This window comes from Prionailurus bengalensis, chromosome A2 (genome assembly GCF_016509475.1).
Source record: "Prionailurus bengalensis isolate Pbe53 chromosome A2, Fcat_Pben_1.1_paternal_pri, whole genome shotgun sequence".
NCBI classification, from domain to species: domain Eukaryota; kingdom Metazoa; phylum Chordata; class Mammalia; order Carnivora; family Felidae; genus Prionailurus; species Prionailurus bengalensis.
In genome coordinates, this window is record NC_057348.1 from 125,017,449 (window position 1) to 125,143,014 (window position 125,566).

General features: G+C 39.7%; 1 protein-coding gene across 4 annotated transcripts; it reads right to left on the bottom strand.

Annotated features, from left to right (window-relative positions):
* Nucleotides 1–688: 688 nt before the first annotated feature.
* DPY19L1 (dpy-19 like C-mannosyltransferase 1) lies at nt 689–98,107 on the bottom strand. Of its 4 annotated transcripts, none has more exons than XM_043589240.1 (23): nt 97,718–98,107; nt 79,811–79,835; nt 79,080–79,167; nt 75,426–75,563; nt 72,196–72,316; nt 71,278–71,371; nt 57,017–57,074; nt 45,605–45,696; nt 43,665–43,764; nt 41,431–41,508; nt 32,753–32,839; nt 30,557–30,616; nt 29,940–30,020; nt 23,424–23,525; nt 19,097–19,168; nt 17,117–17,166; nt 14,713–14,737; nt 13,388–13,507; nt 11,828–12,002; nt 11,000–11,099; nt 9,703–9,828; nt 3,333–3,506; nt 689–1,955 (listed from the first exon to the last, which is right to left on the bottom strand). In XM_043589240.1, exons 1-22 carry the CDS (start codon nt 98,013–98,015, stop codon nt 3,350–3,352), a joined length of 2,247 nt encoding a protein of 748 aa, XP_043445175.1. In that variant the 5' UTR covers nt 98,016–98,107; the 3' UTR covers nt 689–1,955; nt 3,333–3,349. The 4 variants fall into 4 exon arrangements, with proteins under 4 accessions (XP_043445175.1, XP_043445174.1, XP_043445173.1 ...); XM_043589239.1 differs by having other exon boundaries at nt 3,325–3,506; XM_043589238.1 differs by having other exon boundaries at nt 689–3,506.
* Nucleotides 98,108–125,566: the final 27,459 nt, after the last annotated feature.

The window sequence follows — 125,566 nt, forward strand, 5'->3', positions numbered from 1 at the left end:
ATTTCAACATATGAGTTTTGGAGGGGACACAAACGTTCAGACCATACAACCACCTCGGGTCCTCAGGTCAACTGAATCAGAAACCTCTGAGGCAGGGTGCAGCAATCGTTTTAACAAACCCTCCAGGTGATTCTGATGCCCACTCCATTTGAGAACGCCGCATTCCAATGAACACTCCCCCAAGATGTCAGAGAATGAAGGTGTCGCTTTGTAAAGAAATTAATTGTACGGGCATGAGCTAAACTGTCTTTCCTCCAGACAACTAAATAAATAAATAAACAGACAAAGCTGATGCTTGTATCAAGCAAGAACATGGAGCTATAGTTTAGGAAATATCATGAGACCAAACTATTGTTTAATGTATGAGAAAATGCTTTCAGCAGCTCTAAAGTTATCCCCAAATGATCGTTTTAAAGAACTATTGTGTCCCTTGATGTAAATGATAAAGTAATGTGAACCTGTAACAGCATAAATAGAAGAAGAGTATGGGTAACCCCAGTACCTACACTGCCACCAACAAAGAGGAGTGAGCAGCTTCACGGACCCCAGTGTTATATCCCTTCCCCATTATTCAGGACTGCAGTCTCCCACAAACGAGTTCATGGTTATCTGACTCTAGAGAATGAGGCTGAACATGTCAACAATCAAGGCAGAGATGAAAATAATAATTAAAAAAACCCACCTTCTATACTTTTCATGATCTTTTTTATTTAACATACATAGTACATGTAAAACAACTGGCATAAAATTCATAAAAATACAATACTTCTATGCAATATCACTTTATTCCTGATACATCCTTTCATGTTCTCCTTAGTATCATTGTTCTAGTTTAATACAATCCGTCCTCTGCTAAGCAGTTTTAGAGGCTTATCTCACAGAAATCCTGCCCCAACTTTGTTTGTTTCTTTTTTGTCACGGCAACGGCTATTTTTATCGCCTCTCTGCCCATCCTTACCTTCCTCACACTAAAGCAAAAATATTTTTAAATGCTAAAAATGAGTAAAATACTGAGCTTTAATACTGCTTTGTCATGTATATCGAAACTACTACTATTCTACTTTGCCATAAAAGATATTTATAATCTACAGCACCGGCTGCTACCAGATGTGACCAAGGCTGAGTGTGCAGTGCAGCCCAAGGCCTCTGTTCGAAACTCACTGGCTTGAAATATAATCATAGCTTGCTGGTGGAGTCACGTTAATAAATGCCATTACAAAAGGATTCTTTGGGGGTGGGGAAGAAAAAAAAAAACGAACTTGACCACTTTTAACTTTTCCCAGCATACGAAGCAATCAAAACAGTACTTTCATGTTTTTCCTGTACAGAATCTCCAATCATTACATGGGAACTTATTGGGAAGAGAATTATCGGAGGGTGGGGAGGATAAAGAATGGCTTTAAAAGTACAATTTTTAAAAACCTGTAACCGCTGGAGGTACAAAACAGCCATATTTGGTGCAGAACAGTCACAGAGCGGAGCACGCTTCCCTCTTCCCTCCCACCGCGACCCTCAGCCACCTCGGCCTCAGGTGCCCTCTTGCCATTTTTCTGGATTGCTGCATCATTGCTCAAATTCTACTCCCAGTCCACAACTCCCCAGCTGCTTCCCTATTTTCTGAAACTGGCAAAAAGCCCAAGAAATAAAAGTCACCCAGCAAGCGAGGAGGAGGGGGCGGGCACCTGAAGACACTGGCACAGAAGCTCCGGCCGGAAGGAGGCTCCCCGGGAAGGCGGGCTCTGGGGCAGGCCGGGGACTGCACGCTCGCCAGCCCAGGCTGTCCTTGCAGCTGTCTGCTCTAAGCAAGCTAGTGCTTCCCCCAGACCAGGCTCGTCCTTGGGCTCTGGTGAGAAGGCAGAAAGGGAACAGCTCTTCAGTGGCTCCCAGCAGTGGGCACCGGAAGCCATCCCTGAGGACTCAGGTCTCAAGGACAGTCCACAGTGAGGTTAATCTGCCTGCGGTTAATAAAGAGAACACTGTATAATTAAATGTGTAGTCCGTCAGAGTCATGGTTTGCTTAGAATTTAAAATCTTAAAACCGTTTCTCAGAACTATGAGGATTCGCTGTTTTGAAGAATCTCATTTCACACAAATTAACTTCTAAGAAACAAAAATTCATACTAGGAATTCGGAGCAGGTTGGGGACTCTTTCAAAATAAAAATAAATAGGAAGGGAAAAAAAATAAAGAGGAAGGCTGAATATATTCATTCCTTTGTACTGAAATGATAGTTTTGGGGATCAAAATTATAACATAAGGCTTAAGGCTTTGTCTTACTAAAGACAGGCAATTTAAAAAGTAAAATATATAAAAACTCCATTCACTTCTCGTTATTCATTTACTTTTCCGACAGAAAAATTAGTCACGTTTTATTGTATCTTAATAGTAGAAGAAAAACTACACAAACTACATCTACTATTCCACTGTAAACTATGCCTACTCAAATGCACTACATTTGAGTCATTCAAAATAGTGGTTCTTAAAACTACAATTAAACATGAAAAATTCTGTAAATGGTTTAAGGTATTAAAATATAAACATCTGAATAATACTAAAAATGAGAAACATACACAACTGCCATTAAATTTTTTTAACCAAGAATAAGTACTTTCTAAGCAACTAAATGAGTAAATAACACTTATTTGACAAAGAATGCTGGGAGAGAAAGCGGGAGAGAAGGAGACAGAGCAGACATGCTGTCACATGGTTGGTGGTTAGAAGAATTTGGTCCTGACCACTAGGTCCAAGAATCTGGATTAGTAACGGGCAGAAAATGCTTCATTAATAAGAGCAACAAGACACAGCAGAACGTGAAGAAGTGAAATCAACAGATCATTCCACATAGCAAATACCCATGTCTGCCCCATCTGCTCTCACGGAAGTTGATGACAGGGGCCGACACGACTGAGGAGCTTATGACAATCACTGAAATGTCCAAAAGACGAGAGCAAGAGGCAGAAAAAGAAGCAAGGGGCATCAATAGTCCATAAACTAAAATCAGCCCCTACATAGTTCAGAGCTCACGATACTTTCATATCATCCTTGCCATGAGCCATCATGTTTTTTACACGAGTAGCTTTGCTCGCTCACTTTAGAACAAATATTTAAGTCAGGTACAAACATATACTCATTTGCATAGCAAATTTTAAGGGGTGCATTGAAATAGTAACCAACTGATTAAGGTGTTAAGTATCTTTACAATCAGAACGACATTCAAATTGACCACACGAAATGTTTTCTATTTGAAAACAGTTACCTACAAAAGTTTTTGGGATTTGAATTAAAAACAAGGCATGAATTATTAGCAAAACATTAAAACCATTACTGATGTACTTCTCTGTAGGCAGCAGTCACTCTTCTATAACTTCTAAGACCTTGTAAACACTGTTCTGGAATACAGTGGTGAAGTGTGGCTTGGAATCCTTCACCAGGAGGTTACATAAGGGAGGTTTCCCAGCATTAGCAGGGTCTTCCACATCCCAGATTTCAGGCATACTGCACCCAGGCCTAGAAAAATTAACGTAGAGATTAAAAATCAAAGTACATGATACACGGCAGATGAAGCAGAGCACACTTTTTCTATTCCTGCCCTCGTTTCATTTTTTCTATGTAAATTCACTTAGTTTAAAAAATCCTGTTATAGTTATCTATATTTATTTAAGCTGCCATAAATTCTCTTTAGAACAAGGTGAACGCAGCAAGTGGACTATAAAGAAGGAAACAGACGTACAAAATACACGAATGCAGGTGGTGGAGTAAGACAGATCTTGCTTCAATTCTGCAACAGTTGGCTTAGCAAGGATGTGGTGTTGGAGAGCTCACAGTCTCTCTCCAGATTTGTCAAATGGGGAATAACCATGATGTGGGTATGGGTTATGAGGACTCAGAGAGAAAGACTGTACCTAGTTAGCACCGTGCCCAGAACACAGAGGTAATATGTTATATTGACTTAAAAATTATAATTGGCAGATATGCTTAGTTCACATTTATGCAACTTCCCACTATTGTCTCCTAGAATGAGTCAACTTAAAGAAAACCCAGTGGTGTTCAGTTCAAGTCTTTAGCTAAATGCACAATTAAATTTTATTTTTTTCACAATTAAATTTTAAAAGCAATACAGTTTATGAAGAACAGAAGTGAAATTGATATTATGTGGTATCAGTCCCAATAACTTCTGCAGATGGCTTTAACATTTATGTTAAATCTAAAGCAGTGTTATAGATATAACTGCTGGCTTTCACTAGGGTTCACAAATTTCTTTTTTCTTTTTGGCTTTTGTTACATTGAGGATTTTTATGTTATTATATTCCAAAATGTCAGTATTTTCTTTAGGACTTATGATTTCCATGCCTTGTTTAAGGAATCCTTCCCTATAACATATCATGAGAGTATGCATTGTGTTCTTCTGTGAAAGTTTTAGAGTCTGCTTTTCACAGCTAGACTTATAACTCATCTGGAATTAATCTTTCTGTATGGTGTGAGGCAGAGATTTAATTTTAATTTTTTCCATATAGATAGCCCAGCAACTCTAGGGACATTTTTATTTAAAGCAATTTTTTTAATGTTTATTGATTTTTGAGAGAGTGAGCAAGAGAGGGCAGGGAGAGAGGGAGACAGAGAATCTGAAGAAGGCTCTGAGCCATCAGTACAAAGCCCGATGAGGGGCTCGAACCCACAAACCATAGGATCATGACCTGAGCCAAAGTCTACACTCAACCGACTGAGCCACCCAGGTGTCCCATATGATTTATTATTTGTCAAATCCATCCTTACCCCTATCAATCAGTACCTGGCATACCACTTTCAAATCTATATTACCTGTTTTATAATCACCAATGTAATAATGGATTCAGGCAAGAGTCAAAACTGGATGCAAGAATTATCTGGTGAAAGGTTGTTGAGAAAGAGGATAAACAAATGGCCTCTAAGTATCTCTACAGATTTCCTATTAATTCTATAGGAGATGTGCCTCCTTAATATAGAGAGATCAGGTGATCAAACTTAGCATGACCAATGATAGAACAAAGCGATCTCTACCTCCTGATGTGACACAAAAGAAAGTATACAACCCCTCTGATGTCATAATCTTGCCACAATTTGCCAAACTGAATCTAATCACAAGGAAGGAATTAGACAAATCCAGACATGGGACTTTTCCTCTAAGACAACTGGCTCGGACTCTGGGAAAATATCAACAAAAACAAAAAGGGCAAAAGGGAGTTCACAATCTCCTATGTGCTATTTGAGAAATTAAAACAAACAAAAACAGAAAAATACACAATACAGAATAATTATAGAGAACTGACAACAGCTTATGTTTGGTCATAGTTGCTTCACTTTAAGAGAAAGAAACATTTCCAACATGTCTTTTTAATCCCCAAGTGCAGCCCCGCTTCCCTACCTCTACTATGGGGCAAGCAGCACATGCCTTTTTCTTCTCAATAACATCTTTAATTTGAAACTGACTAATCATCCAAAAAGTGTCAAAATATAGGCCTATCAAAAATAAAAAAATGAAAGTCACTGTCACTTCCAAAGCCATTTCTCAGAGGTGACCTGTGTAAACAATCCAGCATACATTCTGCTACACCCATTTACATTTTTTTAAGTGCATTTATTTATTTTTGAGAGAGAGACAGACAGAGTGAGTGGGGCAGGGGCAGGGAGAGAGAGGGAGAGAGAATCCCAAGCAGGTTTCATACTATCAGCACAGAGCCTCATGTGGGGCTCGAACTCATGAACCGCAAGATCATGACCTGAGCTGAAACCAAGAACTGGACGCTTAACCGACTGAGCCACCCAGGCAACCCTCAGCTAGACCTTTTTAATCCAACTTCAGACACACACATACAAATATAGGAATGGACAGATTTATGTATATAGATGCTCCTGGGCTGCTTTTACAAACAAGAGATTATTCTGGAACTCCTCACTTAACAATAAAATGCGGCCATTTTCCTACCTCAGTACCTAAAGACCTACTTCATTCTTTTTAATAGTTGCTAGTACACCTATTAATTAGCCACTCTTTTATGGGTAGATATTTTAATTGTTTCTCATTTTGCCATTATAAAATGACATTGATATAAACATTCTTGTGCCTATATCTTTCTGCAAGCTAAATTAAAAAAATTTTTTTAATGTTTATTTATTTTTGAGAGAGAGAAGACAGAATGCAAGCAGGGGAAGAGTAGAGAGAGAGGGAGACGCAGAATCTGAAGCAGGCTCCAGGATCTGAGCTGTGAGCACAGAGCCCGATGCGGGGCTCAAATCCACAAACCGTGAGATCATGACCTTAGCCAAAGTCGGACACTTAACTGACTGAGCCCCCCAGGTGCCCCAACTGCAAGTTAAACTTCTAGAAGCAGCACTATTATCACATCACAGGGCTACACAATTTTCACTTTGCCTCTAGCACATTATCTCCCAGTGAGTGTTCCCACGAAGGCTGTTCACTAGATTCTACCAACACCGAGCATATATGATAAAATGAGAGGGCTTAGGTTTTCTAAGCCATTTAATTTTCTGACACATGCCAAGGACAAACTGTTGCCACACTGCAGGCCATGGGTAGTAGAGCGCGAAACATACAGGCAGTAGAAAACTACCCACTTCCTGAGCTCAACAGTTTGCCGGAAAAAGAGAAGGTAAGAGCTGCCTTTGTGAGCTCTGTCTGCCTGAGTGTAACATCCTTTAGTGCTTATCTGCGTGTACTGGAGCTCCCCCAAGTCAGCCAGCGAGGTCTTTAAATAGCATTATTGAAAATGGGAATAATTTTCTTCTGAATTCATGTGTTTTAATTTTATGTCAACTCTATTATCGGAATTAATGAGATAGAAAGCAGAGAACTGAGAAGAAAATAGTTAATTAAAAACTCATCTACAACTTGCATTTGAGTATATTTTCGTACTTGTATTTGAACATGGGGTGTCAAGTATTTAAGGAATAATCAAGCCACACAATTAAAGCCACTGGTGGGGCGCCTGGGTAGCTCAGCCAGCTGAGCATCTGACTTTGGTTCAGGTCATGATCTCATGGTTAGTAAGTATGAGCCCTGCACTGGGCTCTCTGCTGCCAGCGTAGAGCCCACGTTGGATCCTCTGTCCCCCTCTCTCCACCTCTCTCTTTCTCAAAAATAAAGAAACTTTATAAAACAAAAATTAAAAATAAAGCCACTGGTAATGAGATCACATAAATGTAGGGCTCACCAACATGCTGGGCACAGATTAAGTGCTAGATAAATATTAGGTCCCTCTTCCTTTTCTTCTTCCTTTTCTTTGAGTTCTCCATTTACTCCCCCTGTTCTGACAAATTTTTCTGTTCCAGTAACCTACAAATGTCTCAGGCATAACTGAAATGGACAGTGGGGGCCAAGGCATTAAAGGCATTTCTACCTAGTCCTGGTAGAAAGTTCTGTCAAGAAATGCAGTCTTCCGACTGCACTAAATATTAGTCCTTATTCCCTTTCCTCTTCTGAGTTCCCCATTTGCTTCCCTGGCAAAACAGAAAGCACAGCTTGTGTTTTGTTTCAAGGTTTAAGCAGAGTGCACCTGTCTAAGGTTTCCTGAGATTTAGTATCAGTCTGGCTTAAATCCTGTAGTAAAAGGAGAGTGCTGTTTTAGTTACTGAGTGCAGAAAACAGATTAGAGAAAGTCACTTCTTTAGCCTCCTTCTCTCCACTCCTGCCAGAAAAACACAACAGGGGCAAGTCAATATCCAGACAGGAAGATCGAGCACGCACTCCCACCCCAAAGTCTCAGTCTTGGTGCCCAGAAGTGGGCGCTAAATGGAGAGGATCCAAAGCCAGTGAATTTACTGCTGACCTTGTTTAGTGAGCAAAATTTGTTGCCATACTTCCTAAATTTGTCTTTCATCCCTTCTTGTGTATAAAACAGTAATCTGCCCATCAGAACATGAGACTACTACAGCAATGCAAATCCAAGGAGTTCCATCAACATCTTAGAATATAAAATGCCTTTGGGGCGCCTGGGTGGCTCAGTCGGTTAAGTGTCCAACTTCGGTTCGGGTCGTGATCTCACGGTTTGTGAATTCGAGGCCCACGTTAGGCTCTGTGCTGACAGCTCGGAGCCTGGAGCCTGCTTCAGATTCTCTCTCTCTGCCCCTACCCAACTTGTGCTCTGTCTCTCTGTGTCTCTCAAAAAATAAATAAGCGTAAAAGAAAAATTAAATAAAAAAAAGAATATAAAGTGCCCCAATCTCTGCGATTTACACATATTTAAAATACTATGCAAGCTCTGGGGGAAGAAACGAAGAATCTTGAATCAAGGCTCATCATCAGCGTGGGAACAAAAAGGTCATAAAACATTATTTTTATGTTCCAGTAACCTCTAAGTGCCTCAGGATGATAATCGAACTGGGGAGCAAAGCCCTTGGCAATAAAGATCACAATGCTGGTGGAAATCTCTGACAAGAAGTTCTTCTTGCAAGTTCTTCTAATCGCAAATGTCAGCCTACCATTCCTTTATTACAATATCCTCATAAAATTGTTATGAGAGAAGCTTATGACTTCTTTGTTCTAAATATATGTAACAAAGTTAATTAAAAGTGGGTATATGAATTTCATATGTATTCTTCTGTTTATAAGGACATAAAACATTTTCTAAATTATGACTCTAAGAACATAAACATTTTGTATAGATCTTGATTAAATTCAAGTCACTTGGGACATATTCATTGGAAAATCATTCAGTAATCAACAGTTGTTTGAGTTTCCTTGTGGGCTATGTCACAGAACTATTTTCACTCCTGAGTCAATATTTAATTATTTTGTCTTAACACCCTTTTGTATCACTGAGATACATGGCGAATAAGTATGATCAAGCCACAAATACAGCAGCCTCCTGAAGGCTTCTGTTTAAAGAGTAGTGAGAATTTTAACATTAATAGTTCTCCATAAAATACTCTTATTTTCTAATGAAACTGCTCATGTCTGTGCTCCTCATGGATCCAGCGCTTTGGTATTTTAACAGCAAGAAGCTACAGTCGTCTGTGTGTAGTCACCAAGGTACAACATCTCTAAACAGTCACCTTTACAAGTCATATTTGCTTTTATGATCTTACTAACCTCTGCTATACTCTGCTTAGTGAATTTCTCTGTGGAAATAGTTTTAAAAACTATAAATCCAGGAAAATGTGGGTCACGGTAAAGTTAATTGTTTTCCCACTCAAATAAGATGTGAAACAGCAAGAAAGAAGTGTCACTGTAAGGGGACGCCGGGAGGGGGCCCGTCTCTCACGGGGCACGGCGTGATGTGCAGAGACGTGGTGTGCACAAAGGAGGCTCTGACTCTCAGCTGTCTGTCTGACTTCATTACAATGAGACTCTCCATTATTTGGTTTCAGACTCTGCAAGTCTTTTTAAAAGAGAATACATCCAACTTTAAATAAAAGTTTTTAAAAACATCACAGGCAAATATGAGCAATTTGGGAAATTATCAATCAGTACCAATATAATACCTTTATGGTTGGATACACATGCAAATCATTATAAAAGAAACATATTCGTAATGACCAGAAAAGAAAAAATTGCAATTCAAAAAATGATCTAAAAAGTTCTTTCCACTTATACTTTGCTAAATGTTATATATATCTCACACATACGACTAGTAAAGCACTTGCCATAAGACTGAATTAATTTTTCATGTCTTATGCATATAAAATATTAACTGTGTTGAATACTCACTTGGATCTTCTTATACACCAGGACTCCTCTAGAATGTAATAATTCACTTGTAACTTTATCAATTCTCGCTTCACTTCTTCAGCTGCTTTTCGACTATACATTGAGTAAACTATTTTCGTTCTGGCTCTTTAAAGAAAGATAATTGGGCAAAAGAGTTTCAAGATTAAAAGGATGCAGTCAACGCACTTGGAAGAAAGCACTGAACGGAACAGGAAGGAAGAGTCTACAGAAGAGTCAGGTCAAGAAAACTTTCTTCTCAGAGTTGCTGCTCAGGGGCCCCAGGGAGGTCAAAAGGACATTTAGAAGCAGCACAAGAGTCCTGGGAAAAGAGATGCACTTTGATGAACCCCTTCCTTTCCAAACTTAGCCTCTTTGTTCATTGGCTCATTTGTTTTTGTTTCGTATTCCCCATAACTCTATCATACATTAGAGTGAGGCGTGCTGTGTGTGGGCAGGGTGGGCCACACATACACGGCCACCACACTAGAGCTGCAACACACTAGAGCTGTTTCGACAGCAACAATAACTGGCATAAATGGCTCTCCATTTTGGTCCTAGATTAAAATACAAAAAAAAAAACAAAAAAAACCAAAAAAAAAAAACCACCTAAACCGATTCCACACAACTGCTCTGGAAATAAGCTTGCGGAAATTGGTTTTTTAATGAAAAAGTTTTTTTTTATTTATAAAATGTATGTCTCACCGTTACACAAAGAATACATTAAGAGGAGTCACCCAGTGACAGGGATAGCTTGACCTAGCCCCAGAAACTGTATGAAAATTAAATCTATGTCCTTTTTAAAAGAGAACACAATACTCTAACTTATGAAAAGTAGTAAAAAACAAAAACCAAGATCACTCTAGTAGGCTACACAGGTGAAAATCAGAATAAAATCTTCTTTGAATGAGATTCCGTTTCAACTGACTCTTGAGAATTCAAGAAAAAATACCCAAAAGGGCACCTTAATAAAAGCTAGAGGCTAACGAATCTTCTGGGGAGCATAAGGACGGTGATGACTAACAAGAACCTAGGTGGCTTGCAGCCCTGCTCACCTGGAGAAAAAGGACACACTATGATTTCATTTTGCTGCCTCGTACAAAAGGCAGAAAAGGTTGTAGATTTATTGCCCTGTGGAGCCTTACCAGTTTGCATCGAACTCAGCCCTCTTATTTCAGCCTTGTTTTCTCCCCTAACTCTATAAATCCCCATTCACCACAGCCTCGTTATTTTGCTGGTTCCCTCGCTCGCTATTTGTGTGGGAAATTTGTTTTCGGCAACATGAGAACTGTGTACTAACCTTAAACCTGCATCTTCATAATGTGGATGATTCACAATGGGCCGAAGTGCAGAGAGTTTAACACTCGCCATTGTGGGCATGGCACCCGCAAACACCGCGTCTGCAAAGCAGGAAAGAAGGTCTCAGGAGACTCAGTGAGTGTCACAAGGGTCTCCTTCTGGGTCAACTCAATCACTTCCCAGGTGAAAAAACGGAGGCCCAGAGAGGTTCACAACTTAAAGATTCAATGGAAGAACCAGACTGAAGTTGGAAAAATGGCTATCAGCAACCTGGCCTGGATAAACAATTTTCTTGGGAAGTTAGAGCCTCCTCATTTCATCACTGAGGATTTCTGGGGTTTTCTTTGTTTGTTTGTTTTTGTAATGTCTTAGAAATCTTTCCTGCCCCTGGGAAAGAAGTATCAAATTGGCTAGGAAAGTTTTATAGCACCAAGGGATCCTGGAAAATGATTTAAAATTCAGTCATTTGATACTCAGACAACAAAATCTCCCTTGAATAAAATGCCATACTCCATGAGTTCATTTCAAGGAGGAATGTGCAGGACTAAGATTAAAAACTCATTAGGAAAATAAGCACAACAAAAATTATTTTAAATCTCGCAATGTAAAATCTTGGATAAATTTTGAAAAAACATTGGTATTTAAGGAAAATAGCAAAACAGATTACTAAGAAAATATATATAACATTTCTTTGGCAAACCATTTAAGTAAAATTGACATCTCTCTTTTTCTGAATAATCTAGAAGCAACACTACTTAGAGTAAGGCCACTGGAAGTAAGTTGGGTTTAAGATTTTGCAGGGGCATATGAAACCGTGAGGGAAACTTACCTGGTTTAGTACTGTATTTGATCCATTCTATAAGTTCTTCTTGTGGCAAATTGCTGAATTCCCCTACAATATTCCATTGGGTTTGTAGATTTGCTGAACCCTGTATTGACATTGCTGCTAAGACAGCAAAAACAACAGCACCAGGATGTACTTTGCAAAAGAGCCATCCAAATAGCTGAAACCAAATTAAGAATATGTTGATAATTAGTACAAAGCAGCCTGTATCAAATAAACATAAGTTCTTCCCAGAGAAGAACACAGTCTCTGGTAGAGTCACAGATAAATGATTAATTATCCTACAAAAAAGTTCCAGCAACAATGACCAGGGGGATTAAAAGAATTTTACCATAAGCCTTACATAGGTGGGACATAATTTAAGAAGTTATTCTCTCAATTTGTGCTAATTCTAGCTTCAGGTAAGGCCAGGACCACCTACATAATTTGTCAGGCCCAATGCAAAAAGAAAAGGTAGGGTCTCTCGTTTAAAAAGTATTTAGAAGTTCCAAAGACCAACAGAAGAGCATCCAACTAGATGTAGGGTCCTTCTGAGTGTGGGCCCTCGTGCGTTTGCAAAGGTCCCACACCTGTGAAGCCATCCCAGGGCCATGCTATCTTCAGTCATGGTGCGGGCTTCCTGCCAGCCTCCTTTCCTGTCCCAGCCCAGAGGAATCAGGAACAGCAGCTTCATACCAAGACAGGTAGGTCTCTAGAAAGCTGTCCCTCTTTAACACAACACCAACATACTGATTGGGAAACTTGAGGCTAGCTGATTTTTCCATTCTAAGAGTCCACACTCAATAATAACACTTTACCCCTATTATTCTCTCCTTAATTTCTCTATATGTCTTTAGAGTTAGATTTCAAGCCTCTTGAGGGCAGATATATATTATTTCTTCTTGATTTTTCTATCTACCATTCTACCCTCATCCTTAGAGTATGGTATAGATGCTTAGTAAATATTTGTTAAATTTAAAAGAGGTACTGCTGCTGGACCTTGGCTAATTGGTTGATGAAAAGGTGACACGATGCAGAAGCATCAATCTGTGAATACAGAGCAAGGACACAGTTATCCAGGGAAAATAAGCAGCAAATAACCAAAATGGCTTACACTAAATTTTAAAAAGGCAGGGATGTGCATACAAATGTATACTCAAATGAGAAAAATATTTTTTTAAGCTTGATACTGAAAAAGAATATCTATTTGAAAGCAACTGTAACTTGAAATCACTGGCTAGAATTCTGTGTGATAGGAATGTCAAAACAACAAAAAAATATTTCTACAATGACGCTCTGCTTTCTATCAACATCTGTAGGGATCATTCATGAATTCAGCCTGTACTATTTGAGCGTCTGTTGTATGCCAAGGAATGTCTTAGAAGTTAGAAGGATAAATGACCTGTTTTGGCCCTTACCCTTTATAAACAATTAATATAAATCCATGAAGAACTTTATGACAATTTAAAGAATTTTGAGTTATTCAACATTATTTCAGGGCCATTCAATGACATAGGCTGGGGTAAAGTGATCATAGCAACTACAACACCAACATAATGATCTTACCTGTCTTGAACAGATCAAAGAAGCCATAACACACATGTGTGGGGTCAAGAAGAGTTTTAGTCTCATAATTAAAATACCGAGGGCTGTATATGCTAACAGTTGCAATGCATGATAAACTAGCTGAAAGAAAGAGAAAATATTTTTTACTCCTACAGTTTAATATATTGTTAAATAGATGAATATCCAGAAGAGTACTTTTGCTTCGCAACAATACTTTGACTTCTGAAATAAACGAGTCTACAAGTTCACTTTCAAACCTCTCCATTTTATTAAAAGCCTAAAATGATAAAGTCACTAAAGCAAGTTGTTCTAGAATTCTGCTCAGGGTTAAGTCCATAGTTACCAAAGCCCACATCTCTGAATCTACCTTGATGATACCATCAGATTAACACAGGAAAGCGGTAAACAAAAGTAAGTACTATTTAAGATCCCAGAGTCTGCCTTGGAAGAGCCATCAAAACCAGGCAGAAATATGCAATACAGTATTATTAGCTATAGTCACCATGCTGTTGCTAAGAGAGTAGATCTTAAAGGTCATCCCAGGGGAAAAAAAATTATTTTGTAACTACGTATGGTGATGGATGTTAGCTAGACTTATTGTGGTGATCATCTCACAATGTCTACAAATCTGATTACTTATGCCATACACCTGAAATCAATATCAGGTTACATGTCAATTAGATCTCAAGTAAAAACAAAACAAAACAAGAAAGAAAAAAAGATAAACAAGTGAAACCACCAGGAGATGGCAGGAGCAACCAGTCACACCTCCAAAGCCTCAGGGCAAGGTGAGTAGAGAGGAAAACCATCTCCAGTCAAGCAAAAGACACTCCACATGCATTTAGCAATAAACTGGATCTTCTGAGGATGATCAGAGCAGACCAAATGGGCTTTCTACTTAACGGTTTTAACAAATGAATGGTCATGTTTGTAACAGTCTCATAAAAACACATACAGGCCTATTTTGAAGATGATTAGTGACAAATACCAATACTTAGAAACTGGAACTAAAAGAAAAGTCTATATATACATATATATACACATATATATATACACATACACACACACATATATGTATATATATGTATATATACATATATGTGTATGTATATATACACACACATATACATATATATACACATATATATATACACATACACACACACATATATGTATATATATGTATATATACATATATGTGTATGTATATATACACACACATATACATATATATACACATATATATATACACATACATACACACACACACACACACACACACACACATTGAAATAAAGTATGTTTTAGTAATATTAAGTCTTTACCTCTCCATGATCAAACTGGTGTTTTCTGAAATGGAATAAGAAATATTACTATTGAATCATTGTTGAAGCACTTCAATTATTTGCATTTTTATCTTACAAATACAAGTTTTACAATTTCTGTAATATTCCAAGGACATATATATGTAAATAAAAATTACAAAGTTATGAACCCAAACTGGTGCCATAATCTTTTAAAAGACAGTTTATTTTTAAAAAATTGACCTTGGGGGCACCTGGGTGGCTCAGTCGGTTGAGTGTCCGACTTCGGCTCAGGTCATGATCTCACAGCTCGTGAGTTCGAGCCCCGCGTCGGGCTCTGTGCTGACAGCTCAGAGCCTGGAGCCTGTTTCAGATTCTGTGTCTCCCTCTCTCTCTGCCCCTAACCCACTCGCATTCTGTCTCCGTCAAAAATAAATAAACATTAAAAAAAATAAAAAAAAAATTGACCTTGGAGCATACCTTGCACATTTGACTACAGGGACAATTCCTGGGCCAACAAAAGGGACACCGTGGTGTAGCAGGTCCCTCCCTGTGATGTCCTGCCAAAGCAGGGAGGGAAGTGAAGGGAACCCTGAAGACTTCATAGTTCTGTTCCCCTGCTTCTCATCCCCAGGGGTACCTAAGCTCCCCCCCAAGCTGGGGCTGCTATAGAGATAATTTAGGAAACCACATAAAAGATTTTTTCATCAGTGGTTCTGGAATATACAAATAGCCACAAAATTCCCTCTTTAGTTCTACTTGACAGCTTTAATTTTCCTGAGAAAAGATGTACGCTTAGAGGTCCCTGCATCTCCCTCTGGTCTCGTGCCACCCCTCTCCATAATCACTCCTACTCCATTTCCCTGCTTTGTCTCCTCAAAGATGTTCATTTATTGGTTTCTTATTATCATCTGTCTCTCCGTACTAAAATGAACCCCTCAGGACTACAAGGTACAAACCTATCCATCCTCAATCCCACTGAGCACCGATGACACTGGAGACACAGCAGTAGATAAGATGGGGAAAAAAATCTTTGCCCTCATAGAACTTACATATAGTAAAGGGAGAAACAAAATGCAAGTAAGTAAACATTTGTCAAACACTGAGAAGTACCGCGGAGAGAGTGAAAACAGGGCAAAAGATGCAGGGGGTGATGGGGAAGGCGTATAGCAATCAATGGGGTCACTGAGTGACATTTGAGCAAGGCCTGAAGAAGCAGAGAGTTTGAGGTTGAGCAACGCTCAGGAAGAGCACTTGAAGCAAAGAGAAAGATAGTGCATAACCCTATAGTAGGAAGTAGTCCTTAATGGGCTAAGTACAAAGACACCGTGATCAGAGAAGAGAGATGTGGGGGAGAATGGCAGTGCCATAGGAGATGTTCAAGTATAAATGGTGATAAATTCGGAGAGAGGAAGATAAGGGCATATGATGATGAAGAATAACAAGCCAGGAGACAAGGAATCTACAGGGAAGTGATGGTCAGGAAAGGCTTCTTGAAGGAGGTAACATTTAAACAAGAATTAAAGGAATTGGCCACATGCAGAGCCAAACTGTGGGGAGCAGAGGCACAATTACAGCCTTAGGGTACAAACAGTGCAAAACTGCCGGGCAGGAAGCAACGGGCCATGGTTACAGAGCAGCAAGGAGGTCCAGGGGACATGAGTGTGGTGGGAAAAGGGAAAGTGACAATTTATTTTTCTCTCAATTGCCTCTTTTGTGTACTTCACTCATTTTCCAATAGGGTTTTAGCATTTTTCCTGTTAATTCATAGAAGTCCTTTATACATGAGTCATTTGTCCTTTGTCATATATTGTGACTATTGTACCCAATTTGTCTTTTTCTCTGAACAATGCTTACAAGTATCTCATCAAACCAAAATATTTATCTAGTCAGCCTTTTCAGTCTTTCCTTTTAGCGTACAGGTTTTATGTCATACTTAACAAGGCCTCTCTCATCCTAAGAGTCCTAAAATAATCTCTTGCTTAATATTGGGGTTTTGGGTTTTTTCCTACATTTAAATCTCTGCTCCATCTGGAATTTATTTTGTGTAAAAGTAAAGTATGGAATCAGTTTTCTATTTCCCTGCTCTTCTCTCAAAAGGCAGTCCAGTCCATTGGTCCTAAAACCAACAACAGAATCATTTATTTTCCCTGATAAACTGAAGCACAAAGCTGTGTCCTTCAAGTACAGATTATGTGTAGGCCTAATATCAGATTGTATGGATGGAATCTGAGGTATGAATAAGTAATTTACTGAGCTCTGCATGGATAGGGGATCATGAGAAAAGCAAAGAAGGGGAATGACAACAATCGAAAACATCCATGATCAAATGTTGAGTGTACCACACCACATGAATTATAAAATTAATACCTTGTAGATATCTATTTAATAGATAATGTAACAAAATGATTAATAGCATACTTACCTCATTTGTGTCTGTTGTTTAGTTAAGACACCCCACATGTCACTAATAATCTGCAAATAGATTTTTTAAGACTTAAGAAGAGTTGTTTTGGGAAAAACAAAATTGTAACTAAAGTATCTTCTAAATTTTCAAACTCTACTTAAAAATATAAGTATTGGGATAAGAGATGAGTCGGGAAATAATAACTACAACAACCTAATCTTACATTTGTACAGTACTTGATCATATATCTAATACCCAACAACACTGTTCAAATAGATTTTCTTATCTTCATTTCGTACATGAGCAATGGGCTCAGATGGATTAGATGATCTCCTGGAAGGTGGACAACAACTAGGAAGCATTAATAGGTCGTGAAACCTGACCTTCTGGCTTCCAGTCCACATTCAGTGACTGCACTGAATGCACATATACCCCATATACCCAGACAACTGCCTCAGAGACTGATAAGCACAACTAACTAAACACTGGGTTTGCACAGTTAGCAGCCAGGTAAGGTCATCTAATCTGAAATCCTATCCCCAGTATGGATGCCCTCTTGGACACTGCTCACACGTTTTAATCTAGCCCTTGGAAGAACCACCCAACTGCTGCTTGAACCTACAACACTTTGTCAGTCCAGATCAATTCTGGTCCAAAGTCCAACCTCGTAGAATTGGCCATAATTCTAAGGAGCCAGAATGAGTGTAATCGTATTTCCAAGGGGTAGGCTTTAAATATTTGAAAATAATTATCTTTTGTCCAAATGAATCCTTCTTCTTTAAATCAAACATCTCAGCTTTTTTAACCTGATGTAATTGCTTTTGTCATCTCTAGTCATCCAGGTTGCTGCCTTTTTAATGGATTCTGGATTGCCAACATTGGTACTTTCTGATTTACCTACTAGGTGCACACCTACACAAAGTATGCAAAAGTGCAAAGGAAGCACAGAGCCTGGCATATAGCAGAAACTGACCACAAACTCATTAGATTTGAAAAGCTGGTGCAACTACAAAGTTGAATGCTACACTACACCCAAGAAGGAGGGAAAGGTGCAGAGTCTGATTCTTATTCCTTCCTTGCTTTTTAATGGACATGATGTGAGGCTGGTAACAACTTCTATGATCTTCTAATTCTGCATCTGTCAAAATGGGGGCAATATCTGTGTACCGTACAGAGCTGTCAAATAAGCAGGTGAAATAACACACGTGCTATGGCTGGGGAGAGTACAAATATATAATGTGAACAATAACCATAGTACAGAATATTCTACAAATACACGACATTCTGTTAACCCAGAAATCACTAACTACAAATCAGAAAACTTTTAGGATCTATCATCTGTTTTTTGATAATAGATTAATCTTTATTTATTCTCTTAAAACACTTGCAATTACAGAAATCACCAACTCTTACAAGAAAAAAGAGAATATCACACCTGCTCTTTGCTAAAGATTGGAACTTCCCTGACCTGATTTAAATCTGGGCTTAGAATTTCACTATCAAAGCCAAGTTGGAAGTCTAACAATTTTATCGATGTTGGTAATACACTGTTAGTATTCTATTTTTTCCTTTTGATCAATAATAATAAACTCAATCCAGGAGTTAGTGAGAACTGCACAAATGACTCAGAAAGGCATACATTAAATATTTTAGAAAATATTACATAGAGTTAAAAGTCAGTCAGTAGTAATTTACAAAGACAAAAATAACTGTATCTGGGTCAATATGGTCTCTTTGATCATGTCTTTCAAAATGCATGACCATCAAAACTCGAGCCATCCTTTTCCTATGTCTATTTTATGCTGGCAGATAGAATATTTTTAAGGTTTATAATGTTCATCAAGGGCTGTAATTAAGAAAATACAGAAAACGTTTCAACAAATCCATATGATGTATTGTGTCATATTAACGTGTAACCTAGTTTACTTAACTACTAGGATAGAAACAACAAAGTGTTTTATTATAAAAAAGAGCTCTTAAGTAATCAAATCAACATACCTTTCTAACGATTGCAATAAACACAACCAGAACAACTGGAAGCAACAGTGTCTTTGTATACCTCAGAGGAGTCTGCAATTCAAAGAGATGTTTTGTTAGAGGAAAATATTTTCAGACAAAATTTCATTTCAAAAAGTATAAGTAGAGAAACATGAGCATCAGTCCAATATATACCCATTGACTCCCATCGTAAAAATGAAGATGCATTTCCATAGAAACAAACATCCCTAAAATGCTGAGTTGAAAACACGAACACTAGTAAGTATAAAATGTGACTAGGAAGATTACTGTTCACTTTTTGTACACAGCGTTTCCAACTACAGAGCTCAACTTAACATTTGCCTAAGGTCAGCAGGACTCTAACTTTAAACAGCATGAGCATTTCCTGTACATTTGGTGGGGGATAAAAATCGTAACCATGATCCTAAGACACACTAAGACACACTAAGACACACACACACACACACACACACACACACACACACAGAGTAATGACCAATGTTTACAAGAAAAATAAAAACATTTTTGCATTTTCTTAATAACAGAGAAAAAGCTACAGAAACATTTAATACCAAAGCCTTACACACTGCAATCCTATATATATTACAATCTTTTGAAGTCACACTTTTAAACAATTCTGGGCTTGAAATTTCTAAATTGCAATTGATTTGCTTACCACCAACATTTACCTTCACAAAAATAATACTATATTATTGAGTTAAATAATGTACATTTTCCCAAATATGTTTATCAAGAGAAATCTAGCTTTAATCATATTAAAAACACTGATACATTTTAATTTTACAAAGTAGTATTTTCTGATTTTCCCTCTCATTAGTCCAATTTTCTCATTTGTTATTCTGTATTAGAAAGTAATTTTGATAATTTATTAACCCAAAATGCATACTTCAGTTAGAAGTCCCATTAAAAGATTTTTTATGGTTTTATTTTACTATTTACAAGCATTTGCATAGTACTTAATATTTTAAAATATACATATTTCTAATTTGTAAATTTTGCATTATGTCTTTGTCCTGACCTATGTCTAGGCAAAAATCATATAACCAAAACTATTTTATCATTTAAAATTTAGACATTTGCTATCAACAACTAACAATAAATATAAGAAAAGGTGTGAAATACAGGTGTTTACCTTAAAAAGGCAATGTGTCAAAACTGTGTTAAAAGTAACAATTTAACAAAGAATTCAAACAATTGTAAAAATACATTCAAAAACTTTGTTTTAAAAGTATTTTTTAGGGGTGCTTGGGTGGTTCAGTCAGTTAAGCGTCTGACTCTTCATTTTGGGTCAGGTCATGATCTCACAGTTCATGAATTCAGACCCCAAGTCAGGCTCCCCACTGACAGCATGGAGCCTGTTTGGGTATCTCTCTCTCTCTCTCTCTTTCTCAAAATAAATAAATATTTTTAAAAAGACACTCAAGGAAAAATACATGAGCCAAAGATTTTGAATCTAGCCAGAATTTCACTTATATAAGCCACTGATAAAATATTCGACCACATAAAAACTCAGGGATTACTGTTCCTATGGCCCTTCCTGAGGAATCCATTGGAGAGCAAGCTTCACACAATAGAGAAATGGCAGGAGAGGCTTCAATGCCAGAACACACAGTGTTAAAAACACCAACCTACAGAACTATGACAAGGATGTAACAGATATAACTGTGACAGAGTAGCATGAGTGGTTACATGTGTAGACAATTCAGATACAATGGATCTCTTAAAACAGGGGTCAGAGGGGAGAGTACATGGGAAGTAAAATAACGTCACTGATTATAGTATTACAATAGAAATGGGGGGGAGTAGTGGCCAGGCAAGAAGAAACTAAGTTCAATATAATTCTCAGTAGGAAACCAACAGAAGGGACTGGAGTGGATATATGAAAGTATTAATACAAAGGAAACAAAATCATACAATTTCCTCAATACCAAAAGATCCACCAGAGTGTATGCACAAGAACAAATGCAAGGGAAACAACCACACAGGGAGAGAGGTGAGCATGTGTGTGCAATCTCAGAATTGCAAGTTCTTTTAATACTTCTATGAATTGTTGGATTTAGTCTAAGCATAAAAGTTATATATGCTCATTGTAAAAACTAAAAAATGCAGAGAAAATAACCAAATGCAGAGAAGACAACCAATTTAGGGAAAGCCTGGGCGGCTCAGTCAGTTAAGTGTCTGACTCTTGATCTTGGCTCAGGTCATGATCTCAGGATTTATAAGTTTGAGCCCTGCATCGATTGGGCTTTGTGCTGGCAGTGTGGAGTCTGCTTGGGATCCTCTCTCTCCCTCTCTCATTGCCTCTCCCCCTCCCTCAAAATAAACAAGCAAACAAATAAAAAGGAAACAACCAATTTCACATTTTAATCAGTTGTCAGCATTTCCTCCCCAATGGGTTGTCTGTTGCCACCTTTCACCTATTTCTGCATAGGTGTGTGGGAGTGGGGATGTATTCTTTGTGATGGGGAAGGGTAAGAGTCCTCGGTAAATTTTTTTAAAATGTTTATTTATTTATTTTGAGAGCGGGTGGAGGGGCAGAGAGAGAGGTGAGAGAGAATTCCAAGCAGGTTCTGTGCTCAACGCTCCAGCACAGAGCCTGATGCAGGATCGATCTCACCAACCGTGAGATCATGACCTGAGCTGGAATCAAGAGGTAGATGCTCAACCGACTGAGCCACCCAGGCACCCCAAGTCCTCTGAAATTTTTTCTTGATTTGGACAATCTCCTATACTCACTACCTTAATCCCTAGTTTCACTTGTCATATTTATGGCAAAAATCATCCCACTTAGTCATTTGCCTTTTGGTTTTTGCAATATTTAATGTCAGATGTCTTAAGTTACATGCAGACAAATCTATTAATCACTCTCAAATGCATTATGTTAAACTGTTCCCTTTTCCCCACCGTATGGATATATCAAACAATGGAGGCACTCTCCAAGTTGGCACAGTACTCTGTCTCTACAGCACGGTCCCTGTGAAGATACCCATGGAGATGAGGAATGGCAGGCTGGAAACAGCTTTGCTACTGTCTTCAAATTAACTGAAGCCAGGCTATGCCTCAATAAGCAATTTCTTCTATCACCTACCCGACGGTTCTTACTCTCAGGTGACAGCGGCATGTGTATCTAACTAATGTCAGAGGACTTCCACCAAGTCCTAATGCCTTCTGGTGTTTACCTTCTGTTTCCTTTACCGCTTGCTTGAAGGAGTCTTGAGCTGCTGTGAATACGTATTTTAATGTCTTGCAGATACTCTTCCTTTCTTTCAGTGGGCTCAATACATTCACTCATACAGTTTTTATTAGCCATTATATGTCAAAACTTGCCAGAACCTGGGAATGAAGACTGGTAGGTACTGGAGTAAAGAGGACATCTGCAGGACATGCCCAATTCAGAATGTCTGGTTGAAAGGACTTTGCAGTGTGGGGCACTATCATCCACTGGTCTGTGTAACTCAGGACACAGAGGGAACCCAGTGGGGAGCGAGAGGAAAATGAAAGTGTCAACAAAGTACCGTTGACCAGTGTAATATATACACACACACAGCTCTGAAGGAAAATGTTTCACAGATAGTAAACTATCATAATAAATTGGGGCCGCATGGGTGGTGTTAAAAAAGACACATATATATGTGTTTGTTGAACCAAACCAGCTCACTGATTACTGCAAAATAATATTTTATAAAAAATATCATTAAAATATCAAAGTACTGTCCTCTGTATCTCATTTGGTCCTCACAATATCTTTTTGCAGCACGCTACTAGAAACTAGTAAGCTATGAGAGAGAACAAAATGAGAGTCGTGTGTTCAACAACATCGAATACTACTGCAGACTTCCATCTCCCAATCCACCACACTACTGTCTGATTTCCTTTTAAACGTCTGAATACGGTTTTAGAAGGAAAATTCCGTTGGAATGAACAAACTCAAACTCAACGATATTTCAAAGCAATGAGATTATTCCAACAAACAACCACTAAATGAATGGAAATGTAAGAGCTCGGGAGCGTCACTGAATTAATGTTGTCCCTGAAAAGAGGCATCTTGAAATGCCTCTGTGTTTACTCATTCAAAAAACTATTGCTAGTCTGAATGCTTGCTTCCAAATTATCAAAGTGAGAAAAGACCATACATTTCAGGGTGCTGTACTAATGTAAGTAGGAACATCTTCCTGTAAACCATCACTTTCCTTTTCCTTCCAAGTGAGGTAACAGCACAGAGGAGAGTCTGAGATAAGAGGAGCGCCCTTTATGAAAAATGAGTGGACCAGAACCTGGGGAAGGAAAACTAGAAATCACACCTTACCTCCTTTTCCATAAAGTCAAACTCTGCTGCACAGGTATACAATAAAGTATCAAAATCCTTGTAACTGAAGAATTTTGATGTTAATAAGTTGCCAATATGAGCCTAGGAAGGAATAAAGTGAGGTACCATTAGATTACGCCATATGGTGGAATAGTGCATTTTCATCTTAATAGCATTGAAAAATAGCTTTCACTACATTGCCGAGCTCGCTGTCCCCATGCCAGGCTTGCTTCTGCTAAAGAGCTGCAACTTCGTGGTTCTCCCTTCTTTTGCTGGCAAATGGTAACTCCAGCAACACCCTGCCTTCCCCCCTCCATCATCAACATACCAGAGCTTTCATCCTTAGGTTTTCCCTGCTCAGTGTGCTAAGCCTGATGAAATACACTACCCTTCTCCTTTTCTGGAGCCTTCTAGGGAGGGCGGGCTTGGTAACACATACAGACATCTGTCAATCATAAGGAACAAAGTGCAATGGAGTGAAAGAAAAGGAGGAAACATTCATTCTGATTTTTGAAAAGGGGATTGAAAAGACTCTTTGAAAGGGGTGCCTGGGTGGCTTGGTTGGTTAGACTGTTGATTTCAGCTCCGGTCATGATCTCACAGTTTGTAAGTTAAAGCCCCGTGTGGGGCTCTGTGCTGATGGCTTGGAGCCTGCTTGAGATTCTGTCTCTCTCTTTGCTCTCTTTCTCTCTCTCTCTCTCTCAAAATAAATAAATAAACTTTAAAAAAATGGCCAGGCCTTGGAATAAAATCCACCTTCTGAATGACGATCACTTTACCTGTGTAATTCTTTACCTGTTACCAAGTGCTCTTACTTACCTCCTCTCATCTGCTTCCCACAAAAAGTCATGTGAGGAAAGTGGGATTATTTGCATTTAACAAATGAGAAAATGTTGGCTAAATTTTCAATTCATTATTGTCTAAAAGAGTAAGGACCAAAAAAAAGGGGGAAATTATGTGAAACAAACAATAGCTAAAATCCTAAATGATACCTACATGAAGTGGGAAGATTGGAGGAGAGGGGAACTAAATAAGGGGTTGTGGGAATGTGTTGAAAAATTCCAAAATACTCTATTTTGTTGGGGAGGAAATGTATGCTGAGAAGTTTAAGAAATCAACAGGGGGGCGCCTGGGTGGCTCAGTTGGTTAAGCGGCCGACTTCGGCTCAGGTCATGATCTCACGGTCCGTGAGTTCAAGCCCCACGTCGGGCTCTGTGCTGACAGCTCAGAGCCTGGAGTCTGTTTCAGATTCTGTGTCTCCCTCTCTCTGATCCTCCCCTGTTCATGCTCTGTCTCTCCCTGTCTCAAAAATAAATAAATAAATAAATAAATAAATAAATAAATAAGAAATCAACAGGAAGAACATAGAGTGCCTTAAACAGCATAAGAAATCTGTCTATCCAATGAAAAGGAGAAAAATCTAAAAAGCATGTAAAATAGTTGGAAGCTGAAATACAATGGAAGAAATGTCCCAATATAATGGTAAGTGTCATATATTTAAAGAACTTAAATTCACAAATTAAAGGATAGATGCTCAAATTAGGTTTTAGGAAGAAAATTCAAATATATATTGTCTACAAAAGACATGTTTAACACAAAAGTACATAGAAAGGTTGAAAATAAAAGAGGAGAACAAGATATATTAGATAAACTGGACCAAAGAAATCTAGGTTAGCAATAGTAACATCTCACAAAACTGAATTCAAGCAAAAAATACATGAAAAGAGACAGAATGACCTTATATGCTGGTAAAATGAACAGCAAAGCAAGGTCATATGTATCATGAACATATGTATAGTTAACAGTATAGATTCAAAGTGTATCAAGAGCTGAAAAGAATGTAGAAATAGGTAAGAAGAAATAGGTAAGAATAGGTAAGTTGATGAAGAAATAGGTAAGCTGACAGTGTTCATTGGAAATGTTAAATATTTCTCACTAAAATAGAAATATTTCTCACTAAAATAAATATTTCTCACTAAAATAGAAGGTTAACAAATGTTAACATAACACCTGAATAATAATATGCTCACGGAGAATACAAACTTCACAAGAGAGACTACATGTTACCCTTGAACATGGCAAAAAATGTTTTAAATGTTCACATACCATACCACAATATATTTTAAAGAACTGATATCATACAAATTATTTTTTTCTAATCGTAAACGCAATAAAACTGGAAAACAGCTAACTAGAAATGGCTTTAAAAATCCTTTTGGCTAGAAGCTAACATAAATAGCATAAAACTTAATAACCTTCAGGCTAAAAAGAACATCACTAAATAGTTAATTTGTAAGATACGCAAAAGTACTACTTACAGGGAAATGTATAGCTTTAAATGCATTTATCAGAAAGAGAGGTTGAAAACAAAAGAGCCAAGCACTTTCCCTCGAGCATTAGAAAAAGCTACAGAACAGCACAAAGAAATAAGAAATGAGGATGACAGAATTTGTTGACAAAGAGAAATTCAACAAAACCAGAGGACTCAAAAAAGGTGGTACTTTGAAAATATTAATACAGTAAATAGAAAACAGGAAAAATAGGGGCGCCTGGGTGGCGCAGTCGGTTAAGCGTCCGACTTCAGCCAGGTCACGATCTCGCGGTCCGTGAGTTCGAGCCCCGCGTCAGGCTCTGGGCTGATGGCTCAGAGCCTGGAGCCTGTTTCCCATTCTGTGTCTCCCTCTCTCTCTGCCCCTCCCCCGTTCATGCTCTGTCTCTCTCTGTCCCAAAAATAAATAAATGTTGAAAAAAAAATTAAAAAAAAAAAAAAAAGAAAACAGGAAAAATAGCACACCCAAAAAACCCCTCAAAAAACAGCTCCTTATAGGAGACTAATACAATATTGACTCTGAATCCAAATAAGAATGAATAAAAGAATGTAAAACCATTTCACATACATGCAAAAATATTAATTAGAATTTTCACTAATTGAATCCTGTAATAAATTTTTAATTTTTTAAACTTTTTTATTTATTATTTTTGAGAGAGAGAGAGGGAGAGAGAAACAGAGCACGAGTGGGAAAGGGGCAGAGAGAGAGACACACACAGAATCTGAAGCAGGCTCCAGGCTCTGAGCTGTCAGCACAGAGCCTGATGCGGGGCTCAAACTCACAGTGAGGTCATGACCTGAGCTGAAGTCGGATGCTTAACCGACTGAGCCACTCAGGTGCCCCACGCTATAATAATTTTTCTAAAAAATACAATCCTGGGGCGCCTGGGTGGCTCGGTCAGTTAAGCATCTGACTTCAGCTCAGGTCATGATCACATGGTTCATGGGTTCGAGCCCGGCATCAGGCTCTGTGTAGACAGCTCAGAGACTGGGGCCTGCTTCAGATTCTGTGTCTCTCTCTTTGCCCCTCTCCCCACTCACATTCTGTTGTCTCTCTGTCTCTCAAAAATTAAATAAACATAAAAAAACTTTTTTTTAAATACAATCCATTTGATGACACATATGAAATGGGTAAGATTCCTCTAAAGACATAAACCACCAATAACTTCCTCAAAAAAGTGGATTTGTAGTAGAAATTCCCCTCATGATGAAAAGTCCAGGCCCTGCAGGCTTCACTGTCAAATTCTACCATACACTGTAGGCAAAGAAATAATATCAATTCTACATAAATTCTCTTTGAAATAGAGAAGCTATCATTACCTTGAAACCAAAGCCAGAAAAAAAAAAACATTGTAAGAAAATAAAACCACAGACTAATCTCTCTCATAAATATAGACAAAAATCCTTAAAATATTAACAACCAAATCCAAATCCAATATACAGGAAGAATACTACATTGTGAGCAAGTGAGGTTATCCGAGAAACACAAGACTGAATGAACAATTAAGAATTGATGGAAATGAGTACTTCCTATGGCAGAGAAGTTGACAAATCCTTTTCCCCAATAACAACTATAAAACTGGACAAAACTGCCAAAAACAACCATATCAGGTTCTAGAAACTGACCGCAAGGCAAGCAAACTGAGAAGCACTCATTCATACAAGAGCTGATGAACTCTGAGTGGACGTAGAAGGCGTCTGCAGCATTCTTGCCTGGGCTGGCCCATCTGCCATCAGATCAGCACCACGCTTGGTGGGACCAATAGTCCCCGAGGCTGGGGCTGAGCATGAAAAGCAGAACCTTTGCTACTGGAGGGTTCTGTCTTGTTTGGGGGCAGACAGCAAAATGCCTATGCCCAGAGACACTATTAATAAAAGTATGGAATGGCAGGAAATGAAAGGTGAAAGCTCATAGCTTTGCCAGCCTAGTATTTCATTACTTGTGCAGTGAACAGCGGACTGGAAGACTACCTAGAAATTTTAAAAAGATTCTGGAAATGAGAAAGCCAGCAAGGAGGTGAAGAAGTTCTCACATCCCCAGTGGACTAGAAAGCTGCACACACGGGCAGGGATCCTCGAGCCCAAGCTCTCCATAAACCTATGACCAACTGGGAAGTGGTATGCAGATTCACGGAAGATCCAGTAAGTCATGGAAGATAGGAAAAGATGGGGCAGACCTGATGTTCAGGTGAGAGTTAACACAGTAGGCCTGACTGCTATCCTTTGAAAACCCTGCTTGCAAAGCTGGCACTTGGCTGGCATCAGAGAACTTAGATTTCAGATGGCTCCTTCCACCCTAAGTGAGAATGAACAGTGGCTCACTGTGCCCAAATTGAACAAAGCCAGGCCTATCCTCAGCACCTACATTCCTTCTGGGAGTCTGGAACTTTGAATTGTGTCAGGCCGAGGGTGCCTATGTTACCAGCTCCCAGTGAAAACTGTGTCACTGAGTACTGAGCTTCCCTGGTAGACAAGCTCAAGCTTCTACCAAGAAGAGTGTGACAGAAGCAGGATGTACTGAGAAATTGGCTCACTTGGCTCCTAAAGAACAGGCGAGTGTCTAATTATCTTAATAGAAAGGGGTGAATGAAAGTGCTTCTTGAGAGCTATGGGACCTTGCCATTCTCTTCCTCTGACCAATGTCAAAATTCAGAATTTATGAGCTGATGTCCTTGATCGGTGTTACAGATTCCTAGAAATATTAAAGTTGCAATTAAATTACTTCTGATTTGGAAATAACTGTGGTTTGGTCCTGCTACAACATCAGGCTGTGACAGCAATGATGACATCACTTTAACCTGAATCAATACCTTAACTGGTTTGTCTTCTCCCAGGGAGGAAACAGATTCCATTCACCCAGGACTTGGGCTCTTTCCTTTCCTGCTCATTCTCTGCATCCTCACTGACTCGATCACCTTTTAGCTCTCCTCTTCGCAGGTGACTTCAGGCAGGAGCCTTCCCCTCTCCTCCTCTATGTTTCTGCAGCTTTCTGTACTTGTTTTTTTAACACAGCCTTCCTCACATTGTATTACAGTTGCTAGAAATCGTTTCCACCTCACACTAGACCGTGTCTTACTCAGTTTTGTGTCTCTAGGATGCATTCTACTGCCAGGCACAAAGCAGGCATGTATTGAATGAATTAACAGGTAATTTTAGACGCCAGTTTTATACTTTAAAAAGTCTTTCCACAGCTTGCAGATCACCCACTGAACAACCCAACTGTTCAATCTTTTTTAAGCAAAAAATTCCCTTGTTCTAATGAAAACCTATATCATTATCCAATGTGCAAGAAATTAAAGCTAAACTGCACTAGGTGGAGCGGGGGGACTTCCAGGATGATTGGGAAGTAGGTGGAGCCCACGGAAGACTCCTTGGGAGTCTCAGGACTTCACAAGACCCAGTGTCAAAACTACAGCTTTAATCTATTATGGATAGAGGAAAGACAGCCTGTTAAAATAAATTACAGAAAAAAATACATGGTTTACTTTTGCTGGTTGCTGTGTTGCTTCTTTTTTAATTAATGTGTTTACTAAAACACCAAAATAAAATAGGCAAAGCAAAATTATGCAAGGAGGAATCCTTAAAGTTATAAAGCAGATTTCCATCCTACCCAGATACCAAAACAGAACAGACAAGAAAAACCCTTCTCTTCTCAATCAGGCTCACTTGGATTAAATTACCTATAATTTAGGTATAAATTATAAATTACCTATAATGTAGGTATAAATTAGGTATAAATTATAAATAAACCTTTCACAAGCACTGACTGGGAAACCTGGGATGGGAGGAATGAGGCTATAATACAGTCTATAGATTCAGAGGCTCTGAAGATGGCATACTGATGTGTTACCAAGGGGAATTATGAAGAAACCAGAGAAAAATGACTATATGGACCTTAACATTTGAGCTTAGGACTCTAGAGCTTTCTTGCTTTAAAATTTTAAAATCTTTATGATACAGAAGGATAAAATAACAGAATTGTGTCAAGAAATTGATATTGGAGAATAGAGACTATACACAGAGTCACATTTACTTTCTATTATAGTAAATAGATAAAAAAAAAATAAGTAAATAGACTTCACATTAGAATCTGGCTTAAATAGTGGTACTTTAATAACTCAGGTAATTCATTCTTAGCCTGTCTGATTCTTTTAAAGTATTTCAAGTTTAAGCAACAATGCACTTACATCGTCTGCAATGCCAAAGATTTTAGATGTCAAATACTTGAGTACGACAGTTCCAAATAACCAAAAACATCCTTGGATAACCTACAAAAGAAAAACATAATAAAGCAAAAATAAATTGATGCTTCTGATAGCCATTCCTTGCATATAATGGAGGAAGAAAAATATAAATGCTTTAATCAACTGTGAAATAACTAGCTCCATACCCAAGAAAAAAAATGCTCAACAATGCAGCTTAAAGAATTCTACTCCAAAATCACCAAAAATAAAAATATATACATACAATGTTATCAACATTATAATAATTATAGGAGATTTATACGGAATTACAGTTAAATTCCCTTTGTACTAACAGTTTCTACACACACACTGCTCCCCAGAAACAAACATGGGTGATAAAATAAGTAAAACTAGAATTCTTCACTTATCCAATATTAATTTTAACTTGCCACATGAAAACGGCAATTAGGCCCATTAAAATTGAGCCCTAATTATGTCATAAAGCTGTTAGATATCTTGCATTACATAAAAATAGATAATTTCCTTAAAAGTAAAACATAAAATCAAAGATACATTTTAGAGAAGGAAAAACTTACACATTCAAATAGATTGATTCTTACCCATAAACTAAGTTCAGATACATTCATTTTCAGGAAATGTGGTTTCATTTCCAGTATACCCTTCATGGAGAAAATAACACAGCATGCAGTCAATACTTATATACATAAATTCAAGCACCAAAAACCACTTATAATAAGACTCTCTAGAATCTAAAACTCAGCACATTGTCAATGTTCCATATAGCATTGGATGACTTTAAGCAACAGTCCTATTTTATCCAAAGTAGATTAGGTTAGTGACTTTGTAAAATTGAAAACAAATTACCATACATTTCTACAACTGATTTTACATCTCTGATTTACCTAAGAATCAATATAATATATAATAGAGTATAATAACATATATAAAGTATATAATAATTTCAGAATTTTAGACAGTATCTTATAGTCATAAAATTTTACTTAAGTTAAATATGATCAACTCTTAGAATAAACTACAAATGAGTTTTTAGTGGACCAACCAAATACTTCTCCTCTATCAAATCTTCGCTCTCTCCTGGACATGAATAGACTCCCAAAGTATATTACCTATAGGGAGCTAAATGCACTTGCAACTTGGCAAAAGTATGGCTACAGATCAAAACATAAATAAATACATGAACCCAAATTAAATCTTTTCAGAAGTTTCTGAATATCTAAGAACACAACAGGTGATAGGATTCAGGTTTCAAAGTGATAACTACAAATAAAAATAGGCAAATGAGTGTTTATAGTTGAATATGCATAAATACGCTATATTCTGTAACTGTGGGCATCATTTATTTTTATACACACCCAAATAGGAAATATACATAAATACACTTAATTCATACCTAAGACACACCTCAGTGTCAAGCAGCTAAAAGGAAACCTGACACACTGTGGGTCCTGGACTGAACTGAAGAGAAGTTTCCTGTAAAATGTACTTAGGTTAGATTTTATTGGTACCTGGATACAAGTACCAAGAGTCATGTGCTTTAATATAAGTGATAAGGACTTGCCTGTGCACACATGTAAAATATAGAACTGAGTACACTGTTAACATTTCCTGATTAGAAACAGAGTTCACTGACTGTAAGAACTATCATTAATCTCAAACTACAGCAACCTCACTTAATGATTTTTTTTGTCATTGTTGAAAACGCAGCATCACCGTATGCTAATTACTTATACCTGCAACTAAGTATACTCGAGCCACACAACCTGAAAAAGGGTAGCGTGGTCCAGAGTGGGAAGAGGCATATTTCTGGGGGAAAAGGATCTTAAGTATTATTTGTGAAATGGGGCAAAGAAATAGGAAGTTCCCAATTTGTTCATGGGTTCTAGAAATCAAGAAAGCCAAAATAATCTGAGTAACTTAAACAATTATTCAAAGAGAATATATTTCAATTAAGAGAGTACAATACACTTTTGTCTTCAGGAAAGCAGCCTAATGCTAAAGCACATGCACTTTTAAACACAGGAATAGTATTTTTCCTCTTAGGTACACTAAACATTATAATGGTGAGATCCATGAATAAAAAAGGCATACCCACCTCTGGAAGTCCTTAAATTTAGGAAGATTTATATTTAGAAGGTCATCCTGCCAAAAGTGGCAGAAGGAGTTAGATGACCTTTCACCATTTGTTCTAATTCTAGCAGACAGTCTCCCAACAATCTAAACCTGCTCTCAGTAGTGACTTAGCAAAATACAACTGAATCATCACCTGACTGAAACTATCTAAATATTTCACACAAATAGAACAGGAAAAAGAAAAAAAAAAAAAAAAACTAAGAGAACCCAGGGCCCCACCACCTCTGATCACAGCAAAACCAGGAGAGACTACTGCGAAGTGCCACAGGGAGGCAAGGGGGGTCAGCGAGTGGAGTCGGAATAGGATAAAAACTGCAAAGAGGGGAGGAAACAAGAACACGAAGAAAGCGTGAAACCTTTCTCAAGTGAAACCTGGGACCAAAACTTAGGTGACAGAAAAGACAAGGAAGGAGAAAGGGCAAAGTAGAGGTATGAGGCAAGGGGCTATGTTTTCCAGTATTAACTCTTTTGTTTCTTTCCTGTTTGAAAAGTGAGTACTGGAATACTCTATCACATATAGATGAATTCATTAAAACACCTCAGGTGATTCTTATAGAAAATAACTCATGAATCCCAAGCCAGTGGTTAAAAAAACTGGTCAGTCATTAGTTTCAAAAACAGCCATATACTTAAGAGGCACTTACCCAAATAATTACCAAAGAGGAAGCATAATAAGAAGTTAATAACATTGAGTTTCCAAACATCAAAACAAAACAAAGTGCAAGAGAAATCTGGAAAAATCCAAGAAAAATACAATTAATGCACATAAAAAACACTGATTTTTATTCTTAAAATTGCACATGCCCATGATGAAATTCAAACCATTCACAAGAGAACAGACAATGAAAGCAGCTCATGTTCTATCCCACACTTCAAAACCCAAAAGATCGCCACCATCAACAGTTTCCTGTGCATCCTTCCACATAGTCACATGTACAAATTCCAGTTTGTATTTTTTAAAAACCACAAATGGAAACTTGGCCCATAAGCTATGCTACTGCTTGCTTTACTCTGACTTTGTTTCCGAGAGCTTTCCATGAATCCAAACCAATCTAATTCATTCCATTGAATAACTGAAAAAAGTACACCACTCTAAAGTGGTTCCATAATTTACTGAACAGTCCTATGACTACTGCTGAACAGGTAAGTACCTTCCAGTTTTATTTTGCTGCTATTTTGCTTTTCCTGTTGCAAACACCGCTATGATAAGCATCCTTAAGTGTATATCTTATATACATGTCCAACACTCGTGAGATAAATTATTTCATTTTTATTGCCATAAAAAATATTGTACCAATTTACCCTCCATCAATGGGATATGAGAGCTCCTGCTGATACACACTCCTGCCAATTCTTTTAAATGTTTGACAACCTTTTTTTTTTTTTTAAGTTTTTAAGTTATTCAGAGAGAATGATCTTTTTGTTGTTGTTGTTGTTTATTTATTCAGAGACAGAGACAGAGAGTGTGCATGCAAGCTGGGGAAAGGCAGAGAAGGAGACAGAGAATCCCAAGCAGTCTCCGTGCTGTCAGTGCAGAGCCCAACTCGGGGCTCAAACTCACGAACCAGGAGATCATGACCTGAGCCGAAATCAAGAGTCAGACGGTCAACCGATGGAGACACCCAGATGCCCCTGTTTGACAAGCTAATATAAGAAAAATGTTGCCTCATTATTTCACTTTTCCATTCTTTTAATACTGGGTAGATGCACCTTCTTTTCTTCTATTTGTTGTTTTTGTTACTGTGTGTCTGAATTGCTTATTCCTACTGCCCATTTTTCTACTGGGTTTCAGTTATTTTCTTTAAGAGCTCTCTTTATATATTATGAAAAAAATCTCTCCTTATCAAACAAACATACTGTAAATATTTTTCCCAGTTCATTTTTATCTTTGTGTAATTTCTGTATTATGATTGTTTTCCAAATTTTTATGATCATCAAATTTATCATTCATTTCCTTTAGGTCTTCCATTATCAGAAAAGCTTTAAAAATAAAATAATCCATGTTTTCTTCTAGAAGTTTTCTTTTTGAGCCATATATATGAATTTCTATCTGAATTTTAGAATCAGCTTAAGTTTCAAAACTGACATTTTTATTAGAACTGTTTTATTCAATAATATATCACATATTTATAGCTATAATCTGTCAACTGTTGAATCTTTAGATCCAAAAATACCACATTGCTTCCATTTCTCTAAGTGTTCCTATACTTATTCATTAGCAGAGCATAAAATTTTCTTCATGTAGATCCAGCATATTAAGTTTACTTCAAAGTATATTATTTCTGTTGCTATTCTATCAGGAATATTTTTTCATCATGTTTTCTGACTGCATAAAAAAATTATGGTAAATATACAGAAATGAATATAATCTTTTATTATTTCTAGTAGTAGTTTATTAACTTTGGGTTTTTTAGGTATTCAAAATCATATCACCTGCAAATAATATTTCTTTGTCTTCCCTTTATTTTTGAAAGTCTTATTTTTTAATCAATTGTATTGTTTGATATTCTTTCAACAAAATTAAGTAATAAAAGTAACAATAGGCATTATCTGTCAAGCTTCTGGCATTAATGGGAATAGTTCTATTGATGCATCATTTTGTGTGATGCTACTAGCTTTTGAAGTATATGTATATATTTAAAATTTCAATGAAGGGGCACCTGGGTGGCTCAGTTGGTTGAGCGACCGACTTTGGCTCAGGTCATGATCTCGCGGTTTGTGAGTTCGAGCCCCGTGTTGGGCTCTGTGCTGACAGCTCAGAGCCTGAAGCCTGCTTCGGATTCTGTCTCCCTCTCTCTCCGCCCCTCCCCTGCTCATGCTCTGTCTCCCTCTGAATAAATAAACATTAAAAAATGTTTTTAAATTTCAATGAAATTTCCATCTATTTTCAATTGATTACGATCTTAAAATAAGAAATAGATATTGACTTTTATTAAATACCTTTATAGCATCACAGGAAATGATCATATTGTTGATCTTCTAAAAATATATTGATGTAATAAATTATATTGATATAATTTCTAATGTCAAACCTTTCTCACATTCCTGGAACGAACTTAACTTTTCATGGTACATTATTCACATACACTTACTAAATGGGTAAGGAGCCAAATTCTCAAAATTTTATGACAATACCTTTTTCCCATAAGTGCTAAAATTTAAGACTAATTCTAAACTTTCCCAATCAATTGTGGCAAAAATTAGCAGAATAACATCACTTTGAATAAACAGATTCATAACCAACAATCAGGTAAAGCCATGTCAAGGGTATTCAAGAAAAAAATTAAGGCAGTATTAAAAAAGGAGGTCCTAAAGGTCTGCAGAGACATTTGTGATCCATTCCCACCTCAGCAGCCAGTCTGGTCACTTCCCTGCTCAAACCCTCCAAAAGCTTTGATTGTCACTTTAAGGGAAAGCCAAAGGCCTTACAAACACCTACGGAACTTCTAGGGCCTGCCCCACTAACACCTGGAACCTCATTTCACATTACCTTTCCCATCTCACTCCAATCCAGCCACATCTTGGACATGCAGAAACATACCAGGGACACCCCCATCTCAGAGCTTTGGTACCCGCTGTCTCTCTTAACCTAACAGACGCTACCTCCACTCCCTCAGCTATCTCTATGTAACCTTCTCAGTGAGGCCTTATCTTTGCACCCTTTTCAATTCTGACCTCCAGTACACACTCAGCACATTTTTTATCTGCTTTCTTTCCCTAATACCTTTGGAATTAACATACTATTTATCTTACATATTTGCTTTCTTTGTACTCTAGAATACAAGGTCCAGGGGCGCCTGGGTGGCTCTGTCGGTTAAGCATCCGACTTTGGCTCAGGTCATGATCTCATGGCTTGTGAGTTCAAGCCCCGCATCGGGCTCTGGGCTGACAGCTCAGAGCCTGGAACCTGTTTCGGATTCTGTGTCTCCCTTTCTCTGCCCCTCCCCTGCTCACGCTCTGTCTCTCTCTCTCTCAAAAATAAATAAAAATTAAAAAAAAAAAATTTAGAATACCAGCTCTAGAAGGGAAGGGTTTCTTTCTTTTTATTGTTTTTTCACTGCTCTATCCTTAGAACCCAGGAAATGTTTGACAAACAACTCATTGCTCAAAAACATCAGTGAATTCAAATTTGAGGGAAAAAATTTGAAAATTTGAAAAAACAAAATTAAGAACTTAAAAGGTGCAGAATAGAGATTATTACAAATTATTTAGTATTTGTCTTTTTTTGAGTATCTGTATTTTTAGTAGGTTAAAAAAATAAGATAACACTGTGAATGACTTATGTTAGTGAACTTTTTTTTTAAGTTTATTTATTTTGAGAGAGAGAAAGCACACAAGCGAGTGCAAGCCGGGAAGGAGCAGAGAGAGAGGGACAGAAAGAATTCCAAGCAGGCTCCGTGCTGACGCAGGAGCCCCCATGAACCATGAGATCATGACCTGAGCTGAAACCAAGAGTAGGATGCTTAACGGACTGAGCTACCCAGATGCCCCATTATGTTAGTGAAGTGTAAAACTTAGATGATATGGGGCAATTCCTAGCAATACAAAAGTTATAAAAAACTATTCAAGAAAGAAATCTAAACCATCTTATTATCATGAAACAAGTTAGATGAGTAACTTAAAATCTGTCCACAAAGAAAACAACAGGTCCATATAGTTTAATAGGCAATATCACCAAACTTTCAGGGAATATTCCTTCCAATCCTAAACAAAATCTACCACAGAAAGAAAAGGTAGAGACAACTTACAATTAAATTCTATGGGGCTAGAATAAATCTGATATAAAAAACCATCAAGTGTGGCTGGAGCATTCTGGGAGAATAGCAGGTCTGCTCACCTAAATAACAACTGCACTGGCCAAATCTGTCTGATGGAACTGTTCTGGAACTCGGGAGTCTATTAAGAGTTACAACTTCCAGGAGAACTCTTCAATGGGAAATTGAGTTAATTTGAGTCCATTTCAGCTCTTACCTCAACAGCAGCTACCCATCGAGACACAAACAGTCCTGCACAAGTTCAAAAGCATAGGCAACAAAAGCAAAATAAACAAGCGAAACTATATCAACCTAAAAAGTTTCTGCATAGCAAAAGAAATGATCAACAATATGAAGAAGCAACTTACAGAATGAGAGAAAAAATTTGCAAACCATCTAGCGGAGTTAATATTCAAAATATATAAGTTTTTACAACTCAATAGTCAAAGAAACCCAAAAGCCCACATAATCTGATTAAATATGGGCAGAAGACCTGAACAGACATTTTTCTAAGGAAAACATACAAATGGCCCACAGATATAAAAGTTGCTCAACATCACTAATCATTAGGTAAATGCAAAACAAAACCACAATGAACATCACCTTATACCTGTTAGAATGACTATTATAAAAAAGACAAGAGATAAGTGTTGAAGAGGATGTGGAAAAAAGGAACCCTTGTTTTCTGTTGGTGGGAACGTAAATTGGTACAGCCACTATGGAAGATAGTATGGAGGTTTCTTAGGAAATTAAAAGCAGAACTACCATATGATCCAGCAATCCCAAAGAAAGAAAATGAAAACAGGATCTCAAAGAGGTATCTGTACTCCCATATTCACTCCAGCCTTATTCATAAGAGCCAAGACATGGAAATAACCTAAGTTTGCATCAATGAATAGATATTGAAATTGTGATGTGTGTGCGTACACACACACACACACACACACACATACACAATGCAAAAATTATTCATCCATAAAAAAAGGAAATCCTTCCATTTGCATCAACATGGATGGATCTTGAACACATCATGCTAAGTAAAATAACACATTAAGAAAAAAATAACTGGCACAGTTAAAATCATAGACATAGAAAGCAGAATGGGGGTTTCCAGGAGCTGGAGGGGAAGAAGGGGAATAGGTAATTATTGTTTAATGGGTATAGAGATTCTATCTCAAAAGATGAAAAGAGTTTGAGAGATGGTGGTAATGGGTGCATAACAATGTGAATATACTTAATACCATTGATGGGTACACTTAAAAAGATTAAGATAGTGAATGTTACATTATGTATATTTTACCACAATAAAAACATGGAAAAAATTTCTGTTTGGAAATAATTATTTATTTTCCTTTTTATAACTATAGGGATTTAGGAAGTTGTAAAGTGATAACGAAAGAAGGTATTTCACAGTAAGAAACTAGTTCCGTAGTTAGTAAGTCACATCATAAACCATATACCATTCACCCAAGACAGGTTCTACTACAAATAAACCTGAGTAATGTTAGTACTTTTTAACTGTAATTGAGTCAAACACCTTACCCATAGTCACCTGTGTGACCGTGTGACTGACCAACTCTAAATGCTAATTATTTTTTTTTAAAGTTTATTTATTTTGAGAGAGAGAGAGACTAAGCGAGCAGGGGAGGGTCAGAGAAAGAATCCCAAGCAGGCTCCACCCTGTCAGAGGAGAGACAGACATAGGGCTCGATCCCACGAACTTGAGATCATGACCTGAATGGAAATCAAGAGTTGGACATGTAACCGACTGAGCCACCCATGTGTCCCTACACAATTATTCTGATTTTTGCTGCAATGTAAAAACAAAAAACAAAAAACAAAAAACAAAAAACGATATCAAACAGTTTGGGGGGAAAAAAGTCAAGTGTAACAAAAGGATAATTACTGTCTAATCCCATTCATGAAGAGATTTAAAAAGAGATAAAAAAAGAGATTTAAAAAATTCATGAAGAGCAAAATGAATCCAGTAATATATAAAAATTGTATTTAGTCCATAAAAGCAAGGTTTCTTGCTGTATAATATGAATTAATATAATTTACCACAGTAACATATTAGAGGGAAATATACACAGGATCATCTAGACAGACACTTTAGAAAAGCATTTGATGAAACTTAGCTTTTATTAATTTCTTTTAAGAGGTGCTCAAAGCTTGAGGACATGTTAGAAAGACAAAGAAGCCAGCTTTACGTAGCTGGCCAAATCAGGAACAAGTTAAGCATAAAAGCATAAAAATAAATAATGAAAATGGTGGATTATACTGCAGTGAACAAAACAGATGCCATTTTCTCTTGGACATAAGAGAGAAAGTGGTAAGAGATTTGAATAGGAACGTCACAAAAAAGGAAGCACAAAGGGCCCATAAACACACGAAAAGATCTTTGGCTTTATTGACAATCAGGGAAAATGAAAATTAAGGCCATAAGATACCATTTTATACTCACCCGAAAGACAAAATTAAAAAAGGATGTACAATAATATGAGCTATATATTATCCATTACTGTTTGAGGTAGTCTAATCATTTTTGAAAAACAATACAGGATTAAATTAAAAAGCTGAACATGTATATAATTTACCGCCCAGGAGTTCTACTGTTAGGTAAATACCCTAGAGAAATTCTTAATATATATGCCTCAGGAGGTACATGTGACAATATGCAGCATTATTCATAAAAGAAAAAAGAAGAGGAAAAAACCTAAATGTCTTTCAACAAGAAAATGGGTAAATAAATTGTGCTTTGTTTATACAATGGAAAGTGCAAAGCAAAGAAAATGTCTGAACTCCAGTAACATCAAAATCTCAGAAACCTAAGTAAAAATGTAAGTCTCATAAACAGATACCATTTTTACAAACCTTAAAAACAATACTAACCTATAATAAAAAGGGATATATTATTCAGGAATACATAAAAGGTAAAGTCACCAAGAAAAGCAAGTTAGTTATAATTTAACAAGTCAGGAGACTGATTATCCCTAGGAGAAGTGAGGGGGATGTATCTAGGGCACACAAGGATTTCCAAGTAATGACGGTTCTATTTTTCAGTTAGAGGATGGGCTCATGCTTGTTAATTTTACAACTGTACTCAAAACTTCCCTATATATTATAATGTCCTTTTATAGAGAATAAAAAACAATAATGGCATATTATAATAACATCAAAATTATAGGGAAAAGAAAACATTAAATTTTAAAAATTAGTGACAATGACAGATACTCTTGAAGAATAAACATTCATCAAAATAAACCATCCAGCGCCTTAGGACCTTTGTTCTAACTGTTCCATGACATCTACTTAGCTAACTCCCTCTCCTTCCAATCTTTGCTTTCCTCTCCTCTTCTCCCTAAAGACCTGCCTTAACTACTTACTTGATATCTTAATCTCCCACCACCTAAGACTGGCACTCCTGAAAAAATTAAAAATAGAGAACTACCCTATGACCCAGCAATAGCACTACTAGGAATTTACCCAAGGGATACAGGAGTGCTGATGCATAGGGGCACTTGTACCCCAATGTTTATAGCAACACTTTCAACAATAGCCAAATTACGGAAAGAGCCTAAATGTCCATCAACTGATGAATGGATAAAGAAGATGTGGTTTATATATACAATGGAATACTACTTGACAATGAGAAAGAATGAAATCTGGCCATTTGCAGCAATGTGGATGGAACTGGAAGGTATTATGCTGAGTGAAATAAGTCAGTCAGAGAAGGACAGATATCATATGTTTTTACTCATATGTGGACCTTGAGAAACTTAATAGAATACCATGAGGGAAGGGAAGGGAAAAAAAAATATTTACAGAGAGGGAGGGAGGCAAACCATAAGAGACTCTTAAATACAGAGAACAAACTGAGGGTGGATGGGGGGGGGGGGTGGGTAGGGGAGAGGGGAAAATGGGTGATGGGCATCGAGAAGGGCACTTGTTGGGATGAGCACCGGGTGTTGTATGTAAGCCAATTTGACAATAAATTATATTAAAAATTAAATTAAATTAAAAAAAGAAAAAGACTGGCACTCCTGATCGCCCTGAGGTACCTTGATTTGTTCTTTTCTTTTTTTCTACAGTCCTGTGTCACCTTCTAATACTATATACTTTGTCCATTTACTGTGTTCATTATTTACCCTCTGTGCTCTCGCATTCCCCATTCTCCCAGAATGTGATTAACATGGATGCTGGGATCTGTGTAGTTCTAGTCTCAGGTACAACCCACATGCCTGGATAGCTGGTGCTCAGAAATGAACATTCCACTTCATTTTAACACAAGACTCCTGGATAATACACCATTCTATGTTTCTCTCTCACGAATTCTCTCTTTTACTTGTAGCAAGTCAGGCACAATCTCAAACCAGATAACATGACCCAAATTAACATTTTCTAGGTGGCCTATTTTAAAACATGGTCTGTTAATTATATCACAATATTTGAATGACACTTTTTTTAGTTATGGAATCCTATTATGAGTTTCAACCATGTGTATAACAAATAGTAACAAGGAGTTTAAGGTCAAAGTAAATCGAAAAACAAAAAATTTAAACCATTACCATGTGTATATAAATGATCTTCCGTAATTTGCACACATCAATGTATCCCACAACATATACTGCAAATAATGATGCAATCTGAAATTTAAGAAGAAGTTAAATTATAAATAAAAATTACATACATAATGAATAACTATAAGAATGAAAAAAAAGATTATTTTTTGTTTCTTCTCACTTTGATTTGTATTTATATTAAAAGGAAATTCTTTAGTTTCTCTCTTACCTGCCAATTTACTATTGAATATGGTCAATATATAAATATAGCAAATATTGATGTTTTTCCTTCCATACACAGCTGTCTTACATAACCATGTAAATTTTCTACTTTGTGGATTATTCAACACAATACTCATTATAATGTCAGGGTGACTCTACTGTCAACATGTACAATTACAAAGTGCCTTGCCCAATCAAAAAATATAAAAATTTAATTATAATGTATGATAATTAATACATAATTGGGAAAGGTACATTGAATTCAAAAGTAATCATGTAATGAGTGTGTGTGTAAAAATGCATTAAGTTCTGCTTATTAGTCACTCTTTACAAGAATCTCCATTAGTGTTCTCTTTCATATAAATATTCAAGTACTTGTTATAATCAAATTTATCAAATTTCAAATTAGAAGGATAATTTTCACTACTTTTAACTTTCTTCACAGTTTTGAAGAAACCTGCATATATATTTACCAAGAATTCAAAGAGTACTGGAGTTATTTAGATGAATTAATTGATTAAATGATAACAATGTACCTCTTCATAAAATATAGTTACTTGGTCAAACAATGACTCTCCACCCTTCTTCATGGAGAAAGCAACTCAGATTAAATTCCATGCTTCCCCTACCACACAAACATGGTACAAATGAGCTGTAAAGTGGCTGAATGCTTAAACACAGAACTTAAAATTTCATTCATCAAGTTATTTATCTCCAAAATGATCTACAACAAATTTTCTCATTAGCAAGAAAAACAAGATTTCCCTTTACCAGGGATTTACCCAAGGGGAACACTGCATTGCCTAAGGATGAGACTAATATGACATGGTAACTGGGAGGAAGTGTGCCTCATTATTCAACATAAGCCCCTCACTCCGTGCAACGCCTTCCCCCACTCACCCCCCCCCAAAAAAAATAACAACGCAGGTTAGCACCCCTAGCTGGAAGCAACGGGAACTCTCCCTTTCCACCCCAGAGCCAAGCAATACGCAGCAGGCCTACAAGGGTAGACTCTTAAGCAGTGTCTCTCAGGGACATATTTAAGCAGACACATTTAAAATGTCACCAAGCTAAAGGAAACAAGGGAGCCTAAAAGGTAAGATCAAAGAAAGAATGAAGTACAAATAGAGCCTCTTTTTAAAAAATAATGATAAAAGCAGCTGACCTAACTGGCTTCTTGCTAAGTACCAGCAATGTGTTAAGTCTAATATACATTCCCTCATCTGATCCTAACCCAATAAAGTAGGTTCTTTCATTTTCTCTATCTCACAACGGAGAAAACTGAAACTAAGCAAAGTTAAGCAGTTTGTCTAAGTCAAGCGGCTAGTGGACAGAGTTAGGAATCAAACCCAGGTCTTACTTCATATCTCAAGCAAGACATTTCCAAGATTACAAAGCAACTCTTAATCTGCTTTATATGAATAGGAAGATGGCAAGCACAATGAGGGAGCAGAAGTAGCTGGGGGCGGGGAGCAGCATAGGGAGAGACCACCCACAATTCACTCCCTCTCTCAGCAAGCACCTTCACCTTGCTTCATATACTTATATTTGAAGGGAGAAGGGGGCAAGAATGCACAGAAAAATGATAAATTATAGATTGGTGGGGGAGCTCTATAAATAAGAACTGTTTAGCTCTCTGTCCTATGTTATCCTGCGTGCATTTATGCTCTGGGTAAGAATGTACAGCGTTATTCATAAAAGAAGTACATTTATTTAAGAGAAATACTTAAAGTTTTAGCGCTGGTCCTCTTTTTAGCACACTAGCAACACCGAATAACAAATATGAGTAGGCTCTTCAGTTTGAGTTCAATAAAGGCACTCCACTAGTAAGTCAATAAGGAGCACTCACTAATACATAAATGTTACATATTTCCCTATCTTGAACTTTCTTTAAAAGTATTAACTAAAAAACATTTTAGGACTTAGAATCATGTAATATCTCAGTTCTATAATTTTACACGAGTACACATAATCAAACACACTGAGCTTAATTCCATTTAAAACTGTAAGCACCGTACCTGAGTAAGAAGCACGAACTGAGCAAACTGCCACGGAAGCATGAAAAATACATTGGAAATGCAGAGTGCAATCAGGCTTCCTCTATAAAGTTTTGTAGCCCTTGGGAAGATAAAATAAATATGAGTAAGTTTAACCACGAGATATTCTAGCACGGCCCCGAAATGCTGCAAATTAGTATCCCTATACATAATCTGGTTATAACATAAACCAGACATGAAATGAACATATGGGTTAGAAATTATACTCCCTGACACTCAATTCCAACACCTTTCCATGAACAAAACAAAGCTTGCCAGAGAGAAAGGGCAGTTGGGTCAGTATATCCGTTGAATTTTTTCAAACTGTATTTTGGCGAATTTATAATCAAACATATTTAATGCTCCATCCCAATAGCTTCATTTGGAGAGTCAGAAGATGTGTATAAAAAAGTAGCATATTCTAAGTGCCAAGTATTCTGCAGATAAATTGAATTCCGAATATGGGCTGAGCAGAGGGAAAATCTGTGGAGGGTGTGGGATAAAAGTTGGGTCCTGCCCAGGGAGGACCAAGAGAAGAGAAGAGAAGAGAAGAGGCAGGAAAGGCAAGGGGCCACTGTGGAGCACCCTTAGAGGCTTCACTTTCCTGACTTGTAATTTAGGGGACCTTCAGGAAGGTGAGGCAATTTTATCTTTCGTGCTAGTTTTGAGAAGTACTTTTCTCCTAAATCAGTGAGCCAACGAGAAGCCCCCAACATGTCTAACATCTGCGCAAAGTGAAGTGTATATGCTAACACAATGCAGTATACACCTTAAAGAGATCCTCCTCAGGATAAACCTACCTGGGGCAATGAGCGCCGCCACAAAACGCCTTTCTTTACTTCCTTAAGCATCCCATTTCCGAGGACATCCCTCTCTGCTCTTCTAATCCAACTCTTTATATCATGTCCCTATATCAAGTACTTTTAAAATCCAGGTAACCTTTTTGTGAGCTATGAAATCAATTTATTAGCTACAAACCCGTAATTTTTAATGGAGTGAATACATCCCACATTCAGAGAGGGGCCTGTCTACCTAAGGGACAAGGCCACATAATGGCTCTAGTCCTGCTGAGGTTGTCACAGGTGGAAATGGATCGTCCAAATGGTTTTGGTGTAACAGATTTCAACCAGCTTCTCCTACATTCTGCCGATCGTCGAAGGGAGTTCTTAGTCATCTTCAGAGTTTCGTCAGGCTTTGTTCTATTTTTTTCGCAGTCCCCATTTTGTTTAATTTTTACCCTCTGAATCAAGGCAAAATCCATCCAAACTCAATATTCACCAACACAAAGGAGAGAGAAGTGTTCTTGGTCCTACTCTCTTCCATTCATATGGTGCGTGAATCTCTGTGAGGTCTCTAGCTGAAGGCCAGATGAACGTGAGAAAGCCCAATCCAATCCTGAACTTCCAGCAGGAATTCTCCTAGTAAGTGTATCTTTTTACGCTTTTCTTTTTACGCTTACTGTCTGATTCTAGGGGATGCTAAACACATACAGGAAGAATTACACGCGTGAATGTACCTGGCCACAATTATTCTACGAACTGTTCTTTCCTCTGAAGGACTGTATCTTACAGGTTACACTCTACTGCCATCAGTCTTTCCCCTTCTCTGCCTACTTTTGGGAAGCCGTGGTGGCAGCAGAAAGTGACTTGGGAAAGAGGAGATGGCAAGAGTGAAAGCAGATTTGCTGCTCCTCGAGCAACTAAGGAAAAAGGGAGAAGACTGGAAGGCAGCTGAAGAAAATGTCTTTGGTGCTGAATATTTTGAAGGTATACACTTAAAATAACCATGGATTCAACCTAGCATGGCATCGTCTTAATTATTTCATTCTGTTGACTGTTTTTATTATGGAAGCTTAAAAAATTCTAGCTTAAGTTATTCAATGCAAAACAAACAAATTAGACCTAAGGAGAAGTCAAAGTTACCTGAGAATGTGAGTCACAAGCAACATCTGAAGTACAAGGAATGGATAGGAGAAGCTTTCGCGGAGAGGTGGTGTCCACATCACACGTGTGCACTAAAAACAAAATTCATAGTGTATGGTCTGTCTGTTGAATGTGTTAAGTAAGACATACTAATCGAAAGCAGCTATTTACGAACACAAAAAAAGTTTTTTTCACACATAATTTAAATGGTATGTTGGAAAACAAGCTGCTAGGTTTTCCACCAACAGCAAAACTGAAAAGTGAGAAGCGAAACATTATTGAGAGGGGGACACACATGGCGTAAGATCTTGTGAAATAGTAACATGAATTGTCAACAACAAATACCAACAGACTTCAACTACAGCCTAAAAGGAAAGTGGGGAAAGCACCAGCAAGAAAATGTTCCGCCAAAATGAAAAACGTTTCATTTTGAATTGGTGGTGGAAACCTGTTTAGTTTGTCTTCTTCCACTTGAATTTCAGCAAAACTATCCATAACCAGTACTTCAAAACTCTTTGTAGTTATCAATGTCAGTATTTTTATGCACAATGCTGCTTTACAAAAAAGCGGGGGGGGCAGCATTCCATTTCTGTTTTTACTTTTTCTTTGCCCAAGCAACCCTTGGCTGCAAAATATTTAAAAGTGGCAGAGGGGATCAAATAAAAAATAACAAATCCTAAAATGTAATGTACCAACTCTACTAAAGAACTCACTTTGGACATAAATAAATAACGTTCCATCCCAGTTTTAGTACTCTTATCATTTTTCTGCATCTATACGAAATGTATTAATAAGTCTATCTTTCAATTAAAGGAAAACTATACTGAATGACATATAAACAATCTGATTTTACTACTATTAAGCTACTCACACTAGATGAAATCATTACATCTTTCAAGTCAAGCAGATTTATTAATTTTATTTTTTTAAGATTTTTTATTTTTTTTATTTTTTAAGTACTCTCTACACCCAGCATGGGGCTTGAACTCACAACCCCGAGAGTAAGAGTCACATGCTCTACCAAAGGAGTCAGCCAGGTGCTCCAAGCAGAGTTACTTTAAAGACTACATGGAATTACAAAGACCACAGTGAATAAAGGAAATAAACCGTTCCTTTATTTTAGCTCTGCCTCAGACTATTAGATATTTCCACTACTGCTATAGAAAATTTGAGCCAATTTACTTCTCTTTTTAACCAAAATTCACCATCCTCTATGAAATTTAACATAGATACCTATTTATAAATGAACTATCCACACAAGAGAATTCTGAAAAGATTGAAAAAGTCTTTTTAAAATGCATATTTATTGTTACTGGAAGGCAATTTAAGAAATCTGTTAGTTTACCAAATTAATTAGAAATTTCAGTATGATTGATAGTAGAGATATATAACCATACTTTATAAAGCTATCAATCTCTGTGCAAAAACCAAGAAGAAAATATTTAAACTATGTAGTTCACAATTTGAGAATTTTCTCCATTCAGACTGTTTACCTACGTTTATTTTATTACCCAAATTCAACTATGGTGCCATCTCTTAGAAATTCATTTCTTTTACTAGCTGAAGTCACTCAATTCTCTAAAACTCAATTACACCCCTTGTAAAACGTAGGATGAGAAGGCCAAATTACAGAACTGAAACAAAGAGCAAGGTCATCTGCCTCTACAAAGTTAAGAGTGAATGAATGCAAACGTATGGGAAAGTGCTTATTGCTTCTCCAATGACACCATGTGCTTTACTAGATCTGGTACAAACATAACTGCTGGTCCAGATGACCCCAAGTAATTTGAAAATAGTAAACAGGTTTGCTTTAATCAGACCTTAAGTCTCAACAAGTATTTTCCTCTGATTATAATACAGTTCTCTACATAGGATGATAGTTCAAAATACCTTCTAAAGGCATCACTGTGAAATTTAGGAATTATAGAAGGGAATAAACATGTGAGCTCCTTCACATGGGGTTACACACTGTGTTACTCACACTCAGACAAAATACAAGAAACTCCTGAATTATGAAAATGAACTCAATGAAAATCTGTTTCTTTAAACTGTCCTCTTATAGTATATAATTTCTGGCACACATTTCGAAGCACTAAATAATGCTGCACCATGATACGGCCCAGGTATTAACAACAACAGCTCCGATTTTCTGCTTAGGAAAGCCTGAATTTCAAATCATCTACTCAAGAATCAAAAACCCAGGAATTTCAGCAGTAGGCAGCTTCATTTGTCAAGCTCTATTTTCTTTTTTTTTTAATTTTTTTTTTTAACGTTTATTTGTTTTTGAGACAGAGAGAGACAGAGCATGAACGGGGGAGAGTCAGAGAGAGGGAGACACAGAATCTGAAACAGGCTCCAGGCTCTGAGAGCCCGATGCGGGGCTCGAACTCACGGACCACGAGATCATGATCTGAGCCGAAGTCGGCCGCTCAACCGACTGAGCCACCCAGGCGCCCCTGTCAAGCTCTATTTTCAAATGGCTTACGTATACTATTAGAGATCTAGCATAATCTAATCTACTTCTCTTCATAATGTAAAACTAAATAGGAGAACAACTAACTCGTGAATTATAAATTAGTTAATATCAGAAAGATCGTGTTTAAGGCTTGTTCTAAGAGTTTTGGCCAGAGCTGATATTTGTAGGATTAGTCATAAATTGTTGTTGGTATAACGTCTAGGTTTACAATAAATTATCCCCCTTCTGAATGCTGCACAACAATATTAGCTATAACATTGCTTTATATTGCTTACTGTTCATTATAATATTGTGTTAAACTCTGCACTTAAAACTGCTTCCAAAAAAAGATTTCTGGCCCCCATGGGTTTGGCTACTTTCCTGCAGAGAACGGTACAGGTTTAAAAATACTATTCCTGGGGCACCTGGGTGGCTCAGTTGGTTAAGCATCCAACTCTTGATTTCAGCTTGGGTCTGGGCTCTGTGCTGACAACACAGAACCCGCTTGAGATTCTCTCTCCCTCTCTCTCTCTCTGCCTCTCCCTCATTCACATGCTCTCACTCTCTCTCTCAAAAAAATAAACATAAAAAAAATTCTATTCCTCAGATGCTAACCATAAAAAATGCTAGGAGTAACAGCCACAATTTGAACATCTCTTTGATGTTACTTAGGGCAGTACCACTATTTAGGAAGACCCTTAGCTCAGAGTGGGCTTTGTGTGGCTGGCTGATGGTGTTGCACCTTGATAATAAGCCAGGTACCTTTCTTGGAATTTTTGTCTCTTTCTGTACCACGTAATGATATGCTGCCCAATTAACCAGTCATATAAATCAATTTGAATTTGTAACACAATTTTGGCTCACACAAGAATTAATGTGGCAGTAATATATAATTGCTAGTATTAAGTTTTACTACCTTAACAAAGAATTTCTGCTGATTCTATGAAAAGAAAATTATCTTTTTTGTCTCTGAACTTTCAGGATATCAGTATACATCTGTGAAATCTGTAAACTTTGTTGGAAAAGCATTGAATCACATCTTCATGCCTCCATCTATTGCTGCAATGACCCAAACTTGACCATTTCTTACTCATTTAAAATAGAAAATATTATCTGACAATATTCTAACAATATATCTCCTTTACCATGTGGTTGTAAACTATACCTCTCAAAGTGATCAAGAATCAGAATTCTGTCTATAGTATGAAAGTATTAGTCAAGATATAAAGGCAGTATAAACTATAAGTGATTTTAATTGTATTATCAAAATAATAACATAGAGAAAAATAATTCAAGTCACTTCTGAATGTTTAATTTTTGAACTGACTGTATAACATTAGTAGAATATACTCTTGCAAGAAAAAGAATTGCAAAAAAATCTTGAGTCTTACTAGCAAATTCATTATTGGTAACAGGATTAGTGTACTAATTCTGAAACTACTTCTTGTATATTATAGAATAAAGCAAATAAGTATATTTATTTAAATTGGGGGAAAGAGGAAGATATAAATATGGAGTGGGGGAAAGTAAAGAAGAACCCTAAAATAATTATTGGAGGAATCAGTAGGAATTAATGATTTTTGAAAAGCATATTTACTAGCCTTCTGCTGAAAAGAGCTAAAAGTAATTACACCCTAGTACCAGTGAGTTCAGCAAGGACCCTGCTTGTGGTCTCTAAATACCATTTGGGGTGCCTGGGTGGCTCAGTCATGTAAGTGACTGACTCTTGGTTTCAGTTAAGGTCATGATCTCACAGTTTGTGGGTTCGAGCCCTGCATCGGGCTCTGTGTTGATGGTGCACAGCCTGCTTGGGATGCTCTCTCTCTCCCTCTATCTGCACCTCCCCTGTTCTCTCTCTCTCAAAATAAATAAACGTTTAAAAATAAATAAATAAATATCATTTTCCACTAAAAGCGTCCAAGGTTCCTTAGAAAACAGTGGATTTGGGGCAGCTGGGTGGCTCAGTCAGTTAAATGTCAGGAGTTTGATTTCAGCTCAGGCCATGATCTCATAGTTCATGAGTTTGAGCCCCACATTGAGCTCTGTGCTGGCAGCATGGAGCCTGGCTGGGAATTTTTCTTTCTCTTTGCCCCTCCAGTGCTCAGGCTCGCTCTCTCTCTCTCACACACAAATAAACATTACAAAAATTTTAAAAAGGGGCGCCTGGATGGCTCAGTCGGTTAAGTGTCTGACTTCAGCTCAGGTCATGATCTCACCATTCGTGTGTTGGAGCCCCGCATCAGGCTCTGTGCTGACATCTCAGAGCCTGGAGTCTGCTTCGGACTCTGTGTCTCCTTCTCTCTCTCTGCCCCTCTCCCACTCACACTCTCCCTCTCTCTCAAAAATAAATAAACATTAAAAAAAATTTTGTTTTAAATAAAAAAAAATTAAAGAAAACAGTGGATTCCACATCTGGAGATAAGAAAAGTGCAAGGTGATCCTGTAACACCTTTTTTTTTTTTCCAGAAAGGATATGTTCAAAGACAAATGGGGACATCTCAAAGGCAGAGAATAGTACCCAAAAAGCCCACAAAATCTTTAGGAATTAATTTAACATAAATATATGTCATCATGTCTGCACTTAGTTTAAATGGATTAGAAAAACGTCTGTGATGTGTAGGAGCATGTATAAGAGAGAGAGAGCAAATGTGGGGAAATATTACAATTGGCAAATGAAGTGAATCTAGAACAATGTGTACATTAATTTTTCCAAATAAAAAGCTAGAGAGAAAAAGAAACATGTAGTTTTTTTGGTACTGCCTTTTTAGGACAAAATGTACAATGGAATTAGATAGAGCCCAAAAGAAGAGACAGAACATCTGTTGGTTTCTACTTTCACACCTGGGAACAACTGCATAATTTAGGTATGGACCTTCCACAGACAGTTTTTGCTGGTGCCAGATATAAAACAGATAGACTTCTAACAACAAAAACTGGAATCTGGAAAAGCCACAACACAAAAATAAATCTTTTTGACAACTTCCCCCCCTCACACCAACGCTGAAGACAGACAGACAGACACACACACACACAGACACACACACAGACACACACAGACACACACACACACACACACACACACACATACCACACAAATTTGGGAGAGTAGGCAGCAGTGGGGAGGTGTAAAAAAGCAGAGATCTCACAATCTCATACAATGCTTAGCTTCCAGGAATTTGAGGGAAGTTGAATTCAGAGATGGATTGAAAGTAACTAAAAGGCTGAAAACGAACCCCCTCTCAATTCAAATGCTGGTAAGATCAAAGAGCTAATGCCCTGGGCTGAGCAGCTGGGAAGTTGGAGATTGAGCCTAAGAGCAGAGATCTCCTTAATTCAAACTGGAGGCAAACTGAAACAATGAAAAGTATATCCCTGCCCAACTAAAGCAGGACTCATAGTGAGATCCAGATGCTCAGGGCCTCACCTTACATGCCTGACCCGAGAAAAGATGGTCCTTCTCTGGGAAAAAGAAAAAAACAAATGAAAGCAATTATCTAGTTCAGGCTTTCTCATTTTTTCATACAAAATGTCTTACATAAGATAGAAAGCTATGACACATGCAAAATAGCAAAGAAACAGAACCCACAATCAAGAGATAAACTCTAGTCAACAGAATTAAAGCCATAAACAACATAAATGTTGGAATTAACAGACAAGGACTTTAAAATAACTATAATTAGGTTTTAAAATTTATAGAATAAGATAGACTGGGTGAACAGATGTGAATTTTCAATAGAGAAATGGAAGCTCGAAAAAAACCCCAAAATTCTAACATTGAAATTCATAATATCTTAAATGAAAAATTCACCGGACTGAGTAGCAGATTGAATGTATCAGAATAAAGTACCAGTGAACTCAAGGACATGGCAAGAGAAAATATCTAAATAGAGACAAAGATAGAAAAAAAAACAAAACATGAATAAAAACAAGAGGAAGAGAGTATCAAAAACCCATCAAAAATACATGGAATCAGAATCCTCAAAGAAGTGAAAAGACAAAATATTTGAAGATACTGGCTAAAAATTTTCCAAAACCAATTTAAAAGAATCAACCCAGGGAACAAAGATGTTCAGTGAGCCGTAAGCAGGGCACATACAAAGAAGACCACATCTAAATTTATGACCATCAAACCAATGAAAGCCAAATATAAAAAGAAAGTCTTCAAACCACCACAGAAGAGATGTACTACATTCAGAGTAATAAGGAGAATGATAACTGACTTCTCATTAAACAACGGAAAGCAGACGACAATAGAATAACACTTAAAGTGCCGAAAGGTAAAGCTATCAACCTAGAATTCTTATCCAGCAAAAACACGCTTAAAAAAAAGAAGGCAAAATAAGGACATTTTTAGACAGGCAGAAGCTAAGAGACCCTGCTGGCAGCAGATCTTCACCGCAACACTAAATAAAGTTCTTAAGACCAAAGAGAAATTCTACCAGATGGAAACCCAGATCTGTAGAATGAAAAATATCACTGACACCCAAACACAAATGTCCAGATGTGAAGGATGGCTAGGAGATAAAAAGGGAGGGATGTTTGCAGGGCAAAGGCACAGCACATACAAAGGCTCTGAGGAAGGAAAAGGGGTGGTCCTTTTGGGAAGTAGAGGGGGAAGGGCAGTGGGACCTAAGCAAAGAGAAGAGCCTGGACAGTGCTGAGAACCCAGCAGGGCCCAGGTCATCAAGAGGCTAGTTTTCTACTATATTATAGGCGGTTTTCAAATCTAATCAACAGATACATTTCCATCTAAGATCAGCACACTTTTTTTTGACTTTGGAGTTAATGCAATTTTAATGTAAATTCACAAATTGATAAACACACCTCTCAATAGCCTGAATAAATAACACATCTTTATACTCACACAATTTTCCAAATTAATGTAAAAAGTAATTTAAACTGCATCACTCTTCTGCATGTAATTCCTCAATGGCCTTCCCACTTACTCCAAATGAACCTTACAGTGACCAACAAGGACTACACAATTGGCTTCTTCCACATCCTACTCCCCATTATTAACTGGCCTCATCCCTTCTACTCTCTGCTCCTGTTGCGATAGCCTCCTTGCTACTTTCCCCAAAAGCCAGGATTCTCCCACCTTAGACAGAAGATGGTCTGACCTTATCCACAATGACAGGGGTCCTTGTTTTACTGACATATTGACATCTCCTCAGCATCTACAAGTACCTGGCATACACTGAGCCCTCTGTATACATTGTTTTAATTGAGTTGAATAAACAGAAGACCCAGAATAAATGTCCTGGCCAAAATGTTACCATCACAAGAAAGGGAAGAAGGGAGAGAGGGAAGAAGAAAAAAAAAAAAAAGGAAGAGAGAAGAGAAAGGGAAGAGAAAAAGTTCCACAAATTATTAGCAAGGAAAGAACTCTGTACTTTTACTCCTGAAAGATAAACTGTTGTGTTGTCTTTGAAATCCTACTCCCTTTTCTGAGAGTTATCTGTGTTGAAAGAAGTTTGGAGAGATTACGGGTTAATCAGAAAACTTAGAATCCTGTCCCTGCTTAGCAACCTTGACTCAAACATTTAACCTTTTAGTGCTTCCAATTATTATGCAAACTGGAATATTATTATCTCCTATTTATCTACCATACAAGAACATCCCAAGGATTAATGAGACTGTTTTCAAAGTGTTCTAAGAACTGCTTTCCAAATCTTAAATAACATAACTGTGTCAATAACTAATTAGGAACATGTACATTATCTCAGTTCAAAATTCAGTTCAGTTCAGCTCAAAAGTATTTAAGAAACCAATATGGGTCAGAAATATATTATGGGTAATAAAGAAAGGTTAATTAGATATGCCTCTAAAGCAAACCTTTCATATACTACTTTGAATTACTTACTTTGGTTTCAAAAAAAAAAAAAAAAAGAATTTTCCTCCTCACATGTGCCTATCATTTTATCTGTGAACATGTTTCACATAAAACACCATTAGCCATCTTAGTAATAACTTCTAAAAAAATCTCATCATGAAAAAGCTAAACAAACCTATTTCACATATAATGAATTTTTAACAGTCTAAAATTAAAGAGAAATATTGTATTTAGGTTTTTTTTGATACACTCCTCTAAATGCTTTTCAATCAGTATGCTAAAAATCCTACAGTATCAACTCATGTGGCATACATCTGATCTTGTAATTAGGAAGGATTTAAAAGGCAGAGCAAAACTGTTAGCTTTCATCTTAGCAATAACTCCCAATTGGGACAGAATCAACATTTAATAAAAAAAAAAAAAAAGCTTGACAAGTGAAAACATCTACATAATTTTTATTATGAAATGTGCAAGCTCAATATTATTATTACTATGAGCAATTAATAAGTCCTTTGTTACATTTTCACAGGTTTCAGATTTGGAGGCTTTAAATTTCTGTTTTAAATCATTTGATTACTTCTTGTATACCATACATTGTGTAGTTCTTTTGTTAAGGCCAAAATGTTCCCTATGAAATTATCTGAGTGAAAGACTATTTTCAAAATATACTATCTTAGACTCAAGTAGAGAGCAAACTAAACAATGGAAATAGAATTTAAAAGCAAGTAACAATCCATAACTATTTTTTGGCATACAAACCATTCACTCGCATGATTAAGATAACTCTCCTAAGAAAGAGGGGTCCAGGTTAGTAACCGCCAGCAATTCCGGTGAGCAAAACACCAGGAAGCTCTAGAACAGTTCACTAAACATGTGAATAGGTACGACCAGAGTAGATGCTTCCCTTCTATAAAAATTATAGACTTTGAGCAACATCTTTAAAATTCAGAAAAAAAATAGCGTCTGACAATCACAGTCTGAAAACCAAAATAAATACTAAATTATAATATAAACAGTTTTAGTTACTTAAGTTCTCACCCTCACTTTACCCCAAACTGCAGTTTATTCTACGAAATTTCAATGTTTTTACTCAGAATGGTCACGTTTCTACTCCAAAGCTAAGTTACTGATTAAGTACAATTATCTACTTGACTATTTCAGTATAACTGCAATTCTAATTCTTGTCACATTTAGTTGACCCTTTCCCAAGTAGAAAGGGATGTCTAAACATGTTTAAACACACCAAATAGCCAAAAAGTATCAAAGGGAAAGTCTATCAACCCGAAAAATGAACAGAATAGTCCAAATTTCATTGGTATAAACTGAAAAGCTTTGTAAGGAATGATATTCATGCTATGTGAGCATCAAAATCGTGTAAGAAAAACATAAGATCGGGAATTGACTACATCTAATTTAGACCGAGGGTAACACAATAGACCTTTCTGCTTAACAGACCATCGTCTTTAAAACTGCACCTTGGCTTCAAATTTTTCTATAATCTCTTTCCTCCAACATCTCATAGTGAACACTCAGCGCTCCCTTCCTCCACTGTTAAGTAGTTACTTCCTAGTTCTTAGGTCATTCTCCCAGGATCTATGCTTCCACATGTCTCATGGTCCGTACTATTACACTGAGTGGGATCCACAGTCAAAAAGAGGCAAAAAAAACCCAAATGTTTTTTTTTCTTGCTCAAAAGTCAGACAAACCATGCTGCAATGATTTATCTCAAATGCTCTAATCTCTAAGGCTGCTCTGGCTTTAAATTTCTGTGATTCTAAATATTAAGCCTATGTTAGTTAACATAACAATAAAAAAAAGTTCAACCTTGACTCTACAGCTACATTTTAGTATAATTAGGGTTTTTTAACGTGTGCATATTCAAATACTGTAGACACTGAGTTTATAAATGCATAAAAGGATTAAGTTACTTCACACAAAACAAGCTGAATTTTTTTTCCTTTCCCTCATACAAAATTTACCATGAAAGAAAACCAGATAGAGATCTATTAATAGAAATTCATTTACAACTACAATTCATTTAGTGGAAGGATTTCACTGGCATCCTGAATTTATATTAGAATTTAATCTAAACTAAGTTGTTAATAATAATACAAGGTAATAGTTACATAATAGTTACTATGTGCCAAACATTGTTCTAGATGCTTTACACTCATGAATTCATTTCATCTCCCCAATAATCTCATGAGATGAGTAACAACATTACACCCATTTACAAAGAGGAAACTAAGGCAGGTGAGACATATGACTTGCTCAGGTCACAAAGCCCCTAAACATCAGAGCCAGGATTTGAACACAGGTAGCCTGGAGACAGAGTCTATACTTTTTTATAATAGGGTTCTCTTTAGAAAACGCTTGGATATGTGCAAATTTACAGGAATAATATTTGCAAAGGAGACTTAAAAATGCATCCAAGTTTAACATAGATGCATTAAAACAGAAACATACTATATAGCTCCAACAACACAAAGTTATCCCCTGGGGCACCTGGGTGGCTCAGCTGGTTAAGCATCCGACCCATCTGACTCCTGATTTCACCTCAGATCATGGTCTCCCAGTTCGTGAGATGGAGCCCCGCGTCAGGCTCTGCGTTGACAGCACAGAGCCTGCCTGGGATTCTCTCGCTCTCTCGCTCTCTCTGCCCCTCCCTTGCTTGGGCTCTTTCTCGCTCTATCAAAATAAATAAACAAACTTAAAAAAAAAAAAGTTACCCCCACACAAGGAAGTTAACTACATCCATGGCTGGCTTATTTCTATTATCACTACATGTGAACTTCTGCACTTTTAAATTATATAAAGAATTGATGCAGACCCATCTTGCTTCAAATCACTAAGAGATATATGGCACAAAAGATATAATATTCACAAAAAGTTAACTTAAAATAAATGCTAGTATAAAATTTGTATTAAAATAAGATCAAGCATTTAAAGAATGCTACTATAGACTAAATTTAAGGAAATTACATTTTAAAAAGAAACCTGTACTTCCATCAGCAAAATCTCCTAAATTTTTTAAAAAATATTTGATTGACTACCTAAAGAAGAAACTTGTATTTCTGGAAGTGCAATCTTCTAAAAATTCTGAAAATATTTGTTGACTACGTACCTCTCCATGATTGAAAAAGAAGCACAGCACTGTAACCAGGCCTCCTAATCGGCTGCCGCTGGAAAAGAAGGTAAGAAAACATAACTCAAATAACCGAAATTCAGGTCAAGCCTAATGAAACCATGAAATAATATAATATGATAAACTTCTAGTACTACACAAATTTTAGCCACACTAGAACTCACTCTACTGTGCTTATTTACAAAATAGTTTATTCCCTTTACCGTAACATTAGTCAAAATTAGTTTCATTTTTAAAAAGTCATTTTCCATCTTCCAAATGTACCAAAAAAACCCCAAACTGACAGGGAATAAAAAGTTGTGAATAGTCGCATTCCTGGGCATAAAACAAGCTGATATTTTTCTTTTTTTTTTTTTTTCACTCTTTCGTACCATATATTTATTTGTGTCCTCCAGCAGTTCTCAAACTATTTTTCTGAAGACACAGGATAATAGATTAAGGAAAGAGGAGGAGAGAAGTACAGAAAAAGGTTTAGTGGTCATTAAGGTAGAAAACACCATATGGTCTCCTACTCTTGGAAATTCAGAAAGCATGCCAGCCATTAAAGATTTGATTAATTCATTATTTCCCAAACCCCATCCCAAGCTTTCCTATAGAACATGCTTGGCAAACATCAGTTTACAGATGAAGTTTTTACCTTTCATCTGTTTTCAAAAATTTATAAAAGAACACGAAAATCAAAATACAGCCATCAGGCTTCTAACTCTAGCTAAGAAGTCACAATGCCATAGTTTGGCAGTTGAAATAATGAAATCTTCATTTGCTTAGGTAAGAGTAATACATGTCCCCCCACTCTCCTCCCATCCTGGCCAGAAGCATCTGGACAGGGGATAAAAAGGCTGTTCTAGGTTTGCTGCCTTTCTTTCATCTTTACTCTTGAGGTCTTCTACTCTCTTTAGCTCATGTTGTTTTCTCATTATTGTGCCCAAATAGCCTTCCTTCTTTCTATCTACCCAACAAGTACATGTATAACACAGACAAGTCAGGAAGGTAAGGAAGAATCAGACACAGGTATCCTAGGCCATGATACTTACTCTTGGAGATGAATGAATAAGGAAACAGAGGAGATACACGAGATGGCGGAGACAATCCAAGGAACAAGCACACACACCCTCCACATCCCCCCCAGAAGGAGACAGGAAGGGCTGGCCTCCCCAGCATAGGTGGCTAATCAGCCTTGGTACGAGAGGAAGGTTAAGTTTGTATGTTCAGAGCAGCACGTAGTTTCTGGCGTTGCCATTTTCCCTACAGAGTCTTGAGCCCCTCACTTGCTGCTCTAGAGAAGAAGTGGCAGTGCTAAAAGTCTGAAGAAAGAGGCTTGTCTGAAATACCACATGCATTTAAGAATGGAGCTAACGAGGGGAAACAGATGGACTGCTAAGCCATCTTAAGGGATCATCGGACACTGAACACCACACATTTATAGGACACTAATGGAAGAACTGTGTAATTTTTCTCCACCAACTACCAACCTGGACTAGCACAAATGACCTATAAAGGGGCAAAGAAAGAGCATACTGGCCAGAAAATGGCTGAAGTGAAGAATCACAGAAATAAGAGGGACAAACAAAGGAGCCAGAAAGTAGTACAGGCCAGGAAGCAAAAGCCAGCATTCTCCCCTTGGAGGCCCAGCACGTCTTCTTAAAAAGACCAGCAAACAGGCCAACCCCAAATTTCATTGAAAGTCATGAGACTTTAGAAAATGTAAGCTAGAGTTACGGGTTTAAATAAATAAATGTTAATATTTTGAACTCATTCCACCAGAGCAGAAAGTGCAAAGATCTATATAGTTTAAAAATTGGTCTCCTCCCTGCCACCCTTCTCCAAATCCTATTCACCTAAGATAAATAATAACATCTGTGTGTGTCCATTCTCCCAAATCTTTTTCTATACCCATACAAATATATATTTTAATTTGATCATACTACTAACACCTCTCTGAAACTTGTTCCTTTGCCAAACAATCTATTATGAAGATGATTCCTAATCAATACATGTAACTCAAGACGTTCTTATTAACGGACGTCAAATATTACATAGTACAAATGTATTACGATTTGTTCTGTCTTTTCGCTATTATCGGACATACTAATATTGTTTAAATTTCTTACTGTAATAAAAACACGTTAAAAAGATGCCTGGGTGGCTGAGTGGGTTGAGCGTCCGACTCATGATTTCAGCTCAAGTCATAATTCCAGGGTCATGGGATCGAGCTCCATGCTCAGCACAGAGCCTGCTTAGATTTTCTCTCTTTCTTTCTTTTCTTTTCTTTTCTTTTCTTTTCTTTTCTTTTCTTTTCTTTTCTTTTCTTTTCTTTTCTTTTCTCTTTCTTTCTTTCTTTCTTTCTTTCTTTCTCTCTCTCTCTCTCTCTCTCTCTCTCTCTCTCTCTCTCTCTCTCTCTCTCTCTCCTCATCTGCCCCTGTCCCCCACTCACACTCTTTCTAAAATAAAAAAATTAATTAATTAAAAACACATTAAAATAAATATCCTTGTACATGCATATATTGGTGCTTTCACTTCTATAGGACAGACCTTACTGCGAGACTGCCAAGTCAAAGAATGAACTTTCCAGAAAACACCATACCAGTCCACATACACCCCCACCACAGCATGTGAGGGGTCTGCTTCTCCATAACACAGAACCTGATGTGCCCAGACCCTTTTGTATTTTCTCCATTGGATAGGTGGTAACTTTTTTCTCACTGTTATTTGTACTTCCTTCCTGCTTATACAGAGCATCGTTTTAATGGGTTTTGGAGACAATATGCATTTCTCTTCCGTGAATTGCCTGTTTACATTCTTGTCTGTTTTTCTATTGGATTGTCTGTTTCCCTATTCAAAGATTAAGGGTATCAATTTTTTGACTGTCATATGTATGACTAAGTCTTTTAATAATTTATGGTGTATTCTGCCAGAAAGAAATATAAAAGTTTACGCAGTTAATTTTATGTAGTTAAATGTCAATATTTTCCTTTATTTCTTCTGCATTTCCTGTCTTGTCTGTGAAGATCTTTCCTACCTCAAAATGATACAGTGTTCTAAAATATCTTCCAGTATCATTGTAATTTACATTTAAATCTTTCATCCACAGAAATGTAAGTGTAAAGCCCTAATTTTGTTCTTTTTGACACAGATAGCCAATTATGCCAACACCATTTATCAAATAAACATTCCTTTTTCCAGTGTAATGGAATTCAGCCTTTATCTACTTTAATTTCTTACAATATTAGAATCTGTTATTTCCAGCCAATTGACTTAATTCTGTATTTTCTATATCACACTGTTTTTATTCCTGTAGCATTATGGTAATTTTATTTTATTTTTAAGTTTATTTATTGATTTCAAGAAAGACAGAGAAAGTGAGCAGGGGAGGGGAAGAGAGAAAGGGAGAGAGAGAAACCCAAGCAGGCTCTGCACTGTCAGCTCAGAGCCCGAAACGGGGCTCAAACTCTCTCAAACGTGAGATCATGACCTGAGCCGAAACCAAGAATCCGACACTTAACCCAATGAGCCATCCAGGCACCCCACATTATGGTAATTTTAACATATGATAAGGAAAGTTCCCCACCCTCAAGTACTCTTATTTTTTAACATTTTTTAAGGTAATTCTAACCAATGCCCTTCCCATGCACAAAAAAGTGTCGGGTTTCTGATCAGAATGTCATTAAATTTAGAGATAATGTTGGAAGAACTGCCATTTATGTGATGTAAGTCTGCCCATTCAGCTGGAGATTATGTCTCTCTCCATTTATTCAATTCTATTTCTTTAAATAAAACTTTTATGGACAAGCAGCACGGCAGTCAGATAACTAGAGTTAAAACTTCTAGAAATACAGGGATATAATAACATCTGATCATAGTAAAGTATTTTAGCACTTTCAGATTTTGGTAGATCATATAAGCTGAAGAAAACATACTAACAATTTGAATGAGATAATCAATAAGCTCAATTTTATGAATATATATAGTACTTTAATTATACAGAGAATATGCATTATTTTTTTATGTCCCTGGAGCACCTGGCTAGAAAGACACCTCATTATCTGATTATAATCCAAACCAACCTAAAACACAAAAGAGACTCAAAACAACACCACCAACTTGGGAAATTAATGTAAAATTCCCTTTTAAAAATACCCTGAACAGAAAAAGAATCAAAACTGAAATTTTATGAATTGAATTTTTTTTTTAATTTTTTTTTTCAACGTTTATTTATTTTTGGGACAGAGAGAGACAGAGCATGAATGGGGGAGGGGCAGAGAGAGAGGGAGACACAGAATCGGAAACAGGCTCCAGGCTCTGAGCCATCAGCCCAGAGCCTGACGCGGGGCTCGAACTCGCCGACCGCGAGATCGTGACCTGGCTGAAGCCGGACGCTTAACCGACTGCGCCACCCAGGCGCCCCTTGAATTGAATTTTTTTAATGGCAGAGTAAAGACAAGGACAGGGATGTGGAGGACAAGAACAGAAGGATCACAAGTCCGATTTTATCTCGCAACCAAAACTCATGATGAGGTCTGCTCAAGAAGTCTTCCACCCTTACTCAATTGCCATACGACCTGTGGGGGTCCGGAACTGGACATTTTCCCAAAGGCAGAAGCGGTGTGACAAAACTCCCCTTTCAGCAAATTACCACAAAGTAGGTTATGGCCCAACCTCTTCCATGAACACAAACAGCTATGCTTAACTAACCAGGGGGGCAGATTTTCCCCTACACTTTCATGTCCTGTATAGTTGGAAGGGAGAACAAAATTTGCTTACCTACAAGGAATATCTGAGTTACAATCGTTTTGAAATGATGTGACTTGCAACAAATCTAAAATAGTGTCTCCAGCATTAACTCCCTCCCCTATGATCCGTACAAACGACCACATAGGTCATTTTAGTTTTCTAAACAGAAAAGATATAATAATCAGAAAACTTAAGACTGACTTTTTTTTTCCTCATTATAGTTAATCAGTTGATATTTCAGCATTCCCTAGTGGTTTAAAAAAAAAAAAAAAGCTTCTTCTGCAATATTACCACCAACTATCAGAAAATTCTGAAGCTTCTATTGTGTAAGTTTTATAATATTCTAAGTTTGCTAAACATTTACCATATTTACTCATTCACCTCTTCAGCCTCAATTTCATTGGATGTAATATGAGGGGTAAGAATGTGAAAGATCTTAAAAATACTTTTCAGTTCTAACATTTAATAACTTATAATTCTCTTCTCACATCTTTAAGTGACATGAATTCAAACCAATCATCATGTTTTGTGGGCTTCATTAATCACTGGTGTTTGTACCTCCATTTACCAAAAAATGGTAAAACATACAAAGTTCAACACTCAATGAGAAAAAGAAAAACTAATCAGTTAATTCAAAATGTTATTAACTAACTCTTGAAGTTAAGTAACTCTTGTATAAATGCTTAAGAAAGAGAAAATGAGAGAATAATGTAGAAACAACTGAATTAAGAGAATTTCAGTCTCAAGTTAGAGACATAAGACTTAGGCACCTTGCTAGCCAGATGAAGAAACACCTGGCAGGCCCACTGAGCACCTTCCCCTAAACTTACATGTGGATTCTTTGGCTCCTCTGGGGCATTAAGGAAAGCCACAGAAAGTAAAGGTAAGGAACAAGAATGATAATCGGGAAGGCTAGGAAAAGTCTCAGCTTAGCCCTCCCAGTCTATTAGAGGCAATTAATTAATGCCTTTAATTTAACTCTTTGTCTGCCAGGGCCAAAAACATAATCTTTTATCTACTAGATTGTGAACTTCCCCAATCATCATGGTGGCTGCCATAGTGCCTAACACACAGCCTGAGCGTTGTCTATGGCAGAATCAAAAGGTATCTGAGGAGTAAATAAAAACATGAAGACAATCCACTTAAAAGGCGGCTGGCATTCTTTTCTTTCAGGGGAGGGAAGGGAGCACTTTCAAACACCCCACACCTCATGCTACTGCTGTCCTTGGTCACTGGCCTAGATGCAGACTCCTGCTCATCATCAGTGTCATGTGTTCAGTGGAACCTCTACTGTGACCCACCACACCACTTGACTCCCCACCCCGACCTTTCACTGCACCCTTCAGAACCTCCATTCCATGGTAAACAACTTCCTCCATGGCACCCTCAGTCTCTACCCAGATGGTTCCCTCTCCTGTCTTGAAACCTCACCCTCCTCTGAGAAGAAGTTTCCCCTCCCCACACCACCATGCTCCTGAATGGCTCAAGGCCCGGGGGCGAGGCCAGTAGCTTCCTCTGTTGCTACTTTCAGACACCACCCTGGAACCTTCCTGAAAGCCTGCCCCTCTGAGCTCATTTCTCTCACTTCCCTTCTCACAACGGTTCTCTCCCAACACTCCAGCTTGTTCCCCATAATCCACAGCTATTCTCCTTCATCACAGGCACACCTAGAGTCTTAACTCACAGGAGGCAGGGTTCCGGGTTCCCTGTGCCTCTTTTCCCTTCCTCTCTTACACTGGGGTGGCTTTTTGAGGAGAACTTTTTAACGACCTTTTTTAATGAACTTCTCTACATTTAATGTCTGCTGCTCTGTATCACTGTGGCCACTCTAATCTGTCTCTGATCTCTTCCTTCTCTTCTTGAATATTTACCTTTCTCTGTTTCTACTTTATCCTCCATTGCTTCTCAGCTCTTGTCAGAAAATCCTGGCCATTCTTTTGTAGACATAGCTAGTCATCAGAAAATGCCTTTTCTTCCACAAGAGAAACCAACCAGTCACAGAGCATAATGCATTCATCATCTCATTTTCTGCTCTACTCTATTATTTTCTTTGGTCACTACAGGTTCATGCTTCTTTGATACCAGAAAGAATTTTTGACTACTTTATTTCTAAAGGTATTCCAGAAGCCCTGAAAGCATGGAAGATTAGTCTATATCCAAGTCTTCCTTTTAATTTTGCTTAACATCCCCCCTTTCTATCCTGAATAATGATAGTGAAGAGTCATAGTTAATATAACCAGTTTTTCTAGTCTCTTCTCATGATCCAATGCAAGCTATCGATGAAGTGACTTAATGTCCTTTTAGGTTCTGTGGCAGAATAGAGTAGCTTTTCATATCAATTCTTTATTATAGATCAATATACTACTCCCCCTACCACTACCTGTTTCAAGGCAAAGTTGGGCTTCTTATTCTTTATGCCAATTTTGCTTTGCTTCCATCGTTTTATTTGACATTTTTCTGTTGTTCATGCTTCATTAAAAAATCAAGCATTATTGTTTATGCAGGCTGGATTTTTGACTAAAATATGTCTTAAATAAGCTATGAATTGCACCAGCTCGAATTTCTTCAGCTCCATGTTCTTGTTGTGGAGGGGGGTTTTTTTTGTTTGTTTTTTGCTTTTTTATTTTTATTTTTTGGAATGTTCTATTAACTTGGCCTGCTAGCACATCTTTAGTCATTTGGTCTAACAGTTGTATATGAATATTTAAAAGATAAGTATTTCTCTTCAGTACACATAAATTGATGAAAGTTATTGGTTGAAAATATTGGCATCTTTTCTCAAAAACCTGTCCCTTTTTAGGTCACTATCTCAGCAAATGACACTTCAAACCAACAAAGTTTGCTACCCAAGTCTGACCCCTAGGAAAGACCCATGGCTTTCCTGTTACTCTGTTTCCTCAGAGTTACCTCTGAAAGTGCTAGAAACGTATTTCTTCAGTAAACAAATAATCTTAAGATGGGAATCTGAAGAGGAAAAGCTTCAAATGAATCCACTGAAAAAATACTTCCTAAATTGGTAAAATGCTAATAAAGCTTATATGCTAGATAAGAATATATCATTTTGGGGGCGTCTGGGTGGCGCAGTCGGTTAAGCGTCCGACTTCAGCCAGGTCACGATCTCGCGGTCCGTGAGTTCGAGCCCCGCGTCAGGCTCTGGGCTGATGGCTCAGAGCCTGGAGCCTGTTTCTGATTCTGTGTCTCCCTCTCTCTCTGCCCCTCCCCCGTTCATGCTCTGTCTCTCTCTGTCCCAAAAATAAATAAAAACGTTGAAGAAAAAAAAAATTAAAAAAAAAAAGAATATATCATTTTTGTGCCTTTTGCAAATAGCAATCAAGAGCTAAGTTTTTCTTCCCCCAATAATTTATTTATTCACTTCATTCAATTAAAAACTATTTTCTGAAAGCAAATTTTCTTCTAGGTGCCCTGCAAGCATTATCTTATTGTATCTTCTGTCTCACACAGAAGACAGTGTCTCCTAACTCATTTCGGTGTTTTCCCCCCTACCCAGTCACTTCTTAAAAATTCTCCTATAATCTTTCATTCCAATTAACTTGATGAAACACTTTACCTCCTTATCACAACCCTGAAAAACCTTTGTTACATTATATTTTCTTTTACATCTAAAGGCAAACCAAAGAACTGGCAGTCACTCTAAGTTCTTCCCACGTCATTTATTCAAATTATATAAAAACTCAATGTTAACAGGTTCCACCCACGATATGGAGCTTCCATACTGCTTTTGTGTCCTCCTGTCTCAACCATGACAGCCTAGGATAGCCAGACAGCTAACGACAACCTCTAACATGGTAGGTGAAGACAAAAGATTAAAAAAAAGCAAACCAGAAGATACCAAAGTTGTTTAGGGAAGAAAAAAATCATTAGTATCCACCGAGAGAAAGATATTGAATCCATGAAACAAAAATAAAATACTACTTTTTTTTTTTTTAATTTTTTTTTTCAACGTTTATTTATTTATTTTTGGGACAGAGAGAGACAGAGCATGAACGGGGGAGGGGCAGAGAGAGAGGGAGACACAGAATCAGAAACAGGCTCCAGGCTCTGAGCCATCAGCCCAGAGCCTGACGCGGGGCTCAAACTCACGGACCGCGAGATCGTGACCTGGCTGAAGTCGGACGCTTAACCGACTGCGCCACCCAGGCGCCCCTAAAATACTACTTTTTAAAAAAGGAACATTCACAGAACAAATGAAAATTTCTTGAAAATTAAAAACAAGATAACAGAAATGAAAAAGTGAGAAGAGTTGGAAAAATAAAGTGGACAAAGTATTCTAGAATGTAGAATAGCAATGATATTAAAAATAGGAAAATATATGAAAATTAGAAGATCAGGAAATGCAATACTCAAATAACAGAAGTTTTGAAACAGAAAACAGAAGGAATGATGTAAGTGAAGAAATAATCCAAGAAAATTACCCTGAAATCAAGGGCACAAACTGCAACACTGAAACAACCCATCACACGTACAAGATAATAAAGGGGAACAGATCTACAGCAAGACAGATTGTGAAATCTGAGAACCACGGTGACAAAGAAAAAATTCTACAATCATTCAGAAGGAAAGACAGGGGAGAAAAGGTCACATACAAAAATTTAGGAATCTGAATAACATAGACTTGAACAGCACCATGTGAACCAAGACAACAATAGTGTGATGCCTTCAAAATTCTGAAGGAAAATGATTTCCAATCTGGAGTTCAATACTGGCTAAAACTATCAATCAAATATAAGGACAAAATAGATACATTTTCAAATATGCAAAACCTTACCTCCCATCTAGTCACTAGAAGATGTACCAGAGTGAAAAAATAAACCAAGAAAGAAGAATACATAGGATATGGCACAAGAGATCCCATTATAAGAGAGCAATGAAGGAACACTGGGTGGTGAAAGAAAACGCCAAGATGACAGATGGACACCAAACCATAGAAAGCAGTCAGTACAGAACCAAGTACTGACTCATGCCAAGATTCTTTTTTCTTTTTAATGTTTGTTTATTTTTGAGAGAGAAAGAATGCAAGTTGGGGAAGGGTGGAGAGAGGAGGACAGAGGATCTGAAACCAGCTCCACACTGAAGGCAGTAAGCCCGATGTGGGGCTTGAACTCATGAACCGCAACACAACCTGAGCTTAAGTTGGATGCACAATCCACGGAGCCACCCAGGTGCCCTTCGTGTTTTATTTAACTTGAGATTAATACCCAGGTGAGCCTAGATCAGATTGTTGTCCATATTTTGTCTTGGCTTCCACATGCCTTACTACTGGCATCAGCTAAAGACGCTCATTTCACCTACAGAAATTGTTCTGTTTTGGTATATCCTTGAGAGCCAGGATGCAGTGATGAATTTGGAAACGGGACAGCTCTTCCCCTGACAATATTTCGGCTGGACATTCAGACCAGGCCCATTCTTCCAGATGCCCCTTTGTCCTCATGACCTTGCCCACAGATGCCCTACAGAGTTGGGCTCCTGGTTAAAAACCCATAGATAATTTCTAAGGCCCAACCACAGACAATTACAAAGGCTTACCTGACAGGCCTCAGTGAGACAGCTACCCTCCCCCCACATACCTGGTGCATGGCAGTCTCTGAGGACTCAGGATGTCCTGGCCAGTCATGGCCTTCACATCTTTGCATTCCTACCCCCAGCTGCCTTCATTCCTAGGTCTCTTTATCTGAGACTTTGGGCAGAAGTCCTCTTCAGATGCCTCTGCCAAGGGCTCCTTATAGAGGGATGAGAGGGGGAGCTCTGAAGATACTTTCCCCCAGTCTGACTCAGTACCCAGTACTTTTCCATTCCTAGCCATCTCCCCTTTGCCCTTCCCCCACCTACCTCAGGGTCCATAAAACTGCTGTAGCCTTTTGTTCAGGGCTTCCTCAACAGTGAGATGACCCCCATGTCTACACTGGTCCCCCACTTCTCAACCAGTGTACTGTTCCATGGGGGGAAGTGGGTCAGGGATAGTCTGTGTTTTCTCCAGTTTTAGACTCATGCTATATTATCACAGTAAGTGACAGAAGGCTTAACTCTTGTTTCTGGCTTGTTGCTTTAATGGATGACTCCAATACTTGACAGCTCAGCTCCCTCTCCTAGCTCAGCTGAGCTCCTAACAGTCCCTGAAGGTTCCCTCAGAGAACCCTCCTTCCTGCAGAATGGAAACTTGCACATACCAAGTCTTATGAAACTGGCCTCCAGACACTGTTAGTCTGTAGCTGAAACATGTCAGGGTATCTTATGAAATAGATAACTGTAATCATGAATTAACAAAACAGCTTTTAGAAAATAACAACATATGTTTTATTAAAAACAAAAACAAAAACAGAACACTGAGAATTCCAGAAAAAGAGATACATCATGAATAGGTTGTATTGACAAAACGTCTTACTTCATCTCAAGTCAGAGCTTGGCAGCCCAGCCCCATTTCACCATTTGGCTGTGTTTTCTGCTTCTACTTCCATTTTTTGTGTGTGTGTGTGTGTGAAATGGATTGACTTATCTGACTTCAGAAAACTTATATCTGTACTATTTAAAAAGAAATATACTTCTGTAGTAAAAATGTCATACTCAATCTGCCTGTAAATTTATATAATACAATTTATAAAAAGATTCTAACCACAGTTATAGATATCCTCCTCTTTATTCTTAACCCACATGTTAAGAAGTCTGCAGCTTTATCCCACTTTATAAAGTTAGAAGGTTGACAGAACTAACCACCAAGAAAGAAAACAATAAGAACTACCTAGCAATTTAAGACCTCTAAAAATACTCATGTTAAGAACATTCTAAAATACGATGAAAAAAACTGATAGAAAAGACGTGACTGAAGACTCTCTTCAACACAATATAAACCAGGATCACCACTGGACTCTAATTTACACATCTGCCCTCAGGGCACAGTGCAATAGTCAAGGCTCCCTAGAAGGGGCTCTGTTAATGTACAAGAACTAGATATTCATTTGGGGCTGGAAAGAAATGAGTTTAGGATGCATTTGGCTCAAGCTAAAGTGATTACTCAGGTAGGGTTAAAAAAATGCCTGCAAACAGAGCAAAGGGAGAAGGAGAGAAGCGAAAACGTGTGGCACTACTGCAGGTCTATATCCAAGCCCAGGTGCATAAGGCAGACCACCCTCAGGGTCCAAGAGTCAAGCAACACCTGAAAGGCTGGGGCACAAAAAGGCAAGTGGGTGAAGCTGAAACAGGCTGCAGCCCTCGGAGCCAGGAAGAGAAGCCAAAAACAGCTATTTGGAAAGACTCAAATGCGTAAGGTAATCACTCCCTCATACCTAGTAGCAGTGGTCTACAGATTTTTTTTTTTTTACACTCAAAGTATAAGAAATGAGACTTTACATTACAACTCAGCACATTCATGTGTATACACGTATATACAATAAATAGCAAATAGAAATTTCTTTAAATCTTACCTACCTTACAAAATGTTGTATAATCTATTATTTACATTTGTATTATTTTCTTTTTCATGTGAAAAATACTGCTGCGCCAAACCAATTAAATTGATTCTAAAATCACCGAGTAGGCCTTACCCTGCAGCTTGACAGATGCTATGCTAAAGGAGTTACTGGCTAACTGTAGTGACAGGTGAAAATCAAGGGTCTCATGAGATCATAGTTTAGTTTGAATCCTGTCCCTCCGTTGGTCAATTTCTGAATGTCTTTCGCTTGCTTTGGAACAGGTCTCAAACCGGCCAAGGTCATGCACCAACCAGCCAAACCATTTCTCCAATCTTAATCTTCAACAATGTTCCTCAATAATCTGCATCCCAGTAAAACTCATCTGCTTTCTACATCCAACGTTTTCCACCTTTGCCTCTCCCTGGAATTCCTTCCTCCCCCACCTATCCAAAATGCCCTGACCCTCCAAGGGACGGCTAAAGCAACCCTCCACCCAGAACAAACTTCTGCCACCAGCACTAGAAGCACGTTATCCTTGTTGGCTGTCTCCCATTTACATGCGCTCAGCACCACTTTCATCTCCCACCTCACCTCACCACATGCTGTCAAAACCCAAGCGCACCAGCTCACAAAGAAGCCACTTGGTACGTACTTTATGTGGACTAGACAAATGAACATGTTTCTCCTATGTAGGGAGAAAACTGCTGTCTGGGGGCAGCGGGGGCTGAAGACTGAGAAATCTCAGGTCAGGGCCTAAACCACCGAGAACCTCTCAGTCAAAACCACAAAATGGAGTCTCTGCAGCGGATGTCATACCCTTGGCCTTCAAAACGATGCATTATAAGGAAATGATACTGCATGCTTATTAAATATTTAGAAATTCTTCTTTCAATTAAAAAGGTAGCATAACTATAGGTCGGCAATTTAGCAACAATGCCATGTTCCATATTTTAACTTCTTTTCCTCAAAATCAAATCTCCCAAACTCAGTAAAGCTATCCATCCATTAGACAGCTAGGCAGTACTTAGCAAAATGATGGACCCCCTCCCAAAGCAGAGACCTTAGGCTCATCATAATACAAAGAACACTGGCCATGCTCTCCTTCAGGTGGGCTTCCTCTTGACCAATTAACATATACTTCTGGTTAAGATATCTGTGTGGCTTGTTTCAAAAACAAAATTTTCCACATCATCTTTTAATCACGCATTTTCATTTCAGTCTCCTCCAGTGACATGATTAAAAAAACTTTGTTATAGCTAAATCAGAAATATTAGCATCAAAGTATCTTAAATCTATATGCAAATATACTTTAAATTGATCTTCTAATAACTTCCTCATCTGAAAAATATTTATCAAGTTACTGTTATCTGCTCAAACACTGAGCTAGGAATGAAAGAGATCTTTGAGGCACTATACTGAAAATACCAGTACTTCCAAGGCAAAGATAACAATATAACAGCAGATTCAAACTCATTAACCCAAATTGAAAGTCATATACCTATGCTCATACTTCTGTACTACAAGGAATCTATAAGCAATATAAAAAAATTCTAAACATATTCTCAAGGTAAAATTGTTCAAACAAGTACACAATGTAACAAACTGTCAAAAAAAGAAAAATAAAGATGCTTACAAAATTTGTCAATCTTTTACTTTAAGGACTATTATTCAACTGTGAAGTATATCAGGTCAGATATTAAATATCTGTATAAAATATATTTCTATTTTAACATCAGCAAAATAGAATTGTTAACACCATTTGATAATGAGTGGTCCTTTCCTTATATTTTATGTAAACAATATATTATTTATGCTTAAAAGCCTATAAATATTTAAAATTAATCAAATATCCCCACCCTTCTCTATTTAAGCCTCTAAAATTATTTTAAGTTTGGCTGACTAAAATTATTTTAAGTTTGGCCAATGGTGAAATCATTCAAATAGGAAAGAATTTTGTATCTACAAGTAGATCTATTAGAAATATTATAAAACTGAACCAAAAGTTAATCTTTATCTCACCATTTTTATTATTCTAGTACATAGTGTTATAATACATACCAAAATATTCTCGATGAATAGTCTTACCTTAAATATGTGCCATATATGAAGAATAATGCCATCATTAGTCCATTTAAAATAAAAATTACAGCCACATAAAAGCAAGCAGGATCTCCCAATCCTTTAAAAATAAAAAATAAAAAAAAACATATGTTCTAACTATAAATTACTCTGTGTGTCTGGCAATTTATATTAAAATGTGCTTATTTTGAAAATGGCACAGATATCTTCAATGGTTGCCTTGGTTCCCATAGGAACACATGACACTACTGCAGAACAGAGATGAGAACAGGGCAGTAGCTGTGATGGTTTTATTTTTTATTTTTATTTTTTAAAGTTATTCATTTACTTATTTATTTGTTTATTTATTGAGAGACAGACAGACAGAGAGAGACAGAGACAGAGACAAAGAGAGACAGAGAATCTCAAGCAGGCTCCAAGCCCAGCGTACAGCCCAAGGCGGGGCTTGATCACAGGACCCTGAGATCATGATGTAAGCTGAAGTCAGGAGTCAGACACCTCCCCGAGCTACCCAGGCGCTCCAACTGCCGTGGTTTTAAAACAGGGCTACAAATTCAGATACTCCTCCTTTCGAGGTATTGGGGAAGGGGAGGGTCTATGCTCATGCTTTTGAGTCTGGCTGGGCTTGTGACTGCTTTAACAGACGATGGCAGAGGCCATACTATGTGACTTCTAAGACTAGAAAAGGCCAAGCAGTATCCAACTTGGAGTCCATGAAAAGCCTGATTACCCTGAGGTACTATCCGGCTCAAAAGCCAAAGATGCACGGAAAAGGCATATGTAGGTGTTCCAACCGACAGCCCCAAATGAGCCCAGCCTCGCAGGGCAGAATGTAAGTGAAGCAGTCTCCAATTAATTCCAGTGTTCCCAAGCCATTTGAATCTAGCAGAAGCCTCTGACACAATATCACAGAAAGAACCTTGCCTTCACAGCTTTCAATAGGACTGAGTCCTTCTCCTCTGGTAACCGTCCAACATATCTTGGTTTGAAGACCAATCAAGTCCATTGTTTTGGTATAAATCCGGTACCAGCTGGCTAAGATTACCTATTTTTAAGAAAATAGAGGCATTTTTTTAGATTTTTAGAGAAAAGATATTATCATCAGCAGTTTCATTACTAGAATATTTTTGAGATATTTTGATAATTATTAAACCTTCCTTTCCTACACTTACCCACTTGGTTCCCTTTAAATTTAGTCAAGTAAACTTTACAATCCCCTACATAGATTCTTCATTAGCCAGGCTTCAACTGTTCACCCACACATAAGAATAAAATATAACATGAAACACGCAAGATTTATATTTTTCAAAAGCTATAAGATTCTACTAAGGAACATAAAAGAAGAGATGAACAAATAGATAGTTTGTCCTCTTGAATAGATCTAATTTCTCAAGATGTGACTTCTCCCTCAAATTAACTCATAAACATAAAACAATGCTAAGCAAAATCCCAAGTGTCTATCTAGAAGTGCTATGTGGCAATATAACAAGGAGAATAACCGAAGGGAATATTCTATCTAACAGATACTAAAACTTGCTACTTACAAAAATTAAACCAGTGTGATGCGGGAAGAAGAGCCAGACAGATCAAAGTAATCATGGCAGAGGCCTCGAGGAGTGTTACCATATCCTCCTCCAGGGCTGAGACACTCATTTCTTCAGGGGCTGGGAGTGTTGGTGGCTGACAGCTCCCACCAGAGTCCCACTCTGGGAACTACCCTCAACTGGAGGACAGTAAATTCATTATAGGTTACACCCTGACCCAAAGGCAACCCAAAGGCAACCCACAGGTAACTGGGCATTCAATACCAGACTAGTCAATAGGGAGGGATGTAAAGGCCAAGGACAACTCCCAGCAGGGCCATCTCAGTTCCAGAGCTCTGGGTGGGATTGCCTGAGCCTCTGTTGTGACTGCATCAGAGCCCAACTCCTCCAGCCTCAGCCAACTTCCTTCATCCCCTTTAGGTGTTGCCCCCAAGGGCACTCCTCTAGATACTTCCTATATGCAAATCTCCATCTGAAAGCCTGCTTTCCAGGACCTCAACCTAACCCAATAGAGAATACAAAGCCCCAAAACAGATGCAAGCATATACGTAGAATAATTCTGTATATAATAAAGAAAGCTACTTCAAATCAGTAGGGAGAAAGAGGATGGACCACTCATCAAAGTGTTAGGTTACACATGAGACCATTTTGAAAAAATATAAGGTTAGATTCCTATTCCAATACTGTGCAATAAAATAAATTCCAGAAATATTCAAAACATAAATGCCAAAAAAAATAATTAAAATAAAGAATGAAGATTTTTTTATAAATATGAAAAATCATAAATTTAAAAGATTAATAGGTATGCTACTTCTACACAGAAAAAATACATACATATCACACACAAAGTTAAAGGCAAACAAAAACCGGAGGAAAAGGTTTACCCAAATAGCCTGGTATTAACATCCAGAATATAATAAATGTACCCCTACAAAATTGCAATAGGAATATAGACAAAGGACATAAACCATTACTTTTATAAGTAAAAATGCATTTTTAATGTATAGCACCGAACGAAATACATATATACACACATATATAGCAATGAGAAAAATATATCATGTGATTTCAATTTTTTTGTCTACCAAATTGGCAGGGATTCAAGGAAACAAACATTTTCAAAAACACTGCCAGTGGTAATTTCGATTAGTATAACCTATCTAGAAAACATTTAAGCAACACATACCGAAGTCATTAAAGTATATATTTTGTTGAACCAAATAGTTCCACATCAACAAATTTATACTTTAAAAAACATAAGGACATGTATAGAAATTTAGCTTCAAGAATGCTCATGCCAGTATTAGACTATTTAAAAAATTGAAAACAGCCAAAATTTTCATAAAAGATGGACTAAATAAACAATGGGAGATTGGATATACAGCCACCAAAAATTATGTTGCAGAAGAAAAGATGACACAGGAAGATTGTTACAAATATCCTAAAAGACAAAAAGGACTTATAAAAGAATATTTGCTATGTGATCCCATTTCTGTAAAAATAAATGTATACACAGTTATAGAAAGTACTCATAAGCAGTACATTAGTAAAACAACACAGGGGTGCCTGGGTGCCTCAGCAGGTTAAGCTTCCAACTCTTGATTTCTGCTCAGGTCATGTTCTCACAATTCATGAGTTCAAGTCCTGCATTGGGATTTGTGCTAACAGTGTGGAGCCTGCTTGGGGTTGTCTCTCTCTCTCCCTCTCTATCTCTCTCTCTTTCTCTCTCTGCCCCTCCCATTCACTCTCTCTCTCTCTCTCAAAATAAATAAACTTAAAAAAACAAAACCAAAACCAAAACACTGGAACTTGGCGGTTTTTTGTCTCTACCTCCTCTATCTCTATCTCCTCATTAATCAATCAGCTAACTCACTGATCTGGATGGAGTTTGGGACTCCTCTCTCGTGGAATGGGAATAACGTGGAATGGGAATAACGGAGAGCCCTGCTAAGTCCTGGTACAGAGCCCAAGCTTGAGATCCCCAGAGGCCAAGGCCCCCACCGCGCTAGCCGGAGAACGTGCTGTCTAGCAGCTCAGGCAAGCTAAGAGGGGGGAGTCAGAGGGGCAGTGTGTTAACAGAGGAACCTCATATCAAGTCAAGGAGGATGTCACTGAGTCACATCTCAATTTAGCCCTGGAAAATGCTTAGGGATGTGTCAAATGAAGGCAGGGACAGTAAAAGGCCAAAAAAGTTACTGATATCATTGAGATCACCTCCTGGGTGGATCCGTCTTTCCCCTCCCCGCAAAAAGGGCATTCATTCAATTAAGTGAAGAATCCCAGACAGGGAAGAAACATTATTTGGCAAATGACATGTAATGGCACTCCCTTGCTATCATCTCTGTAAACACACCGAATCTAGATAGTTTTCAAATTTTCTAAACCATGAAATCATGACAGTTCCCATGAAACTGGCTAAAGCCCACCAAAATTAATAATAATTTTTTCATAGTTCTTTCCAAAAGAAGGTATATAATTTCTTTTTAAGTAGAAGATGAAATAGAATATATTGAACTATACCTTACATTTAGAATCAGCATTTAATGCAAGTAACACTTTAAAAAGTAAAAAAAAAAAAAAAAAAAAATCACAATTGAAAAAGTAACTTACCTCAGGGTAAAGATTGAACCTTTTTAATGTATTAATAACAAGGGGGTATTCAGTCAGCTTATCATTCATAATCATCCATACTCCATTCAAAAATGAGGGTGCTTCCACAATAGTCTTAAAGTAGGAATAATACAGTCCCTGAAACAAACATATGTTATAATAAAAAGCACATAATTACTATGCCTCTTATCAGCTTAAAAAAATACACTGTTTTTGAAAAATAAAGCAATCAGGCAAATAATAGCTTTCAGTTTCTGATCACTAATACAATCTTAGGTTACAAAAAAGAACTACATATGTTAGTATAACCTTGCCTTAATTAAAATAATTGAACTCAAAAAAATAAATTAAATAATTGAACACAAAATTTACTCAAAAATAGTTTTAGCATTTAAAAAGTAATATAACTCAGACAGCATACATAATCTAAGAAACCCCAGGTCCCATACTAATTTAATTGTTAGAAAAGGCTACCTTATGAACAGGGTGAGTGAGTGGTTTACTACAGAACATAAATTACCATGATCCAAGAAATCTTCCCTCAGCAAAAATGTTTCCCCCTTCCTGCTTATCTGATTCCCCAAAATTCTGCTATCAGTCATCTTTCCTCCAGATTTGCATGTATAAATGAAAATATATTAGGAAGGCTACATATTGATGTATTACATATCAATTATTACATTTAGATGCCAACCAGTTTTCCAGGCTGTTTTCTTTCCTTCCAGCTCAGAATACAGTAAGAACCCCATAGGACTGCGATCATGTGGGTCGGGGAGGACAGCAGTGGTACTCCCATTATGAGCAAATAGGACATATTAAGGTTGGAATAATACAAAGAACAAAAAATAAGCAAGTACTAGTACTTGCTCCCCTTGTGAGGGAGTATAAGTGGCAGTACGGGGCAAGACAGGAAACATACTGCATCTTCTATACAATTTTGCCTACAGCTGCCCTGGTGGCCAGGACACATCAGCTGTCAAATTCCATACTGGATTTAAAGCTCATAAATATGAAAGCAATTTGCATACCTGGATATTTATTGAAAACAACAACAAAAAAATGGTTCTTCCTACTATGGTATTTAGCTTTCATATCACTTTTTAAAAATATCTCCCACTGTAATGAGTTGAATAATATCCCCCAAAATTTCATACGCACTGGCACCTGTGAATGTGAACCTATTTGGAATAGGTTCCTTGAAGACATAATCAAATTAAAATGAGGACATCTAATAAGTGATATCCTTACAATGAGAGGGAAATTTAAACACAGAGACACAGGGGAAAATGGCTCGTGATGACAGAGGCAGAGCCTGGAGTGATGGCAATTCCAAAGCCGGCCAAGGAATGCCAAGGATTGCCGGAAACCAGGAGAAGCTAGGAAGAGGCAAGGAAGGACTGTCCCACAGAGCCTTCTGACAGAACGTGGCCCTGCCCACACTTTGACTTCACACTTCTAGCCTCCGAAACTCTGAGAATAAATCTCTGCTTTTAAGCCACCTGGTTTAGTGTACCCTTGTTATGTTAGCCGTAGAAACCTACTACAACCTATCTTGTTTTATAGGTTTGTTTTGGAATCATGTAAATATCTTACTAAATTACAAAACAAAAATTTTGTAAACCCCAAACATCAAAATAAAGGAATTAACTATCAAGTTGGAAGATTTCAAATAACTGTAAGATACAGTAATTCTACTGTACATCCCTAATGGAATATATCCTGAAGTCAAAAAGAAATGCAAGAAAATCTTAAAATGTTTTCAATAATCATATGTTTAATAATACCTTTGGTACTTTTGTTCCTCAAAAACAAGTAACTTGAAACCAAGATTCCTAAGCTAACAATAAAGATATAAATTTAATACAAAGTAAGTAAAAAAACTCATCCTAAATTTGCATTTTAAAATATGAATATAAGATCATAATTTCTCTTTAAAAAATTGTTTCTTAGTTCTGTTTACTAAAAAGGCTTAGACACAATGGCCAATCTAGTATCAAATACATCTGAACCCAGAACAACACAGGTTTGAACTACGCAGTTCCACTCAGATTTTTTTGGATAAATACAGTATATTTTCTCTTCCTTATGATTTTCTTAATAACATTTTCTTTTTTATAGCTTACTATATGGGAAGAATATAGTTTATAATACATGTAATACATGTTAATCAACTGTTCATGCTATTAGTAAGGCTTCCGGTAAACGGTAAGCTATTAATCATTAAATTTGGAAGGAGTCAAAAGTTATACGTGGATGTTTGACTGCACGGGGGTCAGGACCTCTAACCCCCTTGTTGTTCAAAGGTCAACTGTAATAGCAATAAACACCTCTAGCACCAAAACTGTGGTCTCTAACTACCACTTGCTACTGAAAGGAATTGGGGCTCCTTGGAAAACTGGATGACTCCAGGTCTGGAAAGGATACACCTAATAGTATCAGAAAGTATGAAAGCTATAGAGGATTAGCAAGGTCACATCAGAGGGACACAAAGTCAATGCAAGGACTCTCATTAGTTAAAGACAGTTTTACAAGTTTATAAAACATGTTAAAATTCATCAGCTCATAATGATTTATTCCAAAAGATGGAACTCCATCAGTTACCAGAAGAAAATGCTAGGAAACCAACTAATTTTTCTAGAAAGTAGTAAATAAAAAGAAAAACTCAAGCATTTATTTGTCTTACCTGTACAAAGCGTACACCAGAGAATATATAACTAAATAATAAATAAATAAATATTATGGGAAAATTCTTCTTTATAGAAGAATTACAGTTAACAAATGCAGGAAACAAATAATTAGAATAGATCATCAACATTTGGTAATCTTAATGAATTAACTGATCTAGGCTGATGGCTAGGCTATAATGGAAGGATCAACATGACAATATCTAAACCCACTGATCAATCTTGGCATCACAGAAAGTGAGACAACCAGATATGGTGTGCCTCTTTGTATGATACAGCAAATGTACACCCGCTTATGAAATATTCCTACCGAAACAAACAAACAAACAAAAAAAACAGACAAAAAGAACACCACTGAATCTTCAGTTATCAGGTCTCTCTCAATTATTCAGGAAACTTGGGGCAGTGGAACATAATAAATGACATGAATTACTGTGGGTAATTCTGTAAGATAAATAACCTGGATTCTACAACAAATAAGGAGCAGAACAACAAAAATCAGAAGTGGAATTTATAGATTAAAAGACAAGAGATACATCAACTAAAGCGCAATGTGTAGACATTGTCTGAATCCTAATTCAAGCCTACCAACACACCAACTGTAAAAAGGAAAAAAAAAAAAAAGCCAGTAGGTCACTTAAACACTGACTGACATTTGATAGTATTAAGCAATTGCTGTTTATCGTTTTCAAGTGCGCCAGAAGTATTGTGGGTAACAAAAAATTCCTCTTTTGAGATACATACGAAAGTATTTACAGACGAAATGATACGATGTCTGAGGCTTCCTTTAAAAAGAGATGGCTGTGTGGAGGTGAGGGAATGAAAGAAAGATGGCTGTGTCTCCAGGTGTTGAAGCCACAGGATGGGGCATGGGAGGTGTCTGCTCTTTCTACTTTGGAACATCTTTGAAAATTTCCCTGATAAAAAGCTTCAAGTTTTTAGATTCCTAAAATACCACATGAAAACGAACCATTTCAGTGCGAAAAGCCATCTCCCTTTCCAACGTTGAGAGGTGAGAAAAGTGGCGATCATTTTCAAAGAGGTGTGTTATATGGCTCCTGCAAAAACAAAAGAGTTAACAGAGCAGCAGTGTTGAACTTATGCTAAGTATTATTTTGAAAAGAAACCAAGAGCAAACATAAAAGAATCTAGAAATTTGCACATAATTTTGTAACGAAAGTCAAAGATAACGGTGTCCACATTTGTTTTTCCACTCTGTATGTCTTAACATTTCTACTAAAATTTCTATTAGAATACACATTCAAATTAGATTTTAAAATTAGAATGAACCAGAATAACAATATTTTAACCTACATACAATAAAACTATAAATGAACTATAAATGTCATTGGGTTCCCATTTCAGAAATATCTGATTAATGAAATTCATATTTCACTCTATCCAGAAGATTAAAAAAATTAATCTTCCTCTCAACATGAACACTATATTAACGTTAAGTGAAATAGAGCCTCAAATATAACCTCTTCAATAATGGATCTCTTTTTTTTATTAAAAAATTACATTATTCTGACCTCGATTTATCAATTAAACTACTTTTTCAAGCTATTGTGTTGCCTGTAGTAATTAATATATATATATTCATCCTTATCATACTGAAATTTTTTTCTTTATATATATGGGAAATAGCTTTGGTAAGTTGTAATGATCTGCATAAAATACATGAGAAGAAAACAATCTTACCAGTGCAACACTGCTGCAAAGGCAGCTGGAAGAAAAAAGAAATTTAAATTACTATGTTAGCATAAAGAAACGTGTTCACCTTATAGAAAAGCATTGCAAAAATAAGCAAGGTAAAATTTGGGACATAAAATGCTGGATTCTTAGCGATTGGGGAAAGAAGAGAGACTCTTTGGAAGAAACCCCAGGGCTATGCTTAAAATCCAACAGCCTGGATTACAAAAGAATTAGGCATGTATCTATAAATTTCATTCATTCACTCACTCAACAAAATGCAGGCCCTTTATTTGCCAAAAACTATCCAAGGAACCCTCACATGGAAACTTCCACAAACAGAACTGCCAGAGGAATAGAAACAACAGTAAGAAATAACTCAAGAATAAAGACATATGGTGACCTCAGGGCGCCGGACTGAGGATGAATAAAATAAGAAACTATCACTTATTGTATATTGCTGCAATATCTGGATTTTTATGATAAATTTTACTATTTTTTAAACAAATTTATCATGAAATATAGTAAAGAAGGAAGGAAGAGGGAGGGCTGTTGACACAAAACAAGCAAACATTTTAGAATCGCTAAAATAAGAGAGTTTTACGGGAGCCCAAGTTAGGACAGATGCCCAAGAAACATGCTCTTCACAGAGAAGTGCTTCAGAGAGTAAACAATTTTTACAAGGTTATATACTTTTTTACATCTTGTAAAAGCTCAAAAGATTACAGATTAGCATACAGGCAGCAAACATAAGTTTAATGTCAAGGAATGCAAGTAAGAGCAATGATCGATATCTTAAAGACAAGATGGTTTTCCTTAGGCTACTCATTTACAAAGCAGGTGTATAATGTAGGAGTGGTGGGCCATAAATCAGGCGTTTGTTTTAAACCAAGTTTATGTACAGTCATGCTGACTTAGAAAGAAATCTAAAATAACTTCCCTTATATCTCAGGCCTTTAGAGGTTTTTTGTTTTTGTTTTTTCTCTCATCAGGGCAGAAGGAAGAAAGAAAAGGTAAGGGAGAGAAAATAAGCTAATAATAAAATCAGTCTCATAGGAGAATCAATAGTTGCTTTCTGTCCAAGAACAAAAAACATATTAAGATGAATCCAAACGATACCAATTTTCTTATGCCACAAGATTCACCCTATTGCAGGCTTCTTATTAAATAACTACTAAGGGACTGAACTATGAAATACTCTTAGAAATGAAAACCAAACAGTCTAGATCTTATTGCCTTTTTCTTAAACAAGTATTTACATTTTTAAATATTAAAAAATGCATGTTACCTAGGAGATAGTAATGGTTATAAAAGACAGATTACTCCTTCTGGGTCACTAAAACTGCAAATATTTAACTAGGTTTGTCATTTGACATTTGTTATATATATTACTTGGATCTTCCAAAATTTTGATTTTTTCTTGTTGACAAATCTACCATCCATTTCTTTTTTGGCTTCTGCCTTCAAAGACTTCACCTCACCATACATAACACGATTTGGGCTTTATTTTCTCAATAATCTAACTATCATGTTCTGAATAAATCGTTCTCTCACTGAATGTAAATGCCATCTTTAATGTATGGAACACCTTACACCCTTCTACTTTGGGAATCCCTTTGAGATTGTAATTGGAGTTTCATTTCTAAATTAATTTGGAAAGAAGCTACACGGTGATGACATGAATCCATATGTATATACCCATAAACATAGTACATACCTTCAATTATTCAACTTGCTTTTCAATTGCCCTTGACAAAAATCCTATCGGTAGAATTAATATAGTAGTTACATAGTTGATTCATATTTCTTAAGTCTCCTTTGTGAGCTTAACATTTTTCTGCTAATATCCACGAAATCTTTTTTATTACACTTTACTGAATATTGTTAATGTACTTATTTTTGAAGTGTAATTATTTTGCCATGTATTTATTTTTGACTCGTACTAAATTATTAATTTTATTACCTTTTTTTGGTTTATATTCAACTCTCTATTTTGAACAATATTATTTAAAAATAATAATTTTGCGGGGCACCTGGGTGGCTCAGTCCATTAAGCATCTGACTTCCATTTGGGTCATGATCTCATGGTTCGTGGATTTGAGCCCCACTTCCCACTTCCAGCTCTGTGCTGACAGCTCAGAGCCTGGAGTCTGCTTCAGATTCAGTGTCTCCCTTTCTCTCTGCCCCTCCCCACTTGTGCTCTCTCTCAAAAATAAATGAACATTAAAAAAAATTTTTTTAATAATTTTGCTCATATTTTATAATTTTGCTGTTAGTATCTTCTTCCCACTTGACAATAATAATAGACTTCTGGAACAATACTAAGTAATTCTGGTAAAAGAGGGCATCCTGCCTTCTACTGACTTCACTGGCAGTGCATTTCACATCTGCTTCTAAATTAGCCTCTAACCTTCAGGACTCTGGAGTGATAAATAGGATTTCTCAAGGCAATCACCTCTCTACTTCCTCAGAATACCACAATTCTTCAGGAGAAGAACGGAAGGAAGGAAGGTACCAAGTGGCCTTTGGTGCCTTCCTCTAATTCAATCCCTGAAGCACTAAACTGTTCTTGGAATTTGGGGCATTTGAATGGAGCTCTTTCATAGCCCCCAGGGTCGATTCATAATATGCTCAGTGTTTTCAATTCCTTTGCTCCTTTCAATTTAGTAGTAATAATAATAAAGCAGCTGACATTTTCATTCTTATTACATGCCAGGTACTTTTGAAGTGCTTTACCTAAACCAACCCAGTAGATCCCCACAACTATCCCATAGGGTAGACACCAGTATTTCCCCACTATATAGTGAGAAACTGAGGCTCAGAGAACTGGAGGAACTTGACCAAGGAAACAAAGCAAGTAAACAGAGAAAGGGAAGTTGAAGACAAGAACTTTAACGTGAAAGCCATACACTGCCTGGCCTCTTGAGGAGGACTGGGGGGGCAAGGGTAAGACAAAAGCCGGGGCTTCCTTACCTTAAATTATCTTGCTCCCTTCTTTCTTTTTTTTTTTTCCTTAAGATAAAAGGGGTGGAAAGTTGCAATTTATCTATTGATATATGCAGCATACTTTACAGAAACTAGTAATTTTTACATAAAAATGTAGAGTTATGATTTAATTTATTCAAAATTGAAATAAGCTATGTGTGTGTATACATATATTTATATATATATACATTTTTTTTCATTTGAAAATGAAAGCCTCAGTAAGGCAGATACTGCCTTGTGAGCATATAATTTAAGCAGAAAGACATAAAATGACAAAAACTTCTGAAGGCACCCTTAAAGAGCTTTTCTTGCATTCTTGCCTACAGAAAAGATTATAAATGATTTTCTCTAAATTTAGTCCAGTGATCATCAACCCTGTCTATATAGTCTTTTGGGAGTGTCACAAAATTGATAATCCCTTTTTTTCCATTTTAATACACATGCTATTTTTTTTGTCATTCTAAGGTACTGTGGTGAATTTAGCATGTTTTTTTTTCTTTTAATCGGAACATTGAAAAAAACCCGAACTTCCAAAAATCCAAGCCGATTCCATAAGAAGAAAAGTGTTCAAGGAAAGGTTTGCTTTGTAATCTAATTCAAAAGATTGCAATCCTATGGCTGAGAATTCTGAAAGGCTCTTATGTTTTGCTGGAAGCACTTAAATTACCAACCCTCTGAAGCTAAATTGGACACTCCTTCCACTTTCTGATTAAAGAAATTCTGTACCAGATTATATGTCACATTATATCAATTTTCAGTTTCATGGGATTTGAGAGGCCTAGCCACTGAAAATTGTTCTTCTCCTGTTATTAGAATCTTGTTTAAACAAACTAGAATGTAACTCCCTGAGGGCAGAAACGATGTTTTACTGAGGTTTATACCACAGTACTTACAGGAAGCTGACCACATACTGGAGCACACAGCTCAAATGAAATGTTTGCTGAATTAATGGGTACAACTTGATATAATTAAAGGGGAAACGAAATCATCTAAATCATGTCCACATAATAAGGTTGAATGTACTCTGATTGATGGATACACACACATACACTTGTATGTAAGTAATAGATTTTTTTTTCCAAAAATTGAGTCCCCACTTACTTAGTGCAAATTTGACACCCCCACCAGCCTCCCTCTACAACCAGGCAGGTGCCTAAGCTTTTGGTTCCCCTCTCACCTGCAGCACAGCAGCAGGCAGCAGGGGAGGACGAGTGCCCCCAGGTGAGCAGGCGAGGTCCCAGAAGTCCACCCCAGCTCAGTTCCCTTTGACCCCTCTCCTTCTAGCCACAGCTCCCCAAGGTGGCCTTTGTTCTTTTCCTCTGGATTGCTCCACACCAGCAAGTCCAGTGTCTTGGGAAAACGGGGAGGGGACATCCCCTGTCCCCATCCCAATGCCTGGCCCACAGTGGTCAGCAGCAGCAGGGAGGGCAGGAGGAAAGGAAAAAGAAATGGGAGAAGGGGCTCTTCCATAGGTTCAGCTCAATCCTCCCTCAATGGCTCCTAAACCCTAATCCCTCTCTGCCTGGCACCCGGCCCCTGCCGGCCCTCACCTCCTCTCCCAGCCTCTTCCCTTCGCCCAAGTTGCCTCACCCCAGCAGATGACTCAGAAGTCCAGAACCCCTTTATGAATACACCCACCAACCCCCATCAGGATTGCTGCGAAGTAGAGCCCTGTGATCTGCATCTTTAAGATACTCAGCTGAGTCTTTTGCACTCTAATGCACAGTCCTTTCCTTTCCTTTTCCACCTCCTCAAGGTGTGAGAGCAAGAACCATGAAGCCAAGATGGGCTGCCTCTGCCTTTGCTCTCCTGTGCTAACCTGCAGGAGGCTCTCCTGCAGCCAACAGATATTTCTGATCCTGAATATATTATCCCATCCACGTTACATTGTCCCTTACATGTGTGTACTACGTAACTAGCATTTGACTTAAAACTCAGAGCTACCTTCACAAACTGTCTCATTTGATTCTCACACAGCAGTGGGAGTATTTATTCCTATTTTACAAATGAAAAACTAGGCCTTTAAGAGGTCATTTCCCCCAAAGGCACATAGCTGATAAATGGCAAGAATCACCTGGAGCCAGGGGTTCTAATTCCAAACCTCCCTTTCTTCCCACTGGGAAGGAGCTGCCTCCTCTCCCATTTGTGGGCATTTGCTGACCTCATCTTGTAACAATATTTATATGGAAAAATGTATTCTAAGACCATAATGACTTGCAAAATGTAATACAATTTATTCCTAAATTGAGGTTAATCCATACTTAAAGCATTCTAAAGAGTTTTAGCCTCCCTAACCCTCAAGTGACAAATGACATAAAAAAAGGTTAAGGATGCTCCCCTTAAATCTATTGGACAAGGTTTCCAAATCAACCTTGACAAGTTCTATACTCAATCCTTACTAATCATTTCTTATTGTTCTCAAGGGTCTGTTCAGAGTTTAAGTTTCTTTCCAGAAGGTAAAGCCACCAGTAAATAGTCTGTCTCCTTGTTCCACATCAACAATCCATCCTGGAGAATGAAGTCAATTTCGAAATGTACAGGTTTAAGCATCTCATCCCCTTGTCTGAAAAGTCTCATAACTCCCGAAGCCTCAAACCATGGAGCCCACACTCCGGTCTGTTTTCACTTGATTCCCACCACATGCCTTTCATGCGCGCTGCACTGGGCAACAGTCCCCTAAAATACCAAGTGTTTCATGATGCTATGCTTTTGCTTCTGTCTGTAAACTCCTACTTTATCCTTCAAATCACAGGAATTCAAATGTGGCATTTTGTGAAGCTGATCCTGCCATCCTAGCTAAAATACCTTTATTACAGCACCTAAATAGCTAGTCATGCACACGCCAGTTTCCTCTGCTAGAATGGAATGGCCTTGAAGCTGAGCTTGTGTTTAATTCCTCTTAATATCTACATGTCCTAGCATGACGCCTGGCACCTCACTGGGTTGAACTGTTAAATGACAATCACCATGTAAGAGAAATTAAAGAATGCACCCCATTAAATAAAAACCTAAATACCTAAAGACAATATCTAAGCATTCCAAACTGTTCAAAGGGTTCCCATTACATGAAGGCCTATATATTACAATAAAATTAATATATTGGAAGAAATCATATTTTCAGTCTATAGTACCTATAATGAAACAGAGGCCAGTTTCTGTGTAATCAAGTAACAAGTGAAAAGACATTTTGTAGAATCCAGTTTAAGAAAGAGAAGACAGTTGTTATACCATAAGCTCAGCTCCTGCCTTCTTTCTAGCACCTAGATTTTTGAGAATTATAAGTGCTTTAAAGTCAACAAGTATCTAAATGCCTACTAGATGCACAACACATTTTCCTAGAAACCAACAACACTAAAGAAATATTATCTAACATCAGGGGCACCTGGGTGGCTCAGTGGGTTAAGCATCTGACTTCAGCTCAGGTCATGATCTTAGTCTGTGAGTTCGAGCCCCCATGTCAGGCTCTGTGCTGACAGCTCAGAGCCTGGAGCCTGCTTCAGATTCTATGTCTCCCTCTCTCTCTGCCCCTCTCCCTGCTCGCGCTCTGTCTCTCTCTCAAAATAAAATAAAGACATAAAAAAATTTTTTTAAAGAAACATTATCCAACATCAAAAATAAAATATTTGAGAGATATGATTTAGGTACACACGCAATATAATGAGAGAACATATTAGGCACTCAACAAAGGGCACAAAGTCTACAAACTGTAAAAAAAAATCTGAGAAGGCAGATCAGTAATGACTTTCTCAGGGCAAGGTCTATCAAAGGGGGGTGGGAGGGAGGGACAGGGCTCAGGACAGGAGTACAACTTAGGTAGGGATTTCTGGTGGACAGCCAGAAAAGAAGACAGCTACAGTAAAGCTGTAGGTGGACTGGGCTCGAACATGAAAAAGAAGTTCCATCACTGATACATAGTACAGAACACAAATTATAATGGCAATAACAAGACAATATTCACTGAGGGCCCACTCACTATATGTATAGTGTGTCAGGCTCTCAGAGCTCCACTGAACACCAGGAAAGGAGTTTGACAAAGCTTCTCAGCCAATGGGGCCTGGAGTGCTAAGGATGGCAGCACCAGAGTCCCGGGGGGCCAGTAACCTCCAGGTTTTGAAGAGAGCACTCACCCACCCCACGCCACACAAATATTATCATTTCCTACGTGTGCCATGACATGAAAAAGGTTGGAAAGCACTGAGCCACTAAAGAAAAGAGAGTTTCAGAGAATCTATCCTAATACAGTAATATGAAGTCACAGTGGTCTAAACCCTGGGATTGCATTAGAATCATCCCTGGCACTAAATAAAACTGGAGATACTTGAGTATTAATCCAGAACCCCTAAATCTGAAACTCTAGGGATTTTTTTTTTTTAATTCACAAGGGATTCTGATGTACAGTCAAGGCTAATTATCACTGGCACAAAAATGACTGGAACAGAGTGTAGGTAGTTGTCCACAAAATGTAACCTGAGAAATGGTTCTCTGTATTCCAAGTGCCCTCCAGCAGTAATTGTATCACGTGAGAGCTCCCTAGAAATGCAGACTCTCAGGTCCCATCCCAGAATCCCGGGCTCCAAATCTACATTTTAACAAGACCCCTCAGATGACTTGTAAACACTTTTAAGGACAATGTGTCAACACTGACAGCACAGTGGAGTCACCTGGGAGGTTTGAATGTGCTAGGTTTGGCACTGGGGGTGATTCTAATATGCAACTAGGATTGAAAATATTAACCTAGGAGGGGCATGTTAAGATTACATTCTCAAAGACCCTAATTCAATCTCTCTCACTTGCGGGGCTTGGAAATCTACACTTTTAGCAATTTTTATTAGGAAAAGGCAAATATTAATTCAAATGATACTCTGATAGAAAAACTGTCAAAATCCTGATAGCAGAAAACAATGATTAAGAAAGGGAAAGAACTAAAATTGAAAATAAAATCCTTTTTTTTAACCTCTCTTGGCAAGAACGTCACTCCTAAAAAGAAAGAGTCCCTGGATTTTATATGACTTATAAGTTATTTAGTCTAAGTCTCATTTTTCCCAGATGTTAATAAGTGGTTTTTACTTGGTTATCTCTATTCCTCACACTTAATGACCTCATATAGCCACAACAATTACCACTAATACATCGGACTTCACATTCTCCAAGTTGCTTCCCTGGTTATTTTCTGTTTTTGTTTTCATCTTCCTGCTCCCCAAACTAGAAGTCTTTGTAGGTTTGGTCCTTTTATTGTTTTCTTCTTTGAATGGAGAAAAAAAGGAATGCACTCAATGTATTAATAGAGATACTCAGTCTTAAGAACCAGGACCCCTTTAAAATTCAGGCATGATTTGAAGACACTACTAGTAAGATCTAGAATTCAGTGATCTATGTGATGATGGCTGCAAGGCTGACTTTAGATTATTTGAATCTCCTACATATATTTGGCATTGAGCAAAACAGTACATTACAACAGGAAAAAATTAGGAGGCTCTCAATTACAATGACAATGTCTAACATCTGTTTATCAGTTGCAGATTACAAAACACTTTCACACATTAAGGGAAAAGAACCAGGAGTCCTTATGAGTCAAATATGGCTCTTATCTTCCCATGAGGTGCAAGGTCACATGACTGGGATGCACCAAGGCCTGGAGGAAAAGTCTGGATTTTGGGACTCTGGCCACTGATGTCCTTGTGACTGGAAGCTCAGGCATGAAAATGTTTAATAAGCACATTTAACCAAAAGAATGCATTCAAATGTGGGAGGAGATGCTCTAGAAATAATACAAAAATCAAGGACAAAGGCTTATTTTAAGGTGAATATATGAAAACAGAGCACAGAAAATATATATCACCATCTTCAAAGAGAATATAATTAGGCTATTCTAAACAGAGAAATATACAAAATAAATGTTCACGTCTTTAAATATTTACATATATACATATATTAAAGTAGGGAATACTTAATAGAACAATTACCCAGCATATGGGCTTTTACAGCAATCAATTCTAACTTCCTTTAAAAATCTTATTCTCAGATAATATGAATACAAATATTTCTAACTCAGTTACCTACGTTAATCATTTTCATAAAGTAACTTTCTCCTTATTGAAAAAAGGCATTTCAGTGTTTTAGGTAGCTAAATAAATACAGACCCAAAATAATATGCTAGCCCATTTAATGTTTCTGAGCAATCATAGAAAAACTGTTAAAACTTTAGTAAACCTAATGTGAAAAGTGTAGATGCTGCATCTCTTCATTACAGGGGGAAAGAAAACCCACACGTGCACAATATAAACCCAGACCCATCACACGAAGCAAAAGATTTTAGCAAGTTTATTAATCAATAAGCCATCCCAATCTTTAGATTATAGATTCCATCCCCCAAACTGCAAACTGCCCTTGGATATCACAAAGTGTACTTTATTCTTTAAATGGTTAAGAAAACCACGATACCACTGATTACTACTCTGTTTTTATACTAATGCCAAACACCCAACCAACACAATAAAAAATAATCCACAATTTAATCATCTTCAAAAATAGTTAAGCACAAACAAAATGGAAACTAACAAGTTGACCATAAGGATAGAAGAGAGTGACTCCCCCAAATAAGCAGAAGCCAGCAAAGAGTGTTTTTGCCAAAAGAGTTATCAGGTCATTTTCCCATTAATGTATCTTTGACAGCTACCTTAAACTATAGATCTGAAACCTACAATTTGACAGATGTGCTTAACAAACCAAGAGACCTTAACTTCAATCTCAAACTTCCCCCTGTGAACTCACTAATGATGTCAGGCCATTCACCTGGCCTACTTTACTTTCTTCACATGTAAAATTCCAGTAACCAACCTTTCAGTCTGGATTTCTTATGATATTTCCATGGAGATCAAAGAGGACAAAAGAATGAGAAATGAGGTCTTATTAAAAAAAAAAAACCTTTAAATGTGGTGGAAAACAGTAGCACTGTGCCAGTTATATAAGTACTTTATGATGATTATTAAAATGTGGAGGGGGCGCCTGGGTGGTTCAGTCAGGTAAGCATCTAACTTTGACTCAGGTCATGATCTCACTGTTCATGAGTTTGAGCTCCACATCAGGCTCTGTGCTGGCAGGTCAGAGCCTGAAGCCTGCTTAGGATTCTCTCTCTCTCTCTCTCTCTCTCTCTCTCTCTCTCTCTCTCTGTCCCTCCCCCACTTGTACTGTCTCTCCCTCTCAAAAATAAATAAAACATTAAAAAAAATTTTTTAATGTGGAGAAAAGATTCTGAGATTTGACAATAGCAGCACTGAAAAGCTGCATTACAAAAAACTAGTGATTACTGTTAGGAACTAATAGACAAATTCAACACAGAGCAATAGCATTTTGGGCAAATTTGAGTTGAGTTGTATAAAAATAATGACTAAAGCCTCACTCTTCTGAATTACAACAATCTCAAGTTAAAAATTTGTCAAAGTAAGTGGCCAAGTAATTTATAAACTTTGTTTAAGATATAGTTGGTACTACTGTAAACTAGAAGATAAAATCACCCCATCCTTAGTTAGTACAATGAATCACACTGAACTCCTGTGATTTTGGTGACTAGGTTATTAACATTTGCTGCAAGAAGTTAAAATTACAAAATACTGTCCAAGCGTTGATCATGTGTAGTGACAGTAGTGAAAAACATACCTGACAATCGGTTACTCCGGAAAGGAAGTCAAACATGAAGGAATATGCCAGACAAACGTGAAGATATGTATGTGAGCTGTTAATTTAAATGTATTCAGGGAGGAAAAAGGACAATGCTGAGAAAATAAAAAGTAGTATGAAAACAAAAAAGAGAAAAGTTACAACAGTTGTAGATTTATGTACTCTACAAATCAATACTTCCACTTTTAAATTTATTCCTATTCAATGATTCTTGAATTGTGAAAGATCATCCATGAAGAACTGATCTTTCCTATGAAACTGCCTTTTACAGAATTAAACAGCAGCATAAAGGTCCTGACCTAGAAACAGATGTAATTTTTACCAACTCTGAGGACAAACACTCATTAGAATGGTAACTAAAGAAAACTAGCAGACTCCTTCCTGGAAGAGTAATGTTCCAATGGTTTGTGTAAAGTACAATCCAATGGCAAAAGATAAACTAACGACACAAGAATTTAGAACTAAACATACAAAGTACGCAGCCTAAAGCTGGCCTGCTTAGAAACATGCACACAGGCTTATAGGTCTCTATGATAATGTAAGTATCTCATTAACATACATTTTAAGACACATTAATACAGCCTAACAGGCTAAGCATATAAAACTTATAAAAATGGCCATAGTTCAAATTTATCAACATGCAAATATGCATATGTGTATAATAAAATTTTATCTGCTTTCAGTAATGATGCCATACTATGGGCCAAGAATCAATCACATATTGGTAATGTCTCCTTATACTTACACAATCTAAACTCATCACATTTGTTAATTTGAGCACACACAAATATAACATACTCAGAACCCCTCCAATTGTGTATTTTAATAAAAAAAATATGTTTAAGTGATTATGACTGTTGTTTAGAGTTAACCAGAGTCTATTTCAGAAAGAAAAAACTGGTTTTAAACATTGAAGAAACCCTTTAAATCCCAAATTCCCATCTTATTCACTGGCTTTCTAAGGAAATGTACTGGCCCAACATCTATGTATTAACACATCCTTAGAGCTGATGCTCAGTTGTGGCTAAGCGTTTACTTGACAGCCATCCCACCAAGATGGCCAGTGGTCCCTGTGCCTCACAGCTCCTCAGCTTTTCTCATCCTTTATGCCACCCTAATACGCTCTCTTTCCACTTCCTGTCCCCGTACCTCCACGCATGATCCCTCTCTGCTTTATTTCCCCTGAAGGAAGAAACAAGAAAGCTAACACTTAATTGAGCATTAAATATTGCCATTTCTCTGAACAGAGTCCTGGGGCTTCATTTCTTCTTTTGCTATACTCACCCTGGAGAAGATGAAATACAGCAGAGCAGTTAAGAGCTCAAACTCTGAAGCCACATTGCCTGGATTCAAATCCTGAGCCTTCCACATTCTAGAGATGGTCTTGGGCAAGTTATTTAACAGCTGTGTGCCTCAGATCCCCTGTCTGATAAAACAGGTATGGCAATCACAGTGTCATGGTCAGGCCTGAGTTAGCAGTGAATTGAGTCTAAGATAAATGAGTTTATCTAAAGCACTTAGAACTATGTCTGGCACAGAGTAAACCCCATTTCAGTAAAAGGTGTTATTATTAATTCCCATTAATTTGGGAATTAACACCCATTTGCTGGTGATGTCCTATTTTGTTTCCATTCTGACATCTTCTCTTATGTCCCACTGCCTGCTTGACATTTCTACTTGGACATCTCACAAATATTGCAACGGAAACACGTCCAGGATAGAATTCCAATCTTTTCCCTCAAACCCAGCCCCTCACCATGCCCCTAGTCTTCACGATCTCAGTGAATGCACCCTATATCCCCAGTTACAGCAGCCAAAACTGAGAAATTATTCCTAGCCCTTCCCTTTTCCTCAATCCAAGCCCAATTTACCAGCAAACCCTTCCATTTCTCTCTCCAAAGCAGATCTCAAATCTATCCCCTTCATCATAACCAACAACTCTCTTGCCGGAGTCCTGCCAGAGCCTCCCCACTGGCTGCTCCCAGCTCTGCCCTTGTGTTCCACAGCCCATTTTCCCAAGTGTAGATTTCCCAAAATAAAATTTAAGTCACGTTACTCTCCTGTTTAATACTCCTCAGTGGCTTCCCGTCATGCTAGGAATAAAACCCCAACTCCTTAAGGAGCTCTGGTTTGTGGCCTTCTCATGTTGAACAGGCTAAGCTCTGGCCTACCTCAGCACATGTCGTGTGCCATGTCCACAATGCCCCTTCTTCTCCGGACAGTATGCATCTTCTCATCCGCAGGTCTTGCCTCTAAGGTCAACTCCCCCCAAATTTTTCTGACCCTAAAGTGGGTCTCTCCTGTTTTTTCTATCTTAGCCCTTTTTCTTTCCTCCACTGGACTTACTACAATGTACTATTATTCTTATTTGTTCCCGGCCCTTTTAGAATGGAGTTCCTTGGAGACAGGGGCTACATACAGCTTGTCTTGTCCTCCCTCTTATCCCCCAAAGCTAGCATCAGCTGTAGTAGGCATTCAGTAATTGGTAAATGTGAATAGAGCTGCTGTTACAGATATTATTTATTCTTTACCATAACCGTGTGGGGCATTTATCCTCATTTTATTTATTTTTTATTTTAAAGTGTATTCATTTTGAAAAAGCATGAGTTGGGGAGGGGCAGAGAGAGAGACAATCCCACTGACGGTGTGGAGCCCAACACAGGGCTGGAACCCATGAACCGTGAGATCATGACCTGAGCCGAAGTCGGATACTTAACTGACAAAGCCACCCAGGCACCTCATATAATCCCCATTTTAAAGATGAAGCAAGCAAGAGTCAGAGACATTTAGGGATCTATAACTTTTAAGTGTAGAAACAAGACTCAAATGCAGGTCAGTATTGAGATGCCTGTGCTATTTCAAACACACCACACTGCCTCCTACGCAGTCCTATGGCTAACACCTAACCTCAATCTTCTGCCTCCACCCACTTTCTTACCCCTTCTGCCCCTAAAAAGCCATATTTCTTTCCTATTATATGGGCTTTCACACTCCCATAAATTGTGGAGAACAAAAGCAGTTTTGCTTCCCAAAGGACATTTGCCAATATATGGAGACATTTTGGTTGTCACAACGGGGGACGTGCTACTGACGTCAAATAGGTAGAGGCCAGGGATGCTGCTGAACATCCCACCATGCACAGGACAGCAGCCCCTCCCCACCCCCCAGCAAAGAATTATCCAACCCAACATGTCATCATGTTGTGGTTGAGAGGCCTTGCCAACACAGAACCAGCTTTCAGCAAGGGTGCGGTTGCCACTGATCCTAGGAACCAGGCAGGTATGTTAACGAACCAGGCAGGTATGTTAAGGAACCAAGCAGGACAGATGAAAGGGGGAAAAAAGTAGTTTTCAGTATCTTTCTCTTCCATATTCAGGTTACAAATTTATTATGTTTTGTAAATGGCATCTTACCTTGCAGTCTTTCACCACAGGCATGCTCTATTTGCATGTTTAACAGGTATATTCTTCACTTCCACAAAGGATAGCACCCCTTCCATTTCTCCTTGAAACACACAGCCCTCTCCAACTATGCTTTTTTCTTCCCTCTTCTGATAATAGACATGGGTACAAGAAACACATCACTCTTCTCTCAACTCTAATTAAAATAACAGCCATGTCAGTTGATGAATGGCAACTCACAGCCCCAGTTTTGAGAAAACAATAGACTAGGAGAAACGTGGGCAAATTGGACTGTGTGTCCCCGCCTAAAAGAGGGGAGGTGAGAACCACTTAGTACTAGGGGATCGCTGCCATGTAGGAATTACAGCCCCGTGATGCTAGACAAGCTGCTTCTACGGAGAGGCAGGACATCGGACTTAAAAATTACTGACATTTCCCTCCACCTCACCCCATCCCCAGATTTTGATTTAATTAGTCAGATGTGTGGCTTGGCTATTAGGATTTCTTGAAGCTTCCAGATGACTCTAGTCCAGTATTGCTAAGATTGAGAGCCACCAGTCTATTCCAGCCTTCCCATTTTTACATGTGCTTACAAACTGAGGCTCGGAGAAGCTAAGTGCTTTGCTCAGGTACCCAACTAGTTTGAAATAGGTAAAAAAATCAGAAAACAGTTCTTCTAAGGCAATGTTTTCACTGTAGGTTTTTCTAGTGTTATACACTAGACCATAAAACTCAACAGTTTATAAAATGGCATTGTTTTAAAAGGGACAGAATAGAAAATCACAGTATACAGTATATTACAGAAGTAAGATTGTTAACATGACACTTGTTTTAAAGCACATGCACATATTTGCTGGTCAGACTTCATTTGCCTATCTAAATCCATTCTCTTCCCTTCTCTGCCTAGTTCCCAGCCCTACAGAATGATTCAGTTGGGTCCCTTGCCCGAGGGGTTCCAGTTGGTCAGCCAGTGAGAGGCATGAGTGGGCAAAGTAGAAGGTTGGAGAAGAGTATGGGGTCACTTCTCTTGGGGGGAGATCCTGCTCCCACATCACAGCTCTCCTTGGGTTCAGCTCCTGATGAAGCTCCCCTTCCCCCATCAGGCCCAGACATGGTAGCACTTTCTCACTGCTGACAGCCTGGGTGTTTCGATGCCCTCTGTGGGTTCCACAAAACTGTTCACTTTTGAAAACAGTCCGTTTATTAAATCTGTTTCCTGCCAGGACACTGACAAACCTAAACAGAATAACAGACAGAAATGTGCACAAACGCACTGGGTTGCACTTTCAGAAGTGTGAGCAGGTTTAATGTAAATTGTATTGCCTACTGTGGGTTATGGTCAAAAAAGATGGAGAAACACCATCATGGTTCTTCTTACTATACCACTGTTGCCCCTGGCTTATATAGGGAGCTACTGGACTGATACTTCTAAAAACACACATTTGAAAAATATTTCTTTTTATGACTGTTACCACTAAATAAATAGTAAATGATATCCAAAAAAGAAAAAGAAAAACACATGTTTGTTGAATAGATGTTTGCAACGGTGATTAACACTGCCCACCAGTGGAAAGGGCCCCCATGGTACATAGTGAGTCCATCAGTGCTTAGCATATATGGAGGAGATGCAAGAAACAGAACTGAGAATCTCCAGTCAGTTTCTAACTTTTAAAAATGTATGCTTCTATCAGGGAGGTTCAAGTTGTAAAATTTCTTCCCAAAACATAAATGAACCATTTTTGTCATAGCAAAATCCCATACTGTAAACCTGTACAGTGTCAGCTCAATTCTCACTCATTCTGTGAAGGGCAAGAAGGAAGGGAATGAGGAGGCTTTCAAAAATGTCTAAACTCTGCTCCTTCTTGCAGGATCCAAAGGAACAGGGCCAGAGGAAGAACTAAACAACCTACATCCCATTCTCCAGAATCACCTCTCAGGCTGTCCTGTGGCCTCTTTTAAGTGGTTAGCAGGGACAGAAAATCATCCAACCTCCATACATCTGATGACAGTACACCCAAAAATAAGGGACAGCTCCTTCACTGTACCTCTTTTCAATGCCCAAAGGGGTAAGTCAGGTAAAGTGCCACACTGCTCTATTAATACAAAACTGTATTTAGGTAGAAACATTAAATATAATGCTCATGAAATCCAAATATAAGGTATCCAATAAAAGGAGATTCAAAGTAAATGCAATAACAAGAAAAGAAAATGGCAAGATATTATATTATTCTATGGTTGTTACTGTAACCTCTGAAAAAGAAGTGGTCATTCCATATTTCACTACAAACTGGTTTATGTTTATACTAGCCATTCGACAAAAATGCAACTTCATTCTGTCACCAGATCTCAAGTCAGTATTATGCATGTGCTTTTATAATAGCAACTAAAACTTGTTAAAGGCTTTAGACACAAAGTGCCTTCCCACATATTAGCCACCCCTTTTAGTTCTACTCCTCAGAGTAAGTAGGGCAGGTGATAATCCCATGTCACAGAGAAGGAAGGGCTCACAAAGGAAATAACTTGAAACTTAAACCAAACTTAACCACTCTGAACAGGATTTGGAGCCTGTTCTCATCCATTGTACCATGCTGCCTCCCCAAGGTGAACTTATCTAACCTGCATACTGGCAAGGTTTTTTTCAAGCTCCCTACTAAAAAGGGGAGGAATATACTGAAAATACTGATTTTTTTGAGGCTTGAATCTACAATATATAAAAGTACTCTAATAACAATATCAACCTGAGACCATTAAAAAACACACACAAACACACACACACACACTCACACACACACACACACACACACACACACAGTGATGACTCTGGTTTTTTATGATTGAGTGGCTTCTTCTGGTGGTGGATGTTATCTCAGGGGAAGCTGATTGTTGTGTCCTATTCCTTCACCTATATTGAAATCCAAATTCTTTTGGGTCACTAAGGGAATTTGAAAGGATAACAAAGAATAAATCACCAACAGTTAAATAATGCAGTAGCCAAAATCCATTAATGTATTATATAGGAAAGGCGGTGTTACAGCATTTCCCATTTTCCAAGCACTGGTTTGGAAAAATTAGGCCCATTATCCAAACTGCTAATAATTTGCCTTATCAGAATGTCAATCAGGAAACAAAGAAAACCTGAAGTCTGTCCACAACCTGTGACTGTTTGAACTTTATTTGTTCAGCACATCGCTGCATATCACCCATTTGGTGCATGGTAGCGGGAACGGAGGGGAGCCCTCCACACCAAACGTTCCCAGGTCAGCAGAGAGGATTAAGGCTCCAGTGCCCAAAACACAACACAACCTGGAAAGTGACGTGCTGCGGGGAATCACAAAGTGCCACCGGCGGTGTCTGCGGCCAAGAAGAAAAAAAGCACTCTAAAATTCAATTATAAGTTTAGCAACTTTCTAGGATAGGGAATGAGCTTCTACTTTGAGCAGCACGGAATCGCTTCCAACCCAAAGCAAACCATCCTCCGGGCAGGGGCCGAGATAACGGGAAGGCGGCCGGTCCGCGCCAATCAGCAGCGCCCAAGTCTCGTTAGCGCAGACCTGTCAGTTCGCAGCCAGGCCGGGCAGCTGTTGATCTCGGGGCCATTTTTTTTTTTTTTTTTTTTTTAAACAGAGACAGAGTGCGGACTGGAAGGGAGCGAGGAAGGCTGAGCAAGGAGGAGGGGGAGGGGAGGAGGAGGTGAGGACGTCCCAGGAAAAGTCGGAGAAGGCTGCAAACTGACGGGGACAGGGCGGCGGGGCTCCGCGGCGCGGAAGTGGGAGGGGAATACAGGGGAGGGGGAGAGGGGCTCGCGCCTCAAAGTTCCGCGTCCCGGCGGCGCCCGCGCTTTGGGGCTGCTCACCTAGCAGGAGCGTGGTCCAGGTCCGGCCGCGCCCCGCGCGCCGCAGGCCCAGCGCCCCACGCAGACCGGCCGCCAGGCGCCCCCCGAGCCCGCCTCCGGCGGGCGGCGCGGCGGGCTCGGCGCGGGGCCCCTTCCTGCCCGCGGCGCCCTTGCGCCCGGGGGACCGGGGCGCGCGCTCGGGCCCGGGCTCCCCGGCGCCGGCGTCCGGCGCCCCCCTCAGCGGCGACTGAGAGGCGCGGGGCGGCTGGGGCGGCTTGGGGGCCGCCTCCCGGTGCTTGTTCCGCGCCTGCAGGACCATCTTGGCATAGTCGCTCCCGCTCGCTGCGCGCGCCCGAACGGCGGCCGGGGAACGGCGGGCTGGCGGGGCGGCACGGGCGCCGCTCACTCTCCGGCGGGCAGGCGGGCGGAGGGCGGGCCGTTCCCTCCCCGCGGGCCGGGAGGCGGGGAGAGCAGCAAGGCCGGGCGGCGGCTGCTTGCTTTGGCGGTGCGGCCGGGAGGCGGCGCCGGACTCGCGCTCCCGCCGCCGTTGCCGCCGCTCCGGTTGTCACGGCGACCGCGGAACGCCGGGGGGCGGGGGCGGGGACACCCTGTGAGCGGCCGCGGCCCCGCCCCCGCCGCCCCTCCGCCTCTCCGCGCCGGACGCGCGCTCCCGGCCGGCCAGCGCGCACGCGCGGACTTCCGGCGCGGAAGGGGAGCCGACCCCGCCGCGGCCCCGGGACCCCCGCCCTGCTGGTGGCCCGCGTCGGGCTCTGTGGGGGCGAGGGTGGTGCTCTCCTTCCGGGAGCAGCCGTCCCTCCCTCTGGGAGTGGTTGGGAAGAAGGAAGGGCCTTTTCGGGGCGGGAGCCTCTGGCGAAGTTTCGGACCCGATTAAGGGTGTGCGTGGAGCCCAAAGAAGCCCGCGTGGCCCAGGCGGCTGGTCGCGGGGGTGGGCTGGGCGGGGGAGGAGCGCTCGGGAACGACCAAGGGGGGCGCTGTGCACGCGCTCTGCAGGCGCGGTGGCCCCGCCGCTGGAAAGCGAGGGGATAAAAGTCAAGCTGCGGTTTCACACTGGCTCCACAGTGTGTGGCTTCGCATCTGGGAATGCTGCCCAGTGCACCTCCCTCCGCCGATGCGACCAACGGTGCAACTCGACTTAAAATGGCAGCAAAGTATCTCAGGGGGAGTGATAAGCGTCGAGGCACAAGTGTGTGCCTGACGTTACAACCGTAAACTGAAAACCAGGGGGGGAGCCCAGGCTGGAAGGTGATAAAATTGAACGGCCCGAGAAGGAAAGATTATCAACAAGTATGTTCTGTTAGTTTCAAGTGCTGCAACCTTGTGACTTAGAGAAACTTTATTTGCTGATAAAAGACAAAACTTTAGTCAAGAACGTATTTTCTTTCACGTAGCAGCGGAATGCGGGAGTAAAGGAATTAAAACGAAGCAGAACCCAGTTATCCCCCCTCCTCCACCTCACCGCTCTCCTGAATTCTGTACACAAAGCTCTACAGCTGTATGGTTAACTGGCAGGTCCCCTTCCTTGCGGTGTCCGGTGGGCTTGTTCCAAAAAGTTGTCCTTAAGTCCCAATTTTGTAAATCGTATCATATCATTTGTAAGTCATGTAAATCATATCATTTATCTCTATTGTAATTACAGAGGCTTCATGAGACTATGGATCCTCACCGTGAAGTTTCTCCACTGAGCGATGTCTTTATTAGGGAAGTTAATACATGCATACATTCACTGTTAGGCCTTTTTAAGAGACAATGAATTCTTTTGTAAGCGGAAAAAAACGTCATGCTAATTGATAATCCCTCATCCTCTATATTTTGTGAATTAGGATTTTCAGCTGTTGTTTTTATTGGCGCAGGGAACAACTATTTTTAGGCACTAGTTTTCAAAAAACAAAAGGATAGCAGGGAATGCTTGAATTCTAAAACAATGTGTCAGATGGATCCAGTGTTGCCCTCTTGGATTAATTTTTAAATCATTACCGATTAGATTAAAAGAAACCTAACTCAGGGGGCCTGGGTGGCTCAGTTGATTGAGCATCTGACTTCAGCTGAGGTCATGATCTTATGGTTGGTGAGTTTGGTGAGTTCAAGGCCCACATTGGGCTCCCTGCTGTCAGCACAGAGCCTGCATTGGATCCTCTGTCTCCCCTCTCTCTGCCCCTCCCTTGCACTCTCTCAAAAATGAAAGAAAGAAAGAAAGAAAGAAAGAAAGAAAGAAAGAAAGAAAGAAAGAAAGAAAGAAAGGAGAGAGAGAGAGAAAAAAAGAAAAGGAAAGAAGAAAGAAAGAAAGAAAGAAAGAAAGAGGGACCTAACTCAATGTCTGTTAAAGGTAATACAAATAATTCATTGACCAATTTTTGTTTAAATGATTGGAAAAACACATGGAAAACGAGGTTCAGTATTTCAACTACTGGATTGCTTGTCTGTCTCCTCCTATACATGGGAGGCTGGATTCAGGAACTGTATCCCTTTAACTGGTACCATTTCACCAGAGAAAATACTTGTTGAATGAATGAATGAATGAATGAATGAGTAAATGAATGCAGAAAATGACATAATCAAATGATAATTCAAAACCTTGTGTTCTGTAGTGCACTTGAAAGTCACCTTGTTGCAGCCTTCTCCCACAGTCTCAACTTTCTAGAGGACAATCTTTTCTATTCAATTTCATATTGTCCCACAGAGCCTAACCCAGAACCTGGCTATGGAAGTTTTTTTTAATCGAAAGAGAGACACCTATATTTAAGACACACCCAGTAGGTTTTTATAAACTCCACCAGTGCTGATGAGAGCTCTTCTTTGTTTGGAGACCAAGTAAAGAATCCCAGCAAGGGGCAGTATGGAGTATTGGGCAAAAAACATGGTGACTTTAGGCCCAGGTACCAGCCTTTGCTCTGACGTGTGCCAGCCCTGCGACCTTGGCCAATTTACTAGACCTTCTTCAGTTTTGGTTTCCTCATCCCTAAAATGGGAGTGATAAAAAATATCTACCCTTCAGGATTGTAAAAATTAAATACAATGTATATAACTTACTTCCATCAGAGTAATTTCTCAAAAAATGTTCAAATCAGTGGCCAGTATGTAAGGAGGATGGCAGGTCCTCTGTCCTCCCAGAGCCTAAGGCCAACAGTCTCCAATGGGTATGAAGATGCAGGGGAGAAGAGCACAGAAAAACAAGGACAGCTGTATGCTCTCTGGACCAGTCCTACACTGGGTGGGATTCAAGCTTCTCAACTATCTGAGAAGTTGACCTCCCCTGAGTTTTCCTGCTTCACACATATGCTTTACAAAATGATGCCCATGGGTGGGTCGTTCAGCCTGGATAAAATAATAGGCATCTCCTCTTGACCCTCTTCCCCCCCATCCCAACCTCCCCCCACCCCGAGAAGCATATTTCACACGAGATGGGTGGTGGAACAGAAACTAGAACAGTCATGGAAGGTTACATGCCAGATTTCATTGTGCATTTATCTCTGTGACATTCACAAGAGCCGGGAATGCATTTTATTCATATCTGTATCTTTAGGCCAGTGCCTGCCACACAGTGGTGGATGCTTTAAAAAAAAAAAAAAAAAAGACAAACTGAAAGCTGCATTTTAAAAACTGTGTTGTGCACAGATGATCCAATGAATCAATTCAAGATTATAATGAATATGGATTAAGCATTATAGTTAGTAGCCACCTTTAATGTGCTTTTCAAGAGTTACAGATGCACCAGGAAGGTACTTCCTTATGTGACATTGTAGAAATACTGGGCCAAGGCAGACAGATTACAGACACAGAAACCCAACAGAACAACCACTCATTGGGTTTGGTCCCCAGGGTGCAAACCCAATCCTTTCCCTCACTAAAAGCTACGCTTTGGACATTTGAAATAAACACTTTTAATTAAAAAAAATTTTTTTTAACTTTGGGCACAGAGAGAGGAGGTTAAAGAGGGGAAGTGAGCATAAAATAATAAAGGAAGGCAAGTAAATGCGCCAAAATAAAGCTTAGCTACATTAAGCAACCAAGGAAACATTGTTAAATGGGTGATGAAAAGCAAAATTTGGTCAAGAGAAGACTATGTTAGGAACCAATTTCCTTGTTTCTCTACACTGGCATTTTATTTATTTATTTATTTTCAACGTTTATTTATTTTTGGGACAGAGAGAGACAGAGCATGAACGGGGGAGGGGCAGAGAGAGAGGGAGACACAGAATCGGAAACAGGCTCCAGGCTCTGAGCCATCAGCCCAGAGCCTGATGCGGGGCTCGAACTCACGGACCGCGAGATCGTGACCTGGCTGAAGTCGGACGCTTAACCGACTGCGCCACCCAGGCGCCCTACACTGGCATTTTAAAGACCCCATTTAACACTTTCAAATTTCGGGTGTCTAGGTGGCTCAGTTGGCTGAGCGTCCAACTTCGGCTCAGATCATATCTCACGGATCGTGGGTTCAAGCCCCAAGTTGGGCTCTGTGCTGACAGCTCCAGACTTGGAGCCTGCTTCAGATTCTGTCTCTCTCTCTCTCTCTCTCTCTCCCTCTCTCTCTCTCTCTCTCTGCCCCACCCCTACTTGTACTCACTCTCGCTCTCTCTCAAAAATAAAAATAAATAAATAAAAACATTAAAACTTCCAAATTTCTTGCATTTCCTCCCACTCGCACTCCTGCCCACAGAATGAAGCAAAAGGAGAATCTTGACTGTGGCATCTATTTCTCATTTCCTTGGACTAGGTCACTTGATCCCTTTATTGGAGAAGTGTCTTGGGGGCAAGTTCTAGATTCTGGCAAGTTCTAGATTTCTCAGTAGTAGCTCCTGTCAAGAGAAGAAACTGCAAATCCCAGAACACTTCCCAAAAATTTAAAATGGGTGCCACAAAGTAGATCTGTGTAACATTCAACTTCCAGCAGAGCTCCAACATTAACTTGTCACTGTGTTATAATGTATTCCTTTAGTCTCTGGTGAGAACAAATGTAAATTGCTACTTTATTGCTTTTTAAGTTTTATCTTCCATCTCTCTGGTAGCTGACCTTGTAATTTAAACTGTTCATGCTCAAATGGGTGTTCCTGAGAAAGGCCTGGAGTGCATTATTAGTCCTAGTTATAGTGCATCACCGGGAGCCACTCCAGTGCAGAGGTCCGTGTTTCTCCAAGCTGCAGTCTCTGGCACTGAGGGCTCGCTATGTCCCTAGTGCCTCAATAGACATTAGAGACATTAAAAATTCAGATACTAAGTCTCCATCCCCAGAGGGCTTGCAGCTTGGTCAGAGAGGCAGGGTAGGCTAGAACAAAGTATGGTTATGCAGGAAAGTATGTGATCCAGAGTGTAAGTACTGAAAGAGCTCTAAGGAGAGAAGACCATGGCTGACATGATGGACGAGTTTGCAGATAGGAGATGAAACTTGGTCTAGGCCTTGTTCGAACAATGGACTTTGAACAGAAGGAAACATGGAAAAGGCATTACAGATGGGGAACAGCGTATTTCCAAAACCCTATGTGCCTGGTATATAGTGGGTGCTGGTATGAACATCTTAAATCCTTTTTGGAATGAGGAAGGGAAGAAACAGCTGATGTAAGTTTCAGGAATAAATAAATGGATTAAAGAATGAATCAATGAAGTAATGATTGAAGCATGACGTGCCCAGGGTGTCTCAACATGGCTCCTGTCTCTCAAAGCCCCACAAATCTATCTAGACCTGAGCAGGCTCCTGCTTGAGGGATGCCGAGTGACCCTCACACCCACGTGACCTGAGAAATACTGGGAGCCAGGGGCGCCTGGGTGGCTCAGTTGGTTAAGCGTCCAAATCTTGATTTTGTCCGCTCAGGTCACCATCTCACGGTTTGTGAGATGGAGCCCCACAACAGGCTCTGCGCTGACAGCACAGCTCAGGGCCTGCTTGGGATTCTCTCTCTCCCTCTCCCTCTGGCCCTCCCTGACTCGTTCTCTCTCTCTCTCTCTCTCTCTCTCTCTCTCTCTGTGTCTCTCTCTTTCTCTCTCTCCCTCTCTCTCTCAAAATAAACGAAAGAAAGAAAGAAAAGAAAAGAAATACTTGGAGCCAATGAATTCCACCCCCAGGCTCAGATTTGGGCCAGGACTCACTTGCATCTGACTGGCCTCTGCTGACTCCCAGCCAGAAGCCTGAGCTCCTCACCTGCCCCCAGGCATGGATCAGGTAAGGAACTGACCGACCTATACATTGTACAGTCAGTCTCCTGTCTCCATTCTCCAGGGTAAGCACCTGGATGCCTTGCACAATTTTTCCTCTCACCCCTAAACTGTTGCCTCTACGCAACCTTACCTCGTGCTCCCTGAGACCACCAATCCATCTCTGACACACTCAGTTCTTCTCAGTAGCCTCCACCTCTCAGCTCTTTCCAGAGGCCCCCCTCTCCTGTGATAGGTCCATTCCCCCACAAGGCCACTCTGTCTCTCCCCAGAGCTCCTTTCTGCCACCTGGAGAGCTCCTCTGAATTCCAAGTCATCTTTGCCCTTCATCATTGTGTCCCGCACGGGCACTTCCTCGAGCCCTGGCCCCAGCCTGCTCAGTCTTCCCCAGTGCTCCGAGGGACCTCCACACCCATCTAACACCCAGCCTCCCAGCTCCCTGACATCCCTGTCTCCGGTGACCTGCACTCACACTCTGTGTCATCCACCCACTCTCATGGACTCACCCTGATCCTTGTCACCACCCCAACTGGCTTTGCCTCTGCATTTTATAATGCAAACAACCCCACTTCCAATGCCTCTAAGTCTCTTGGTTATTCCATCCTGACAGTCAGGGCCCATTATTGCAGCTTTCTGTGCCAAGATCCCCACCTCTCCCCTGCATGGCCTTCCTCTCTCACCAACCTGGCAAAACGTCACTGTCCGACTTCAGATCTGCACCTGTGCTGCTGTGAAACACTGGACAAATCCTACAACATGGAAGGAAGTAACCCCTGGGAACCCTTAGTTTCCATCAGCAGCTGAACCCTACGTGCTGCCTGAAATCCTTCCATGTTCCCCGATCCCATTCTCCAGAGCAGGGGTAGCAAATGTTCGCTGGTGCTATGGACTGAATATTTGTGTCTTTACAAAATTCATGTGTTGAAATGTAATCCCCAGGGTGGTGGTGTTTGAAGGCGGGGCCTTTGGGGGCGATTAGATCATGAAGATCATTAGGGCCCTCAGGATGGGATTAGTGCCCTTATCAAAGAGACTCAGAGAATTCCTCCACCTCTTCCTTCTTATAAGGACACAGCAAAAAAGAAGGGCATCTATGAACCAGGAAAGATTCTCACCAAATCTGTCAGTGCCTCGATCTTGGACTTCCCTACTTCTGAACCGTGAGATAGAAATTTCTGTTGTTTACAGCCCCACCCCACCCCCCCAGGCTATGGTGCTCTATCATAGCAGCCTGAGTTAACTTAGACAACTAGTTTCTCAAACCTGCTACCCTCATACCAATTCCCATACTCCCAGAAAATGATCTTTCCTCCTACACTACAGAGAAACTGGCCACTATCAGAAGGAGTTGTCTGCCTGTTCTCCCATGTACCCACAAACTCACCCAATATCCTCATTCCTTCCATCCTAAGGAGGATGGGGCTTTCCATACACAGCCAACCTCTCCTATCTTATGCCACCATCGTGGTGCCTCCCTCTGCCAACTACTGCTTGGGCACCTTTCCACTGTTTGGGCTGCCTTCAAATAGCCTTAGGCCTGCCCAATTGACTCCTATTTTAATTAGAACCTTCCTCCAAACCAACAACTCCTCAAGGCAATGGCCCTTTCCCTCTCCTTGCCTCATTCAGACACATTCTGGTAGAGTTCCTTAGACCTACTGCTTCTGCTTCTTCATTTCCCACTCAAGCTCATGGAAGTCTGGCATTGCCTCCAACCCTCTGCAGAACTGCTCACCCAGAGATTGCTAATAACCTCCCTGTTGCTAGGTTCACATCTTGTCATCTGACCACACCCTTCCTTTGACTTCTCTGACCCACACACTTGGTTGTTGTGTCCCTTTGGCTGTTCTTTTCCAATCTCCCTTGAAAGCTCCTCTTGTTCACTAAATGTTGATGTCCCCGCGGGTTCAAAAAGGAGCTTCTCCCATTTTGACTCTGTATACATTCCCTGGGCATTCTCACTGCTGTCTCTTTGATGGGTATTTCTGTCTCCAGCCTTGATCTCCTCTCTGAGTCTCAGACCCGTATCCACAACTGAGCATTTGATGACACACTGCCATGTCTTTTTGGCACCTTAACCCCCCAAATCCAAACCTGCTTCTCTTCTAGTGTCCTAATCTCAGTAAATCCACCAGGACTCCCTCTATCCCCCTTTCCTGGGAGTCATTCTTATTTCTTCTCTCTTACTTTCTTCATCCCGTCAATCACAGACACCTACTGATTCTGTCTCATAAATGTCTCCCTAATAAACTCCTTTCTTTCCATCCTTATGGCCATGACTCACCATTATTTTTCCCATGGCCTTCGGCAGCACCTCCTAACCGGTCACTTTGCATCTTCTCTTTTGCCCATCCGTCTTCCAGATAACTGTTTCCAAAATGAGAATTTGATAATGTTGCTCCTTTAAAAAAAAAAAAAAATCATTCATCCCTCCCGAATTCCTCCACGTGATCTACTACACTGCCGTCATGTGCCGTCATGATCTGTGACATACTGTTCCCTCCCCCTGCTCTTTCTTCTCCAGCCTCGTCTCTGACGTCGCCCCAATACTCTGTGCCCTCAATTCCCCTGGACTTGCGTGTGTGGTCTTCTCTTGAACTGCCCCACTTCTGCCTACCCTGCCCCTAACACTTCACTAGGACAGCTGAGTCATCCTTCATATCTCACTTAGAAATCTGTTCCTGTAGGAACTTTCCTCCCCCTTCCCCTGGGCTCTACAGCCAGTAACCAAGACTGTCTTCTGTCATACTGCTTACCACACAGTCTATTTGCCTGTTTATTTGTCCAACTTCTCCGTCAGACTATAGGGTTCCTGGAAGGAAACCACGTGGTAGGTCACGTGGCCCAGGAAGCAGACTCTGAGATGAAAATCTGCATGCAGGCAGTGTGTTGGGGGAAGGGGGTGCTCTCAAGAACAAAACCTGTAAGAGAGTGAGGAAGGTGCAATTGGGCAAAGAGAAATCGAGCCGCAATGTGGTTGCCACAGAGGCTTTGGCCAATCCAACAGGGAGCTCTGGAGCTAGGATGGCCCTTCAAAATCATCCCAAATTGTGGCAAGGGTCACAAGCCTTTGATATCACATCAACTGATTATTGGTGCTGGCTGCTTGCAAGGAGCAGGGGCAGAGATCTGAGCATGGCATCTCCAGGGAAAGTGCACATCCAAGAGCAGTTCCTAAAGAGGGACCCAAAGCCCTCAGCAACCTACACCCCTGGTTGCAGACCTGAAGGGAGGGTCTGGGCGGCACACGCCCAGCACCCAGGCCAATGCTGGGGGGTGTCTCGGGACCTGACAGACCAAGAGCACCTATTCAATATTTTGCTTCCATTTTGCATTTTTTTTTGAAAACGAATAAACATTTTTCTCAAATTCCTTTCTTATTAGTATTTAATAATCTGTACATTTGTAAGGGAGACATTCAGGAGAAGTATGCAGATTTTGCCTGTAGAAAAAAAGTGAAAAAAGCAATAGAGATACATTTTCACAAAGTTCATCCTTCATTCTTTTTTTTTTTTCTTGAGTCATATTTTGGAGAAATAGCTCTTGCATGTCCCTAATAATTCTTCTTTAGTAGTTTAAGAAGGATCTTGGAAACAGGTCTTGAAAATACTGCCAAAAAAAAGAAAAAAAGAAAAAAGTAAGGTAGATAACAATAGACCACGTACTATTTATAAAACTTAAAAGGTTACACAGATGTGTGATTCTGAGTACTGAGGGAGATGTCTTTGGTGTCACCTGACCCTTTTCTTGGAGCCTGAAGTTGGGGGAACAAGGTTGGGGAAATCTACAACTGCTCAGCAAATACCATAGGTCTGCCAGGTCTCATCTCGGGAGCTCTGGCAACATTAACCTTACCTGGAAGCCTTTAAGAAATGCCAGTGTCCAGACCTCACCCAAACCAATGAAGTCAGGAAGGGAATCATCTGTACCTCTTAGAAGCTCCCCAGGTGACTGCAAAACGGTAAGGCAGAGACCCACAACCTTAGGAGACAAGGAAATGATCTTTATTCATATTCCTTGGTTATATGATAGACTTTTAGCATACAGTATATTAATTTATCTTATGTAGGGTCCATACAGTAAAAGGAAAAAACAATGAGGTAGCAAGGAATGTAGGATGTCACTCCTTTCAAATTCAAAAGTGGCTTTTACACATCAGAGACAGACCTTTGTCCATAGCACTCTCTATTTGAGTCTCTCTCTTGTGGCCTCTCCAACACTTCAGTCAGGTCACAGATGCCAACTTAACCCACAGTGCACAAGTGCCCAGCATTGGTTGGAAAACAGTTTGGAGCTTCAGCCTGGAAGGCCAGGGATTTGCCTCTTAGACTCCTGTTCCTCCCCCTGGCCCGGATCCAGCTTTGCCACAGCTTGGAAAACCTGAGCAGGAATCTCCTCTTTCCCACGCTCCCCGGACTAGGCAGAAACAGAAAGAGCTGAAAAGGGATGGCTGTAGGGAAGGAGAAATGAATCAAGGTGCAAGTATGAGGAGCCCGTGAAGAGAGTCGTGAAATATCTCGGAGAACAGCAGCTTGTGCCAAATCTCGTTTTTCCTGGAGCTACCCAAGCCCAAGACATATTTCTGGTGTTAGCCAAGGAAGAGGGCAATGGAATTTTAAGTATCTTGAAAACAAAAGAAATCCAGGTGGAGGCACCCTATATATTTATGTGTGGGCATTATTCAACACAGTAATGATGTATTTGTTCTTTATGCCCCAAACAACTGGTAAAACATCAAGGAAAACCCTCAGAAAATACCCACAGAAATAAATAGTAACAGCTTCTATAAAACCAGCCTTTACCAGGTCCTGGGCACTGTTCTGTGTCTTTAATACACACTATTTAATACTCACAGCAACCAACAAGGTGCATATTCCCTCCAACTTACTAGAGGGAAAATACAGAGAGGCTGTGACTGGCTCAAGGTCAGACAGATAGTTAGGAGTAATGGGGCCACTCTGCCTGATCCTGAACTCTGTACTATCTTGTGGGTGGAGCATTCATGAAAGACAGACACCATGAGTTGTGAGCTAAAAATGGCTTCCTTGCAAATAAAGGCTACGCATACCCATCCAACAATTACGGGCTTTCATGAGAAAGTATGTTCAGGGTGACTGAGTGTGACACATCACAGGGATTAACTTGAGTTCTCTTTAATTTATATATTGAAAAGCGAGTCCTCTGCAGACCTCGGGACTCTATTTTTAGTAAGCAATGATTTGCCCTACTGCTGACAACCCATTGCAACACCCAGGGGGTTGCAACACCACCATTTTGGAAAGCAGCAGCCTGGTGAATAGACCTAAATGGAAAGATATTTATGTGACTGAGTTGGAAAAGGTAGCTGGAAGATGCATAAAACTAGACATCGGCAGTTTGTGTCAGACTTCCCAGCTTAGTGCCTTTCTGGAAAAGTGGGCAAGGAAAGCAGCTGGCAGAAAGAGCAAATATCACAGTGTTGGAGTTGAGCTGCAGAGATAAGCTTCAGGGCATCCTGCTGCCTGCCAAGACTACAGGACAGAAGTCCCAGAAGCCACAGCACTTATTGCATAAGATTAAATCACTGCTGGCCGAGAATTCTCCCCCTTGAAACAGCAAATGACAGGCTCTGGGGGGAAGAAGGAGCCACTTCTCCCAGGACATCCGCATGCTTGGACATTTGGGTCCCTTGATGCTTCAGGTCAGCCAGGTGACTTTGGTCAAGTCAATTAATATTACTGCAGAAGGAAAAAATATATGCTCCCCTAAGTCCCTTTTTGCTCAAAAACCTGTGGTGCTTTGATTAAGATGAGACTGGTGTATAATGTTTATTCCCGTCGAGAAGAGCTAGCTTGAATGCTAGATTTTCACTCAATGTTTTCTTCCCGCTTTCAATCTTTTCCCAGTAATCCACCTCCAGATCGTTTTCTTTTTCATTTCAAATGAATAGATTTTGTAAAGCCCTAGTGGATCACTAGCCCACAGACTCTAAAGCATCCATTGCTTGTATTCAATCCATATTAGCATTATTTAGACTCTGAGCCTAAAAAGTATCTATGTATCCAAATACTACGTCCTCAAGACTCCCCTTGATCACTAATGCACTTTTTCTTTATGCCATTAATTACAAACAGGAAGAATCCCACCTAAAAACGCATTTCATCAAAAAGAAGAAATTATATTGGAGAAGTTTCTTTTCACACACTAGCACACGCCTTTGGGTACATTTCAAAGGATCCAGGTAGACGTAAAAGAGACAGTCCCGTTTCATGTGCTAATTATCACAAGGTTCTCAAAGGCTGTCCCCATGACCCAAGGTTTTGTTATTTACTAAATGTGATGGTAAAAACTGTCATTCATAAATCCAGCCTGCACTGAGTACTTACTATGGGATGGGCAGCGTGCTTGATACAAACACGAAACTAGTGAATAAAACAGAGTCCTGCCCTTACGTCTGAAGATGTGTAAGTAAATAAGTGGTGGTAGCTACCCTCTGGAGTGTCCCTCCATTTCCAAGTGCATCCCTTAGTCCCTGCCCGCCAGTCCTCCCCTCCCCCACCTACACCTGGGAGCTTGCAGCTGTACTGTGGACTGGTCCCTTCACCCCAGATGAACGGACGCTGACCCACACAGGGCCGAGCGTATCATCTCTCCCGAGAATTTTGTCTAATTTAGTTTGGACAAGTCTGCTGAATGAAGGACTCAAAATAGAACATGACGGAGCAGCCACCTTCTGCTTGTCATGTCAGCTGAGAAGTAGAAAAAAATCAATCTGTGGAAAGAGTGGAATGCAACAGACAGCATGAGAACAGGGGTGGGAGGGAGAGAGCGGGAACGAGAGAGAGAGAAAGACAGGGAGAGACAGAGAGAGAGAGAGAGAGAGAGAGCCAGAGAGAGTGAAAGTGGATGAGTGAAGGGATCCTGAAGAACCTGCTTCCTACCAGTAGCTGCTTGCTGCCCCTGCCTGAGGGCCGGCCATATTCTGACATTACAACACTGAACAGCGCTGAAGGCACCCAGTTCCTTTTTCTGTTAAGCCTGCTCACATTTTTTAAAAATGCTTATAACCAAGAGTTCCAACTAATAAGTGAGTGAATTGTTATTCATATAACAATTGAAATGGGTGAAGGTGAGGTAGGAAAGTTGAACAGACTCCATTTTAGAATGGCCACGTTGCTGCTGTTTTTCCGCCAGGCCCCGTTTACTCACGTTCTGTATTTTGCTTCTGAATAAGCCAAAGAAGCTATGTTCCCACGTCAAAAGGGAAGCAGGGAAGTTAATCATTCTCTGACTTTGGTCCCTGGCCCCAAACACCTGAGAACATCTCAGAAGAGCTGGATCCCAAACATGTTCCAGGACATGCGCTTCAAATAAACCTGGGCTGCTGCTGGCCTCAGTGCCCCTACGGAGTAACACCTATTGTTCACCTGACGTCTGCCTTTGATTGGACCCTACCCTGGATTCCTGGAGGAACACATACCTGAGACCCCTTTTCAGTATAAAACTCTAACCCCAAGCAAAAGTGAGACTCAAATGTCCTTTCCTTTCTAGTCCCCCAGACACTCTGTCTGCTGTTCTCTGTCTTGTCACTCATGCTATTCAATAAACTCCGCTTTCACTTTTTCCAGTTTGCGTTGGAGTTTTATCCTACCGGAAGCCAAAGACCCTCTTGGCTGGTCCTGTGGGACACCCCCTGGGTCCTTGAACCCAGCCTGCCTGCATCAAAGGAAAAGTTTTTACTTATCTTACTGCTATAGGTAGAGTAAAAATAATAAGTGTATTTCATGATAAATAGGTCAATGACAATTCATTTTTTAAAATTTTTTTCATGTTTGTTTATTTTTGACAGACAGAGAGAGAGAAAGCAAGCATAAGTTGGAGAGGGGCAGAGAGAGAGGGAGACACAGAATCCAAAGCAGCTGTGCTGACAGCTCAGAGCTCGATGCAGGGCTCAAACTCACAAACCAGGAGATCATGACCTGAACCAAAGCTGGACGCTCAGCCGACTGAGCCACCCAGGCACTCCTAAATTCTTTGCATTATAAACATTCACACTCAGCTGCAGCTTTTGCAAGACATTGAGCTTGGCAATGGGGTTAACAAGATGCATAGCAATGGTGGGCAACCTTATTTTGATCAAGGGCAAATTCAGAAGAAAGCACAAATGCTTACAGGCTATATTTCTCTTTCATTCAAAATGGCTTTGTGGTTGATCCTATGGGAGAAATTATTTCAGCTTAGATGATCTGTTTATTGAAGAAAAGAATGTCAATGAGAAAACTATGCTTGCTTTTTAGCCTTTGAAATATTATAATATAGTCCAATTTGAAAATTAGTAATACCACACAGCTTTTTCTAATTGTTCATCTCTTGCATTTGGACAGTGCCTTCACTTTTGCCACAAGTTCATCTGCATTAGCCCCGTTTATTCTCCCGTTCCCCCGCCCAAAGATCTATCCCAAGAAATATTATTTCATTTAACATATGGAGAAACTGAGGCTCTGCGGAGGTTTCAAAGCACCTCTGTAAATTCTTTGACATTCTTCCCATCAAGAAGAGGGATTTATATTCCCCTCCCCTGGAAACATGAGCAGGACTTTCAAATGCCTCCAGAAAAACAATGTGGCGAACAGGTCACTGTGTGACCTGAGGCTGGGTCACAAAAGGCAACTGACTTCCACTTGCCTCTCTCCTAGGACTCATCCCCTTGTGTAAGAAGTCCACCTTCCCTGAAGCCACCATGCTGGAGGGTCCACATGGAGGGAACACACTCTGACAGGGAGGGGTGTCCAAGAAGCCCCAGACATTTAGGTCTCCCCAGGTCAGACAGCAGACATGTGAATGGAAAGGCCTTCGAGAGAACTATAGCCCAGCCACTGTGTAATGATAATTGCAGAAGGACCCAAAACTACCTAGTGGGGCCCTACCAACACCCAAACAACGAAAGATAATAAATGCTTATTTTCATTTCCTGCTACTAAGTTTGGAGTGGTTTGTTGTACAGCAGGCTCCAAGAGAAGTAACTTCCCAGAATCACTCAGAAACCTCCCAGTGGAGCTGGGGCTAGAATCCATGCATTCCATTCAATGCGGTATTAAGCAGACAGCAGTGGGCCCTGGGGGACCAGAGAAGAACCAGGTACGGCCCAAGCCCTCCCCAGTCTAGGCCTCCTCCTTCCACCTCACCCTTGCAAAAGCTCTTCCCTGCAGGAGGTGAGCCCCACCACTGCTGGTTTCTAGAAGGAAATGGCTCCAGGGCACTATGGCTATTCTCTACACCATGCTGTGTGCAGGTGGCTTCTGGCACTTAGAGGTGCCAAGCCGGCTGCCAAGCTTGGCTTTCCGTCCCATCCTTCTCGGAGGAGTTGGCTGGCTGTGTTTGCGTTTGAAGGCAGGCAGTGTTGCAAAGGTAGGTGGGTGCCATACAACCTGCCTGCAGAGAGTTGCTTGGCTCAGATGAATTACGCCCAGTCCCTGGTCTCACATTTGGCTGGATCCACAGGAAAAATATGTGTGTTCTGGGCCCCAGCTGATCTTTTAATCTAGCTTCTCTGTTCTAAAATAAACATTCTCTGTTAAAATTGTAAATTTTCATCTGCTTCTTCCAAAGAGATTGGTTAAAAAAAAAAAAGCATAAAATATACGAAAATCATTTTCACTTGTAATGAACTCAGGGCTGCTGGGTGGCCGGCCCTCACCTAGTGTCCTGGGACTGTCCTGCAGGGGGCTCCACTTACATCAAAGAAAATTCCACGAGAATGGAGATGCAGTGCTGTGGTACTGTGCGCTAGAAAAAAAAAAAGAAAAAAAAGTCATTTTTTTTCATTTTGGGAGCATGTATATTTTCATTTAACATTTATATGTTTCATGAATTAAATCGACAAATATTTATCGAGTATTGACTTTATTAAATCTTTTTTTTTAAATGAGAACCAGCTTGGTTTTTTGCCTGCTGTAAAATCAAAGCCCAGTTAAAAGATTCATTTCCAAATTTTTATTTCTGCATAGTTTCCTTTAATCAAGGTATTTCTGCATAGTAAGGAAGAAGGAGGAGGAGGAGGGGAAGAAGGAGGGAGACTTTCAGGGTTGTGATAAGGAGTAAATAATATGTTTAGAACATTTAAGCATAGTTCTGGCCCAAGACGGTGGCTCAATGGATGGTAATTACTGATCATTACTACTCTTGCCTTATCTTTCCAAGGTTTCTCCACCAGGCAGGGAAAAATGAGGTCAAATTACCGGGACAATTTGAGTTTCACTCACTGGTTGTCTGGCCACCTCGTGCAGGACCTTCACACCTCCTCTACCTATAAGCTCCCGCTGGTAGTTCTAGGACTCTCCAGAAGGTGTGTCACTGGTGTGCAAGAACCAGCCTGCTGCTGTGCCCTGCAGGCCGGCAGATGCCCTGCCCGTCACCAGAGTGCCCTGCCTTCAGGGCTGTCACAGCTTGGGAAGCCACTCCTGATGGAGGCACAGCCTCTCTGCCTGCCACCCACGCTGATGACGAGAGAGCAAAGCTGTGCTGTGGCCTGTGACAATCGGCTGTGGGGACCGAAGGACCAGCTCTGTGTGACTGGCTGTTGGAAGAATGCCAAGCAGGGAATGCCCTGTGTTAGAATTTAAAGACAAAACTACTATTCAAAAAAAAAAAGTAGTGTCTTTCCTCTCAGTAGGAAAGGTGCATCCCAGAGCCTGGGCTGGGACAGGGGTCTGGGAACCTGAGCTCAGAACCCCCACTTCCTTCAGCAAGGAAGGCCCTGTTATCAGGCTCAGCTTGTTGCCCCCCCCCCCCTCGGCCCCTTCTCTTGGGAGGTCTTCTCCCCTGGGGGTCTGTCAGCTCTCTACAAAGAGTCAGCCCCATAGGGGCCCCTGCCCGTGTCCTCCTCTGGGAGGCCCTTCCCCCTGCAAATAGGCTATTCAGGGTCGCCCGCCAGTCCACGGTCTCTTAGGCTCAGGGCCCCCCACTTCAAGACTGTTCTGTGGAGCACCACTCCAGCGTCTCATCCTCCTCAAGGGACTGGCCACAGTGGCTGTCACAGGTGTTGCCGGGTTCTGCTGGGACTTGGTGCTTTCTGTCCCAAAGTGACAATTCTGACAAACGGCCTCAGGTAGCATGGCCTCCGAGGCGGGTGAGAAGAAACCGGTGCGCAGTGAACACCTGCTATCTGCTGGGCATTGTATCAGCCACCTTCTCTCCTAGCTGCACCAGGATCCCCCCTTTGAGAGAAAGGGGTGACAGAAGCTTACTTTGTCCTGGCCTCCAACCCAGCTCCGGCCAAATCAGAAGGCCATGCTTCTCAGAGACTCTCGGTCTCCATGTCTCCTGAGGGAATCTTTGCTCGTAAACAGTCACACCTCATGGTGTCATGAGAGATAGTAGAACTCCCTCAAGAGCTCGGCTGAACAGGACGGAGAGTTTAGCTACAACACAGTTCTGGCCACCACGCTTCTCCTGCATGGCCTCTGAGCTGGCCCCAGGCCCTGGCTCTACCCGTTCATTATTCTGACACTGTTTTTAGGTCTCAGTAACTATCCGTAGCCCCTCCTTGAGTGTGTTTCTTCAACCTGAGGTCGGGGGTCCTGATAATCTCCTCCAGTGAACCTCCAGTTTCTCCCAGGGTCCCAGGTGCCCCAGGGACAAGGGGCTCCTGGTGTTCCTCCTCCTAATGACATCCACTCTTTCATTCCTGATACTGGTAGCTGTTGCTCCCTCTCTCCCTCTCTCTTTCCCTTCTCTGGTTTCTCTTTCACTGATTTTTGCTCTTATCTTTATTATTTCCTCCATTCTACTTATTTTGGGTTTAGTTGATTCTTTTCTAGTTTCTTAATGTGGAAGCTCAGGTTACTGATTTGAGACTTTCTTTTTAATACGAACATTTCATGCTATTTTTTTTCCCTCTAAGTGCTTCCTATCCTTGTCATAGCTGTATTTTCATTGTTATTCTTTTAAAATATTTTATTTACCAGGGTGCCTGGATGGTGCAGTAGGTTAAGTGTCTGACTTCAGCTCAGGTCATGATCTCACGGTTCGTGAGTTCGAGCCCCGCATCGAGCTCTGTGCTGACAGCTCAGAGCCTGCTTCAGATTCTGTGTGTGTCTCTCTCTCTTTCTGCCCCTGCCCCGCTTGTGCTCTGTCTCTCTCTGTCTCTCAAAAATAAATGTGTTAAAAAAAAATAAAAAATAAAATAAAATTTATTTACCTTGAAACTTCTTTCCACTAGATAACCAGCCTTGTTTCATTTCCAAATGTTTGGATATATACTAGATATCTTTCTGTTTTTATTTTTTCTCTAGTTCTGTTATGATCATACATGGTATTGTGAACATACTTGGTATGCTTTCAATTATCTAAAAAATTCTAAGGTTTATTTAAAGGCTCAGAACGTGGCCTATATAAGCACTTTCAAAGAATATGCATTTTGCCATTTTGGAGTGGATTGGCATCTGTTGATAGGTTTTCCCTTGAGAACTGGTCACATTTTCCTGATTCTTTGCTAACTAACTTGAGATTATATTCTAAACAATTTGATATGATGTTGTGAGACTCTGGGTCCCGTCAAAATCCTCTGGCGATTATTGGATTTTTTTTTTCTCCAGTTATAAATCTAGAGAATGTTGATTTTGTTTGCTTGCTTTAGCAGCTAATCAGCCGACACAGCACAGGTCACCAGTCGTGTGGGACTGTGATTTCACCATCAGGTCAGATCTCAAAGTGGTGGCTATGTTGCTTTTGGGTCTGTTTCATGCACATGCAGCCTCGTCGCTAGCCCAGACCTTGTGTTAGTTTTGTACACAGGATTGGAGCTTTCTCTTCTCTGGTTCTGACCTCTCCAAGATTTCCCTCATGCCCTCAGGCTCCCAGGGACACTTGTTCCTGGTTCTTCTGGCCGTAAAAATGAGTTCCTCTTAGAATTTATCCAAACCACGCTGTCACGCAATTCCACGTGACTGGTGCTGCATTCTGGGCAAAATGGTGAGGAAAAAAGAGAGAAAACAATAGTGGGGACTTCTACTATACTCTTTGGAGCACTGGGAGCCCTTCTGCCAGATTTCTCTGACAAGAGAAACTAGTTTTTCTTCAGTGCTTTAAGGCTCAGGCCCATAGCACTGCAAAGAAGTTCCAGACTGGGGCCACTCTTGTGTTAGAGGTAGGAGGGAAAAAAGGAAAAAAGTTGATGTGCGCCATACTTCCCAGCTCTCAGGGGTCCGCTTTTCCTGCTATGGTCAAGAAAGGAGTTTTTTCTCAGGGTTCTAACGTCTGCCTGTGTGACACTCCATAACGGGGGCCACTATCCCGTCAAAGTCGTGTGATGAAAGAGGAAAAACGACCCCAAATACCACAATACTGGTACTCCTTAAATTTTTGTTTTTCCTCTCCAACCTACCTTCCCCTGTTTACTTTTCAGATTCCTTAAGGAGTTGGGGTATGTTGCACTGGTTTTTAGCTACAGTTTGTGTGAGAGAGAGGCTGTTGTGGGTTCACTTCATCTTGGCCAGTCTCAGTCATATTCAACATCCAACAGTTGGTGAATTCTATATACGACTTGCATCTCCCTGTCCTTCCCTCTTTGGGAAGGCTTTTAGAACTGCCAGGTATGTGGGGATTCCAGGGACTTTGAGGGCATCTGATTTGCTTCGTCAGGGGAGTAGTGCCTCTTGGTCCACATGTGACTCATTTGCATATTGGTAGCTTCCACCTTTCAGGAATCACAATAATCCAGTGTCACAATTTTATGTTCCCATTCTGGAGACATACCCTACTGCTACTACAGTCATTACCTGTGATACTTAGTATTTGTTGGTTTGTATGTCTATTTCCTCCTCGAGGTTCCTTGAGGGCAGAGAATTTATATCTGCCTTCTGAGCTCCTTCCAGTCTCTGGCACATAGCGGGAATGTGATTTTAAAAATATTTTTAATTGTCTGACGTTGCCTTGAAATTGACTTCCAGATTCTTGGCATGAGTGACGCCAATGAGTGGCGTTTTTTGGTCGCATTAAACACGTCTGCTAATAATAATACATCACACATCTCTGAGAATGATCCTGTAATTACAGTCTCTTATCCCTGAAAAGGTCAACACTTCACAAACATGAGCATCCTGGAGCTGGTGGGAGAGGTCCCTCGGAATCTTCTCTACTTCAGAGACAGGTAAACTAAAGCACGGGAAAGTCAGATGTCTTTTTTTTTTAAGTTTACTTATTTATTTTGAGAGCAAGCGCGAGAGTGTGAGCATGGGTGGGAGAGGGGCAGAGAGAGGGAGAGAGAGAGCATCTCAAGCAGTCTTCATACCGTCAGTGCAGAGCCTGACGCAGGACTCGATCTCACAAACCATGAGATCGTGACCTGAGCGGAGATCAAGAGTCAGACGCTTAACCGACTGAGCCACCCAGGCGCTCCCACATGTCCTTCTATTCAGCCTACAATTATTATTCACTGTGAAGAAATCGAAAGGGAGAATCTGAGTCAACCCAGGCTCATAATGGCAGTTCTGATTTCAGTTCCCCTCAGCTGCATAGCAGACAGCTCAATATCACTCATTTTTTTTACTTTTGCATTAAGACATCATGTAAGAATACGTTTTCTCACTTCCTCTGTGTCTCTGACTGCATCAATAACCAAATGCATGGCACGCCGTGCTTCACCGATACCACTGTGCTCCTGCCCTGCCCTGTCGGTTTCCATTCTATGGTGGAACAAAAGCCTTAAACATATTTTTTTTAGTTAAAAAAAAAAAAAGCGTTTACATTCTCCTGGCGTATGAGTGCAGTCAAGGCAATTTCACGTTATTTTCCAAGGCTTTTACTTACTTGGGGGAACTTTGCATCCGAGAGGTATCAGCAAGATGTCACATCAACCATTCACCTACATGTTCTAAATTGAGCACCTGCCCTGTCTGGCTGAATGCTACATTTATCACATCTCTGGGAACAGCTCCACACCCTCAGGAACTACACTGAATCACACACACACCTCGCGCTGTCACCAAATTGCTTCAGATGGGAATTTGATTTCCTCCGGAGAATTTTAAATTCCAGCGAAAGGGCGCCAGTAAACAGAAAATGCTTCAAAGGCCTGTGCCACAGACTTCTACTTCGCGCGCATCCGGCCCAGGAGCAGATCTAGCAGGGATTCTCAGTAGTCTGGAGAGCAGAAAGCTGAACCGCCTCCAGAGGAAGCAGGATCCTCTCCTTCGCCAGTGAGCCCACTGCAGGGCAGAGAGCTGCGGGACTCAGCGAAGGTCTCCGCAGCTCCCCACTAATTAGCTTCCCATGGGTGGGAATGGAAAGAACCGGGTCCTGCTGTGGGTGGGAGCTCCTGGGTTCTCAGAGGACCCCTTTGCCTCCTTCCCTTTCCCTCCCGCTGTTGGCCCAGTGGAGACTGGCTCCCCACCCCCAAGTTCAGCCCAGCCCTGCACTCCCACAGCCTCCAGCAACCCGGAGAAGGTCTGGGATGAGAAGAGCTGGGTAATTTGCTTGGTCAGTCGTTTTTGAGACGGTTCTTGAGATGAGCTTTGCAACCCGAGTCCTTTAACAGCAGGGTATTTACCGTATTTTTCACTCGCAGGAGTGCCCATGCCTTTATTCTCAGCCAGCTCTTCCTTGTTCCTCATTGCCTTCACCGCCTGGTGGTCAGTGTCCTGGATTTTGGCCTTCGAGATTTGTTCTAATCACGTGTGGCAAGACGCGCAGACATGGCAATGACTTTCATGAAGAAAGGTCACCGGTGTCCGAGAAGAGGGGGCACGCATGCCACACCGCATGGGGAAATGCCAAGGCCAATGAGGAGGCAGAGGAAAGTGGTGGGAAATGGGGGTACGTGGCTTTCTTGTGGTTTCTGTGGGAATAAATGGGCAAGCAAAAGGAAATAAGTTTAGAATTGCTTAATTTGAATAATTCTAGCAAGTTCTGGGGCATAGGGGGTGTCCCTAGTTGCCTGGTACCTGGCCCTGGTGACTAGGGCAGGTGGAGGATGGCCTGGAATGTGAAAGCGCATCAACAGGCAGTTGGGGGTGTGGGCTATGGATTGGTGAGTTTGCATATGAAAGGTGTGCTTGTGGTTGTTTGCTGTCTCTGGAAATTAGCTAACCCGAGAGAGGCCGTCCTCCTGGGTCAGCAAGGGCCCAGATGTCAAAGCATCAAAATAGAGAACACGAAAATCATTGCTGATAGGTCTTTACTGCTACTCTGTCCATCACCAGCCATGTAAGAAGTATTCACAAAGCACTCGACTGGGTTAAACTGGACTGAATGCAGGGTCAAAATGTGTTATAAAGAAGGGTGCCTGTGTGGCTCAGTCAGTTAAGCTTCCAACTCTTGATTTCAGTTCAGGTCATGATCCCGTGGTTCCTGAGTTTGAGTCCCACATCAGGCTCTGTGCTGATAGCACAGAGCCTGCTTAAGATTCTCTCTCTCTTTCCCTCTCGGTGCCCCTTCCCTGCTTACCTTTCTCTCTTTCTCACAAACAAATAAGATAAACACTCAAAACGTGTTATTAAGAAATCACCAATTTCAGCTTCTGGAGCTACCTTGAAAAAACATTGAAACTTTTCGAATGAGGCATATGCTGCTAGATAGTCTATTTGCTACCCATTTTCGCTTGTGTCTTTCAACAATAAATATCTTCATTATTTCATTTATCTCCTACAATGTCTCACGGAGATAGACCTTTCCAGAACTCCGGGGCTCGCATATTTCCCACCCGAATCCAAAAGCTTCAGTCATTTTGACATTTTTGTGGGCTTTTAACTGCATCTCTTTTCTCCTCCTCCTGAAGGAAAAGTGTCAGTGCCAATGAGTCATACACAGATCACGGGCTTTTTAGAGCCGAAAGGCCCTTAGAAATCATCTAAATTTGAGTGAGTTGCCTGAAAGAGAGGTGTTCTGCTCTTCAGGAGAGAAGTAGCAACAAACAGGAAAGATAGACATGTGTCCTGAAAGAATGGACTACATCAGCGCGATACTGTAATACATTCAGTTGCTTTTTCCTTTTCATTTCCAGACCCCCATTGATTTCCCTTATCTGCCCAGTTCTGGTTCTCCATGGGAACCATGCATGTGGGGTCTGTTTGTATAGATAAATTCATTCTGGAAACGTGTGCCAAGTACTTATGAGAAGCCAGGCATTGACCTGGTCTTGGGCATGCAAAGAAACTGCTTTTTTACTAAGGCACGTTTTGTACCCCTGAGGAAAATGAAAGAAAGTGGAGAATAAAGGCACCAAAATGTTGTCGATTCTGCAATGGGAGTCATTATCAGTAGAGCGGAGACCTAAAACAGGAAGTAGTTTCATCCTGGCCTGTTTTCCTGATCTGGGGAACAAAATAGGTGACTTTGTAGAAAGTCCTTGTATCCTCTACTCTCATTAGATGATAGCCTAATGTCTGACGTATCCATAGACTCAGTTGAGAAACTTGTTATAACACCAAATTTCTTGCCTTTACTGTGGTGCCTATATTAATTTGCCTGCAGGAGGGAGTGATGTTGACAAAAAGTCTCTTCATGGAGGGCCTCTTTCTACCTCCTGCTTCTGTATGGCCCTGCTTCTGGCATACTATGGACATGCTGAGTATGAGTGTGGGCTTCTGTATGTGTGTCAGGAGATTTAAAAGTATGAAAGTATTACACATAGAATATGTTATTTCATTGGAGTGTATGCGAATCCATAATTATAAACCACCTTGGATGAGAAAGTGGCATCAGCTAAAATATTCTGAAATTGAAGCTTAAGTTTGTTTTTCTCAGGTCGTCGTAGTAGAAAAATAATGCCCAGAGAAAAATCACCTGTTGTGGTAAGTAAAAGGCATGGTCAGTACAGGGAACAGAGTGTAGAAAATCTGGCTCCAGTTAGACTGACTCTCCAACCTATGTGGATGATCTGAGAGATTGGTCTCATAACCCAAGTTTCCTACTGGAAATGTCCATGGCTCTACCCAATCGTGCAAATAAGACGTTCTGGAAAACGGTTCCAACATGGCGCAACCCGGAGAATTACTGTGTCAGCTGCCACTATTTCCCTCTACATCTTCTCTCTTCACCGTCCCTCCCCTTCTCACCCTGATTCAGGCATCAGGAACAGGAGGTAGGAAAAAGAGCAACATACTCACTTATTAAAGAATCAAGCCATGAATCTTTGCCTCTGGTTACCTTTTTGGTTTCTGACTCTCTCAAGACAAATTCACCTGCCGAGAAAACAGAAATTTGCAGAAGCATTTAACAAAGTCCTTCCAAGAGTAAACACAAACAGCCACCTTCCCTCATCCTCCACTCAACGAGGCTGTGACATTAGGTGAAATTTGTGCACAGCGCATCAACTCCCATGATGGTATTTAGATTTGTTTCCAATTGAGAAGCTGTTATTCATCTTTTTCAATTTGCTTTGCCTTTGCTGGTGAGAAATTTGTCAGAAGCAAACTCTGGAGGCCTGGTGTTGTTGTGTTTCTTATTTTATGCCTGGAGGTAAAGACCACCTGAGTAAATTCAAAGTTATTTGAAAACTTAAAATGCCACTATACTATAGCAACCTGCTATTTTGCCGGTGAAGCTATAGTCATTTATTTAGACGGTGTTCATCTTCTGTGTCTGGAATAATGGATTTTTTTTCAAAAAAAAAAATTTCTTTTTTCAATGTTTTATTTATTTTTGAGACAGAGACGGAGTGTGAGTGGGGGAGGAGCAGAGAGAGAGGGAGACACAGAATCCGAAGCAGGCTCCAGGCTCCAAGCTGTCAGCACAGAGTCCGACGTGGGGCTCGAACCCACGAACCGTGAGATCATGACCTGAGCTGAAGTCGGACGCTTACCGATTGAGCCACCCAGGCACCCCTGGTGTAATGGTTTCTTAAAATTAAAGATATAAGTTAGCCCTCATCAGAGAAACAACACAATAGTAAAGCTTTCCAAATTGGCATAGTGAAGTGTTGAAAGTAGACTCCAGAGAGGACAGACAGTCCCTGAAGAATAAGCAAAGTATTGAGTGGTGAATAGAAACCCCACCCAGTCAGCGGATGCCCTGTGTTGATCTGATTTTAGCAGGAACAATGGCAAAAAGAACAGCAAGCGATCTGCTGGGCACTTACTCTATTTTATATGCTTTATGGTATTACCTCATTTTTTACTTCCAAAGACCATTTTGAGGGATACAGTTTAATATCTCCATATTGCATATGAGAAAACGTGTGAACATTTAAATGAATTGCCCAGCCAGTAAGTGGGAGTGCAGGGATTCCAACCCAGTCTTAATCTACATACTACTATTTTGTATTTGTTCCTCAGAACACCCAGATCCAGTGCTGGATACCTAGAAAATAAATTAAGAATATCTTGATCCATTTTTGGATAATTTACCCATGTAGTAGAGACAGAAAACAGGAAAAAAAAAATGACCCAAAGGGATTACCAAGCACCCTATCTTTATTTTTTTTCCTATATCCTAACCATGTTCTATGTTATTCCTTCATGCAATATTTACTGAGTATCTAGTATGTGCCAGGTACTGTGCAGGAACACAGAAATAAGTAAGACACAAATCCTGTATTTAAGTAGTGCATAGCTCAGTAAGGGACTCCTGAAGGCAAACCATTTTTTAGGTTTATTATTTGAGAGAGAGAGAGACAGAGACAGAGAGAGAGAGAGAGAGCATGTGTATGAGTAGGGGAGGGACAGAGAGAGCCACATCATGAGATCATGACCTGAGCCCAACTCAAGAGTCAGATGCTTAAGAGTCTCAGCCACCCAGGTGCCCACAAACTGACAATTTTTAAACAAACGACATGGCAAGCGGAGTGCCGTGAGCAAACCACGGAGGAGCTGGGCAGGACCAGTTTCCAAGAGGAGGGGACTTCTGGGCAGAGACTAGAAGGATCAGCCTCAAGAGGAAGTAGCAGGGCAGGTGAGACCTTGATAGATTGAAGGGAGGATGGGAGGCCGGATGGGACAAAGAGAGGCTGGAGATTTCCAGCGGTTCATTATTACTGGACTGAAATGTGATGTTGGCTGTGTCAGTGATCTTGGACAGGGAGGCAGGGCCGAAGCCAAGAGAAGCTCCTGAGACATGAAGGGAGGGAGCTAAATGGAGGACACGGTGCAGATAGAGCGGGTAAAACAAAGAAGAGCCTATTCTGTTCCAAAAAAAAAAAAAAGTGTAGTTCGTGTCTTCAAGTTCTGTTTGTCCTTGGATTTCTCCCACTTTCTATTAAAACAAATGCAAACCAGCGGCTTTACAATTTTTATAGGTTATTTCATGACAAATGTTATAATATGTCACTGCCAGCAGATGGCACTAAGCATATACAAAATGAACATTTTGCGCCCTCCTTTTTTAGTGGCTCTTCCTATTTATTAAAAAAATTAATCCAGTTTTCCTAATACATAAACCATTTTGGTAAGTGTGGGGAGTAAACAAGTCTGTATTTCAGATTAGTTTTGCTTTTCACAATATTGGAAAGAGTCTAACAAAGCCCAACTCTTCATTTAAAATAGCTGAACTTGGCTAGTTTTATGACCAAATTTCAGCATTTAATGCTTCATGTAATTGTACAGTGTGAATGTACTATTAACGGTTTAAATGCCTGGCCTCTTCTGTTCTCAAAGGACTTTTCTCCATTTGGGGAACTCTGAAATTTGACAAGGGTCCAGAACTGTGAGAAAAGACAGTCATCTCAAGGCATACAGTCCCCTCTCTTGACTAGCTGCTGTGGGATAGCCTCCTAGGGATTACCTTGGGGACTCCGGTAAGGTTCTAAAAGGAGAGGAATTTCCTTGGTGGCATCATCTCTGAGTAGTCCAGAAAATTCATGGGAAACTAGAATGGGTGGGTGAAGGAGTGAAAGTAGGTTTTCCGCAGTCAGGTTTTCTCTATTCGTAAGCCCCACATACACAGAGAATGGCAGAAATCACTCAGACAACCCGACAGATGGACACAAAAGTCCGAACTTGCTTTGCTTATGATTGGGGCCAGCAATCTACCCAGGTTAGCTCAGGCTCTCCAACAAATAGAAGCCGAGATGGAGAAAGGAGGGCATGGGGCTTGACGGAAGGGGTCATGGCTGTGGGAGGAGGTAGGACTGGGTGCGGCAGCCGCGGGCTGTGAGGTCCATCTGATACCCAGGAGAGGAGGGGCAAGGGACTGCCAGGGAGACCTGCCCGGGTCTTGGTTACTCAGTGAGGAGCTTCAGAGAAAAGGTTGCCGTTCTGAGGAGTCCAGCACTGGGTAGAAACAGCCAGGCCCTAGTTCCCACCATGCTGTCATTAGCTTGGGACAGCCCGGAAGAGTGTGGCCACTGCTTGATGGCCATGCCAGAAGCTGCAGCTGCAGGTGCTATAACCAGAGGCCATCAGTTAACTGTCCTCCTAGAGGTGAATAGTATGTTCTTCTTTGGAGGAATATCCTAAGGGTGGTGTGCCTTTGTGACAGCCACACGGTCCCAGCTAAAAAGGGGATCTTGTTAAGATCCCCTTTGTATTCCTTAGGTCTCCCTGATGAATCCTCGGGAACAGGTTTTTTTTTGTTTGTTTTTTCCGATGGCTGAGGTGCTAATTTTGTATAGACTTTAGTTCCTGTGTCCTTGGGCCTGGTTCAATTCAGTATATTCCATGAAGGGGCTTTGCAGCTTCATTTGAATAAGCTCAGTATCTATAGATGAGTTAGCTGTAGCTTTTCCATGGAATTTTTCCCCTTCTTTAAAAATTTTCAAATAAAAGCCATTGTCTATATGGGTTCGAAGGATAC

Excerpts from the sequence above, each read along its gene's own strand:
- DPY19L1 (XM_043589240.1), bottom strand. The coding sequence starts at position 98,015 with ATGGTCCTGCAGGCGCGGAACAAGCACCGGGAGGCGGCCCCCAAGCCG. Across the intron at positions 19,169-23,423 it reads TTGACTTTATGGAAAAGGAG|ACTCCTCTGAGGTATACAAA; the intron begins GTAAGGTGTGAT and ends TTTGAATTGCAG. Across the intron at positions 17,167-19,096 it reads TTATTGCAATCGTTAGAAAG|ATTATTAGTGACATGTGGGG; the intron begins GTATGTTGATTT and ends ATCTATTTGCAG.